Genomic DNA, 110,552 nt, shown 5'->3' with positions numbered 1-110,552 from the left:
CGGAGGGTTTTTGGCTCCTGAAACTGGAAAGTCCAGAGGTGGAGTGAGTTTCAGGGTTGATGTGATCCAAGTGTCTCAGTGATGTCAGCAGGATCTGGTTTCCTTTTCTCTGTCTGCCACAGTGTCTCCATTGTGGGAGCCTGAGGCAGGGACCCCTCCACTTGAGACAGCCTCTAGCCTCCATGATGGGGCACCGTGGTGGTGAAGTCGAGGGAAGATCATCCTCTCCCCATGACTGCTCGCTCATTCAACCACATGTTAGGAAGTAAACGTGTGTATTAAAAGAAACAATTGCAGAATGGCTGGGGAGATGATTCTGTGAGTAGAGGGGGCTTTTTTGGTACGTGTTGAGGACCTGCATTTGCATGGATGTCTGTAATCCCACTGCCCCTACCAGGACATGTGTGGTCTAGAGAGGAAAATCCCAGAAAGCTTGTGAGCCAACTAGTCTGGCCTGTTCAGTAGAAGAACAACAGAGTGCCCCTGTCTCTCCAGAGGAAGTCAAGGACCAACACCAGGGGTTGTCCTCTGACTTCCATATATGTGATTGTGCCATACCCACATCCACAGTCACACACAGGAACATGGCCACGTTGTACCTAGATATTCACACATCATGCACAAAGGGAAAAAAAACTGCAGTACTTGTTATTCAAAGAACTTAGTAGAATTAAACAATATTTTTAAGGGAATTCTTCAGGAAGATGTGCACATGGTTAGTGGGTTCTACTGGCTGGCTGTGCCAGGCCAGATCACTCCTTATTGCTGGTGTGTGCCTGAATGCCTCCAGCTGCCACATTCCTTTTTTTTGTAAAATGGGAATGGTAGTTCCTTCTCTTGTGGTGTTTCAAGGATTAAGTGAGATGAGGTGGGTGGAGGGTTTTAACATTTAACATAGAGATGTTTATCTGAAGCTACTTTTCCACCAGCTGAGCTATCCATGATGAATGTCACACAGCTTGAGTTTCTGAGGTAAGCTGAAATGAAGTGGTCACATCTCTGTCCACCTTAGGAATGACTTTGAGGTTTTCTGGGAACCTCAGCGGGACTTCGGAGCTCAAGGCCTGCTGTCTGTGCTATAAGGATAGTGTGGGGGGCACTGGTTCTTACAGGGGTGTGGATCCTGCCAGAAAGCTGCACAAATAAAAGAGTTGCACCTGCATCCCCAGAACCCTACCAGCGGTGGTGCTTTGGAGCTGAGGCTGAATGAGAAGGTGGTAAGGACATGCTTTTCCCACTGGAGGTGAGGAACACTGGTCTCCTCTTGGGAACCCCAGCACTTCCACTGCACAGGAACTTAGAGTGGGCAGAAAAAAGAGCTGGAATGTTGGTGTCATGGAGCCTAGTGCAAGCTGATGTGTTTTGAACACTGGGTCATCATGTTTGCGTGGTTGAGAGACCCCATCTGATCCCCCTCTTGGTAGGGAGGACAGGCCCTGGGAAGTGCTGGGGTTCCCAGGAGAAGACCATGTGCTCCTCACCGCCAGTGGGAAAGCATGTTTCTTACCAACTTCCATGAATAACCAGGCACACTGAAACCAGGGAGTGGGTTGCTGTGTGCTTTCCTGGGTGCCAAGAAAATCTGGTGAAAGTATAAGGGAAAACTTAGAGTCAGGAAAAGTCAGGTCATATGTACCAGTTGTGATTCGGCTTTTCTAGAAGGAAGGGAAGTCTCACGTGTCATTCCACCTCAGCTTCGTTTGCTGGGCCTGCATCCTCCTCCTCACTCTCCATGCCCAGCCACTTTACCCTGTGCTCTTTGTAAAGAAGCCTGGGTTATATGTTTCTATATGTCCTAAACAGTTACCACTTCAGCAAGAGGAATCATTGTAGTGTTACCTCCATTTAGATTGATTTTGTTACAATCAGCACAGCTGTGGGCCCTATGGAACGCATTGGAATGGCCTCTTAGGGACTGAGCACCCTGAAGATATGAAGAGGCATGGACACCTGCCTAAGGCCATGTGAATTGACAGGTGTGGGTTTACATTTCATGCACTGAGGTGAGTCTTTTAGAGGCAATGGTCCTTCCCATGCTAAGGACAGTATTTTTTTAAGGATTCAGAACTATAGATAAGCACATGTAAAGATTTTTTTTAAATTTTAGTTCATTCATGGACAGAGGTGGAAAGGTTAACAACCAATTCAAAGGCGAAACAATGAAGCATCAGTCATTATGGAGTAAAGCAATCCCAAAATGGATTTTCAGTAGGAAAGTAATCTACTGAATCCCATTTGGATGTATTATATGCATATCTATCTACAAGAATAAGTCTACAGTAACTCTACAGCATGGTTGTAAAATACTTCAAAGATAGTGAAAGTCTAGAGACTCAAAGAGCTGTTAGGGTGTGTCCTTAATGATAGGTTTTCATTGGTGACAGCCAGAATATTTTGCTTATTCCAAATATCTCTCTAACTAACCATCTGGCAGAGCTCACTTTTAAATAGGAACCAGGCAGGTTATCCAAAGGAGCTGTTGATTCATGGTAAAAGTGAACCCTGATGATTAGTGTCCCCCAGGCATCCCACCTAAAGGTGTTCAGGTGCCAGTGGTCCTGTGTATGTGGATGGCTCAGGCCATGAATGACACTTGGTGCCTGGATGTCTGCAGACACCTCATCTGCTGCATCCCAAACTACTGAACTCATCTCTCCCAACCAAACCCCACCTTCACACGTGTCCCCATCCCATCCATCCATCAGTGACCAAATCCAGGGGGGAGGTTTATGTTAGTTGACTTGGAGAAAGAAGTGGTTCTGTCAAGCCACCTGGTCTGAAAGTTACCTCCAGAGATGCTAATGCTTCTCTCTGATGCCCATCAGGACACTCAAACATCTTTTGCCTGGCCCTTTGCACTCTTCCTGATGATGATTCTTCAGGATTCATTGCACTTCCCATGTTGTAATCACTTTTTGAACACAGCTGCATTTTGAGGCGTGTTTACCTCCTTTCTCTGTAGATGACAAAAATTCCTGGCAACAGTGGACACATGAGGACTTGGGTAGCACAGAATAGATAGAACCTGTGGTGAATGTTCTAACAATCTGAGATGTGGGGGTTCCCAGATCCTGGCTGGTGACTCCTCTTCCTTCCCTACAATGTAATAAAACCAACAAAGACACATATTGAATATACTTTTATTAATTCCTTGATAATTCATACAATGTGTTTTGAGCATATCCATCCCCATTCCTCCTAATTTCTCCTAAATCTCCTCCCCACTTCTTTTAAACCCACCAGGTCAATTTGTGCCGCTCATATTCTCATGAGTGTGGGGACTACCTAGCAGGTGAGACCCTCAAAGAAAGCTGACTCTGGAGGGAAGACGCCATTAGCTGTCAATAGTGCTTCAGTGAGGGGTGGTGCTGTGAACCCCTTCCCCTTGCTAGAGTGTTGACTGGCTTGATTCTGTGTAGGTCTTGCACAGGCAACCACAGCTGCCATGAGTTCATGAGTACAGTGATCCAGTCATGTTCATGAGATACTGTTTCTCACTCTGACCCTTCCTGACCTCTGGCTCTCACAGTCTTTCTGCCCCACTTCCATGACAGTTCTTGGGTTTTGAGGGAGCAGGTGAAAGAGGGCACTGATTTTCTTCATTTTATATAAGAGGAAGCAGATTTAGATTACGGAATTTGTGGATGTCATGAACCTGGGAAGTGTCGCAACTGGCTTTACAGTCAGGATTTCCTCTACAAGGAACACTGACTCAGTGACTCCCAGCACAATCCGTGATCAAAGGGCATCAGCAGGTATTGGAGAGAGGTGTTGACAGAGCCTAGAGTAAATAAAGGTCAGAAAGTACCTTGTCCTTGGCAAAGTGGGAGGAAGCACTGTAATTCCAAGACTGGGAATTAAGAATGGTTCTCACAGTGTGGTCCCCATACCAGTCGCTTCAATGTCGCTCTACAACTTGTAAAAATACAGATTCAGTGTCCACCATGTTTGCAGAGTCAGATACTCTGGTGGAGCTCAGGTCTCGGGTGACTGAAACAGAAGTTTGGAAACTGTCATATGTGGTTTGAGTTAGAAGATTAGCCACTAAACAAACACCTCCAAAATTTGAGTGAATTTGAAGATGGTTTATTTCCTGCTGTATTCACAGGTCCCAGTGGCTCCTTGAGGGCAGGCTTGTGAGTGCTGTGTTCCACTGTCTCTCAAGGACCTAGGCTCCTGTTTCAAGGCTCCACCTCCTACATCTTTTGCTGGTTAGGAACAGAATGTGGGCCAGAAAGGAGCTAGGCTCACCTTTCACCATTCAGAACTCAGTTTCCTTCAGGGATGGCAGAAGTCTGGCTGTGTGCACAAAAGTAAGGGCAAGAGTCAAACATTGGATGCAGGTGGTCTGTGTTCAACTCCTGTGGTTCAATGAAGTGAAGAAGTAGATTCCCCAAGTCCCTTTGTGGGGAACTTGAGGCCCAAGCTGTTGGGGTTTGTCTCATGTAGCCTCTGATCCAGCCTAGAGGCCATGAGTGGCTTCCTCACATGCTGGTCAGGGATGTGAGCTGTGTCCAGGTTGGGACAGATGGTTCACTGGCTGTGAGAGGTACAGCTCAACTGCAGTATAGGGGCCTGGAAAGACTAACTGCTGAGAACAAGAGCTGGGGATGGGGTGAGGTGGGAGGGCACAGACAGGGTACCAAGTCATGACTCAGGGAGACCTAGGGTTTAGTACTGGATCCGCCATTCACCTCTGCTTCCTCAAATATAAACATAATTTTTAAAAGGAAAAAAAAATAATCACAGGTAGGTTGAGGACATTAGTAGCTCTTTCCTGCTTGTATCTAGCAGAACCTAGATTATGGCTTCCTAACCTGGCCTGGAGGGTTAGGCTGACTGGAATTCCCAACCACTCTGAGGCAAAGTGTCGCTCTGGCCAGGGTGACCTGGCCTCGCTTCTGGCCAGGGTGACCTGGATCTGGTGGGGCCTGAATTGAACCTGTGACTGTTCTATAGAGGAAAGAGCAGTAGGCAAGGCCAGAATACTGCTTGGTCTTTAGTGAGTACTAGAGACCAGGAAGAGCCCTATGAAAGGCTGTCTCTAGTATTGTCTGCTGGCCTCATAGGGCTGCTAAAGGGCCTCAGTTGAGGGAGAATGGGGTGGACTAATGCTTTCCGATGAGTAGGATTGGGGCTGCAGGAGTGGGTTATGGAGTGAGGATGCAGGTCAGTCGTGGCCATGTCTGCCAGACATCAGGTAGAAAGGTGACAGCCAGCTCAGTAATACCTCTACATCAAGGACCCAGGGCTTTCTACTCCATGAGCTGGGTGCAGCCACAAAGGATCACCTATGAGCAGGTGATGTGCCTCCTAGAACGATCCTTTCACTGTACCTCTGGCTTCCCCCAGGGAAAGGAAGAGGACCTGAAGTACCACTATCATCTAGCTGGTATGTGTGTGACTGAATTCAGGGACCTGGGAGGATTTCTTGTGGGAAACAACTTCAGGAAAGGCCCAAGGTCCTCCTTTGTGTCATTTCCTGCCCTTATCTTCAGTACCCATGACAAGATAATTTGGTCTCTAATATTCAGCCATGGTGGGGAGCTGGGGTCGGGACACATTGGTTGCCCAGGGCTAACTCCTGGTTCAACAGAAAATGCTTGACAGGCTTCCAGTGCTGGGAAGAATAGTGGGAAATGGGAATCCGGGGAGCCAGTGAGGGTCTTGATGTTGCCAAGGTGATCAATTGGCATCTCTGTCTCTGCAATGGACCGGACTCTCCCTAGTGAACACAGGCCTTTGCCCTGCAAGAAAGGCTGAAGGCCATCAGCCACAGTAACGAGCAAAACCAAACAAAAACAACAAAAACCAGCCAACTTTTCCTAATGTTCATAGATGAACCTGTATTGGAATCACCACCCTTCTAGCACACACAGGGCTTGCTCGGCAGAGAGAATTGGTAACCTCAGCCCTTGATTATTTTGATTCAGCATATCAAGGAGCCAGGCCCTCCGTGGAGAATCAGAGGACCTGAACTCTCACAGTCACTGTGTGTGCCTGACTCACTGTAACCAGTTAATGAGAACAAAAATTACTTGACTGCTTACCTGTATATAGGTGAGGAAACTGAGTCATGAAAGAGGACCGTCTGGGAGACCTGTGGGCTATGCAGCGCATGCAAGTCTGATTGGCTACAACTCTGAGCTTTGCTGCTGGAACCATCAACTCTCTCTCTCTCTCTCTCTCTCTCTCTCTCTCTCTCTCTCTCTCTCTCTCTCTCTCTCTCTCTGTGTGTGTGTGTGTGTGTGTGTGTGTGTGCTGCACACTACAAAATGTGTGTATGTGGTGGTCACAGGGCAACTTTTGAGAGTTGTCTCCTCCCACCATATGGGTCCTGGGATTGAACTCAGGTTGTCTGGGCTGAGGACAAATGCCTTTACCCAGTGAGCCACCACCCCCACCCACACCCCCATCACACACCTTGTGTGTTTTAAGATACAGTGTTCCACTGGCCTGGAACTTACGAAGTAAGCTAGGCTGTCTGGTCAGTAAACCTCAGGGATCTGCTTGTTTCTGTCTCTCTAGAACTGGAATTAAAAATGTATGCCACCAAACCTCTTTTTTTTTTCTTCTTTTCTTTTAATGTGGATTCTGGGAGGTTGAACTCAAGTCCTCATGCTTACAAGGCAAACATTTTACTGACTTCCATCTCCCCAGGCCGATACTGGGTGTTGGTGATAATGAATGTGGCATATTCCCAGGCCACCTTAAAGCATAGGTAGGTATCCTCTCATCAAAGATGTCTATGTTTCTTTGCTTCGCCACCCCCACAGGTTGAATTTGTTCCTAGTGTTTTGTGTTATATGCCTGGTTCCTATGCCGGGCAGGATTTGCTTTTCACATAGGATGTTCTAAGTATTTACTGCACATACACGCAGGGGCACTAATGATTTTCCTGCCCCATCCCCACCCCCCCACCATGGAGACAAGGTCTTTTATGTAACTTAGGCTGATCTAAAGCTTTGGCTCTCCACTTCAGCCTCCTGAGTGCTGGGATTATAGTCATGTGCCTTGTTGCCTGGCTTATGTTCCTTATTATTATTTTTAGTGGTAATGAGACAGAAATTACTGTTGACTTTCACAGAGCTCTTGGACGATACAACTGAGATCCTCAGTGTGCTCTTACTCTTTAAGTGAGAATGTGCTGGGGCAGGTGGATGGTACGTAAGGAGAACTCTATCACTAATCTTTCAGTAGCCACTGTCACAGGCTTGGCTGTGGCTAGAATGATGAAGTCCTCTGACCATCACTACCTGTCAGGGACCATATGGTCAGGGATGACTGGGAAGCCAGGGCAAGTAGCTTATGTCAGGGCCATTCATCTGTCTACTGAAGCCCATCTGCCCATGATTGCTGAGTCCAAGTGTCCAGCAACCGACTACACAACACTTGTTCAAGCTCTGGTCAATTCTACATGGAAAGTTCTTTCCTCGATATGTTTTTTTCCCATTGTTTTCAGGGGGAAAACTCCCCATGTAGTTCAGGCTGGTGTCAAAATTGCTAATAGCTGAGGATGACTCTGAACCCTTGATCCTCCTGCCTTCGCTGCTCAGTTTCTGGGATTACAGCTGTGCACCACTATTCCTGGTGTATATGGTGTTCAGGATCAAACCCAGGGTTTTCTGCGTGTTAAGAAATTACAACAGGGGCTGGAGAGATGGCTCAACAGTTAAGAGCTCTGGCTACTCTTCCAGAGGACCCCAGTTCAATTCCCAGCACCCACATGGTAGCTAACAACTGTCTGTAACTCTAAGATCTGACCCCTCACACAGACATACATGCAGGCAAAACACTAATGTACATACATAAAAATAAGAATAAAAAATAATTACAACAGAACTGTCTCCCTAGCTTCTCATTCTCGTTTCTATAGATGTTTATCCAGTACTACTCAGTGGTGGTCTTTCTACCCATAAAGCAGATGAAAGCACCTGCCCTTGGTTGCTTATAATCTATCAGAGAGACAGACAAAAGCCATAGTAACAAATCAATAAGCAACATAGTCGTTTACAAAGTTAAATGCCAAGGAAAAACACAAGAGCAGAGGAAGTGAGTGGGAGGAATCAGAGTGCAGGGACTGAACAAATTGAGCTGGTCTAAGAAGGTAGTTTCGCAGCACAGCCCAGACAGTGCAAAGCCCTGGGTTTGGTTTCCAGAACTGCAAAAAGAGGATCTATATGAAGCAACATTGGGATTTGGTGAGAAGCCAAGTGAATCCTAGGCAGACTGATAAGCCAATGTTGAGGCCCTAGGAGGGGGGTCTGATGTGTTCCCTAAACAGCCAGGTAATGATTGGCCCAGGTCAGCAAGCTAAATCCAGTGACCCTGAGACTGGTGGGAGGGGCCATAAGTGCAGATCCTCGGATCTTGAGGGCCCTGGAGGACTTGAGTTTAGACTTTCAGTAGCTGGGTTTTGTTCAGAGAAATAACATGTTTTGATTTAAATTTTGAAAGTGGGCCTGGGGATGTGCTTAAGTCCTGATTTTAAGCCCCAGCACAGCTGAATAAAACTGGATATGGTGGCACCTGCCAGAAACTCCCACACATGGGAAGGTAAAAACAGGATCAGAAGTTCAAGGTCCTGCTCCACTACATAGCTAGTTCTCGCCTGTGTGAGATGCATGAGACACATGAGATCCAGTCTAAGAGGGCATGGAGCAGCGTCCCTTTGTAGATTTCTTACAGTTCCTTCTTACCATTTCCTTTCAGAAACTCTCAAAGCTTTTCTCTAGCTCTGGAGCCCAGGTGACCAAGAGCCTAGGTGACTGACCTCTCCATGTCCCCAGGGTAGGGAGGCCTGGCTTTGCCCTCAGGGCTCTTTCTATCAGTGAACCTCATGGGGCTTGATTTTCCAGGGTTGGTGTTGATGGAGCACATTTTGGGAATTTTTGAAATACATTTGATTTCAGTTATGAGTTACATAAGACTATCTTACCCATCATAAAACAACCAACCCCTACTCTGTAAAAAGAAACCAAGTAGTTGGGCTAAACAATTACGTGTGTAATCTTCCCTATAGTCCACTTCCCAGAGATTCAAACACATTTTAAAAATGAACCACACTGTGGACAGTATCCCATGCTTTTGCCTTTTCACTTTATCTGCCCTAGATGTTTCCCCTCCTCTAGACCATTGATGTCATCGTTCTTTGTGACAGGAATAATGTTCCCCAGCTGAGTGACATCCAGGTAGTTTCCAGAAACTTGCACAACAGACTTGCTCTGCAAGGAACTGTGTCAGTGTGCAACAAGAAACACACCACTTGGGCCACTGAAAAGTAAAAACAAAATGCAACCTGTCTGAAGATGCTCCTGCGCCCTTATCGCAGAGTCCAAGCCTGGATTGTGGTGGAGAGCAGCCGGCAGGGGGTGCGGTGCGCCAGGCCGGACCCAAGTGGCAGGACAGGTGGATGCGGGCACAGGTGGTGCCCAGTGTGGCAGAACTGACCCTTAGTGTTCCAGAAACCTGACCCAGCGACTGGGTCAGGTGGGTGGATTTGGTGTCAATTGGCCTCCTGCCCCACTGACCTAGGATTGCCAGGAAGCACCCCTCCCCCACAGAGCGAGCCTCTGTAGCACTAGCTGGAGTCATTCCTCCTAGTCTTTTACCCTTAGGGTCACCACCACTTTCAAAGGACCGGAACTCTGGACCTTCGACAGCTGGCCCATTCCGCTGCTCTTACCAGTGTGCTCTCTGCCCTCAATCCCCTATGGTAGGAATCTGGGGTCCCAGAGAGGCTGGATGCTGTTATGTCCTTGCTGCCTTTGGTTCTCCAGTGCCCTGCTTCGCTTTGATGGCTGTGATCAAACGCTGACCAAAACCAACTTGAGGGAGGAGAAGGTTTATTTCATTTTACAGCTTACACTCTATCACCAAGGGAAGCCAAGGCAGGGACTGAAGCAGTGATCTGTCAGGAAGGCTGTTACGGTGATTTGCTTCTTCCGCCTTTCTTCAGGCCCATCTGCCTAGGAATGGCACAGTAGGCTGGGCCCTCCCACAGCAATCAGCACTCAAGAAAATGCACCTACATACATGCCCACAGCCTTGTCTGATGGAGGCAGTTCCTCAGTTGAGCGTTCCTATTTCCAGGTGACTCCAGCTTGTGTCGAGTTGACAAAAACTAACCAGCACACACAATGAGGAGGACAAACAATAACCACATCAGAGGCAGGGCTACGCTGGGGAAGATGGCTTCCAGGCACCCAGGGGAGCGAGGGCTCCAGTGGGGTCAGTCGGTAGAAGCTGTAGTGAGGAAGGAAGTGTAGGAAGGAGCCTGGTCAAGGCCACAGTTTGTCCCAGTAGGAGTTCCTGTATGGAGGCTTTCAGCTCTGAGTCACACTGGGACAAAGGGACTGGTGTGAGAGGAGGCTGCCTTTTTGACCCTGTGGGCTTAGCTGGTGAGAGTCTGCTTTGTCCTACTTACTTCGTTTCCGATCTTGCACAGGGAGACTGATTTCACACTCCCTAGTCCCTTCTATCACTCTTGGTTGCCGGATCTACCTTCAATCCTCAGGAAAGGGGTGACAGAAATGCCACCAAAACAACCGGTTTACGGTGCCAAATCCTACTTGTCTGCCTGTTTTCCCCGATAGGGTTGCAGCCTTAAACTACCCACAGGATGCCAACTTTGAACTCTGGCCGGATAGCTCTAGGTGTGCACTGCCTTTCCCGACTCTTCTTGTGAGTAGCTCTGCATGCAACTCTAGAGGGGAGCCTCTGGTCTCAGCAACAGCAACTGCTACCCACCCTCTGAGCCAAACAGAGGTGGCTCCCTCAAAGCAGAAGCCGGGACACTTCTATTAAGGCACAAAGGCCGTTTTGCTTTGTGGTAATAAGGACATGACAACAAAGGTATCAACCACCACAACCACCAAACGCCTGTCACTAAGCCCATGCACAAAGCTGAAGAGTTTGCTCTAGAGAAAGCAGGCATTATGTCAGCTTTATGGCCTTGAACTTTGGGATAACAACCCCTACTGTGCCTCTACTGATTCCATTTTGTTCTCTTTCTTGAATCCAAAACAGATAGGAGGGAAGTGTTTTTTTTCCTCCACAAGGCGCTTTAAAAAGTAATACCTCAGTCTTCCAGGTACCCTGACATGAGGAAGGCTGTCCATGGTGAAGCAGATGCAGTGTGCAGTTAGGGATCCCAGAAGCGTCTGAATGCTTCATATGTCTCTGTTTGACATTGGCTCAAAGGGCATGGAATTAGTAGACAAAGCTACTTCTTCCCCACCCCCTCTTACCTGCAAGAGAGGGATCAGTTCTCAGCTGGCCAGGCCAGTGTCACTGATACAGCTGGTGTCATCGTTACCTTCCACTGACAGATCACTCGACACCTACCGACCCAGGCAGGGTTGGGGCTGAGTAGAGGTATGGATGCTTATTGTCCCAGAACCCTAGATGAAGCCATGATGCAAGGCACTGCAGAAATGCAATGATCACTAAGCAACCTAGGGCTAGATTGCTTCCTGCCTCTGATTCCTCTCACAGCTCCTTGGTTGTTGCTGCTTGGCTCCACATTTCTGTCCTGGCAGATAGGAGTTCATCACTGGCTGGGAGCTGAGACAGAACAAAGATGCTCTACAAGGAAAGGACACCTGGAGTGGCCCCAAAGTGAGGACCCAGGGCAGAAGATTGGCTCCAGGCATTGGCCTGGACTGCGGATCTGCCTAGCCTTGCAGTCCTGACTGGGTGCACTCTGGTGTGTACCCTACAACATCATGCTGCAGCAGATCCTGCACGACATGTACATCGACCCTGAGCTTCTGGCTGAGCTCAGTGATGTGCAAAAGCACATCCTCTTCTACAAGATGAGAGAGGAGCAGCTTCGGCGCTGGAGGGAGCGGGAGGCATGGGACACCCTGGCCCAGGCAGAAGGCCTCAGGCCTGCGAAGGTCAAGCGAGGTATGTGGCTTTTTGTCACCAGTCCTCCAGGAAGTGAAAAAGTTAGTGAGTCAAGGTTGAGTCCTCCTTTTTAAAGGCCATTACTGTTATAAAAGGCTGGGGATTTGAGCTGGGGGCTCTGGTCACACTAGCATGGGATTCTATCTTCCAACCAGGATTATAGATAAAGAATGTGGCCAGGACTATGCAGGACCCAGATGGGCTAGGGAAATGGGGACTAGCTTTGTCTTGTTGTATAAAGCTCACTATCTGAGAAGACACCACTGAAAGTGTGCTCAGATAGTTGGCAATTGCATGGTAGATAATAGAGTACAGTCTATCTTTTCTTTTCGGATTCTGGGAATTGAATCTAAGGCCTTGTGCATGCTAGGTAGGCACTCTACCACCAAGGTATATGCTCAGGCCAGGTGCGTATTCTTCCCTCTCACTACAGTTCTAGTCAGACTACATTGAAGATATGTAGGTCCTCCCTCCCTGCCATGTAGATTCTGGTTCTCAGCTCAGGCTTGTACTCTTCATCATGCCTCTCCGTGCATGTCTTCATGTGAGAGGATGCTGTGGTTTGTGTTTGTGTTCATCATTTCCAAATGGCAATAACAACTTCAGGCAAGAAGCAAGAGCCCAGCCTATTTTTCAGGTGATTTATATTCAAAGTCATTTGTCAGTCAAAGCAATGGACTGATGCTAAATGACCTGCTTGTGACCTCTAGCTAGCATCAGTCAGGCTATTGCACCTTGCACAGGATTCGGCATCCTGCTGTAGAGAGTAGCTTTTGTGTAAATAGCATTCACTTTATGGTCAGTTTGAATGAATTAATAGTAAATTCAGAGTCACCAAAATTTGTTGGGATTGCATGCATTAAGGACAGAAATCAATAAAGCATTTTCCCTTGGTGCCCCTTGATCAAGGATGAGTCCAGATTTCAATGTGCTACTTCAATCTCACTGTCTTCCATCGTCTTCTGTCTGTTGTATGAGTCTGATTATGTGCCTTCTTGAAGGCTGTCTTGTGACTCTGTCTGTCCCTAACAAAGGGTTTATTCTCTCTTTTATTGAACAGTACAGAAAGCATCACTTGGGGGAAGGAATGAGGGGTACTTCACAATAATCTTTAATAAAGTTTTATGAGAGATTAAGCCACTGACCCCAACTGACCCCAACTGACCCAGATAACAAAGAGTACTACACACATCATTGTTTAATCAAGCAATATTTGTATGTTGCATTCAACATATATGGTGGATATTCACTTTATAAGATTGTTTTCAACCTATATTTACTGTTTTTGGCAAGTGATTATTATAACACATATACCAAAGCATGGAAGTTGCCTTGCATGACACTTGATTTCTGGCACTTGAGTCAACAGTATTCCTTAGGCTGATACTTGAGTCAACTGTGTGCCCTATGATCCTTTTATTCAAAGTCTCAAAGGCTAAAAATTGGTACAGTCCACTAAGGCCACATGGATTAAGATTATAGCTATGCATTAGTTTAGGTAGAAAAAGTTGATTACATGGGAAATCAAGGCAATTAATGTTGGTTGTTGCATTGTCTTCTTAAAGGCAGATTAAACAAACAGGCTGAGTACACAGTAGGATAGCAATCTTAAGTCTTAATAATACCTCCAGGTGTATTATTAACTCTGGCTGTGAGGTCCAGCAAAAGTTCCAGTCTTTTAGAATGTAAGGGCTATTTTTATCATAATACATTGCCACAATTCTATACTTTGCAACACAAATATACTTGCTTTCTTTTCTGTTCCCATGACCCCCACTTGGCCTCCATCTATTCATCAAGTGAAGTGTAGCTTTGATCTGTTCAAAGTGTTCAATTCAGGCCAAGTCCTGTTCCAGGGCTGGGAAGATAGGCCTGTTGGTGACCTAGCTTCTGCCTTCTAATCCATCCTCACTGTTGGTCTGCCCCAGTGCATGCCATTGGCTTGGTGGTACCACCTAATCATGTCCACGCTCACCCTGGTTTGTGCTTATGTTTTTCTCACTGTTGACAGTGTCCTCTTGTTTTATCTCTCAGCACCTTCCCTGCTCCAGGAGTCTTGGGGGATGCCCCTGGTGTAAGGAGGACTTGCTCCTCCGTAACTTCCTGGCACTAGGACCAACCCCAGCTGCAGCAAGTGTCGCCCTGGCATTGTTATTCATCATTCACTTGTCTAGCTCTCCCAGTAGATTCCAAACTGCTGAAACTTGGACCTGTACTTCACTGTGTTTTCCTCCCTTGGGGCCTAGCATAGAACTGGGACAATGAATACCTGTTTTGAACAAGAAATAGCAGGAACATCCCCACCCTCCTCTACCCTCCCTGTAAGGTGGTTGTAACAGAGCTTTAACATGACTGTTGGGGACTGGTGCTAAGTCTGGGCTCCATGCTCTGGCTTTCCCATCACCAGATAGAGAAGTCTACAAGCTGAAGCTTTCCAGCCCCACTCAGCCTGATTCCTAAGGCCTCGCATCTGTCTGGTAGCTCCTTTGGGAAAAAGACAGATGCCTAAAAATTTAACTGCAAAAATATTTATGTGGAGATTTATCACATACTGACACCTACATTTTCATATATAAATTATACATTAAACTCATTTGGGTTCCTGGTGCAGAAGATTCTTTTCTGGGTAATGAAATTTGTGATTTATAAAGACTAGAAAATAGGGGGAACTTGCTGAGGAAGGTGAACCTCCTAGGTCAAAATCCCATTCAGATTTTAACCTGTGCTTCAGTGCTGCCCCTGGTAACGGCTTGAGCCTGACTCCAGAGAAGTCTAGACGAGGGACTGGCTGTGCCCCTGGAACCAAAAAACTTTTTGGTGAAGGGTTGAGAGTGCAGAGTGCCTGATTCCTGTCCTGGGATCATGATGAGGGGTCTTGAAGACCCTACAACCCGTGTGTCAACTTTGATCAGACCCTATTTCAGGTGAGAGTGCTGAACCTCACAGAACAGAAGCAGGACAGCCAAGGGCACCCAGCTGCTGGGAAGTGGAGTCAAATATACATCCCATGACTTTGACCTACATTCTCATGACTGAGCTTTTCCTATGCAATGCCTTCTGATCTTGGAATCCAATTAAATGAATAATCTGTCACTTGTTCTCTTGCCTAGCCACTCACCCATACATTCACTTATCCTGAGGGCTGACATTGACGGACTGTGTAGCTTTTAGCCTTTGATCCTTTGAATAGGAGGATCATAGGGTACACAGTTGACATAAGTATGAGGAGCCAGGTGTCATGCAAGGCATCTGTGTGGTGGCTCAAGGTAGGAACATCCTTCCGTTTTCCTTCCCTGCATACTCGCCTGTTGCTGGATTCTAATGGCTCCCTCTGGGGAGGGGGTGAGAAGGTGTAGTGTCAACAGCACAGACACCAGGAGTCAGTTGAAGGCAAACAATAAACTCCTTTAATAACGGGGAAGGCCTTATATACCCTCTTCCTAGCACCCAGTCTGTGTCACAATCTGGTGGCATTTTGTGGTCATCCCTCATTGGCTGGGCTCAATTAGGAACTCTGACAGCACTTGTTGCTAGGCCCTCAGGCAGACTCCAGGTTGGCTCATAAGGAAGTATATTATAAGTATGCCTTGACAATTGGTCTGAGCCAATTTTCTTGACCCTATGGGCCTATCCTACTGTGCTTGCCTTCCCTTCTCCTAATTGCTGTGCCCCTGTCGAGCTGTATGCTGACCTCTTGGCATCTCTCTACAACCCTGCTCAGGCATGCTCATCCTGAAATGTCATCATGTTCCTTCTGGCCCTTATCCCCACCCTGTTTGTTGTTTGACCCTCTTCCTTTACTGGGAAAAATTTCCAGCTTATAGTAGGCCTGAGTTCATCACCTGAAAGCTCAGGTCACACTCTGATGGCACATATAGTCAGGTTAGGGCAAAATATCCTAGCCTCTTGCTAGTTATATCTGAAGAGGCTATGAATAAACCCAGGGATCATGGATCATTCTAGTTCACAAACCTTGGTGACTGTCTCAACTCTGGGGCATATATTTGGCACCACAGAAACAACCTAGAATGACAGCTTAGACATCTATTATAAGTGGGGAAAGACAGGATTTTGGGATCAGGAATGGTCATACATCTCATTATGAGACACTTCTGTTTTCACTCTCTCCCTTGAAGCAATCTCCTGATCCAGTTGCAGCAGATGGAGACATCCAGCTTGAAAATCTGCTCATCTACTGTTAGGTGGACTGCTTATATTTCTGACCATTAGTTGTTCAATGGAAAGTTGTGTTGTCATCTTGAGGCTCTGGGATAGTATGTCATAACTATGCTCCCACAAGATTTCATGCAGTCACTCCAACATTCTAGGATCTGTGCAGTTTCCCCTTCCTCTTCATTCCTTTTGATGACACCAAAACTTACACTTCAAGTTGGGACTTGCTCATGTGCACTTTCTTGGGGCTAGAGTTAAATTCTTAAAGTATTCAAAGGCAAGGAGTAGCAGTATCTCAGTTCCTCTACTCTTGGGTTGTGTTGATGCTATTTTTTAGGGGGGAAGGTTAAAGACAGGGTTCTCTGTTAAAGACAGCCCAAGCTGTCCTGTAACTCACTTTGTAGACCACAAAGATCCACCTGCTTCTGTCTCCCAAGGGCTGGTATTAAAGGCCAATGACACTATGCCTGACTGTTGATGCTATTTAAAAATGTGTATAGCCTGGTAAATAGAACCAGATCACTTGGATTTTATCACCTGGTGGTATAACCTTGGAAATTCACCTTAAAATGGGAGTAACAAAGGTTTTCTAACAGTAATGGGGGGGGGGGAGATTCAAAAACGGTCTTCACTTAGAAACCTTCATCCACCATGCAAGCACATAACATAAGAGGCAGGTCACATTCAACTTCCTCTTTTCCTGGTATGGTGGTATGGGAGTAGCACAACTCTGCTTGGCCTACCTCAGTTATTCTAGAGTCTGGGAGATAGAGGATAGTGCACCTTAGAGGATGAAGCCTTTTTCTGTGTCTCTCAAGCTAGCACTCCTAGTATTATTTGCAAGTTTATTTTCAATATGTAGGGTAAATGGGAAGAAATTCAATAATTCTGGAAGACTTCATTCATTTTGGGGATGTTGATAAACATTCTAATGGGTAAAGTGAAGACATAGTTTTGTGATGAGCATGGGAGATAGTCCACTGAGCACTGCTATGATCTGCTGATGATGGGAGGCATAGCCTATGGCCTGGAATGATCCTGGCTATAACTGTGCCTAGACATGGGGCCCCTACCTGGTCAGAGCAATGAAACAAAGCTGGTGATCTCTGAAAGGCAGGATGAAGCTGGGTGTGTGTCTGTGTATTTGGCTGATAGTCTGTGGCATCAAGGGAAGATCTCATAGCCAGTCCTATCTGCTGTAACCACCTGTTTTGTGTGATCTAGTGAGCTTTCCACGAGTTGATGTTCCATCAGGCTCATGGCCTTGACTTTGATGTAGATTCACTTTGTAGCTTGTATTCTAACCTGAAACCAAAGCCAGGATGGTGGGACAGCAGCCAGAGAGCGAACTTCTCAGTGATACAGTCTCAACATCACTTCCCTCCTGTAGCTTAGTCCTTCCTCTGTACTGGGAAATGGAGTTACTAAACCTGTCTTCTCCCATAAGTGATTGTGAGTAGTTCATGGGCCACCATGCAGTTCTTGGTGCCTACCCTGTGTACATGGTACCAGCTGATGGCCTCTGGTTCTTCTCATCTGCCTTATTCCTGTTCCTGTTTTGTTTTCCCCAAATCTACTGAGGCAGCCCCATCTGTCAAAAATCACCAGGGTTCACAACTCCCTATCTCCATGCCAGCCTTAACATTACCAGGTGAGTAGTGAGAGGGACTAGATCAGAGCCTGTTGTGAGGGAGTATGGAATCATCTGTAGGGACTGTTGTAGCTAGAGTTTTTCTTCCTGGCCCACAGTCAGGACAAATCTCTGTCACCCGCCAGTACCACAGCCGCTCAGACCCAACCAAGTAAACACAGAGACTTATATTGCTTACAAACTGTATGGTCGTAGCAGGCTTCTTGCTAACTGTTCTTATAACTTAAATTAATCCATTTTTATAAATCTATACCTTGCCATGTGGCTCATGGCTTACCGGCATCTTCACATGCTGCTTGTCATGGCGGAAGCTGGCAGTGTCTCTCCACCTTCCTGTTCTCTCAATTCTCCTCTCTGTTAGTCCCGCCTATACTTCCTGCCTGGCCACTGGCCAATCAGTGTTTTATTTATTGACCAATCAGAGCAATTTGACATACAGACCATCCCACAGCAGACTGTTGTCATAGCTCTTGGTATCTGACAGGTGGGAGTGACCTCAAGGATGAAGGTGTACTTATTGAAGTTATGGAGAAAGAACTTTATGTGGAACCCTTAAATATCAGCTCTAGACATTCTGAATCTACAGGGAATGTCAGCTGAGAACTTCTGATAAGGGGAATCATGGAGGGGTCCTCAGCAAGTGAGCATAGGAAGATAAAAAGCAAAGGAGACCAGGGAGGCAGGAAAAGCAAGAGCATTTCATTCTTTGGGAAGAATTCTCCTAGATGAAGACCTGTTTGACCCGTGTAAACCCTTTTTAGCCTCACCTTCTTAGTGACCTGGAAGCTGCACCTGTATGTATTTTGTGAATTAAGTTATGACACATTGTTGGTTGTAAGACACACTCTGATTCCAGAAATGTTCAAAGGTGTGTCTTTGAATTGATGAAGTGGGGCATGAGGTCTATTTTAGTTTTGGGCAGATGAAATCTCAGGCAGGTTTAGCAGCATGTACAGGGAAACTAGGAGATGAAGTAGGATCTGAGCATCAGCCTGCCTGCTAGGATTCAAGTTTCCATTCTTCCTGCCTCAACACACAGCATTTTCTTACGTCTTTTACTTATTTATTTAGCATTTTTGAGATGTTAGTTATTTTTATTTTATGTATATGAGTGTTTGCCTGAATGTATGTCTCTGCAGTACCATGTTGGTGCAGTACCCTTGGAGCTCAGAGGAGGTATCAGATCCTTTGAGATTGGAGTCACAGCTGGTTGTGAGCTGCCTTGTGGGAACTGAACCCAGGTGCAGCCAGTGCTCTTAATTGATGAAGTATCTCTCCAGCCCCTAAAAAGGCTTATTAAGGACAATTAAAAACCACCATACAAAAAAAGCAAAAGTGTAACAAAATTATTAGAGGAATAAAAGAAAATGCAAAATAGAGACATTTAAAATATAGAACAAGGAAAATGAAAAACAATCATTAGATAAAAAGTCTTCTTAATAAATATTTCTGAAAAGGAGAAAGACCATCAAGATGGTTCCATGAGTAAAAGTTCCTGTGCAAGCCTGATGACCCGAATTTAATCCCAAGGATCTACATTAAAAAGCCAGGTGCAGTGGGTTGCATGTGTAGTCTGTTATTCCGACCTCCAGATGGGAAGCCAAGAAGTTCATGGCCAGCTGGCCTGGAGTATGCAACATGGCAGAAACAGGAGAGATCATGCCTCAAAACACAGTAAGAGAGAATCAACTCCTGGAAGTTGTCCTTTCTCCTCCACACTCATGCTATAGTACACACACACATCTGCTCTCACACACAAATCATGCATATATGGAAGTATATGCACACACATTAATAAATTTTTAGAGAACAAAATAGGAGATAAATGAGAGGAACAGACAACTATTAATATTCAGCAAATATAAACAAGTTTTTCAAATCAATTAGGAAAAGAAAATTAAGAGAAAAATTGAGAAAATATCTGAACAAGCAGTTTACAAGAGGGCTTTTTCATGTTTTTACATTCCAGCCATAGTTTCCCCTTCCTCCCATCTTCCCAGTCCCTCCTCCTTACCCCTTGTTGTCAGTTCAGTCTCTGTGAGCCCCTATGAGCCCATGTTAGTTGTTTTTGTGGGTTTTCTTATGGTGTCCTTGACCCCTGGGCTCCTACAATCCTCTCTCACCCTCTTCTGCAGGATTCCCTGAGCTCTGTCTAATGTTTGGCTGTGGGTCTGCATCTGTTTGTATAAGTTGCTGGATGAAGCCTCTCTGATGACAATTGAATTAGGCACCAATCTATGAGTATAGCAGAATATCATTAGGAATCCTTACATTGACATTATTATTTTTTTCCCTCAAGTTGTGTTTGGTTCTATCCTAGGTCTCTGGGTCAGTGTCAGGGGTGGGCTCACTCTCCTGGCATGGGTTTTAGGCTAGACCAGTCATTGGTTGGCCACTCCCTCAATCTCCAGGCCACCCTTAACTCAGCACATCCCATAGACAGGACAGACTGTAGGTTATGTGGCTGGGTTGGTGTCCCAGTCCCTCCACTTAAAGTCTTGCCTGGCTCATAACTGGCTCATAAGAGATGTCCAGTTCAGATTACATATCTGTTATTGCTAGGAGTGTTGGCTGAGGTCATTCTTGTAGATTCCTGGGAGATTCCCTTGCACCAGGTTTTTACCTGGCCCTGCAACTGTACTCCTTTCCAGTAATCTCTTGCAGTACTTCCCTCCTCCACCCCTACACCTGCTGGCTCTGTTCCCACCCCCATCCACCCACAGTCCCCTCATGAAAATTTAAATAACAATGAAGATGTAAAGAGGCACTCAAGCTCACTGATTGTGATGGTTAGTCTTGATGTCAATTTGACAGGATTTATACTCATTTAAGAGACAAACCTCTGGGTATTTCTCTGAGGCTGACCTTACAGGTTTTTTTGAGGTGGGAATACCACCCTGAATGTGGAGAGCACCGGTCAGTGGCCTGGAATCCCAGACTAAAGGAAAAAGAAAGCATTGGTCTGGAGAGATGGCTCAGAGGTAAAGAGTATACTGTAGAGCACTTGAGTTGGGTTCCCTGCATGGAGGCAGGTACCTTTCCTGACAGGCACTGAGCCCCAGTGGAGGATGCTGGGCTGAATTGCCCAGATTGAATTTCTCTTTCATTGTGTCAGAGACTCTTGTGCCTGTCACCTCTGGCTTCACTCTCCAGCCTGGAGGTCAGCAGGGACAGTCTCTGAGAAAGGCAGCTAGCTAGTTATATCACCTTGTAATCTGATCGCAGGTCTCAGCTCCGCTGAAGTAACAGCTTGCAGATGGCTTCATTGCTTCTCAGTCTCCCAGAGTTGTGAATACTAGTGCTTTCTAGTTTTTTTTTCTCACCTAAGAATTAGCAATGCTTCTTAGGGTTTTCCAAATGGAAATAGAGACATTAGACATTGAGGTCGAAATTCTTTGGGTTTGTTTTCATATCAGCCTTCCCCAAGTCACTTTAAAATTACCTTAAGTCTCAGGGGTCATTTATCTTTATCTTGTTTAATGGGTGTGTGTAGATTTTTTTTTTTTTTACTCTTTTGGCTCTTTGCTCTTTGGGGGGCTCTGCCACCCAGCTCCCAAATAAATCATATAGAGGCTTATTCTTTCTTATGAATGTCCAGCCTTAGCTTGGCTTCTTTCTAGCCAGCTTTTCTTAACTTAAATTTTATTAACTTAAATTATCCCATTTTGCCTATTCTTTCTCTATTCTATATACCTTTCTCTCTTTCTTTTTTCTCTCTCTCTTCGTTCTTTCTATCTTTCTTTCTTCCTTCCTTCCTTCCTTCCTTCCTTCCTTTCTTTCTTTCTCTTTCTCTCTTTCTCTCTTTCTCTCTTTCTTTCTTTCTTTCTTTCTTTCTTTCTTTCTTTCTTTCTTTCTTTCTTTCTTTCTACATTGCTGCTTGTGTAGTTGGGTGACTAGCTGTGGCCAGAAATTACTCCAGTCTCACCTGGCCCTGTAGTCCCTCCCACAGATGCTTATAAAGTGGTCACTCTGAGGCTTATATTAATTACAAACTGTATGGCCTATGGCTTCAGCTTCTGGCTAGCTAGCTCTTTCATCTTTTTTTTTTTTTAAAGATTTATTTATTTATTATGTATACAACATTCTGCCTCCATGTATCCTTGCATGCCAGAAGAGGGCACCAGATCTCATTATAGATGGCTGTGAGCCACTATGTGGGTGCTGGGAATTGAACTCAGGACCTCTGGAAGAGCAGTCAATGCTCTTAACCTCTGAGCCATCTCTCCAGCCCCTCTTTCATCTTAAGTTAACCCATTCCTATTAATCCGTATGTTGCCATGTGCCAAGATACCAGTCTGCTGGCATCTTGTTGCCCCTTCGGTGGCAGCTTGTGTCTTCCTCTCACTCTCCCTTCTTCTCCCATCTCTTCAGTTAGAATGCCCTGCCTAACCTTATTCTGCCTCATCATTGGCCAACAGCTTTATTTATCAATCATTCAGAGCAACACATATTCATAGCATACAGAAAGTTATCCCACAGCACTTTCCCTTTTCTGTATAGTCAAAAAGGAAGGTTTTAACTTTAACATAGTAAAATTACATATAATAGAACAGTTATCAGGCAAGAATTACAGTTACAATATCTAGTCCATTTGTATTTTGGTAAAATTAAAGAAAATATTCTAACATTTATCCTATATTTGTGAGTCTAAAGTTTCATATCTAATTTATCTTTTATCATAACCAAGGAAAATTATAACTATCTAGTCTTCGACTACATCAAAGACCCCAGAAGGATATAATATTATCTAAGTAAACAGGAAATGCATTGCAAGCAACTTCCATAATTCTAGAAATGACAGAGACATCTGGCTGCCTGGAAAGTCACCCAAAGTTCCTCTGTAATATTGGGGCATCCATCTTCAGCCTACAGGCCTAGAGTCTCTGGCAGACTTTTTAGTGAAACAGGAAATTTGAAGGATTGTCTTGTCTATTGGCAAAGTTCATCAGTTGCTTCTCCATATGTCCTGCAGAATGTCTGGCAGTCTCCTCTGTGAAGCAGGAATCTTAAGGACCATCTCACCCTGTTTTGGCAAAGTTCAGTGGTCATTTTCCCATGGGTCCTTCATGTCCATTTTATACAACATACTGTCAAGCAGTCCAGGCAAGAGCATATTCTTGCCCAAATGGCTAACTTTTGCCATAAAGAAAGCAAACTCCATATGGAGTTTCTTTGATGCCCATCATCTTCTCTGAAGTAGATTGGTGCTGCCAGGAGCAGACATGTCTCAATGTCCAGAAAATTCAAAGTTCTTAAAACATTTTAAATGCCATATTCTGTAGATCTTAGAAGTGTTTGAAGATTACCTACCTAATTGAAATATAGCTATATATACCTAGAAACTTAACTAACATGACTATAAGTTTATCATAGATGACTGTTAATCTGTATTTCTTAATTATATTTTACAAATTTAAATGAATTATATAAACAAGAGGGGAAATACACATACAGTATAACAAAATTAAATTTGTATCAATAAACTAAAATCTATAGCAATGTAAAAAAATTTCAAATGAGTTTTTGCCTTTTAAAAATAGATTCAATAATCTACTCTTTTATCCTATCATATCTATATCCTACATTTCTATATTAGCTAGCCCCTGATATCTTCCTCTCCTTTCCCTTCTTGCTCCCCAATCTTTTTTTCTCTCCTTTTCTCTTTCTATTTATTCTCTCTGCCTGCCAGCCTGCTTATCCTTTCTCCTGCCTTGCTAATTGGCCATTCATAGAACATTCATAGACCAATCAGAAGTTATTTTTATTTAAAAAATTTTTTATTCATTTTACATAGCAACCCCAGACCCCTCTCTCATCCCCCCTTCTGCTTTCCCCTAGCCTCCTCTTTCTCAATCCACCCCCACTCCTTCCTCCAAAAGGGTAAGGCCTCCCATGGGGAGTCAGCAAAGCCTGGTACATTCAGTTTGATGCAGGGCCAAGTCCCTCTCCACTGCATTAAGGGTGAGCAAGGCATCCAACCATACATAATAGGCTCCAAAAAGCCAGCTCATGCACCAGGGATAGGGACCCCTCAAACAAACCAAGCTACCCAATTGTCTCCCATATGCAGAGGGCCTAGTCTGGTCCCATGCAGGTTCCACAGCTGTTGGTCTAAAGTTCCCGAGTCCCTATGAGTTGTCTCTGTAGATTTCCCCATCATGATCTTGACACTCCTTGCTCATATAATCCCTCTTTGCTCTCTTGAACTGGACTCTCAGAGCTCAGCCTGGTACTTGGTTGTGGATCTCTGCATCTGATTCCACCAATCAAGTGTTTTAGGCAGGCAAAGTAACACAGCTTCACAGAGTTAAACAAGTGCAACATAAAAGAATGCAACACATCTTTGCATCATTAAACAAATGTTCCACAGTATAAATAAATGTAACACATCTTTAACTAATCTACAACAGGTGTGCTTATTTTCTGGTCACCAAGGTTGAGTTCTGGCATTTAGACTCTGTGAAATGCTGAAGACTTAGGCTGTCTGGTCCCTTAATATATATGCAGCCCCTACTTATGACAAAGTAAGCTATTAATGCCTTAGACATTGTCCTAGGTGGGAGCACTATGCTAATAAAGAACAGGACAAAATCCTAAGTTTACTAGTATACTAGTTCTTTTGTTTCAGTCCTAAAGGAATTTCAGATAAGGCATTGGGGTTGGAGGTTGTGTTGTACAAGTTTCTCAGTGATAATGACAGCGAATCTTAAGACATTCTCCTTCAGCAGGTGATATGGTCTTGAGTTGGAGTTGAGGGATGATTATTATCCCTCAGCTTATGTGGATTTTTTTTTTAATGTGTATGAGTGCTCTATGTACATGTATGATTTTGTGCCAAAGAGGGCACCAGATCCCACTATAGATGGTTGTGAACCACCATGTGGTTGCTAGGAATTGAACTCAGGACCTCAGGAAGAGCAGCCAGTGCTCTTAACCACTGAGCTAATTCTCCAGCCCACCCCCCTTATGTGGATTATTATCCACAGCTTAGAGAAAGTGTTGGATGACCAACTACGAAGTCTATATGGAACACAATGTAAAATAAGCCATACTGTTGACCTGATTTTCACACTGTCCTGGGACTTTGTATCACTTATGTCAAAGAAGTTTGATTGATATTCAGTGTCTGGTTTTAATTTTGGCTCTGTATACTCACTAACTGTGGCTGTTTCCACTTATTAATTTGGCCTTGGCAAGACACTCAAGTGTCTGTATCAACAGAAGATAATAATAGGGTATATGCCTTGGAATCATGGGGAAGATGAAATGAGATGGTCTCAACGAAACTCAATATGCTCTAAGTTATTGATTTGCACTAGCTTAATAGTACCCCTCTATACCTCAACAAGTTATTTTTGTTTTTCTAGAAGATTAAATTTATAGCTTAGAACAAATGACACTGGCATTAAGGGAACACACATGTTGTTGGGGCCACCTACCAGGATGCTCTGAGAGATATCATAAAGACACACATGGTTTTACCTTTAGGAGTGGTGCATGGACATGGTGGATAAGCTGTGTACTGTTTCTTATGGTTCCCAGTGTCTCCTAGTTCCTCACTGCCTAGAAGTCCTGATTCAGTCATTTCATGTTCAGCTAGTTAGCATATTTCTAAGTCTGGGTTCTTAGGATTGGAATGTATCTACAACTTTTAAGAAACTGGTTCATGCAGAATAGTAAGTCTAAAATCTATGACCTTGAAACTCAGGTCTTCTTGGTTTTCTTTTTCTTTCTTTTTTTTGGCTTATAACTGATTGGATAAGGCTTGCTACATGATGGAGGCTCATGTACTCTACTAAAAGGCAACTGAGTATAAATATTAATAAATCCTTTGAGTAATACTCAGACTACAATTACTAGAGTAATGCTACAACCAACTTAGCACCATAACTAGCCATGTAGTCTTATAAAATTAACCATCCCAGGGCAGGGAAGATGGCTCAGCAGATAAAGGTATCTGCCACCAAGCCTGACAACCTGAGTTTGATCTCCAAGACCCATATGATAGAAGGAGGGAAGGGACTCTCGCAAGTTAGCCTCTGACCTCCACATGTGTTCTGTAGCATGCACACCCACACAAAGAAATGAATGCAATAAAAAGTTCACCAGTACAGTATGCAATTAATCATATGCACACATAGTAAGTACATACTATATGTAGTGTGCCTCTGCTGTAAGAGATGCCAGTGGTCTGCTCACCAGACTCTGATATCAGGCTATGTGCTCAGGCATATCGGTGAGGATATCTTACAGAAAAGAAGATTCTTTCAAGTAATGCATGAGAATCTAAAGATATCAAGGACAATAGATCTGGAACCAGGAAGTGGACAACAGGAAGGCCTATTTTCTCTGTCATCTGGTTATGCTTCTCTCCGCACACTGTTCCAGCTGAAAAACTTCTCATGCTGTTTATTTGCAAGCGATTTTTCCCTCATGCTGTCCAGTATCTCCCCGACGCTATCTAGTTCTTTTCCGTGCTATCCAATGTTCCCCCCATGCTTCTGCTATGCTAGTCAATTGTCAGAACAGAGTTCAAGAATGGGGAGTATCCTGAGTGTTTTTGAGAAAACTCCAAGAAAACAGACAGAAGTTTTGTGACCTGTTTCTTTAAAACACGGAATTGTTCTTGGAATTTTTTTTGTCCTTCCCAGGTGTGGCAAAAACTCCAAGAAAACAGACAGAAGTTTTGTGACCTGTTTCTTTAAAACACGGAATTGTTCTTGGAATATTTTTTGTCCTTCCCAGGTGTAGCAGATAGGAGTTAGTTTACTTCAGATTATTCATTACAACTGACCATTGTCACTTGTTTATATGCTCTATGGAAAGACATGTTTTTTGCCACATGTGGCTTGTCCTTGTGATTGTACACTTTACTCAGATGACTCTTCTTAACTTTCAGAGGATAAATTTGCTGATACTCTCAATAAAGTTGGCTATTGCATGAGACTTTAGTCTACCTAATTTTTAGGCTCCATTCTTTCAGGTCCCACCACCACCTAGAGTGATAAACATCCATTGTCTCCCTCATGCTATCCAATGTCTCTTTCATACTATTCAAATCTGAATCCACGTGGCCTTAGATGACCCCCCCCTTTTTTTTTTGCATCTTAGTTTAGATTCCACCCTTCCAGATTCTGGTCTACATTTGTGAGAAAAGAAGGCCACAGTGAAGATGAGGCTGCTTTTTTCAGAGTCCAAGCTTTGAAACGTAGCTCTAGGAAGAAATTCAGAGTTAGTAGGCAAAATGATAGATAATTTCTCAGTTGAGGGTGAACCATCTTGTCCTGCTAAGGGTGACCCATCTTGTTTTGGTTGGCCAAGACTTTCCTTGTTTGAAAGTCCTACTTCTTGAGGAACTTCTACCATTCAGGGTGACTAAGACTGCTGACCACCCATTCATGTACCAGTAAACACACATTGGTGAAAATATCAGAAGAGAAAGTTGGTACCTTGTAAATGAAGGGAAGAATCATCAAAGAGATGAGAAATCTTTCAGGACCTCTCCTGGAGACACTGATCAGGCAGCTAGGTTTTAGATGAAAGCACGGCAAATCAGTTGTGATCTATCTTGGGTTTCCCAGCATTTCCAAGTACATAGTACCTTTCTTTTTGGAGGAGAACCTGAATGTACACACTCTACTAGTGTTCGAATTCCTTAACAGCTTAAATATGGACTCGTGTGATGTATGGTGGGAGTAAAAAAATTTTTTTGCATGTGAATGTTAGTTTCTCAGTATTGTTTGTTGAAAACAAATCCCTTTTCAATTTCATTATCTTGGCACTATTGTTGAAAAGCAATTGACCAAATAAGTACGTGTGGCTCTATTTCTGGACTCTATCTACTAGTTAACCAATGTATGTGTCTTCCCTTATATAAATATTAGTGGTTGTGGCTTTCTAGTAAATCTCGAGAATGTAGCTTTGTAGTAAATTTCAAACCGGAACTATGTAAGTTATTCAATTTTGCTCTTTTTTGAGATTTATTTTGTTATTATAGCTCTTTTATTGTGCCAAATATTAGAACCAGCTTTCATACCGAGAATTTAAGGTGGCATTGAATGTTTGGATCAGTTTGGACTTTAGAACATTTGTTCTTATTAAGAAGAGGTCTGGGTACGTAGTTCAGGCTGGCATCTAATGACCCTTCTGCCTCAATATCCCAGGTACTGGGAGTCTAGCTATGTGCCCCCCACCCCATGGCCAGCTTTGTTTACTCATTGTTTTCTTAGTGAACTCACGGCTTATTTTCTCTTTTTAGGTTATTGTGAACAATATTTCTATGAACATTCATACATAAGGTTTTTGGTTTTGATTTTTAGCTGGTTGGTTGTTCTTTTTGAGCATAGGCTGGCCTCAGACTCACAGGGGTCCTCCTGCCTCATCCTTCCAAGTACTGGCATTACATGTGTATGGTATTGTACCTGGCTTCACATGTACACTTCTATGTGGGAACATGTTTTCCTGTCTCTTCCTTAGAATCACTGTGTCATCTTGTAACCCTACATTCCAAACAGCAGTTACAAGGGGACTCGTTTTTTCCCATATTTTTGCCTACTCTTGTTATTGTTTGTCTTGTTAACACCTAGTGACTATGGCAAGTTGTATTATTATGGTATTATTCATTTGTGTGTATGTGTACATGTGTCATCACATGTGTGTGGAGAATAGAGGACAGCTTGTGGGAGTCAGTTCTTTCATTCCAATATGTGAGTCTCCAGGATTGAACTCAGGTTGTCAGGTTGGGCAGCAAGCACTTTTACCTACTAAGCCATTTTGGCAGCTCACGTATCACATATCATGTCTTTAAAAATAATATTTAAAAGTTTATTATTAAAATTATTTGAGTCTATGGGAACAATAAAAATAATAAAGATTTCCATGGTCTTTAAGACCTTTGTTCAAAGTCTATGTTTTTTCCTTTAACAGTTATGATGCAATTCAGAGCCATTTTGATGGCATTCTAAAGTATATAATCTTATTCTTTGATTCTTGCAGTATATTCAACTGCTATTCAAATTCAGTGTGTATCATGCTTATGTCTGTTCTGTATTTTAATATGTGCTTTGGGTACATAAACAACATGATGCATAATCTGTATATAAATGGCACAATTCTATCATACTACAGTAACCTGAACTTAATTTTATAGGTCTTCATTTTTTTTTAGAGATGCAATGTGTGTTGCCATACATTATGGTATTATAAAATATACTGTCATTTTCCTTTATTATTTATGTCATTTTCAATTTTTTACATTTTGAGCAACATCACCAGGAATCATCTTGTTCAGATCTTTCTGAACACACATGCAAAACAGCTATCAGATTATTTACTGGGAAACATTACTTTCTAGTCATATTAAATATTGCTAATTATCTTCCGAATGGTTGGGTCTGTGCCTTTTCCTTTGAGATGATTTTAAGAATTTTTGGTGTTCTATTATTCCTTCCACCCTTGGCACCATTGCACCTTTTCATACTTTCCAGTGTTGTAGGAGCAAAATGACAGTTCGCTGCTGTTTCCATGCCTTTTCTTTAATTAGTGGTGAAGTTAAGCATTTTTGATATGTTTATCAGCCATTTACAGGAATTCTTTGTGTATTTCAGGTATTCGTCCTCTCCCTCCAATCAGTATAGAATAATAAGAAAATTAAGTTATCATATTATGGAATGATTCTCAAAGTGTGGCTCCTGAATTCCTGAGACATTTTGAGATCCTTCTGGGGTGGTCAGTTTATAAGGCTAAAACTATGCTCCTTTTAGCATACTGGTACTGAGACTGTAAAATCAACAGTGGATGCCGCAGTTAGTGTTTGGAATGTCTCCCAAAGCCCCACATATTGAAGGCTTGGTCCTCAGTTTGGTGCTATTGGGAGGTGCTGGTACTGTTGGTCTAGTAGAAAGCCCCCTGGTCACTGGGGATATGTTCTCAGAAGGGATTATGGGACTTCATTGTCTTCTTCTCTTGGCTATGATGTGACCCATCTGCTCTGATGTGTGACTGCACCATTGTGTGATATTCCTCACTAGGGCTGCCTGATCATGTTCTGAAACCCAAAAACTGTAAGTCCTTTTTAAAGCCCTTGAAAAAGGTTTAAGATAAACCTTTTTTCTTTATTGGTCGACTAGCTCAGTTATTTGTCATAGTGATGGAAAGCCAACGAATACATCGAGGAAATCTTCTGGCACCATAGTGGTAGTGGTCAATGTATTTTTCACCATTCCATACAAGTGACTGATGGCTTCACTCCACAATGAAGCAGTAAACATTTTATTGTGTGACAAATGAGAGGGCCACGTAAAGTATTGCTGCTGCAGTATGCAAGAGTATCTTGAGAAAAAAAGTTATGTGCTTGTTTCAGTAATTTGATAAACTAGTCTCTTTCATGGTTCACTGTTTAAGATTGCCAGTCAATGATGTATGTATTTTTTATAGGTAAGTACTTAAAAATGAATAAAGAGAATCTGTTACTTCAAGAAAAGGAACTGACAAAATTTACGCCAATGATAAAATTCCTGCTTTCAAGCAAAAAGGCAAGAATTTTTGGGAAATGTCTATCTGTCACAAGGAGCTTACAAATTGCCCAATGTGTAATGCTTATTCTTCTAAGATTATGATTGCATTTACAAATGTATCTTTTCTGGTACTGTAAGATAAAACCCATATTTGGAGGATCTGTTTGATGCGTTGTTGACCCAATGAGCAAAGTAGCAAAGTCATGCACAAGTACAAAGTCTGTTCAAAGTGCAATATGAAACAGTAGAGTTTTATTTTTAAAGTAAAAAAAAAAATGTATATTGAGACAAGGTCTTGTTCTGTGGCCAGTCTGGCCTCAAGTGCTGATTCTTCTATCTCTACATGCTGAGTAGCTGGGATCATAGGCACATACAGAAGCATGCTTTCTATTCCAGCAGATGGAGGCAGATCTCTGTGAATTTGAGGCTAGTCTGGTCTATACAGTGAGTTCCAATACAGCCATAGCTACCTACATAGAGAGATCCTGTCTCAAAAAATAAAAACAAAAGCAACAAACAAAAGAGTGTTTGGGGCTGGAGAGATGGCTCAGTGCTGCTCTTCCTGAGGACCAGGGTTTGGTTCCCAGCACCCACATTATGCTGTTCTCAACCACCTGTAACTTTAGTTCCAGGAGATCCAGTGCCCTTGTTCAACACACACACACACACACACACACACACACACACACACACACACACACACGCATGCGCACACACACACACACACACACTAAAGAAACAAAAAAACAAAAAAAATCTTGTAAAAAAATCTTTAGACCTTTTAATTTGAAGTAATTCAGTCTTATTTCAGAAGAATTTCAAGAGTTTGGAGAATTCCTATAGCATTCCCACCCAACTTCTCCTAATGGTAACATCCTTATGTCATCACAATGGATGACTTTTAATGTATAAAGCTCAATGAGCTTATTGATCCAGTTTAGATTCCATGTTGTAATTAACCTCTAACAATCTACTACAAACTGGACATGGTGGCACATGCCTATAATTCAGCACTGGGGAGGCTGAGGTGGGAGAAGTATCATACATTCAAGACCATTGGGGCTATAAATGAGTTCAGGGCAAGCCTAGGCTGCATAGCAAGAACCTATCTCTAAATAAATAAATAAGTAAGTACACCAAAAGGGTATCCATTGCTTATTTGAATCTTAGTCCAGCATCTAAGACTACATGGGGGAAACCTGTGATGTCTTCTCTACTCTTCTTTTTTCCAAGTGTGTAGTCGGAAGGTTTCTCTGGTCTCTCCCAGCCGCAAGGTCCCATAGCCATTTATAAAATAATCATTCAGAGGCTTAATATTAATTACCAACTGCATGGCCTATGGAAAACTTCTTGTTAGTTAGCTCTTATAACTTGATCCATTCCTGTTAATCTGTAAGTTACCACGTGTTCCATTTCTTTATCTATGTGCCATTACATGCTGCTCCCTGGACAGTGGGATGGCATATTCCCTTTCTCTCCCTTCTCCTTTCACTATCTCCCTTGGATTTTCCCACATGGTTCCATAAGCCAATTGACTTTATCAACCAAACAGAGCAACACATATTCACAGCATACAGAAAGACATCCCACAGCACAAGTACATGTGGATAATTTTTTAATAAATATCAACCAAAATTATCTATCGTAAAAGGGTGAAGTCAGAAGATACAAGAACCCTTTTTCTTTTCAATTAGGCTAAATAGTCAATAGACTTGCAAAAATGTAAAACAGGACCCAATTTTTATATAATAAAAATAGAGAAATGTATTTTAAAACAAGTCTTTGATATACATGAAGTTTTTGCCATTTTTAAAGATAAGATAAAATTTGTACACTAATGAGAAAGATATGCTTTAAATATTTTTATTTTCAAGATTTCATACATGTATACAATGAAATATTATCATCTATCCCTCTTTTCTTCTCCAGCTCCTCCTTTCATCCAAATACATCCCTTTCTATCTTCATGTTTGGTTTTTTTAAATGAACAGTTAAGTCCAGTTAGTGCTGCCCATATATGCAACTAGAGACCCATGCCTTTATCCCACCAACTCTCCAATCCCTTTCCCCATTCTCTGATAACTGTGTTACTCCCCACACATGGGTGAGTTTATATGATATTTGTGTTTCTGTGTCTGGCTTCTTTCACTTAACACAGTGCCCCCCACGTTCACCTATATGGTTAAAAATGATATGATTTCCTACTTTTCCAGGGCCAAATAGTGTTCAACTGTACATATGGTATCACATTTTCTTTATTCATTCCTTAATTTTTTAATTGTTTGCATGTGTTCATGTCTCTTAGTGGACACAGGTTGACTCAATGTCAGTTGTGCATAGTGCATAATGAACAGGAGTGTGCAGACATCTTTGACATAATGATTTAATTTCCTTTGGATATATACATATACACATGTATTGTACATGTTGACACCTTTAGCTTTGATTTTCAGAGAAATTTCTGTACTGTTTTCTACAATGGCTGCATTTATTCACATTCTTACACAAGAGTACAAATGTCCCTCTATTTCTATGCTCCCCCAAGCTTTTATTTAAAAAAAAATGTGCCAGGTGGTGGTGGTGCACATCTGTATCCCATCACTTGAGAGGCAGAGGAAAGTGGATCTCTGTGAGTTCAAGGCTAGCCTGGTCTATAGAGCAAGTTCCAGGACAGCCAGAGCTACACAGAGAAACCATGTCTTAAAAGATAATAGATAGATAGATAGATAGATAGATAGATAGATAGATAGATAGATCAATGCTTTATGTGTATGGGTGTTTCACCTATGGGCCTATATCTGTGCCCACATGTGTGCTGTGCCCACTAGGGCAGAATAGGGTGTTAGGTACCCTGGAACTGGAGTTCCAGATGGATATGAGCTATCATCTGGGTGCTGGGAATTAAATCCAGGTCCTCTGCAAGAGAGCACATAACCACTGAGCATCTCTCCGGTCCAGTGGTTCTCAACCTTCCTAATGCTGCAACACTTTAGTACATTTTCTCATGTTGTGGTGACCACCAACCATAAAATTATTTTCTTTGTTATTTCGTAACTGTAAATTTGCTACTGTTATGAATTGTAATGTAAATATCTGATATGAAACCCCTGTGAAAGAGCCGTTCAAACTCCCCCACCCAAAAGGGGTCATAACCCACAGGTTGAGAACCACTGCTCTAGATCCTACCCCCAAGATTTATAGTTCTATATATTTGCTGCTTACCCTTCTAACAAGTGTGGAGTGATATCCCACAGTGTTTTGACTTGAGCTACTCTGATGATGAATGAGGTTGAATGTTTTCTCTCACAGCTGGCCATTTGTATGTATTCTTTTGAGAGTTATCTATTCAAGCCCTTTACCCATTTTGAAACAGAATTATTTGTTTTATTGATACTGTGTTGCTTGAGTTCCTTATGTATTTGGTTGCTAATCCTTATTGCGGTGTATAGGTTGTAAGAATTTTATCTCTCCCTGTAGGTTGCCTCTTTACTCTGATCATTGTTGTATCTAGAAGAAAGGCAGACAACTGAGCCTTTAGGGCAGTAGCTCAGTGACTGTAGCCCTAAAGATAATTCTGTTGTTTTACTATATATAGCCATTTTTTCATGAAAAAATTTTGTACTATTATGTCATTACATATGTATTTAAAATTTTCTCACTTAACCTTGGGTAAAGGAGAGAGGGTGGCTGGGGGCCTTATTGTAGAGAGCTGTGTAATGCCAGTAAGTTTTGGCAAGGAGTCAAACGCCTCCGTCATGAGCCTGGCACGCTCAGTCAGAGACTGGGGCAACCTCTGGGAAACAGCCGTAATCAAACACAGAGTCCTGGAGGCTGGAGGTTTTATTCAGCAGCATCTGCTGTAGTGGAGTGTAGAGAGCACATGCTCACAGCCACTGTGCTTTGTGTTCTGGGGCATCTCATTCATGAAGCCAGCTGACTGAGCTCTGTTATGCAAAACTCTTCAGAATTTCACCTTTTGCATCTGTGTGTGTGTGTGTGTGTGTGTGTGTGTGTGTGTGTGTGTGTATGTGTGTGTGTGTGAGAGAGACAGAGAGAATCTCACCACATTGCCCAGTTACCCTGGAGTTCATGATCCTCCTGCCTCAACCTAGAGTACTGGGATCACAGACATTCATCATCATGCCCGGTTCATCTCTTATTATTTGGAACCTAGGTTTTTTTTTTTTTTTTTTTTTTTTTTCCAACTTCTGTATTCTCTCCATTCTCTTTCACTTCTCACTGCAAAACACTTGATTCCTTCTTGAATTTTAGTTTTTCTTTCTCTTAACACCGTGTCAAATGCATCCAATACACATTGCTAATGTTTCATTTTCCCAATTCAGAAAACACAGAGTCTGCCTTTTAAGCTCTAATGAGTCTGTGACATTTTTTTAACAGCTGTTTTGTTCCTGCATGCATGGATCTCCAGCTGTTTGGCCTGCTAGATATCACTCACCACTCAGATGCTAAAGCCAGATGCAGGGTTTCTATTGCTGTGGCAACCTTGTCACCAAGGAACATCACTGATCTAGTCACAGTCATCAGTGGAGCCTGCTGTTATTGGCAAACTAAGGGCTCTCAGTGGCGGCATCTAGCAAAGGTTTATTTCTTGTTCAAATTACAGCATGATGTATATCACAGAAACACCAGGCTCCAGGCTGCTTTGTCTTGCAACTCTACTGTTTCTGATTCCTTCTTTCTAGTCAGTGGATAGAAAAATGAGAGAGCAGAGAAGACTTGCTGACACCTGACTGCCTCAGCCTGGGAGTAGCAGAAGTCGTTGCCTACAGAGTATCACACTAACCCTTGATATTTTTGCTGATGTTGACCTCATGAGAGCTCATCTCTGATGCTAGCCTCCGATGCTGGCGCAGCTGTTACGTTGCTCCCTAGAGGGGATGGCGTCAGGGAATGTCTTGAATCTGCACCGAAACCACTGTTGCTCTGTTGAGTTGTATGATAACTATAGAACATGTGCTGTGTACCAGTTCAGCTTGCTCCTTACCTAGAAACCAGATGTTTCTTCTTTTCTCTCTGTTTCTCCTTCCACTGTGAGGCAGCAAGCAACAAGCACATCCAGTGGCTGCTGGGAGCCGATGGCGAGGTCTGGGTGTGGGTCATGGGGGAAGGCCCTGGTGACAAGCCCTATGAAGAGATCTCTGAGGAGCTGATTGCAGAGAGAGCACGGCTGCAAGCACAGAGAGAGGCTGAGGAGCTCTGGTGAGAGGTGCTGGCGGGGAGGGTGCCGGGTAGGCCTGAGCATGGGGCCCTGGGTAGATAGATCTAAGCTATATGGAAAATGAGGTACTGGTCAGTGGCTGGCTGGGTTGAGCTCTGTAAAGATCAAATAACCAAGGCATCAAGATCTCCCATCAGTAAACCTTGTGGGTTCAAGTGTTAGACCCACCAATCAACTAGTCTGGGACCTCAGTTTTCTCCTATTGGTGACCTCAGTTTTCTTCTATTGGTGATATGCCTAACAACCTATTACCCCTTTCTGTATGCCTGAAGTTTGGATTTACCTGGACAGTATGGATAGCATGTTGTGTGAGTGTGGTGCATGTTCATGTGCTCATGTGCCTGTGTTTGTGTGTGTAAAAGCCAGAGGTCAATGTCAGATTTCTTCTGTCACTCTCCACACTATTTTTTGAGGCAAGGTTTCCCACCGATGCAGCTAGACTTGGTAGCCAGTGAATTTTAGGGATCCTCCTGTTTCTGTCATCCTAGTGCTAGGATTATAAGCATGTGCTACTGCATCCAGATTTAAATGAGGGCTCTAGGGATCTGAATTCTTTTTCTGTGCTCACATGGCAAGTGTTTTACCAACTGAACCATTTCCACAGCCCTAGCCACTCTGGGAAGTTCTCACAGGGATGGTCTAGCAGTAATGTTTCACCATGGCTTCTGTTGTTCCTCTGAATATGATTTATGCATTCACAGTAGAAGGACAGCTGAGCCCTCAGGAAAGTTTAGAGTCAGACTCTTTTCATCAACAACTTTTAACATTTTTTTTCCTTGCCAAACTTGGAAATCCATGTGGCAGTGTCTTTAGTGTCCTCCATCATCAAGTCTGAATGATGGTGTTTTAGTTGTAAAATTGTAAAAATGCAAACAAAACTGAAGATTATAATGAATTCAAGAACACCCACTAACCAAGCTAACCATGAAGAATATTTAAGAGACAAAAAGTTTTATTTATACCTTGACAGATTCCATCAGTTCAAATTCTAAGACTGTTGAAGATTCTCAGTAGTGTTCTATTACACAGGACTGCAACTTATTTGTGTTTTTGATAGATATTTGAATTGCTCATAATTTCTTTCTTTCTTTCTTTTTTTTCAAGACAGGGTTTCTCTGTGTAGTTTTGGTGCCTGTCCTGGAACTTACTCAATAGACCAGACCGGCCTCAAACTCACAGAGATCCACCTGGCTCTGCCTCCTGGGTGCTGGGTTTAAAGGCGTGCACTACCACTGCCTGGCTCATCATTTCTTTTCATAAAACTCTGCTGAATATCTACTATATACACCTTTGGTTACTTGAATGAAAAATGAGATTTTCACTTCTTGTTTCTGAGCTTCCAGAATGATCTTGCTGGTTTACCCTTCCTTCTCTCCACCTTCCTTTGCCATTGTGAGCTCTGGTAATCTTAGCAAAATGTGTTTGTTGTTCTGCGTACCAAGGGAAGGCTGCTCATTGCTTTTACTTGAAGTTGCATTGTGTCATGCTCTTCTAGTTTTTCCCTTAAGCTCACCCCTGCTGCTACTCTCTTGGAAGGAGACAGAAAGAAGCAGAGATCACCAAGAAGTTCCGGGATGCCTTGGCCAATGAGAAAGCCCGGATCCTAGCAGAGAGGTGGAAAGTGGAGATGGAGGACCGCAAGGCTGCCAAAATCCTGGAGGAACGTATACATGAGGAATTCAAGGTGGGGCAGTGCATGGGGCACCTGGGAGGGGTACCTGCTCTAGTCTCCAAGTTTGATGTGGCCACTGGTTGGAATCTGTTCTTGGCCATTGGTTGGCCTGGGGCGTGTAATAAGACAGAAATCTGGCATACCTAAGCAGAAAGGAAGTTGACACCCCTTAGGCCCATCTATCTCCTCCTTGTTGTATAGATGAGGAAGTGAGGGCCAGAAAAGGAAAATGAATTGCCAAGGCCATACATAATAGTGGTTGTGAAGAGAGTTAGGAACAGAATATTGGCCTTCTTCATCCCAAACTGAGCATGTTGTGAAATGAGGCCCCAGGAACTTCTGACCAGATCAGCTGGAATTTACTTCCAGTTCTACTACTGATTGCTTTATGACCCTGAGATACTTTCTGTCATAGGGTTTCTACTGCTGCAACAAAACACCATGACCAAGCCGGGCGGTGGTGGCACACGCCTTTAATCCCAGCACTCGGGAGGCAGAGCCAGGCGGATCTCTGTGAGTTCGAGGCCAGCCTGGGCTACCAAGTGAGTTCCAGGAAAGGCGCAAAGCTACACAGAGAAACCCTGTCTCGAAAAACCAAAAAAAAAAAAACCAAAAAAAAAAAAACAAAAAAAAAAACACCATGACCAAAAAGAGGTTGGGAAGAAAAGTGTTTATTCAGCTTATGTTGCTGGATTCTAATAGTTCCCTCAGGGGAAAGAGTGAGAAGATGTGGCATCAATGGCACAGACACTGGGAGTCAGTTGAAGACAAACAATAAACTCCTTTATTTAAAAATGGGGAAGGTCTTATACACCCTCCTTCCAGCATCCAGTCAGTGTCACAATCTGGTGGCATTGCATGGTCATCCCTCATTGGCTGGGCATGATCAGGAACTCTGACAGTGACCAGGAACTGACAGCACCTGTTGCTAGGCCCTCAGGGAGACTCTGCATGATCAGGAACTCTGACAGCAACTGGAAACTCTGACAGCACCTGTTGTTAGGCCTTCAGGCAGACTCCAGGTTGGTTGGCTCATAAGAAAGTACCTTATGTGCATGCCTTGGCTGGTTTGAGCCAATTTCCTTGACCCTATGGGCCTGTCTACAAGCCTTATTATAAGGTTACACTTCCACATTGCTGTTTATCATCAAAGGAAGTAAGGACAGGAATTCAAGCAAGGCCGGAACCTGGAGACAGGAGCTGATGCGGAAACCATGGAGGGATGCTGCTTACTGGCTTTCTTCCCATGGTTTGCCCAGCCTGCTTTCTTCCATAATCCAGGCCTACCAGCCTAGGGATGGCACTACCCTCCCCCATTGATCACTAATTGAGAAAACACATTATTTCATGGGGGCATTTCCTCAACTGAGGCTCCTTCCTTTCTGATGACTAGCATGTATCAAGTTGACACACAAAATCAGCCAGTACAACTGACCGCTTGTCAACAGGACACACAAACACATCACACAAACACACCACACTCCTTCCTTTCTTATTTATCCACAAAATCTCACATTAAAAACATATATAACTTTAGAAGTTCCACAGTCTTTACAAATTCAAACACCTTAAAATTTCAGCCCCTTTAAAAGAGACAGTCTCTTAAAATCCAAAGTCTTTTTAAATTCAAAGTCTCTCAACTGTGGGCTCCAGTAAAATATTTTCTTACTTCAAGAGGGAAAAATCAGAACACAGTCACATCAAAGCACGACCAAATTCTTACCATCTGGGATCCAGTCACAATCTTCTGGACTACTCCAAAGGGCGTGGATCACTTCTCTGGCTCTGCCCTCTGCAGCCCACATAGCTTGTCTTCTAGGCTCCTTCCTCTGTGATGATTCTGGCTTGTGGGAAGTTATACACAAAGCCAGCCTGTACATTTGCTAAATTTCTCTGAGTTATTGACTTGCTTTTGGTAAAATGGTAGGAAGAATAGTCTACTTTGGATTTGTTTGCTTTGTCAGGGTCTCACTAGGTAGCCCTGCCTGACCTTGAACTCCCAGAGATTCACTTACCTCTGCCCTTTGAGTCTTAGGATTACAAATTTTTGCCAGCATGCTTGGAAAGCCTTTTATTTTTTATGAAGATTTAGGGAGAGGACATAAGTACATTTTTGACCTAGGAATGTCTGGATATGTGGTGTTATTAACTAGATCGGTAGGGTTTTGGAATTGGTAAATGAATTTTCCTGTTCTCTGGTAGTGTGATGGTTGGCTTTAATTGTCAGCTTGACACAATCTAGAATCACCTGGGAAGGGAGTGTTCATGAGGAACTGTCTAAATTAGTTGGCTCATCCGCCTATCTGTGGGGGATTATCTTGATTACATTAATTGATGTGTGAAGACTTAGCCTAAAAACGGGAGCACTATGCCCTGGGCTTGGACCCTGGACTTGGACCCTGGACTGTGGAAAAGAGAAGGTGAGCTGAGTGTAAGCATGCAGACATCCATTGTCTCTGCTCGTGACCAGCATGCAGGCATCCATTGTCTCTGCTCGTGACCAGCTGCTTTGAGTTCCCACCATGATGAACTGCAACCTACAATTGTGAGCTGGAATCACCCCTTTCCTCCTGAGTTGTTTTTGTCACGGTATTTTTATCATAGCAACAGAAAGGAAACTACAACAGGTAGGAAGCTTAAATCACCTGAAAACATTCTTTTTCATTATAGGTGCAATACATTTATTTATTAGAACACACACACACACACACACAAATACAGATAAGCAGAAAACAAAAAAAAATCACATTCAATTCCTACATTGTACTGTTTTGTTCATTGTATTGTTGAAACCAAACACAGCTGGACATTAGTCAAGGCAGGAAAATAGAGACGAGGCTGGGAATACAGTATGCACAAGGCCCTGGGTTTCATATTCAACATTTGCCAAAAAAAAAAAAAAAAAAAAAAAAAAAAAGATTTTTCCTTTTGGTGACTACTGACAGTGGAGGAGAGAGCTGCGATCCCTCAACATTTGTGGTGATTTGTGGGAATGAGCACTGGAGGGCAGGGCAGGGGAGAGCCTGCTGGGAGCAGTGTTAGAGGAGGAAAGAAGCTAGAAGCAGGTCAGTTTCTAATGAGATGCTGAGTTCCCTAGGCCAGGCAGTTGGTGAAGTGGGGCGTCTGTCCTCCTTCAGAAGCTGGGGGAAGGAGCCCTTCCTTCTGGTGATTACAGTCAAAGAAGCTCTCTGGGCATCCAGACACATGCTTCTGAGTTGAAAGAGATGTCATCACAGCTTCAAGTTCCCTGTAAGGAGAGCTGTAAGCACAGACAGCCGCCAGGTGCAGGCTAGACCACATTGCACATTTTTTTTCTGGCATCACCAAGCTTTCTCAAGCAGGCCCTTCAGTGGATCTGGATTCATCCCCGGGACATGATCTTAGGAGCTGGAAGCTAAGCTGGAGTTTGGTCCGGTCTCTCCATGTGCAGCTTTGGAAGGAGTTATGCTTTGAGTTTCACTTGTCAGTGTCTTTACAGCATCTGCCCATTTTTAAACCGGTTCCTTCCTCCCTAGCAATAGCATAGTGAGGAAGTTGGGATCCGTTCCTCAGCAGCTATTGCTTTTCTTAGTTTTGGTTATCGTATTTTCAGATGTATAGAAGCTCAAAACGTTGGTGAGCCAAGCTCATTAATTTTTTTCTTTATCATTTGTTTTAGGCCCAGAAAGCTTCCCTACATTTGTTTTTTTATACCTTTCATGCTCTTGTTTCTCTGTATTTAATTTTCTTCCATCTTGGGAGAGTGTATAGTATCATGCTCTGACTGTATTTTTCCCCAGCTCTCTGGCGTTACCGCAGTGGATGCACCTCCCCGTCTCCCTTTGTCTGCTATCTTGGCTGGCATTTACTCTTTACTTGCCCCAGATCTCTTCAGTTTTCCGCTATGATTTATTATTCCCAGACCAGAATAACTGTTTAATTATCATAGCTTTAAAATAACTTTTTAGCATCTGTTTAGGTAAGAACCCCATCATTTTGCTTTATTTTCAAAACGTTTTTGGCAAATAATCTCACTTATATTTTTTCTTCTACCAGCAGAACTTCAAAACTATTTTTCTTACTGTTTTTCCCCTCAAATAACAATTCATGGAGATTTTTACTGGGATTGCATCACGCTATAGCTGTGTTTGTGGAAAATGGACATTTAAAAAAAAATATTCAGGCTTGGAATATTCTTTGGGAATGTGTTGTTTCTCTTGTGATCCAAAGCCACTTTTATCTTCGTTAATTTTTTTTTTATTTACACACTTGTAAAATCAATGGTTTCCTAGTTCCAAACAGTCTCAGGAACTTCCATAAACCTATAAGTTTTCTGAACCCTGGCAAAAACTGAGTACACATATACCTCTACACATCTATATACATATGTATACACATATATAAACACATGTATATACATAGACACACTTGTGTATGTGTATATGTATATATACAGATACTCATATTTATATGTACTTTTATGCATCTTTTTGTCATTGTTTTGCTAAACAACTTAAAAGAAGTTTGCATAGATAATGATACTCAAGTGTCAGCTAAGTACTTTCTGAACATTGCCATGTAGTATTTTAGGCTACAGCGGCCATGCCATCTATGTGGCACTACTCAGTTTGCATTGTAGTACAATAGTCACTGTATACCATATGCATGTGGCTGTGTTCCAAGAAGACCTCCCTTTTTAGAGATAGATGGAGGTTAGCGTTTCCTCATGGCCTGATAACACTCTAAGCCCTTCTGCGTGCATCTCCTCTGAGTAAGGACCCGTCAGAACCACAGCCATTGCTATTATACCCATTGTAGTCAAGAGTAAAACTATGAGGCATGTCCTATCTGTCAGGTTCAAAAGAAATTTGGGATAAATGACTAACTGTGGTGACTGTTAGCATACAGAATGTCTGCTGCTGGCTCTAGGCTCACTTGGTACCTCTGGCTGTTCTCAGCTCTTCTCATCCTGGCACGCCCCCCAAAAAATTTCTCCAGCTTCTGGGCTTCTCTTCCCCCAGCTCCTCATTCCTACACAACCCTGCCCATTTTGGCCTTGTGCTTTCTTGGCTCTCTCCTAGTTCTCTCTCTTGCCCTCCTCTCTTGGTTCTCTTCTCCCCCAAACTTCCTCATGGTCCAGTCCATTCTGCTGGCCATGCTCAGTCTACTACTTTTCCCTCTGCTCTAGACTCTTCCAGATGCCTCTGGCTGTACTCTCCTCCATATCTAAATAAAAGTCTTCCCCTTAATTATACCTTGGAGTGGTCCTGTCCTCGCTTTATACATCAGTTGCCAACCTCCCCTCCCCTCACTTTATATACTATCTGATCCAAGTGTGGAGAGAGGTTTATACTTGATTTATATATGATCTATATATAATTTATATATACATTACATATATAATTTACAATATATAAATCAGATTATATATGATTTAGCTTTAAGTTGGCTAGGGAAGAAAAGCAGTTCATTTTCTGCATCTCTAAGAGTTATCATTGTTGGCTACATTTTGGTCTCCTTTTTCCACACACTGGGCAGAGTCTAGACACTTGGAGTGAGGTGAGGTAGAGCTGGGTCTTGGGTTCACTGCACAGGGAGATCACAGAGGGGTCATGTTACTGGTAGAGATTCTCTGGCTGATGGTCTCCTTGAAAGCCTCAGTGATGGAAGTGTGATAGATTGTGGGGTATTCTGCCAGGGCTCACAGTGGTATCAGTGAAGCCACATGGCCAGACCTTCAGGCCACCGAAGGACTCAAATATATGTATCTGGTGTTATTTCCAAAGAAGGTTCTAGTTTTGATTATGTGTCTTTGTTTTAAAATTCAAGTTGTTAAATATGCATGTTTGAACTTTAATAGAAGTAGGCACCTTGATTTAGCATGGCTTCACTTTGAGAAGCCTCAGAAATGTGAGACTGCAGGAGAGGTGCTATTTCAGGATGTGTTCCAGGTGGCTTGGTCTCGGCTGAAGAGTGTGTGTGTGTGTGTGTGTGTGTGTGTGTGTGTGTGTGTTGTGTGTGGTATGTGTGTATGTGTGTGATGTGTGTGTGTCTGTGGTGTGTGTGTAGTGTGTGTTTGTATGTGGGTGGTGTGTATGTATGTGTGTGATGTATGTGTGTGGTGTGGTGTGTGTGTGTGTGTGTTGTGTGTGTTATGTGTGTATGTGTGTGATGTGTGTGTGTCTGTGGTGTGTGTGTGTGTCTGTGTTGTGTGTGTAGTGTGTGTTTGTATGTGGGTGGTGTGTATGTATGTGTGTGATGTATGTGTGTGGTGTGTGGTGTGTGTGTGTGTGTGTGTGTGTGTGGTGTGTGTGGGTATTTGTATGTGTGTGGTGTGTATGTGTATGGTGTGTGTGCTGTGTGTGTGTGGTATGTATGTGTGGTGTGTGTGTATGTGTGGTGTGTGTAGTTTGTGTGTGTGTGTGGTGTGTGTGTGTGTGTGGTATGTGTATGTGTGTGTGTGTGTGTGTGTGTATGTGTGTGTGTGTATGTGTGGTCTTTCTTTCGCACACCAGTCTTCATTATGAAACTCCTAGGAAGTACTTAAGATGTGCTGAAATGTTGTCTCAGAAAGATTTTCTGCTGGGATGAGTATGGCTGGCAGCAAACCCTTTGCCAACTTTCCGTTTAGAGGTGGGGTATTCCTCTCCCTTTAAGTCTGTATTGGCCTTGAGAAAAGCTTTGATGTGTGGAGTGTACTAGAAACAATTCTTTATAACTTTTATTTAAAACCCTTTTTGCAAATAGTTGATTTAACTGATTATTTATTCTGTGACATAGTCCCACTATATAGTCCAGGCTAATCAAAAACTTGCTGTGTAGCCTAGCTAGCCTCAAACTCAAAATCCTTCTACCTTAGTCTCTTGCATGAGCACTGAGATCACGATGGCTGTATAAAAATCAAGTATTTTTTTAAATGAAGCATTTAAATATACAAACAAATTTAACTCAGAAATGCAACAGACAATATTTTCCATTTTTGCTTTGTATTTAAAGCATACCAATGTTTATAAAACTACTAAGGTTTCACATGCCCATATTTTCCCTTTTCTTAAAAAAAGATTTATTTATTTGTATATGTGCACATTTGCACAAGTTTATGTGCACAGTGTGTGCAGGTGCCCGCAGAGGCCAATGGGCATCTGATCCCCTGTAACTGGATTTACAGGTGGTTGTGAACCACCATGTGGGTGCTGGAACTGAACCCAGGTCCTCTGCAAGAAGAGTAAATCCTTTAACCAGCTGGGCATAGTGGCATATGTCTTTAATCCCAGAACTCAAGAAGCAGAGGCGGGCCTCTGTATGTTCGAGGCCAGCCTGGTCTATGTAGTGAGTTCTAGGATAGCCAGAACTGTGTGAGAGAGCCAGTCTACAAACAAACAAACAAACAAACAAACAAACAAAGTGCACCCCTTTAGCCCCTGGGCCATCTCTGTAGCCCCTTGTCTTTCTTTTTACAGATTATGTCATTATCTATATAAATTTAGTGCTCAGTTGCTTAAAAATTTATTCACATTAATGGATTTATAAGTTCGAATAAGCAAATTGTGTTTTAGTATTTCCTAATTTTCCCTGGTTGAATCAAGGGTATTTTCAGTTTGGGTTAGCATAAAATGAAAAGTGAACATCTTTGGCTAGCTTTCCCGTATGTACAAGGTACTTGGGTGTATTCTGTCCATGCCCCTTTTGAGGAAAGCCTGCAGGAGACCCAAGCTTCTACTTACACCTCTTGTAGGTGCTCACAAATAGTCCTATGCCCCAGGCTACCCTGTTGAAAGGAAGCCTGTGCAACTATTTGGAGAGTATTAAAGCAGGCAGCACAGGCTGAATCCCCTCTTTTTCTGCCAGCCAATCCCAGGGAATGAGCTCAGCTAGGTATCCAACCTCACCTGATACTGTGTGGTACAAAAGAGCCATCTAACCAGGCTGTCTGAATTATTAACCTACAGAATCCCAAGTGAATGAAGTGTTAAGTTGTTGTGTTGAGCAGTTTGTTTTCTTGTAGTTTCTTTGCAGCAGTAAAGAACCCAAACGAGGGATTTATGTATCAGGTTAGAGAATGACTTGGATTGTTTTTATTGCATCTTTTGATGTTATTATTCCAACATTCACAATGTAGGAATGCAGTAACCGCTTTTATTTAATATATATTTTTTCTTTTCCTGGAAAGCAAAGTATGGGTTGGATTTTGGAAAGTGAGGGAGCAGGGATAAACTACTTTCTCTCAAGAAACATACAACAAGGAAGAGACTGAGTAACTCTTGCCCCAACTACACCCAGAGGACAAGAATATGGCACAGCAGTGCCTTCAGGAGCCTGATATGAACAAAAAGTAGAGAGCAGAGGAGGTAAGTGAGAGAAAGGAAGGTCTGCTGGTGGATGAGAAAAAAGCCCGTGATGGATGGAATCAAACATAAGCCCAGAAGGATAGGTTGTGGAGTCTTGGAACATTACGTTTAAAAGTGTGGGCAAAAAACGATGTTTTGTTATGTAGGGGCATGACTGGGTTAATTTTAGGATGCTGGAGACAGTATAGTTCCAGTTATAGCTTCAGGAAAAGAGGTCAGTTCGAGATTTTTGCAATGGTTAAGTATGAAGTTGAGATGGACTCTGTGACTAAAGGCAGAAAAGAAAAGTTGGACACAGAGAAACATTGGTGGTGGCTCATTTAGTAGGGTGTGGTGGGGTTGGAGTGAAACGTGAAGACTTATTTGTACAGGCTGAGGGATAGGTAGATGGTAGCTGTGGAAGCTGGACACAGGTATGGACTTGAAGGGGAATGGACATGCTTGGGTCAGCATTTAAGGACTACCTACTGCCAGACCCTGCCCTGTGACTTGGAGAGGGAGGAATGAATAACATGGTTCCAGCCCTGTTGTTCTGGAATGTACATCTCACAGGGTACAGTGGCACATAGGGACAAGAATACTGCAAAAATGTTGATTTCTTCCAGAAAAAGCATTTTGTATCTGACTTTTCCCGCTGGGGTTAGGTAGAACCAATTCTCAGCAGTATGCTGTTACTGACAGGTTATCAGGAGAAGAGGGATTGAATAATTTCAGAGGGCCTTGGGTAGCCAGCACAAGACAATGTCATGTGCTTCCTAGGTGAAATGTATTTGTGTGCCTGCCTCTTGGTTGAGTTGGCCTTTGACTACTCAACTTAGTAAGATGGACTTTTCTTCAGTGATCTCAGACTGGCCCAACAGTTCTGATGGTTTCCCCAACAATGAGGATGTTTAGGTAATTCCAGCTGTGAGAGTTGAGCCATTTTAGTGAGTCCTTGAGGAGAAAGATGCAATTCTGTGGATTTGTAGTTGCAAACTGTTTTCTTTATTGTCTTCATCTTTGTGAAGAGGTTTGCCTTTGTCACAGTGAATGGCCAGTCATTTTCCTTTGAGAGAGGAGGTTGCTGTAGACCACTGGCTCCCGGGCAGTGTCCCACTCTCGAGAGGAGAAAAGGCTGAACAATGACACCATTGTTTAATGTTCTGCCTCCTGTCACCCACAGCTGGCTTGTGTACTTCACATTGTAATTTGATGTGGGAAAAGCAGCACACCAGTTCTGACCCTTTGGCCCTTCTCTAGAGTGCAATCTTCTCAATATGAGCTCAATTGCCCCTGCCCCCTTCTTCTACAATGAAGTCTGAAACTCCCAGTGCTTCAGAACGTAACTGCATTTGAAGGCAAGGTCCTTGCAGAGGTAATTTTAGCTAAAATGCAATCTTCAGTGTTGGGTAGGCCTGAATACAGTATGACTGGTATCCTTCTAAGACGAATAAATAGGACACAGTGTGAAGCAGCAGGAAGGTGGCCGCCTGTAGGCCAAGAGGAATCTTTAGAATGAACCAACCCTGCCGATGTGAGTTAGGACATGACACTTCTAGATCTGTGAAAAAACACTTTCTTGTGTAAGCCACATAGGCAGTGATACTTTGTAACAGCAAATTAATACAGTTTGAATTTGGGGCTCCTGGCTCTGACAGGAGGAGCCAGCTGTCTGTCTGGAAGATCCCTTTAGGTGGGTGAAGGATCTGAAGTGTCTGTGGGCACGTTGCTTTGGCTGGTGTCTTGTGGACTGAGTGACGCAGGAACCATTGTCAGAGATTAGGAAGCTCAGAGGAGGAAAAGGAAATGCATTAGGTAAAATATGAAGGGCTGTGCCAGCGTGAGGAGTGCTACCCATGCTGCTGAGATTGTGGTGAAGGTGAAGTAGGGCTTTTAAACAAAACAGTTTACTATATGCACTAGAGTTGGAAACATTGTTTACAATTTTCTATCAGTCAGGAACTGCCTTAGGATTTCCCATGTCAAAGCCACCCTACCCATGTCTATCTTTGAGGGATCTTAGCCAAAAAGCTGAGAAGCCATTGTGTTTCTACTGTAACCCCACATTTCTCTCATGTTGGATGTCCTGATGGGTTGTCTGTGGCCATCTCTACTTCCTCCCTGTAGTACCTGGATAACTGTCCCTCTGTTCCATGAGGGCTGCTCTTGTCATGTTCTCTAGTCACTTCCAGTTATCGCACCCAGCAGTCTCTGGTAGCTTTCTTGCCTTGGTAATGTCTTCAGTAGTCTTCATTTCGACTCACTGCTCTCTTTGCCTTAAATGCTCCCTCTTCCTGGTTGTTCACAGGCATCCTTCCTTCTAGATTATTATCTTAACCTTGGCTTTCTTTATCAGTCTTCTTCTCTGATTCCAACTCTTTCTTTTGAGTCACACCAGTGGGTCCGTCTATATGTATGTAAATGTCCCCTCAGTATGAATACTTGAGCTTTGCCCTTAAACCCTGTGCTCCTTAATCTCAGCATCTTATCACTCACAGCAACCTCCTATGTGTCAGATGCTTTCTCAAGCACACCCACTGTAGAATTCTGACTTTTCCACTCTAGCCTCAATGAGTCACTCTCCTCAACTAGGCTGATGTGTACTGCAATGCCTGGGCTTTTGTCTATGTTGTTCCTGCTGTCTGGAAAATGTCTTTCCCTGTACTCATTGGACTATGTTCTACTTGTACCTTGGATGTCAGACCACACAGCATCCCCTGAGAATTCTTCTGGTCCCATGGCCTATGGTAGTGTCCTAGACATGGTCATACATACTGGTCATTCTTTTGTGAAATTTCTTGAACTTTAACTTATTTGTTTGGCGTTCTCACCACCAGAAGGCAAGCTCCGAGTGAGGACCCTGTTTCTCATACTGCACCCACAGAAGGCCTGTGAGTCTCATAGCTGCTCAGTAAGGACTTGATGAATGACTTAATAAAGCCACTTAGCTTCTTTAGCCTATAGACTCTAATTCTTAGAGAATGGGTCTTGATGTTTTTAGAAATACAAATTGATCATTGGAGAAAAGTCCTCAGTCAAAACTGTTTCAGATGCAACAGCAACAACAAAATGTCATTATTATTATTATTATTATTATTATTATTATTATTTTACTTATTTTGTTTTGTTTTTCAAGGCAGAGTTTCTCTGTATAGCCTGACTATCCTGGAACTTGCTCTGTAGATCAGGCTGGCCTCGGAACTCAGAACTCAGAGATCCACCTGGCTCTGTCTCCTGAGTGCTGGGATTAAAGGTGTGCGCCACCACTACCCGGTGTCATTTTTTGAGTATGCATGTTTTATTTGCATGTATGTTTGTGCACCATGTGCCTGTAGTGCCCATGGAAGCCAGAAGAGGGCATCAGGGTCCTTGGAGTTAAAGTTAAAGACTGTTGTGAGCTGCCATCGAACCTTGCTGGGAATCGAACCTTGGTCCTCTGGAAGAACAGCCAGTTCTCTTAGCTGCTTAGCTATTTCTCCAGCCCCAAAACGTCATTTTAAAAAATACAGGATTAAGGATTTACAGTTTCTTTTTTTTTAGTCATTAATATAGTACCTAAAGCTAGAAAAAAATTATATATGGAGAGAAAAAGTGAGAGAGGAGAAGTGATACAAGAAAATATCAAGACAGAGGCAAGGCGTTCAGGAATTTGGTGAGGTGTAGGAAGGGGGCAGGCAGTGAGCTGGCTCAATCCAGAACCGCAGAGGTCCAGGATTTGGAGGCACCAGACACTGTCAGTAGAGGTGCTGAGGACATGAGGCTGGCTGCAGGTTCTTTTTGTGAGCAGCTGGACCTGTCTACCTCTGTTTCTCTTGTTTGTCCTCGTGATATTAAATCTATTCCTCCTTCCAACCTGAAGGAGGTGGGAAGTCAAAAGAGAAAGTGTTAAGATTCTGATCTGCCCCTTGAAATCCTGCCCCTTGGTGCCCCCTGTGTCCTGATGTAAAAGCCTCATTCTAAGGAAAAACTCCTCCCCACCCCATCTCTCTCTCTCTCTTTTCCACTTTCCTTCATCCCACCATGAGGTGCATACACCTCTCTTTCTCTCTCTGTTTTCTGTCTGTCTCTTTATCTCCTATTATAATAAACCATTTCCGAGTGGATGGAGCGCCTGGGTGTGAATGACTTTCCACACACTACAGCCCCTGCCCTCCCACCCCCCTCATCTGCCCAGCATGTTTCCCTGCACGTGCATAATATATCACAACAGAAAGGCCTGAGCTATCAGGCAGAATGGAGAGAGGTGTGTAGGGAAGAAAGATATTAAGGTCTGAACCTGGAGCAGTGGGAAGATAGCTAGGGATGCCTCCAGGGTGTACAGGGAAGGTGAATAATTGTTTTGCAATGTATTTGTCTCTAATAACAATCATAGCCAACTAACACCAGCTTGTTAGCTCTGTTCCAGCTACTGAATTTCTTGTGAACTAGTGAAAAAAATACTGTGTTGGCCAGCAGGATGTGTCTGCTGTCAGACTACCTTCTTGGAACCCAGGGTTCAGCCACTGGGCTATAGGCTAATCTGTCTCCATGAAAATGAATCCTGGAGTTACAGGAGTGTCTGGTTAAACCTCTTTGTCACTAATGAGCTATGCAAACATGTTTGTATGCTTCCACAATATGAGAATTTATTGAATAACAATTAATTCACAAGCTACATCAGTATTGTTCACTTTAATTCACCAAGTACTACTATTACCAGAATTATTAAGATCAGAGCCTGGGGTCTGCAGCTTCACCAAGTTAAGCTTGGCCACTCATTTTCAATAGGCTAATTAAACAGACAAATAATAGTAATAAGGAAGTTTGTCTGATGAGGCCACACTAGGAAGAGGAACAAATAAAGAGGTCTAGTGGAATGGTCCCCATTCCATTCTCGGAGCCCTGACATGAGGTTCAGGTTTAAATAGAGGGTATGTGCAGCTAAGCAGCCCTGGCTAAGGTGTAGTCTCACCTGTCATCGACCCATCATTGTTGTCTTTACTCCAGTTTCTCTTGCAAGGTGGTCTGACTATAGCACGAATCTTCAAAGTTCTTATTAATAAAATCAAACCTGAACCAGGTATTTGGGTGAACACTGGAAGATCAGAGAGACAGAATGGGCCACAGCTACCTCACCTCGCCAGTTCCTCAGCTGATCCTGTTTCCTCAGACTGGATTGGATGCCTCTGTGTCCTCATCACAACGGCTCTCAGCTGAACTGTGCTGCTCGAAGCCTAAAAGCTTAACCAGCCAAATGCTTCTAGTTTCTGGTCCTCACTCCTTATATACCTTTCTGCTTTCTACCATCACTTCCTGGGATTAAAGGCGTGAGTCATCATGCCTGGCTGTATCCTTGGACACACAGAGATCCAGGTAGATATCTGCCTCTGGAATGCTAGCATTAAAGGCATGTGCTACCACTGCCTAACCTCTATGTTTAATACTGTGGCTGTTCTGTCTCTGACCCCAGATAAGTTTATTAGGGTGCACAATATTTTGGGGAACACAATACCACCACAGTCTGACAGGTTGTCTGAACTGTGTGAAGGCAGACAAGTTTCCCAGAGTCTGATACCAGACTCCAGCCTTTTCTTTCTCCTAGTGTGAGATCCCTGAAGATTCCAATTTCTTGAGGACCATTGTTCCAATAGTCTCATAGCCAAAGGGGAGGGGCACAAACGTCTCTGCAAAATATCTTCATTCCTGCCAGGAGGTCTGTATACTGATTTCACTTGGTAGACATGGCCAATAGCAACCACTGGTTCTTTTGTTTTAATCTTAATTATTAACATTGACTCTGAAATCACGCTTTGCATTTCACATGGTAGAGTAGTGAGTATATGCTACGAATGACTTTGGACAGATCAAAGAGGCATGCGGGCTTCAGCAGAGGCAAAGAGGCTATCCAGATGTGAGGGAACGTTTCAGCAGAGAACCAGATAAGCAGTTTTACAAGCCACAGCTGTAGAGCTGTTCAAAGCACAGAGTGGTCAGATGCCAGGTAGCTGGCAGTTTTGAATGTTATTTTACAATTGTCATAGGCAAGAGAAACGGTTTGAGCTGGAGCCTGGGGGGCAAAGGCAGAAGTCCTTTGCTGTAGCAATTTTTCAGGATGAAACTTGTGACAAGTGACTGGGTGGTAGGTCAGTATGCTTTCTGTATCTCGGTCTTGTGTGCTCCTTTTTATCGTCTCAGATGAGAGGCTTACATCTGGTATGACTGATAAACTCATGTACACTGTTTCCGATGTGATTCCATATATTCACATGCATGATAATTTATTGGTACAAATACATTATTTATCAGTTTGTGCCTCGTGATGGTTGTTTATTTGAATGAACAAGTTATAATGACATTGTGGTGGTTTGAGAGAAAATGGCCCCCAAGGAAGTGGCACTATTAGGAGGTGTGGCCTTGTTGGAGGAACTGTGTCACTGTGGGGGTGGGCTTTGAGGTCTGTTTTGCTCAAGCTTCCCTATTGTGGAATATTATTTTAACTAGGCAAAGATGTGTTACGTTTGTTTCTGCTGCATTTGTTTAATGACATAAGAATGTGTTACATTTGTTTGCGCTGTATTTGTTTAATTATGTAAAGATGTGTTGTATTCACCTTGCCTGCCTGAGGCACCTGACTGGACTAATAAAAAGCTGAATGGCCAGTTAGCTAGGCAGGAAAGGGATAGGTGGGACTCATGGGTGAAGAGAATAAGTAGGAGGAGAAATCTAGGCTTGAAAGAGAAAAAGGAGAAGAGAATGAGGGAGAAAGAGCTGGACATGTCTGGGGCCAGAAGCGAGGCAGCCACTAGGCAGCCAGACATGAGAAGCAGGAAAGTAAGATATACAGAAAGAAAGAGAGGCAAAAAGCCCTGAGGCAAAATGTAGATAAAGAGAAACAGATTATAATAAGAGCTAAGATAAGGCCACACATTTATAACTAGTAATAAGTCTGCATGTCATGATTTGAGAGCTGGTTGGTGGCCCAAAAGAAAAAGCCTGGTTTTCCTCAGTGTGACAGTCGGTTGACTTCTTGTTACCTGCAAGATGGAGCACTCTTAGCTCCAGCACCATGTCTGCCTGCATGTGGCCATGCTCCCCTTCATGATGATAATGGACTGAGCCTCTGAAACTGTAAATGAGCCACCCCCAATTAAATGTTTTCCTTATAAGAGTTGCTGTGTTTATGGTGTCTTTTCACAGCAATCGTAACCTAGCTAGAACAGTCATGTTATCTTACCCCTTAGGCTTAGAGTATTAGAGTATAGTAACTCAGGTCGACACTGTTCCTTTGGGAATGGTCATAGGGCTTAGGAAGTAAATGTTTTGGCTATTAAGTCTGATGGCCTGAATCCCATCTCTGGGATCCACCTTGTAGAAGGAGAGAACCAAGTCCCACAAACTGTTCTCTGATCTCTACCTAAATGCCATGTTATGCATGTGGGCCCCCCCCCCAGCACATATAAGCATGCACACAAAGTAAACTATAAAGATGTAATAAGAAACTTGTGTTGTGGAATATTACATTAAGATGTGTTACATTCATTTATGCTGTGGAACATTTGTTTAATGATGCAAAGATGTGTTACATTCCTTTATGTTCATTTGTTTAGCTCTGTGAGAAAAGCTGGCTAGAAACAAGCCAAGTGAGGGCTGGGCATTCATAAGTAAGAATAAGCCTCCCTGTGATTTACTTGAGAGCTCGGTGGTGGGCCCCCCAAAGAGTTAAAAAGAACAAAGAGCAAAGATTAAAAAACAACCAACAACACTTTTGCTTTATAAAGTGCAATATTTCAAGGCTAGCACAGCCTGAAAGCTGTTATTCTACATAGTTTAAGACACAGCCTGGTGTCCACACTCAGATACTGGGGAGAGGGACAGAGAGTATGTGAAATGAATAAACAGGGACCAGAGCTCATGTAGGACCTTGTCTGGCCTTGGAAAACAGGGCTACCCCTCTCAGTCCTGTTGGGGAGAGAGCTGGAGGAAGAAATTGACAAATAGGCATTTCAAATCATGACTTTGTATAAAGCATGAGGCCCAGGTTGAGGAATTTAAGCATAATTCTTCCTGCAGCATGCTCACGGTTGACTCCTGTTCAGATACCACACAGGAAGAATAGAAGACTGGATAATCTCACAGAAAGTAGCTCCAAAACCTTCCACATGATGGTTCGTCAAAGAAATGGCTGGTTCCTCCTGAAACGGCCACAGAGTGAAGCTCTTCTCTCAGGGAGGCTGGCTATATACTTAGCTTCCCTTTCAAGTCTGACTTACCTCTTCACTGTAAACAGACAGGGAGGGCATATCTGAAGAAAGCCTCCTTTTCCAGGAATAGCAGGCACCAAGTCAAATAAAGGCAACAAAACAAAAAGGAAATAGATCTCAACCAGAGCAGAGGGAAAGACAGAGGTCTCAATCTTCAGACAGCTAGGCTGTCACACTTCTGAAACAAATACAGGATGCAACCACATGAAAGAGACAGTTAGCAAATAAGAATGAGGGCTTAAAAATCACACATGCCACAACAGAAAGAAAACCGCTCACGACTGCTGAAACAGTTGGAAGATAAAGTCAGTGACTGCAACCAGGAAGTAGAACAAGAAAAGACAAGACATAGAAAACAAGAGAGAAAAGATGGAGACTATGGGAGATTGAGCTTGGCAAACAGGAGCCCTATAAAAAAAGAAGTATTGTACTGGACAGACACGAGGCTCTAGTCTGAAGAAAACCCTCACTGAAGGCACACCAATGAAAATGCTTTAGAATCAACAACCAAACATGACAAAACAAGATACAATAAGACAAGGCATCATTAAGGGCAGCCTTGTCTACAAAAGCGAGTTTCAGAACAGCCAGGACTGTTACACAGAGAAACCCTGTCTTTAAAAAAAAAAAAAAAAAAGAAAAGAAAAGGCAAAAGCTCTCATATAGAGGCTGGACAAGGCAATTCAATAAGTGACTCAATAAGAGAAAAAGAGTCCCAAGATCATGCAAAAGAGTCAGAGACACACCTGCTCCCACTGTTATGAGTGCCATAAAAACACCACGCTAATAGCCATATATATCATATACACAGAGTGCCTGGGGCAGACAGACCCGTGCAGGCCCTATGCTGGCCTCTTCAGTCTCTATGAGCCCATATGAGCCCTGATTAGTTGATTCAGTGGGCCATGTTCTGCCCCTTTCTGAAGGGAAATGGAGGGGGAGTGGGGGGAGGGGAAACTGTGGTTGGGATATGCTACATAAGAGAAGAATCTATTTTCAATTAAAAAAAAAGGAAAAGAAAAGAAAATGCCTTAGAATACCCATGGTAACGAGACTCTGCAGATTTCCAAGGGGGAAAACAAGTACCCTATGCAGCAGATGAAAAGGTGGCAGTAAAGCTGAAAGACAAGGTAGCAATGTTTTTAATTAATCAGGTTCTGTGCTCCGCTAAATCAGTAGTTGACTGTGAGGCTGGCATAGCAATGTTTTCAGGCAAACACTCAGAAAGTAGCTCTGTGTATTCTGTGATAAGTGGCTGCAGAAGGAAGGCAGTGATACAGGGCCGCATCTCAGAGAAGGTTCAGAGGTGGGCCCTGGAGTGTGGATGGAGAGGTATCTAGGAAGTGCCCAGCACAGCCCACAGGAGAATGGAAAATGCCTCCCAGGGGAAGGGTGTCCCTCTGAAAAAGAGAGCGATGCCATGTTTATAAGAACTCATATGTGATTTAATTCAGACAAGGCTTACTGTACTTGATAGGAATTTGGGGAAATTCCATATTCTGCTTTAAGATGAAGCCATTATTAAGCCAGGAAAAAATAGCTATGGCAAAGATACATGAAAGAAAAGCCCATTCCCTGCCACGTTTTACATAATTTAAGATGCCATTAATCATAGAAACATATCATTGTGAGAAGGAAAAAAACCTGTTCTTAGTAGAAAGGAAAGTTGTGAGTTATACAGCACATGCAAGAAGCAAGTATGTTAAAAGGTTTAAAAACATACTCTTTATAACTGATGAAACAAGCAACATATTTGGCTTGCAATATGGCCGTTCACTGCTGTTTAAGACTCATGTAACAAAAATCAAAGGAAGAATTTAATCTTTAGAATTGGTAAATCAAGAATGAACAATATTAGGGGACAGATATATAGGCTGACTCGGACAGTAAAGAGCTTGCCACACAAGCATGGGGACCTGAGTTCCGTTTCCAGCACCTGTGTGAAATATAAGGCTGAATGGTGCATTGGGGTGGGGGAAGAGATTTGGTGAACTATTTTTCATTAGCCACCTATATAAGTTCTGAGTGCATAAATGCTCTTTTCATGTAAACAAGGGTAGGAAAACACACACACACATACAACCTTTTCTTAACTTGTAAGTGGGACTTGCAAAAAACAAGAGATTTAAGACCAGTAGACCTATGGTCTTATCAATACTATATCCAGACTGGTCAAGGCATCCCTCTATGTCCAGGACAGCCTCTAGAAAGATCAGACACTGCTCTCTGAACCTGGACTCCTTCTTGACTTCCATTGGAAGCAAGCCTGAGGATGGCTCAGTCTTCTTATCTTTGCATAAAGCTTTAGAGTTTATGCATTGCTGGGCTGGGATGTCACGGTGGTGGGAACTTGTTTAGCATGCATGAGGCTATAGGTTCAATCCTATGCACTGCAAAACAGCAAATAAAATTTGCAGCAGTATACCAATCCGTGTGGTCCTTACCAAGTGTGACTATCACATTTCAATTGTGTAAGGACCAAGAGTGGAATAGTAACTGCTGGCCACTCTACCCCAGACAGCTCAGCTTGACTAGCTGCTGAATCCCACAGGCAGTTCCCCATTCTAATGCCATTCTGTCTCAATAATTTTTCAGAGGAAAGAGGAAGAAGAGAGGAGGCGAGGAGAAGAACAGATTCGCCTCCAGGAGGAGCAGAGAGCCAAGGAGCTCTATTGGACCCTGAAGCAGGCCCAGATGCACTACCAAGCCAGTGAGAGGGAGGAGCGCGAGTGGGAAGAACACTGTGAGTTGAGCTGTGTCTTGGGCCTGGAGGCCTGCCCCACTTTTCCCACCCAGCTCCTCCCACTGTGTATGTGCTGGGCTATCATTTCAGCCTCCTTCCCTGATTGGATGGTTTGCTTATGAAAGGCAGGCCCTTTACTACCTCAAGTAGCTGGCTGGCCTTGGGAGGGAGGGATAGCCCTCAAGGATCAGCAGGAGCTCAATTGTCAAAGCATCAGTAAAAACAAAATAGTAAACATGCTTGACCCGTGCAGGTGGGCAGGTCCCTTCTTCAGTTGAGTGTGTGAATCTATTAGGTCGGAGAGAGAGTGAACGGGTGGCATGGGGTGGGTGGGTGTTTGCAATCTGCATTACAGATACGGCCACTAGAGACCACAGTAGGAGCAGAGAGGTGCGAGCCCTCTGCTGGACAGCCCCCTGCCTCTCTGTATGCCTTGACTATGTGAGTATATGCCAGGTTCATTAAATTGACCTTTTGGAAAAAATTCTTCATTTTAGAGTGTAGAACTGTATTTTTTTTTATTTTTTTTTAGTATACTTACAAAACTGTGTAACCCTCCCACCATTTAATCATAGAAAAATTTATCACCTCAGAAAGAACTGTCACCATAGGCAGTGGTTCCCCCACCCTTGCCTCCAAACCACTAATTTAATTAGTCTCTCTGGATTTACCTATTATAGACATTCCATAGAAATAGGAAGATAGAGAGGCTGGAGCCATGGCTCAGTAGTTAAGAGCAGTGGCTGCTCTTGCAGAGGACCTGAGTTCAGTTCCCAGCACCTTCCTGATGGATTACAACCTTCTGTAACTCTAGGTCCAGGGATCTGATTCCCTTTTCTAGCACCTCAGGGCACTAAGCCTGCAATTATGACATAGAGATATATGTGGATAAAATGCCTAGACACCTAAAATAAAATTTGAAAAAAAAAAACACATTATGTGGTCTTTTGTGTCTAACTTATTTAACTTAGCAAGTGTGAAGCTCCCTCCATGTAATAACATCTGTCATAACCTCACCTCTTTTCATGGCTGTATAATAATCTAGTGCATGTGTATATCAGTTTTATTTCTCCAGTTTGAGGACAATAAACATTGGGTTTTTTCTCTGTTGGAGCTATTATGACTACTGCTGCAATGGATATTTACATACGCACATTTTTGAAGATGTACTTTTAATTCTCTGGAATTACACTTAGGAGTAAAATTTCTGGGTCATGTGGAGATCAAGTTTGACATTTTGCTGAGCTGTCACACTGTTTTCCAAGGTGATTGTATTGTTCATGTTCCTACCTGAGTTGTCTGAGGGCTTCACTTGCAGCACAGCCCCCACCGCACCTCAGCACTTGATGAGGGTGCTGGGAACCGATTGTGGGTCCTCTGAAATAACACCCATTGCTTTTAACATCTAGTACATCTCTCCAGCCCTCCTTCCACTTTCCTGGTGGTATCCTTTGAAACATAAACGTTTTGGAGTCTGAGGAAGTCCCATTTTCTTATTTTCTTTTGTCACGTGTGATTTTTTGTAACATCGAAGAAACCAGTTGTTTATTCCCAGGTAGAAGTGACTCACTCATTTCTCTTGTAAGAGATTTATAGTTCGGGATTTTATGTTTAAGCCTCTGCTGTGTTTTGAGGAATCTTTGTATGAAAGGACATTCCTGATTGACTCAGTTGTCAAAGTAGCATTGGTTGGAAGGGCTATTTTTTTTCTTTAAATCTCTTGGCACTCTTGTAGAAATATTTACTGAAACCATGTCTGCCCCACCCTCTGGGGTCTCAGCTCTGTTCTGCTGGCCTGTCTTCTGTTCTCATGCCAGTAGCCGTGTTGGTGATGGGAGCCTGGCAGTCAGCTTTCTTCCATAGCTGTTCTTTCTTGGGATTATTTTGGTTATTCTGGGACCCTTTTATTTCCATATATACTTTAGGATCAGCAGGTCTAGTTCTGAAATGATGGCATCTGGGATTTAATAGAGGTGGTGTTGCTTTTGTATATCAATTTGGGGACTATTGTCCTCTTTACAATACTTAGCGTCAGGCCTAATGGGATAGTGCCTGAAGTACTAGTGGAAGTTCAAGGCCAGCCTGCCCTCATAGCAAGTTCAAAGACATGCTCAGCTTGTGTACTGAACCCCTGTTTCAAAATAAATAAATAAATAAAGAGTGGGTGAAGGCGATGGCCTGAAAAGATGGCTCAGTGAGTAAGAACATTTACTGTTCTTCCATAGGACTTTAGTTTGATTTCTAGCATCTGTGTCAAGTGGTAATACGCACACACAGGCACATACACACATACAATTAAAATAATGAAAATAAATCATATTAAAAACTCTAAGTGGTAGAGAGGTAGCTCAATGGTAAAATACTTGCCTAGCAAGTGTGAGGCCGTGGGTTAAATCTTCAAGATTAAAAAAAATAATAACTTTCCAATCCTTGAAAAAAAGACAGAATTTCGGTTAAATCTTATTTAATCTCCTTTAATAGTATTTCATAGTTATGCCCTTGTTTTGATAAATTTATTCCTGAAGTGTAAATGGAATGTATCTAGATTATGCATTGGGCTTTTGTATATTGATCTTATATGCTGACCTCTCACTATACTTATTGACTCATATAGATTAATTATAGATTCCTGATAATTTTTTACATGCAAGATAAGAGGAGACAGGAAAATGGCCATTTATAAAGGTATGGTACTCATGGGCAAATGGCAGTTTATAAAGTACAAGGTGAAACCCCGTGTTAGGATGAGGTGTTTAATTTCAATTGGGCATGTTAATTAGGGGAGCGAAAGGGGCTTCTGATTGCTGGACTTCAATACTTCAATAGCTGGATTTTGGGGTAGTCAGCCTCAGGAGGAGGAAGTGGCCCATAAGGGAATAGACCTTGGGGGCTAGCGTTAGGAATGTAATCTAATGGTTTTTAGCAAGGCAGAGGGAATGGGGAGAAGGGCAAGGCCTGCCAGAGCCACATGCTCAAGTGGGCTAGTGTTCCTTCAAATACAGGTGTTTGTACATACATATGTAGGTGCACACGCATATGCGTGTGTGCATGTGCGCGTGCGTGCACGTGTACATGTAGAAGTTGAATATTGATGTCTGACAGTAGGCATCTTCCTCTATTCCTCTTCTCTTTTGAGACAGGGTCTTCACAAACCTGGAGCTCACTGATTGGCTGGTCTGACTGACCAGTGAACTCTAAGAAACTGCTTGTCTGTACCCCTACCTGGGGTTGCAGGTGCGTGCCACTATGCCCAGCTTGTACACAGATACCAGGAATCCAGACTCACGTCCTCACGCTTGCACAGCAGGCGCTTTACCAACTTGGCCAACTCCACAGCCCTGGTGTGAGAAAATTTGTTGAGGATTTTTGTATCAATATTCATGATGGATCTTAGTCTGTGCTTATAAGAGTTGTTGACAGTCTAGTTTGGGTTTTAAGATAATCGGAGTGTCAGTGAATGAGTTGGAGAGTGTCTACTTTTCTTCCGTCTTTTAGAAAGGGCTTGTGAAAAATTGGAATTCCTGCTTAAATGTTTGGCAGAATTTACCAGTGGGGCCATCTAGTTCTGGGAGTTCTTTGTGGAAATTTAATATCTTCACTTGGGTTGAACCCTTTTTTTTTTGAATAAATGCTTCCTGGATTATTTTCAAGCTTTTGATTACCTTTTAATATTGTGAGAAAGTCCATTCTGACCATTTGCCAGTGTTATCACTGCCTGCAGAGGAGAGGATGTACAGAGGTTCTTTTCAAAATATTTCTTTTTCAGTGTTGTCAGTGTGTGTGTGTGTGTGTGTGTGTGTGTGTGTGTGTGTGCGCGCGTGCGTGTGTGCCTGTACAACTTGTTGGAGGCCCTTCATCAGGTGGTTGTGAGTAACCTGACAAGTGCTGGGAACCAAATTCCAGTCCTCTGCAATAACAGTACATGCTGTTAACCTCTGAGCCAGGTCTTCAGCCCCATCTTCAGAGGGTCTTAATTCACCTTTACTCTTGACACCCTTTATTTTATCCTTTCTCTGTCTCTCTCTTTCTTTCTTTCTTTCTTTCTTTCTTTCTTTCTTTCTTTCTTTCTTTCTTTCTTTCTCTATCATAAATTCAGCCCTGAGACACTTGGTTTCTAAGACATATCTGTAGTTATGACCAAAGCTGACAATGCATTCACAAGTCACAATGTAGCCACATCCTGGGGTTCGTAATGGACCATGATGAAAAAATGAGGTTGGAAAGCTAAGCTAAAGAGGAAGCCATTATCTACATTCAGAATGGAGGAAGAGGCAAGTGGAAGGAGGAGAAAAGGCAGCACTTATGTTAAAAAGAATAGTAAGATGCACAAAGCGAAGCTGCTGATGTCAGTTCAGGGAGCATTGCCTATAGCTTGACCACTTAACAGAGTGACTTCACGCACGTTCTATGGGGTTACTCCTGCCGTATGAGGAGAGGGGACCTAAAGCTGGAGTGCTTCCGCAGGGCTCCTTGGCTGCTGTTTCAGTTGTGGTGGAGACTGGAAGTCATGTCCTCTGAGAGCCGCCTGATTTTAGCTCCGTGTGCTGTGTGGCAGCTGAAAATGGAAACACCTCTGAGAAACTGGAAATATGTGATAATTCAGGCTCTCTGATGGGAGGTTCTCATTTTATATTTTCTTAAAGAATGATGAGCTGAACTTAGAGCATGTCATTCAAACCTAGCAAATTCATTCTGCACTCAATTAACTTAATCTGAAAGATATAGTGGGCCATTACTCTATCAGAGCAGCAGTTTTGATAAAACAGTCAAATTAAATTCTCCAGCTGAGAAAAAAAGGGGGGGAAGAAGACGGCTCTCAGTATCACTCGAGTGGGGAGTTAGTTACTCAGCTCAAATCTTAGAGGTCTGGCTTCTGAAACCCTCTGGATAGGTCAGGCAGAGCAGTGTGTGTAATGATTTTTCAACTGTGAGCTTTTAGGGGTGTGGAGTTGGAGACTATTTAGTTGGTCAGAGACTTAGAGAGGATCCAGCCAATGATATTATTTATAGAACTAAGACATTCAGTGTTGTTGCTGTGAGGTTAAAATGTAGTGAGGTTTGGCCATCTTGAGTAGGAGTTGTGGTCACTCTGGGTCCTCCGACTGTATGATTTGGGTTATGGCCCCAAATCAACCTCCTACATGCCATTGCCTCATGTCTTGCCTGGTGGCCGAGAGAGCTGCCTGAGTAAAGTGTTCATACAGCCTGGCCCAGGGGCCCAGTGATGTTGGCTCCATCTCCTTCCCTCTTACAAAGAAGTGGGTCTGAGTTCTCGGTTGAATGTTGGCGATTCTAAAGGCTAGAGGCCTGGGACAAGCTGAGCCAGGAGAGGCCAGTAAGAACGCTGCTGGACTGAGAGTACGCTGGAGCAGAGAAGGATGTGGACCGGAAGTTAAGAGCTAGAAGAAAGAAGGGCTTTTGGTATCCTCTGCATGGAGTGTCTAAGTGTGATGGTTGGTTCCAGTGGGAAAGCTTGATTGGATTAACAATCCTGTGAGGTCTTTCCAGAGAAGATTAACTGAGGGGGAAGACCCATGGTGAATGTGGGTGGCACCCGAATGAGTAGCAGAGAAATGAGAAAGCCAGCAGAACACCAGCCATTTCTCTGCTTCCTGACTGCAGGATGCAGTGTGAGCAGCTGCTTCAGGCTCCCACTGTCGTCTTTTCCACTAGGATGAGCTGTATCCTCAAACTCAAAACTTAAGTTGCCTCGTACCGGGTAGTTGGTCTCAGCAACAAGAAAAATGACTGATGCCTTGTTATTCCTTGGATATAGCCACAGTTGAAACACAACTTATAAGAAAGTTATGTCCCTGAAGCCTGAAGTTGAAATCATGTCCTTAATCCTAACTCTATACTACAGGACATCCTGGCTCATCAACACAGCCCACTGAGGGGTGCAGGTTGTGATCTGCTCAGATCTTCTGGCTGAGTGGGATCTATGGTTCACTGCCACTCACCAGCATCAATGCAGCACACACTGTGCAGTGTATGTGTGCACACACACACACACACACACACACACACACACACACACACACACATGCAGATATATGTGTATATAGCTAGCCTGGGAAGAAATTGAAAAATCAAAGTTTGAAGAACAGTTTTGACTAAATTTTTATTACTGTTGTAAAAACATCATAAATCGGACCATCATAGACCAGGGGCCACTCCAACTCTGGGTGCCTTTTTCAGTATTAAAACTCTGAATAGTGCTCATCTAAACTTTTGAACACCTAATTTAGGCTCTATTAGGGGTTCCCTCTCCTGTGGAGTTGTCCACTGATCCCTGGGCCATATTTAGCTTTCCCAAGGCAGTCATTGCTCTATCCACATGGCCTGAGAGCTTGGATCATAAAAGGATCCAGCAGTCGGCCTTGGTCACCACAAGGGTCTCTGTTTCCAGGCATGAAGTTGTGCTAAAGGGAGGAGGCTGGTTGTTGCTGAGAAAACCCCTTTCATTAGACCAGCTGAACTGCAGGTGAATCTCACTTGCATTCCCAGACTTGGAAGCTCACCATTCAGCCTCCATCATATTTATTGCTAAAGACACTGATTTATTCAGGTGATCTGACTCTAGCAGGCTGAGTCATAGGACATCTTTGAAAATGGATACCCTTGATATACCCTCTCCAGAGGCGAAGAAGCCTGCTCTTCCCACATGTTCATTTTTTTTTCAGTTCCTTAGTAGGAACTCTTGATTCTACCTAGACATCACCCTCCTCCCCACTACACTTTCCCACCCCCACCAAGACATAGACTCTTTCCAAATGGTGTATTCAGTCCCCAGAATGTACAGTCTACACAGTAAGAATCCTGGACACATTTAATGCACAGCTCTGTGCCAGGACCTGAGCAAACCCTCCCATTTGCTCCCATGCTGAGACCTCAAAGCAACCACATGAAGTCCTCATTTTCTATGCAAAAAAAAAAAAGATAGTTAATCTCTGCTTAAAATCACAGAGAGATGCTGGGCATGGTGATGCTCACCTTTAATCCCAGCACGTTGGAGGAAAAGGCAGGCAGATGTCTATGAGTTTCATGCCAGCCTGGTCTACACTGCTGGTTCCAGACCATCCAGGGCAACCTAGAAAGACCCTGTCTCAAAAAGACCAAAAAAAAAGAAAAAAATCACAGAGGGCAAAAAGTAAACATGCCTATACATAAACACATCCACACACATCCACACACACATCCACACTCACAAACACACACATCCACACTCACATGCACACACACACACACACACACACACACACACACACACACACACACACACAAAGTAAGTCAATCAATCAATTAACGTAAGTTTTAGAAAGGAACCTGGCCATTAGGCCTCTCCTTTCTGCCCCCTCTCTGTATCAAAACTGACTGAAGGAGCTTGTGATTGGCTCAGCGGGTACAGGCAATTGCTGTCAAAGCTGATGACCTGAGTTCAAGTCCTGGGATCCACGAGGTGAAAAGAGTGAACTTATTCCCACAAGTCCTGTGACTTCTACACACACTCCACTCCCTTGCACCCCACCCCATAAATGAAGTACTATTACTACTACTACTCCAACATAATTGTACAGCTCTTGCCTTTTATTTCTCTGAATGTATACGCTGTCACTTAAGTCATTCTCCTTGCTCAGTGCCTTTCTGTTTTCTGCATCTTCACTCTTGTGAATTCACTCTCAGTGCTCTATAGCTCAAGCAATCTCCTTTGAGTGTAGGCAGAACTCTGCCCTCTAGTGGCTTCCAGTTACCTTTCAGGATATTAATAGAGTGGTCTTCTAAGTGTTTTTTTCTGGTACTTCTGCCGTGCAGTGATGCTGCACTGTTCCAGGAGAGACACCTATTCCCTCTGGCCTCTGAGCCCACTCTATTAAGAATGCCCTTCTAGCTGGGCGGTGGTGGCTCCCGTCTTTAATCCCAGCAATCCGGACATAGAGGCAGGCAGATCTCTGTGAGTTTGAGGCCAGCCTGGTCTACAGAGTGAGTTCTAAGACAGGCTCTGAAGATACACAGAGAAGGGCTGGAGAGATGGCTCAGCCGTTAAAGGCTAGGCTCACAACCAAATTATAAGATACACAGAGAAATCTTGTCTCAAAAAACCGGAAAAAAAAAGAAGAAGAACAAATGCCCTTCGTTGGCCACTGTTATTTGAATCCACCAGGCATCAGCTTAGACCTCTTCCTGTTTCCAAAGACCATCCATGCCTGGATGTGATGTCCCTCCTCTGGGGGCCCTGTGGACTGATTCATACCCCATCACAGCTCTACTGTTTAGTGCTGCATTTCCCCCACTAGACTGTAAGCTCTTTGAAGGCCGGCACTACAACTGTGTCTCCTGGAGTTGTACGGTATGTGGCTGGCATATAGTATTGACTGATAGCCCTGTGCAACACTGAGAGCTGACACAAGTAGATGACTAAATATACTTGTGTGACTATGCCATTCATTCATTCATTCATTCATTCATTCATTCATAGTTTGGAAACAAGGTTTCATTATATAGACAGGTTGTCCTGAAGCTTGCAATCCTCTGGGCTCAGCCTCCTGGGTCCTAGATGTATGGGAGTGTATCACCGAATGTGGCCAACATGTTATTTGAAGTGGTGAAACCCCTTTAACACTAGCCTCTTTGCACACTGGAGCTGTGTGACCACTTACACAAAGGGGAAGGAGACACTTCTGTGTTCTCTCAGTGTTAGGACCAGAGTGGGAACCCTGAGTGTCATTGGGGAGGTGACTCTGGAATAGCCTGGCAGTGTGGCAGTCCTCAGACTAAGGGCAGCACTGTTTATTGTTCAGGGAAAGGGAACTAAAGAATAATATTGTTCCATACCAGACAGGGGTTCAGGAGTCAAACCTTTGTCTGTCTGTCTATCTTTCTGTAGTGCCTGTCTCTTAGGGACTGTAAACTCTATGAAGCGACTTGTCTGTGTATTAATGACCCTGAAGTCGGCCCTGGGTTTCCCAACCCTGTCTGACTCTCTGCCCACAGTGTAAGCAGGCTTCACAGAGTTCTTGCTCCCTGAGCTTTACAGAGGAGTCTCTGCGTCCCTGAGTTCCACAGTTGTTTCATGGAATGAGCTCCTCTTCCAATTTCTCTAGAAAGTACTTGATCATTCCATACCGTCTTGTTCATTTTCTTTCACTGTAATTCACAAGATTCGATAATTCACAAGGAAAACAGATTTATTCTCTGCCTGAAAGCAAGAGGGGGCAGAGAGAGGACAGAGGGGATGATCTGTTTTATCCATTTGTTTCCCAAGAACTCATCCATCCCTGAGAAAATTGATCCAGCCTTACAAAGGGGACACCAGTCTCTTTTTAAGGCTCCACAACTCAACTTGAGTTTTGCTGGGAACAGACCACCTCCTCTACAGCACAGTCCCAGGCTGATTCTCTTTTGACAGCTCTGGTCCCTGTACATATGAATACTGTGGACCCTGAACTCTCATAGTAATTTATTTCTCCTCCTCCTCCTTCTTCCTCGTCCTCCTCCTCATTTTCCTCGTCCTCCTCCTCATCTTCTTCTAAGGACACTCGACATTTTTCATTAATGTTGGTGATAGTTACCTGTCCTTTCTCCAGCTTGGTTAGAGTGACTGGAAGGAGGGCCTGCTTCTATGTCTTCTCTCTATCCAGCCCAGAGTCAAATGCAGCCAAATCATTAAATGCTTTTTAAAATCACTAAAGTTTTTGTATGTGTATGTGTGAACATACATGACTGTGTCTGTGTGTGCATGCACGCACGCACACACTTGGGCCAGAGGTTGACTTTGAATGTCTTCCTCTATCACTTTTCACATTTCTTTTTAAAACAGGGCCTCTCCTTGAACCCAGAGCTCACAGATTCAGCTAGTCTGGCTGGCCATCGAGTTTCAGGATCCTTCTGTCTCTGCATCCCCAGAGCTGGGTTTCTGGCATATGCTACCATATCATACCAACTTTTTATAGGGTGCTGAGGATGGAATTCATATCTTCATGCTTGTATGGCAAGTGCGTTACCCATGCGCCATCTTCCCAGCATACTGGAATCCCTTATCATCTAGAACGACATCTTGTCTGCCAACCTTGTTCTAGACATAGGAGTTCAGCAATGAGCAGGCCAAAGAACCTGCCCCGTGGAACTCAAAATGTAGGAGATCTTCTGTGCATGGCATCACTCGGCAAATACCTCTGTAGGCATAGACTGCATGCTGGGATCTGAAAGATGCCATGCTCTCCAAAAAGGCTCCTGATCACCTGTGAAGGCAAAACACTCTTTGAGGACTAGACTAACTGACCTGTGTTCTCCAAATACTGGCAAAGTGCAGTTTCTAGAAAGCTGTATGTGTCCGCGAAGCATGTTGAATGGATGGAGTAAGATTTTCCTACTTGGAGAGGGAGGTGGTCTGCCAGGGCCATTGCAATCACTAATATTTTACAATTTGGAGTTTAGGGCCAGCTTCCAGAGCCCTCTGTTGAAAACTCTTGGGTTTTAGAGGCAGGCAGAGGTCTGGCGAGAAGCAGTCAGACCCTAGGAAGACCAGTTCTGGCAGAAGCCCTTGACTCCAGTAGACTTTATTTGCTCTTCATTTTCTTTTCTTTTCTTTTTTTTTTTAAATGTGGGTATAGTAATCTTTATTGATGGTATTCAAGAGAGTAGGGCTCTCAAGCCTCTCCTGTTATTCTGGGGGTCTGGGATGGAAACTGTGAGGGAGATTCTCAGTGGTAGGGGCTGAGTTGGAACAGGGACTGCTCAGCAGCCGAGGGCCTCTTTCTTGCTCTCGTGTACTTGCTGGGCTGGGTGGTACTTCCAGGGCTTGGTACTCCTTGGAGGCCATGTAGGCCATGAAGTCCATCACCCTGCTGCTGTAGCTGTATTCATTTCCATACCAGGAAATGAGCTTTACATGTTGTCATTGAGAGCAATGCTAGCCCCAGCGTCAAAGGTGGAAGAGTGGCCCTCACTGTTGAAGTTGCAGAGACAACCTGGTCCTCAGAGTAGCCCAGGATACCCTTTAGTGAGCCCTCAGAGGCCTGCTTTGCTACCTTCTTGATGTCATCATACTTGGCAGCTTTCTCTAGGAGGCATATCAGATCCAAAACCTACATGTTGTGTATAGGAACATGGAAGGCCATCCCAGTGAGCTTCCCATTCAGCTCTAGGATGATCTTGCCACAGCCTTGGCAGCACCAATGGATGTAGGGATGGTGTTCTGGGCAGCCCCATGGCCATCACAACACAGCTTCCCAGAGGAGCCATCCACAGTTTTCTGGGAGGCAGTGATAGCATGGACTGTGGTCATGAGTTTCTCCACAATGACAAAGTTGTCATGGATGATCTTGGACAGGGGGCCTAAGCAGGTGGTGGTGTAGGAAACATTGCTGAAAATCATGAGTAAACTGTCATACTTCTCATGGTTCACACCTATCACAAACATAGGGGCATCAGCAGAAGGGGCAGAGATGATGACTCTTTTGGCTCTATCCTTCAAGTGGGCCCTAGCTTTCTCCATGGTGGTGAAGACACCAATACACTCCATAACATACTCAGCACCAGCATCATGACATTTGATGTTGGTGGGATCTCACTCTTGGAAGAAGGTGACGGCCTTCCCGCTGATGACAAGCTTTCTGTTCTCAGCCTTGGCTGTGCTGTTGAACTTGCCATGGGTAGAGTTATACTGGAACATGTAGACCATGTAGTTGAGGTCAGTGAAGGTGTCATTGATGGCAACAGTGTTCACTTTGCCAGATGTGAAGGAAGCCCTGGTAATCATGAGCCCAATATAGTCAAATCTGTTCACTCTGATCTTCACCATCCTGTCTCAGGAACAAGATTGGCATGGCGTGAGAAGATGCAGCTGTCTCTGGAACAGAGAGGAGCAGAGAGCCAGTCTTTATTTTCTTAACCTCCAAACTTAGGAGTTTTAGGAGCTCTGCAAACCCACACACACCCATACCCACAACCACACACAAACATATACATACACAGAGACACACACACACGGATATGCACATTCACAAATACAGATACACATACATGCACAGATAAATATACAGAGACATGCACACACACACATACACAGATATACACACACTCATGGACATGCACATACACACACATAAAAAGATACACAGAAACACACAAAGTCAAACATGGACACACACACACACACACACACACACACACACACACACGTGCACAGTGATTTTCTCAAGGCTACTTGGCTGTGTCAGAGCCCCATCGAGGGACATGGAAAGCAGAAAGGTGGAGAAAGGATAGAGTTTTTCGCCCATGGAATGTCAATTATGAAAAGATTCCTATAAACCTACCATCTTGGGACTGGGCATGCCTTGTGATTCCTAGATGACCAAGCCTCCTGTAGTCTGTGGTATTCTGGGTAGTCAGCTCCTAAGAAATGATGGAATTCCAAGTAAGTTGTGTACAGTGCTGTCTCTGTTTTCCCAGTGTTCAGCTTGAGCTGTGGGTCAAGGCCAGCCATACTGTTCTTTTTTTTTCAGTGCGCAGAATCAAGGCAGCTGATGAAGAGAGGAGCCGTCGTGCCCAGCGAGCTCGGGATGAGTACCGGCGCCACTCACTCCGTGCCATCCAGAAGGGCACTGTTGCTGGCCTAAGCACCATGTTCCAAGAACTAGGCCAGAACCATGAGCAGGAGGCAAGGCTCTACCATCAACTCCCGTGCACAAGTCCACCATCATCCCTCACAGGACCTGACAGGTGTGTTAGGATGGGTTGTGGACACAGGAGACAAGCTCCATGGGTTCTCCCCAGGCTCTGTCTCTTAATTGTTGGTCATTTGCCCTCCTTGGGCTTTAACATTCCAATCTGTGTAATAGACAGAATGCAGAAATAGGGCTCTGGACCTTTTTAACAACTTTGGAGTTCTGGGGGTTAGTTAACCTTTCAGAGGTTAAAGATTTTTGTAATCTTTGACATCATCCTCTCCTCAAAATCTGCATATGCAAATGCATCAAATGTTTCCATAGTTTTAGACTCCTTGGCCTTGGCCAAAACCTTGCAATGAAAGCCCTTAGATGGGATAAATATTCCAGTAGCTGGGAAACAGGGCTGCAACTAACTGTGGGTGGAGCTGGTTTGCACCTAGTTTGAACAGCAGGTTTGCAGACTAGTGTGGGCAGATTGAGAAGTCCTTGCACACATTTGTGTCCCTAGAAGGGTTGTTTGCCAAGGACACTTCAGTGACAAAGTATGACTGGCAAAGCCAAAGACTCAAAGTTACCTGGTTCTCCATGTTCAGGCTGTCTCTCTGGGCTGGCCCTGGGATTTGGCCTTTTATTTCAGGGTTTCTTCAGCCATGCTTACAGCACCACCTTTTCCCTGGGGATGGGAGCTGTGAGATTAAGCTCCTGTGGCTCCCTTATCTCCAGGGAATGTTCAGGAATCAGTTTATCTCCAGATAGTGTGGTTTGTCTAATTTTGTTCTGATTAGAGTTTGGGGTTGTTCATAACCCCCGACTCCTCTTCCCTGGAGTCTAGCAAGAGCTGATTCTGCCTTCACATCTCCCCTCCCACTTTCCCCTTTCCTTTCTTCCTCATTGTGTGTGGTTCCCAAACTAGAAGGTATGAGAAGGTATAGTGTGTATAGAGAACTTTGATTCCTTCCCTGTGTACTATCTCCTCACAGCACCTCCATAGATACTGTTCTTAGCTGCTGCTGCTTCTTCTCCTTCTCTCTCTCTCTCTCTTTTTTTTTTTTTTTTGGTTTTTAGAGACAGGGTTTCTCTGTGTAGTTTTGGTGTCTGTCCTGGATCTCACTCTGTAGACTAGGGTGGCCTTGAACTCCCAGAGATCCGCCTGGCTCTGCCTCCCAAGTGCTGGGATTAAAGGCATGTGCCACCAACACCTGGCCTGTTCTTAGCTTCTTAACTTACCCCATTGTTGTTTGCTTTTGCTCTTTGGAGGGCCCCCCACCTAGCTCCCAAATAAAACACACATGGAGGCTTATTCTTAATTAAAAATGCCTGGCCTTAGCTTGGCTTATTTCTTGCCAGCTTTTCTTAACTTTAAATTATCTCTTCTACTTTTTGCCTCTGGGCTTTTACCTTTTCCTATTTCTGTATATCTTTCTTTCTTTCTTTCTTTCTTTCTTTCTTTCTTTCTTTCTTTCTTTCTTTCTTTCTTTCTTTCTTTCTTACTCTGTTGCTGATTGGGTAGCTGGGTGGCTGGATCCTTTCCTCCTCCTCTCCTTGTTCTCCCCCCTTCTATGCTTTTAAAACTTTATTTGTTCATTTATTTAGTGTGTGTACGTGTACACATACACATGCTAGACCATGCATATGGAGGTCAGAGAACAACCTGTGAGAGTCAGTTCTCTACATGTCGGTCCCTGGGTTCAAACTCACATGGTCTGACTTGGCAGCAAGTGCCTATGCTTGCTGAGCCATCTCGTCCCACTCAACTTCCTCCCTTTTTCTCCCTATCCTTTTCTTTCTTCTCTTCCTCCTCTCTGATTTATTCCCCCCAACCCACGCTTTACTCTCTTTCTTCCCAGCAGGACCTGGGAGCGTCCTCTACGTCCACTCTCCAGAGAAGTCATCGTGCGCTGGTTCAAGGAGGAACAGCTGCCTCGCCGAGCTGGCTTCGAGAGGAACACCAAGTCCATTGCTCCCTGGTTTCATGGTAGTACACTTTCTCGGCCCCATGGCAGATGATGTTGACATGTCCAACTCTTTCTCAAATGGAAGAAGTTTTGGAGGTCTTGGAGGATGGCTGTAATCAGGGGTGTGGAGGACTTGGGCGTCCATGCTGCCTCAATTCTGCCCCCAACACTTTTGACAAGAGTCCTAGAGTCCAGAGTCACTGGGATACTAGACATGCATCCCCTCTGTCTTCTGGACAGTTGTGAGCTTGAGTCCCACTCACTGCTGTCACCACTTAGCCTCTTTGGTTGTCAAGTCACTGACAAGGTTCTGTCCTTGTACTCATAAGACAGTGAGTCCCAGGCTACTGGTGATCAGGTCCAACATCTGTGTGCTTGATTCTGCAACTCTGTTCTTAGCCATAGCCACATCACTGCAGACTGTTGGCTTTGAAAAAAAATCCTTTTTGGTTAGATGACAGGTGGATGAATGAAGAGTTCAGAGTCACTCAAATGTATCAGACTAGGAAGCTGTTTAGAAATCTTTCAATTCCTTCATTACAGATAAGGAACCAAGGCTCAAAGACAGGAGGGAGTTTTCAAAAGATACTAGATAATATGTAAAGTTAACTTCAAGAATGAATCACAAGGGCTATAGCCTCAGTCTAGTGATCTGAATATGCAATTGCTGCAAGTAGGGAAACAAATAGGGCTGTGGCTTCACCAGAGACTTGCCAAAGACTTGCTACTGGCTTTGAGTTCCCTCAGTATCAGTTAGCTATCACTGCATAACTAACACTTCAAGGCACTGTACCTTAAAGCAAGTAGACCTTTATTATTTCTTCACGTGTGTCTGAATTGGCTGGGCAGTTCTAGCTTAGGTTACATGATCTTGACTGAGCTCACTAATGGTCCTCTGGCCAGTTAGCAGGTTAACTGCGGCCTGGATAGTCTAGGAGGGTCTCCCCTCCACTTATGTGAACTCTTATAATCCATCAGTCTGGCCCATACCATCAAGTCTCTGCAACTTGGTCTTGCTCCCCGAGCCTTCCTTCCCTAAGCAGCACTTAGCTCAGGTTAGGAGAGCTTGGGGTTTCTCTGGTCAGAACCAACTTCCCCTGCCACAGTTATTACCTTTGCCTGCGCCTTCTCCCCTATTGTCAAATCTCCTGGTGGATAGAAGAGCCTTTGTCTTGGCCTGTATTTCCTGTGTGTTTGTCTTGGTGATAAACTGCCCTTCTATTCCAGACCAGCTTCTATGTACTCTCAATTCTATCTACTTGGAGGGACGAGCCTGTGTCCTGCGAGTGTAGAATCTAGTGCCTTGACAGTGGATTCACTGCTGGCAGAAGAAGGCCCTCATGGGCATGTACTGGCCATGGCTCCAGCTCTGGGGAGGCACCAGAAATGCTTAGTAGGAAAACGTGCTAATTGAGCAAAGCTCTCTACACCTTTACTTTAGCCTGCTGGAGCCCAAAGAGCACATGAACTCTGAGTTGTAGGCAGCAGGCAGCTGAGATGCAGTATTGAAGGTCTCTGAAGGTCACACAGGTGATGGCGCTTCCAGTCCAGGCCTTGGAAGTGTCCTCACTGCTCTGTCTTCTTTGTGGCTCATCTTTCACAAAGCATTTTGGAACTCTTCAGTCAGATCCCATCATTTCTCTGCTGTGTTATCCCCCACTTTCCTTTATATACTCAAAAACCAAAAACCGAAACCAAAAACCAAAACAAAACAAAAAGCCCCTCTAAACCCTGTTCTGAATCACAAGGCTCAGGTGACACGTAGTTCCCCACACCAACTTTAAGTCAACCATCTGTGCCCACCTTGCCCAGAGCTTTGCCTTTTCTTCTGTTCCTAAGTGAGGCACCCTCCTCTCCAGCTCAGGCCCTTGTCTTTGTGATTATGGTGTCTGCCTTTGCTGTCTCTCCCCAGCTCTTTGCTTGACAGATACAGTCTTACTTTTCATCTGCAATATCTGCTAATCTCAGAGGCCTTTCCTGGATCTTTTTCCAAAGCCTATTTTATTCAAGCTCTGTCAATTTGTCTTGTGTCATTCTTAAATAGCTCCCTTATATCATTAGTATTTTTCTTAATGTTCATTGTCTGTCTCCTATATGAATGTAAGTTTGGAAAGCTAAGGGCCTGGCCTATTTTCCTCAGTGCCTGCCCCAGTAGGCATCTGTGGAGAAATGGCCAAAGGTGGGCACAAGCTGTCAGAGTTAGGCTTTCCAGTCCTAAATAATATCTCTTGATACTCAGCACTGGGCCCTGGTAGCTGTATGATTCTCCCCCACTACAGTGCCTAGTAATAATCTGACAACCCAGAGTGGCACAAGAGAGGGATTCCTTGTTTTTCTAATTGGTGATATGTTCAACAGGGGCAGGATCCATGTCTTAGGCACCTGTGTGTTCACATGTCACCTCTGCCTTCCAGCTGCCCAGAGGTCAAGTGCTGAAACACAGCCAAGAAAGGTTTGCTGTCTTCCACTGCCACCATTCTTGTTGACTTCTAGAAGACCACTATGACTTCCACACTGTGTTCATCACAATATGTATGTAGGCTTTGTTGTATCTCAGAACACAGGCACCCAAAAATTCAGTGGCTACTACCAACTAACAGTTATTTTGTACTTCTGTCTTATGCTTGTTGGAAGTTAATTATAGACATCTAGGCATCAGATTGAAGTCTTGTTTCTATTGGTTTCTGGTTTCATAAAATCTGATGGTTTCATGGCAGAGGGAAAGGAAAGAATTAGTGGGTCATACAGTAGTTCCAAAGTTTCTGAATGGAACAGACACTTGCTGTGATTGTGCATAGGTGTCATTGGCCAGAGGAAGCCTGGTGGGTGTCTATGGTGTGGTTGAGAGTATTGAATAATAAATAGGCTCTTATAGCTACTTGCCACTTTTGGGAATCTTCTTTCTCTTAGGCCTCCACATATTCAGCAGAATCATGGAGTAGCTTTTCATGGCCCAGAGAAAGCACAGTCATCACTCATGGGTGACCTGGCCATGTGCCCCTGGAGCTGGTCCCAGAGACTCAGTGCCTTCTCTCATATTACATGCTCTGAAGACCTTGGTGGATCCCCTGATTTGGGCCACTGCCTTTCCCCCCTCATATGTACATTGTTACCATCATGGAAGTAGCTTATGTTATCTCAGGTAGGTGCAAAGTACAGCTCAAATGTTCCATGAAGCAGGGGTTTGGTGGCTCTGCTGGGTGCTCAGATGTGATTCTGTTAGCCAGTGGAGAAGGTAAGTTGAAGTGATCAAATTTATCATTTTTTGGGAAGGTCTTAGAGTGTTTCAATTTTTATTTTTGTGTACAAAGACTGGCTTGGTCTCTTTCTTTAGTTAAACTGTAATTCCAATTCTAATTGGTTTTTAACAATAAAAACCCAGAGTCAGAAATAGGGGTAAATGCTGAAAAATCAGAGAAGTAAAGGAGTCAGCCACTAGAGAGACTTTTTACCTCTACTGAAGACCAAAAATGGCTGAGCTCCTGTCTTCTCCTGCCTTATATTACTATCTCTACCTCCCTAGTGCTGGGATTAAAGGCATGTGCCACTGCCTGGCCTCTATGGTTAACTGGTAGCTAGTGCTGTACTCTGATCTATAGGCAAACTTTGTTTGTTAAAGCCCAAATAAAATATCACCACATCTCCCCCTTTTTGTCTAAAATAAAAAGAAGGTTATAACTAATAAGAAAAACTATATACAATAAGTACAATAACTGTATGCAATATATACAGGCCATAAATACATTAACAATGTCTAGTCTATAAACATTTGACAAATTCAGAGAAAATACTCCATTATCTATCCTATTTTGGTGAGTCCAAAAGGTTGTACTTAATTCACTTTTTATTCTAATTTGTACTATCAAAACTATCTTTTAATGTCTTTTAATCCTATATGTTTTACACTCCTTTATTGAATTTCTTTTTTGAATATTGTAACAAGCAAGATTATAACTACAACTATAAAGTCTTCAACTCCATCAGACTTGAGAGAGAAATATTACCAAAGTAAGCATGAAGTGCTAGCAAGCAACTTCCAAAAAATGTAGGAAATGACAGAAACAGCTGGCTGCCTGGACAGTCACCCAAACTTCCTCTGTGACATTGGAGCATCCATCTTCAGCCTACCAGCCTAGCATAGCTGATAGACTTATCTGTGAAGCAGGATTTTCTGAAGGACTGTCCTACTATGTCTTGGCAAGGTTCTGCAGTCATTTTCTTTTGTGTCTTGTTTGTCCAATTTGGACAGCATACTGTCAATAGTCAAGGCAAGAGCACTTTCTTTCACAGTGGCTTACCTTTGGCACAAAGAAAGTAAATTCCACGTGGAGCTTCTTTGATGCCCATCATCTTCTCCAAAGTAGATTGGTGCTGCCAGAAGCAGACATGTCTCATTGTCATTAAAAAAAGAACTAATGTTATTAAAACACCTTAAATGCCATATTCTGTAGAACTCTCTGAAGTATTTGAAGACCACCTGTCTACCTAAGATATATCTCTGTGTGACCTTGAAAACACACCTAACATGTCTACAAGTTTGATTGTAATAGGTGACTAACAACTAACCTGCATTTCTTTGTTATCCTAAATAGTTTGTAATAATAACTTTTAAGGACTAAAATTTACATTACATTGTTGAAGGAGCTGTTTAGGTACAATACCTTGAACAAGATTAGAAATGTATGTACAGTATATTCTAAAAAATAATCTCAAATTTGTATCAATATACAAAGATACATATCAATGTAAAATATTTAAAACAGGTAGTTGCTTTTTAAAAGTAGATTCAATATTCTACCCTTTTATCCTATCATATTTATATCCCCTTTTTCTTTTCAGAGTAGATTTAATAATCTACTCTTTCATCCTATCATTTCTATATCCCCCTTTTTTCTTTTCAAAACAAGAACCCTGAATCTAATCTCTTTTTTCCAGCTTTTTACTGACCATTACTAATAACTTGTAACCAACCACCCTAAATGATCACAAGTATCCATAACACACTGAACAACCAAAAAACACCTACCCAACTTCTTGGGAGTATGGGTGTCATTTTCTTAAAATAACTTTCTGCTGTCTGGCAGTGATGGCATATTTAGGGGATCCTGAAAAGAAAAATTTGGGTTAATTGTCAAGTCCTGGGAGAGGTAGCTGATCATTTTTTTTTGTCCAGTCTCTGTGTAATGGAAAAGTATAGGGCTTGTCTCAAGTCTTGGCTAGAGTAATCTGTGAGGCTGGGTCATCTCAGCTAGCCACCTCAAAACTGTCCTGAGAAGTTTGTAGTCCAAAGCTGGTTTTTAGGTGGTGTTTTTCAGCTTAGTGGTGTTATCATAATCCTGGTGGAATTGTTATTGTGGGGTCCCATCCTTCTTTTGGAGACTTCAAAGATCGCTGTTAGGTATGGTTTTGGTTCACTGCAGAAAACTTAAACATTTTAAATGTCATATGCAGCAGATCTTGAAGAGGTTAAAGAATCAATATTTGTTATGTACACCCAGAGTACAAAAACTTAATTTCTAGTTACCTGATAGAGACTCAAACCTGAAATCATGTACAGGAAGCTAGATGAAGTCTTTTTCTAAAATTAATTAGTATTCTATATGACAATCAGTATCATGACAAAAAATTAATATATATATATATTATTATAAATTTTGAGATAATATTCATAGATTATGAAAAAGTTTTTTTTTAAAGTTTTTTTATTAAGGAATTTTTTATTCATTTTACATACCAATCACAGATCCCCCTCTCCTTCCTCTTCCCTCCCCTCTAGCCTTACCCCCATGAAAAAATTTTAAAGAGTCAAAATAAAACCAAAGGATTATGAAATTAATGACAATAAAATAATTCCTTAATTTTTGTTTTTCTTCTGCCCCATATCAGGTACCTCTTCTGACATGAGACAGAGATTTTGGATTTTACTTTAACAAGCATGCTTGGGCTTAGAGAAGGAGAAAGCCACACTATAACTCTAAAGCCGGCTTTAATTTTTAATTGAACTGGGACTAAAAAAGACAATTTGCATTATGTGTCTGTGGAGAAAAGCAGAAAAAAAAACAGTTGAGAAGATTTATGAAATTTTATCCTGTTGAAAATATGATATATCAATAGGCCAATTTATTCTTTTTCTTGGGACTGTGTGTGTGTGTGTGTGTGTGTGTGTGTGTGTGTGTGTGTGTATGTAGCTGGATGCTTTCATTCTCCTGAAAAGACAAAAACAAAACCCTTCCCCAAACCTAATTTTGGGGAAGTTCCCTTATAGCAAGTTATATCTGATCAAATGAAAAGCTTTTGTTAGTTTTATAGGTTAGTTTAGATTGAACAGCCATGCTGTTTGATGAAATACCTACCACCTCTTTTAATCAAGAGGTCTCTCTTGTTCAAATCTAATCTTTATCAATTTTGATTTATGGTTTTTCCTGAAATTTTTTTGTTTTATTTGCTAAAGCTGTTCTATCTTCCTAATGCAATAGGCATTAGGTTCTTTAATTGCTCTTGGAAGGAGTTTCCTCCATGATAACAGGAAATTACTGAACTGAATTTGATATGGGGGCCTGTGAAGCAAAGGGTTACCTTGACTGTACCTTGTTGAGCTATATTCATTAGTCCAATGTCTGCCTTTGCCACATCTTCTGCATTCTGTTGTGATTATTCTTAGAAAAAACTTTGTTTCTAGGAATACCCTGTTTACAGTTCCTTTTTAGGTGACCTTGTTTACTGCAATTGAAAGACCTGACATTTCAATTTTTCTTCAAACCCTTGGAAATTATCTCTCCTATACAAGTATCATTATGGTTATTTGATTCAATATCAACTGTATCTCGGATCCATTCTTCTAAGGGTGCTGATTTTGCCTTTAATGGCCTAATTACCCTTTTGCATTGTGCATTAGCATTTTCAAAAGCCAAAGATTCAATTATTATTTGTCTAGCTTCTGAATTTGCTATCATTCTATTTATAGCTGAAGTCAATCTTTGTAAGAAATCAGTGAAGTTTTCTTTTGGGTCCTGTATAACTATGGTGAATGACTCAATTTTTTTTCCTATTTTGTCAATTCTGCCCCAAGCATTCAAGGCTGTTGTATGGCAAAGCAAAGGTGTGCTCACCATAGAGAGATTGCCTTTGTACCTTATTATAATCTCCCTCTCCAAGAAGTTGGTCTTGGGAGATTTTGATACCTCTAGCCCTACTTCATTGTTTAATGGTCTTAGTCTTTCTACCAGGTCCTCCACTATAACTGAGGACCTGTCTCCAAAACTGCTGTAACCAAGTCTTTTCAGTCTTGTGGGATAATTCTATTACAAGTTGATCACAAGTTTAACATCTGCTTGACAAAAGGTGAATGCATGCCATATGAGTCTATCACTTCCTTAAGTCTCCTTAAATCTAACATTCCAACAGGAGTCTAATCAGTCTGTACCCATTCTTAGGGATATCTATCATTTGGCAATTCCTATAAGGTTACTGGATAAATTAAAGTTGTTTGTTGGAAAAACTTAGGCTGTTCCTCTCTAATCTTATAATACAACAATGAGATTGGCTCTCCTTTAAATTCCTCTGTGTGAGTATGAATATCTCTGTGATCTGTTTTAATAAGTTTTTCTAAAACTTGTATCTTAGCACTCAACCAATTTTTTTAGTGATAAAACAAAAAAATGATAAAATCAATAATGTTTATAATTGACATTACATAAATCCCATCTAAATTATCTTCTTATTTAATTGTTCATTTGCAAACTGTCCAGTGTATTATCTTACAAAGACGTAATTTCCTCCATTGTAACAGTGTTTCCTATTTTTTTAACATGGGAAAACTCTCTATCTTTTTTTTTTTTTTAGCTAATTCACCCCTTTAAGAAATCCCAATTGTCTCACCAAATCTGCTGATGATGGTGAAGATGTGAGATTGACTGCTGCTGTGTAGAACAGTAGAAACCTGAGTGGGTTGTCAAGGCAGATACCAAATTTGGCAGCAGCCCAAGGAAAGGGTCCAGGGAAAGCCCACAACCCACTGGGAGAGAAGAAACCAAAGAGCCATCTGTCTGCATGGGGGAATGTGCAAAAGCAGCTAACTCCTGCAGCATTTGGAGCCCAAATGCCTGTGTGTTGAGTTTGTTGCAGAGAGGCTGTAATAGAAAAATCCCAAACTTGCTCAGAGGCTTAGGGAAAAAAGAGAGGAGAACCTAGCGGGTAGGGCAGTGACTCCAGGCACATGCAGCTCCAGCCTGTGCAAAGCCACAGGCAAGCAGCTTTTTTCATGAGTTCATCCCCCACATTGGGTGCCAGATCTAGTGTGAATTTTAATTGGTCTTAATAATAAAAACCCAGAGTCAGATATAGGGGTAAATGCTGAAAGATCAGAGAGGTAAAGGAGCCACTATAGAGACTTCTTACCTCTACCAAATCCTCAGACCTAAAAGGGCTGAGCTCCTGTCTCCTCCTGCCTTATATTATTTCTCCACATTCCTAGTGCTGGGATTAAAGGCATGTGCCCCCACTGCCTGACCTCTATGGTTAACTAGTGGCTAGCTCTGTACTCTGATCTCCAGGCAAACTTTATTTGTTAGAGCCCAAATAAAATATTACTACAGTAGACTGTCTTGAATAATCCATTCAAGAAAGGTCACTTGGTACAACTTAATGAAACCTGTGCTCTTTGCATATTAATAGAAACACTACCTGCACATACTCAGCAGTGACTAAAAACCATAGAGTTGTTGGTCATCCATATTGCCGTCAGACATCCAGCTAGGGAAAAGGAATTTATCTTTAGTTTTACTTTCTATTTCACTGGAGAAAAAGGTAAGTTTTATGTTGTCACAGAACAAACAGAACCTAGATTTAAGTCTTAAAATTTATGTAACTGACTTCATGCTCTGCTGACATTTTCTACTATAAAGCATGTAGGAAAATTGTTAACACACAGAACAGAACTATTTAGTGACCAAGTTTTCTTTGATCTGTGACAGAATAAAAGAAAATAGCTCATATATGGAGGACAGCAAACTGCCTTCATTTAGAAAGGAGTGGGCTGTATTTATATTTCAGGATTATATCCCTTTTCAGTTTTGTGTTAAAATGCCCCATCTTTTATGAATTGATGGAGATAGTTAACAGTGGTTACTTTAATATATTGCATTTTTGAGGAAAAGCAGACCATTAGCAGCCCAATTTTGGCTCCTGAGACTTTTGTGTGTGTGTACCTTGTTTATCTCTAAAATGCTAAAGTTGAGAATAACTGGAAGGTCCCAATTTCCTTCCCAATGTGGGGGTTTCCTGACTGGTATGTGGGATTCTTTCTGTACCAGTCCCTACAGAGACAGAGAGCTTATCCCATGGGTAGCTTGTACCAGTTTGTTAACCCCCTTGGCAGGGACTCTGCTCATGCCTTTGGTGGAGGTACTACTTCATGTAGCTCTCATCTTCTGGGAGTACTGGGTTCATTTAGTTATGTTCTTGTCACAGTGATGGTGTAGGTGGAAGAAAATGATGGGCAGCATCTGAGTTTCTTGGAGTCTAGGTTTAGGACCAGTACACTGTCAGTTCTACTTCATACTGCTGGCCACAATTTGTCACCTTCTCCCTTTCCCCCTCGTCTTCTTCCTCCTCCTCCTCCTCCTCCTCCTCCTCCTCCTCCTCCTCCTCCTCCTCCTCCTCCTCTTCTCCTTCTCCTCTTTCTTCATCTCCCCCTCCTCCTTCTGCTTCTCCTCCTCCTCTTCTCCTTCTCCTCTTTCTTCATCTCCCCCTCCTCCTTCTGCTTCTTTCTCTTCCTCCTTCTTCCTCTTCCTTCTTGTTCTTGTTCTTTCTTGTAAAAAACTTCAAAGTCATGTATCAAAGGGCGTGGACACAGTGACTTAAGAAGAATTTGAGGCAATGATAAAATATATCACAATTGAAGTGATGTATTTCTATTCTTTTCCTAGGAGAGACATTCCTAGTCAGTTCAGCTGGATTTTGCTGCAGGTTAAGAATGACTAGTGTGATTTGTAGTTCTTCTGTTTTTTCAGACATTTAGATGTGTTGTGGTGAAATATAAACAGCAGGACACACAGGGATCTCAAGATACAGGGTCCTTCTCTGATCTTAGGTATGTCATTTAACTCTGTTTGCGAAATTGACATTATAACATGCACTTCACAGGATACCTATGCAAATCAAACCAACAAAGATGCTTTGTCCCCCAAAGGAGCCATATGGAAGTGCCAGTACTAGTATGTCTTGGAGTGTGGGATCAACTACCAGAAGAGACTTTACCTCTTCAAGGAAATATGGTGTAGAGAAGAGAGCCCAGAGCCCAGATGGGAGGACAAGTGGAATAGAGATTGTCTTCCCTCTGGGACCAACCTAGGAGGCTAATCAGCCCTCTGTTAAAAAGAGTAGCAGAAAAGCAATCCCTTTCTCTTTTGCTCATTGCCCACGTCCCAAGAATTATGAGAGTCTTGAAGTTTTTCCTGAGATGTGCCAGCACATAAGCTTGGCTCTGGGAAAAAGCTATTTTTGGACTTCAGTGTGTGCCTGACATTATTGAGTGTTCTCTTTCTGAACATTGGCTCATTCAGAACACATTTCTCTTCCTTAGCTTTACTTCTAGAGAAGACTTAAAATATGTTCCATTGTTTGTTGTCTTGGCAATGATGCTTAGTGGCCTTGCTACTGCCTTTAGGGCTTAGCACAGAAAAAGGCTAATGTATGTATTGATGATGGGCATGACATTGGTAAGTGAGTCCTGTTGAGTTCTGCTCAGATGCTGGCAGTGTGCCCCAAGTGGGACACACCCTAATTTAAGTTGGGATGACTTCACTCAGGAGATATGTTACTGGCATGGTGCTTTTTCTTACAGCCACGAAGTATGGGGCTGGCCTTCCTCATCTGTGTCAGCAGTGCTATCTCCAGGGAGCCTAGAAGTTAGGGTGGCTTTCCTTTGCCACCCTTCTGATGTATCACTTCCATGCAGTCCCTCATGTTTTACTTATACTGTGTCATCTGATATACACCATCTCACACTGCTGTGAATGGTTTCTTGAGCTGGACATGGATATCCCTTTCCAGGTGACCACCATGAGGCCCAGAAAGCTGGAGAAAATTACTCAATCTTTCCCCACCAGTAAACCCAAGGGGTCAAACAAGACACAGGATTTTATCTATTCTTTTCTGAGTATTTCATTCCCCTTTGAATTTTCTGCTATCCAGAGATAGGTATTGGGATTTTTTTTTCAAAAGTCCTGTTTGGATATATAAACTCCTACTGAGATTTATACTTTTGGTACAAGCTGCCTCTCACTCTCCCTGACCCCTGACCTTGCAGAGCAGGGCTGACGTGGATCCCCTAACATAGCTTGAGGAGTGGCTCTCTGGGAATGGCTGGTTTGTTCTGAAACCAGATGGAAAGAGTGAGCCCATGAGGTGCTTGCCTTTAGCTTCCAAGATCCGTGGGAAAGAAGAACCTGGAGTGAGGCTTTAGGGGGATATTTTTGATTATGGATCGAGCCAGGAAGAGTTGCTGAAGTTTGTGAGGTCTGAATGAGAGGAAGAAATGAAAAGGAAAAGAAAGATGATTGGTCCCGGTTTCAGCATCAGATGAATGAAAAAAAGTGATTAAAAAGGAAGGACATGCCTACTCCTAGGTATGATGGAGGGTAAGGTTTATTATAGATATGTGGGAGAACATAGCCAGAGGCAGAGACATCTGGGAAAGTCCAGAGTGGACATGACCAGACTGAGCTGGACCATGTGGGAGAGGGGGAAGGGAAGGGAGAGGAGAGAGAGGGGAACCAGTGCAGTAGCTTGGAGGCCCAGAAGAGATGAAAATGCCAGGTAACCAAAAATGGATTATATAGAGAAGGGCGGCCCAGACCCTGGACTGGAGAAGTTTAGGACTAGGGTGAGGTATGCTAGCCACAGGGCCTTGTAACAGATGGGGACTGAGGGATGCTAGGAGAACCTGGTGGCCAGGTCAGCTTTGATATGTTAAATAGGCACCTCAGCCATTTGTCGCAGGTTTGAAACTTAATAAAACTCAAGCACTAAAATTTTATGTGAAGCATCAACCAGAGCTGGGGACAGTAACAACATATGGTCTGTTTCTAAGGGTTACAAGTATTAAGTTTTACAAATTAATGCTCCTGCTTGTTAGATGTGATAATCAACATGGTGGCTAATAGCTTTGATTAGTGGCCTTGGGAGGTGAACAATGGGACTTGTAGTGCTGGTGGCTTTGAACCTCTAGGGCACCCTGTAAATCAGTCTTGTCACTCAGATAAGAAGTAAAGATGACATCATGTGACTATACCAATGGATGATACTAATTTAGCGTCCCCTCTCAAAAATAATGCACAAATCAAAAATTGCTTTCATTATGATCATCGTTTTGAAGTAATTTCTAAAAGCCATAGGTATAACACCGGCCATTTGGAGGGCTGACATGCATGTCAAGTTAAAGAGCTCTCTTCTCTTGAGCAGAATTTGAAAAGAAAAAATCGTCCACCTGTTCTTGTCTCAAATGCAAAACTTGTTAAAGGTGAAAAGAGCAGGTCATTTGACCCATTTTCTTTGTTTTTGTAGTGCTGGAGATTGAATCTGAGGCCTCGCACAGGCTAGGCAAACATTCTTCCACTGAGCGTGATCTCGCCTTCTTCTAACATTCTTGCTTAAGGTATTCCCGTTAAGAAATAAAAGAATTGTTTTCATTCTTTCCCTGAAAGTGTACATTGGTTAGATAGCCCCAAAAGGGATTACAAAGAGCAATATTACTTTTGCTTAAGGAAAGCAGATTGCACTGAGGTCCCTAAGGTTTTGACTTTCCTTTTAGCTGTCTATAATTCTAGTGCCAGCTCTGCTCCCAAGCCCTGCATATGAAATGGGGCTGTGTACCTGAAAGGCACAGAGGCGTTATTTAACTCAGTGGCTTCCAAGGTCAGCAGACATGTGACTCCTTGTTCTTAAGCATGCACTGGGCTGTATCTTTGGGGCTGTGTTTGGCCACATCTGTGGGAGTATGATGGCTTTACATGTTTCAGTAGCTTTCTAAACATTGTTTTGGCCCTATGTCAAATACACATTGGCTATTCACTTACTCCTCACATACCTGTATGGAGTAGGTAATAATACTAAGCATTTTGTACATGGAGTTCACAGTACACCATTCTTTATGCTCCATATCCGTTCACTTAGTCCATGTCTGTAACATCACCATGCATTGGCCATGCTATTGCATAGATGAAGAAATGGGGGCCCAAAGAATTGAAGCCACTTGCCTCAGGCTACACTAATAGTAAATGGGCACAGAGAGATTCACACTCAGGTAATCTGGCTTCAGAGTTTGAGGAGCTTTTCATCATGTTGCGGTTCAGCCATGTTACCATCTCACCAGTCTGAGGAAACAGACTCTGAAATCACCTCAAGAAACACAGTGGTTAGGATCGGTTCTGGATATCTTGAGGTAGAAGAGATGATTGTGTCTTTAGGGGGCACTTAGTTGTACTGTGTGGGAGTCTGTCAGAGTCCAGCTCCAACCTGCCAAAGGGTTCTTTGGGGGAGGAGAGAGGAATGAGGAAGTATTAGATAGAAAGATGGAAAGAGACAATAAGAAAGACAGAGACACAGGATAGCTTCAGAAGCGCCCTAGGTCAAAACCCAGTTGCCTTGAGGTTTATTCCAAAGGGCTTTTTATACAATGCCAAGGGGTGAGGCAAAAGACCTCCCCATTTCAAGATCAAAGCATGACATACAGCCAAGTGTAGACCCTTCAAAACACCTGGTAACCATGACCATGGCCAAATCATCCCATCCATCATGCAGCCCTGCTGGGTAAAGCAAGCTCAGATTCTCTGACCTTGAGTAAGGTTTTACTAGGGAGCTTCTGTGGGCCTCCAGAGTACTATACTGTGGGGTTGCCTTAGTTGTCATGTGTAGTTGGCTGTTTTTACTCTTTGACTCTTTGGGGGGCCTGCTACCTATCTCTCAAATAATGACACAGAGACTTATTCTTTTTTATGAATGCCCAGCCTTAGCTTGGTTTGTTTCTAGCCAGCCTTTCTTAACTTAAATTATCCCAACTACCTTTTGCCTCTGGACTTTTATCTTTCTCTATTTTTGCATATCTTTTCTTTTCTTCTTATCCCATGTCTGGCTGTGTAGCTGGGTGGCTGGCTCCTGATGTCCTCTTCTTCTTCTTATTTTCTTTGTTCTTCCTCAATCCCCTCTTCCCAGATTTCTTCTATTTATTCTCTCTGCCTGCCAGCCCCACCTATCTTTTCTTCTGCCTAACTATTGGCCATTCACTTCTTTATTAGACCAGTCAGGTGTTTTAGACAGGCAAAGTAACACAGCTTCACAGAGTAAGACAAATGTAACATAAAAGAATGCAACACATCTTTGCATCATTAAACAAATGTTCCACAGCATAAACAAATGTAATACATCTTTAATATTTTACAATCGTATTTCTGCCTGGGACAGGTAGCTTCTTTTGAGGTTGATCCCTCCCCTCCCCCCCCCCCCCCCCCCCGCCAGAGAACTCCTGAAGTATGCTGAGTCTTATGTAGGCAGCAAAGTTCTTAGGCAATAATTACAGTAAAACAGGTACTTACTAGTATTTGGGATTATTGAGTAACCTGAACAGGGAAATTGAGAAGCAGGCTCCCTATGTTAAGGCATTTACAAAAACAAACAAACAAACAAACAAAACAAAAAACATAAAGTTGGAAGGGGGAAATGCTGGGGATATGAGAGGAATTGGAGAAGGGGGAGCTGGGACTGGATTTGATTAACCCACATCATTAAACAATAAATTAAGAAATAGCAGGCTGCAATTGCAATAAGTGGTTATAAAGGTCAGAGACACAGGGCTTTGGCCAGGGTCATAACAAAGTGTAGTAGAGACTGCACAGTACTGTGCTGGGGCCCTGCCCTCTACTGTGTCAGTATGTGTCAGGGAAAGAGCCCTGAAAAGGCTCAGCCCTGAGGAAGGAGATGTATAGTACTCAGAGGACTCCAGTCAGTTCCCAGAGAGAGCTTTGCTGTGGAATAGAGCAAGACTGTCTCCCACCTTTGGCTTTCTGTCTTGTCATGTGATCTCTTTTGCATGTACAAATTTGATTTCTGTTCTTCTACTGTGTTGTTTCCTAGCCAGGGGCATTCACAAGAAGTGCAGTTGATGAAATCTTGGACCTTTGATCTCTCAAGCTCTGTGCCAAATAAGTCTGTCTCAGAGAAAACAAACAAACAAATGAACAAATGAACAACTACTTGCTATACCTAAGTAATAAACAAAAGGGTACGCCCCCTCATCCTCATGGAACTTATGCTCAGTTGCAGGTGATAGAAAAATGCACAGCATAACCAAAAAGAAATTCAGCTCACATGACTGAAAAGTTCACACACAGTTGGGTCCAGTTTCAGGCTATACCTGACCTAAGGAGTGTTTCAGCCACCGGCCCCTCTCTACCTCTGAGCCCCATGGGTCACCATTGCTTTCATTCTGAAGCAGCCCTTGTTTAAGGTGCCATGCCTACATTCTCCTAAGTTCAAGTACAGCAACGGAGAGGGCGGGCTTTCATTCACCAGCCCCAGTATTGTTCCCAAATGGCTGCTTTGTTGGCTCTGATTGTTTTTGTTTGTGTGTGTTGGCTCTGATTTTATTATATGATCACACCTAAGCCAATCACTGTGGCCTAGTAAATGGGCTGCCTGACTGGGCTGTCTTAAGACTTTCCAGAGCAGGGACAGGCAGCGTTTACACTGTTGAAATTGTATAGACAGAAAGCAAAGGAAGGTCCCAGTTTCTTTGCCAGAAGATGGTAGACAGGACTGAGCGGGTGAGGTTGCTCTCTGCTGTTCTGAAGCAGTTAGGTGGGTTACAAGACTGACAGGACCTAAGTAATCATGCCATCAATGGATATTTCCAGTTGAGGTAAGTGCTACACAGAATCCATAGCTAGCTTTAGAAATCATTCTGCTAGGTGGTGTCGGTCACTCCTCCCCATTTACAAAAATTTGTATGTGCATTGTCTCCAAGATCCACATGATAAAGGCTGTTCACTGGATGGTGTGCTTAGGAGGTAGATGAACCTTAAGAGGCTGTTGGGAGTATGGCCTTCAACGGGATGATGGGTGGGGGCCCATCACTCCTCTTTGCATTCTTCTCCAGATGTGCATGTTCCTCCACCCCTATGCCATTCTTAACACTGCCACCCAGCTCTTCCTCCAGAGGCCTAAAGCTGGTCTGCTTGACCATAAGCAAACCCTGTCCCTTTATATGTTGACTGTCTAGGGTGCTTTTTTCCAGAGATAGAACACTGACCTACACAAGTAGCTTCAGTGATTAGAACCTGGCATGTCAGCTGTGAGCAGACAGTCATGGACGATATTCCCTCTTGCGCATAAATATACCTGGAGCTAGGAAGCCTGTCTGCTGAAACCCTTGTCTCAGCAGTTAGCCATGGTTCAATTTCATTTGGAGGTATAAAAAAATGAAGGCGTTTGAACACATTCATCACAATCTCTGTGGCTTTCAGATGCTTTGCGAAACCGTTGAGAATGAAGAGCTTAATAACTCCAGCCTCCTTAATGATATTGTCTGCAAAGTGTGGCAATAAGAAAGGAAAGTCACAAAAATGAATGAGAAATAGCTAAGCGGTAATGGGGGAGTTGTCAGCCGGTGAGGCGAAGGCGCAGCAAAAGCTTTAAGAAATATGCACGTCAGATGAATTGAGACTCATAAAAAGGGAACCAGGGCAGCCGGCCTGCCTGCGCGTCTTTCTCAGAGAGCGGCACTGACAGAAATAAAAAGAGCTCATTTGGTTACTTGGGTGGCTTCAGTTCCCAGCTAATGATTTCCAAGGATGGAATTGGGGTTGAGGAGGAGATGGAGACCTGAGTCGGGTTTGAGGCTGTGTTAACTGGCAGATTTATGGGTATATCTGAACATGGCAACTTTTGGGACTATGAAGTACCCTCCTTCTGCTGAGCAAATATTTTGATAGTGAACAATTTGCTCATGGTGCTAGAGAGTATCCAGGTGGGATTTGGGGCAAGGGTTAGCGGGTGTCAGGATGTGTCTACTTAAGGTCTGTACTTAGACGCAGCAATGGAGGAAGCTGGATGCTGCTGGCCCCCTTCACTGGGTTGCTGACGGCAAATACCAGCCTCGGGACAGTAAGGTGGTACTGATGGGAGAGCAGAGTTAGCCTGGCTTGTTTTCTAACTTAGCAAACACCTGCTTTTGCACTATCATTCTGCAGCAGCCAGTAACCCTGGCCAGAGAGGCAACTCCAAGGAAGGGCTTGTCTCCTGATAGTGCCCCTATCATTTTCTGCTGATGCCCAGTAGAGGGCGCTGTAGTTGTTGGGCTGCTTTGAACTCTGCAAACCTGCAGGGAGATTCAGGTGAATCCTTCCTCCTTCATTCCTATTAAGGGTCCAGGTAGGTATGGAGGTGTTTGCTTCAGTTTATTACTGTAGCTGTGACATTTGGGTTTGTGCCCCAAAGGTGGCAAGAGCACCCCATTTCCCACTGTGGTCACAACCTTCATGAACACCTGGTGTTGTTTCACTAAATATGCCCTTTATGACCTCCATATCTGTGGGTTCTGTATCCAGGGATGCAACCAACTGAGGAAGGAAAATAGTTAGATCTACAAAGATTTCATCCATACAAAACATGCACAGACTTATTTTTGTCATTGTTGCTTAATATGTCATTGCATTTGATAGTATGAGCCACCTAGAGATGACTTAAAGAACTCAATACAGAAGGATTTCACAGGTTATGTGCAAAATACCGAGCCATATTATATAAATCACCTTCTTCGGATACACAGGCAGTACTGAACTTAATCTCCAGGTCCCTGGTGATGAGTCTGTCTGCGCTGGAAAGACTTCAAAACATGGATACAATTTCTTGTTTGTAGATTCTAGTTGCTCTTTCCTCCCCATATCACACCCTCAGGCATTGTGTCTTCAAGGGTGGTTAGCCTTCCTATTAGTCTGTGCCTAGAGACCTAGTCCTGGCTCATGTAGAACTCAGCCAACTGAGAGGCCTCTGTGCACTTCTTGGTTGAGTCTTCATGGGGTAGGAACTGGTCATGCTAATCCACACATTGCTCACACAGTCTTCCAGTTTCCTGCATGGGAGGCTGTGGGCTGTACCTGGGGAGAATAGACTGACAGACTGTTCCTCTGTCCTACCTCTGCCATTCACTAGCTGTGAGACCTTAGGAAGGAACTCAGTCTCTTTCTGTCTCATTTTCTTCTCTACAAAATGGGGGATAGGAATAAAAGTACCCTCCTCAAAAGATTATTCTGAGGCTTCAGGGAACTAATGCTGATTGACTTCTTAGCACAGTGGTTGTCATAATGACAGCATTTTATTAATACCAGTCATGTGATTGCAGTTCCAGCTAGTCATTTATTCTGTGCTCTCCTTTACCTTTGTCTGTATCTTGCTGAGTTTTGATTCCATTTTTATTGGTTGAAGGTGGCCCTGGGTGGTTTCACTTTGGCTTCTTGCATTCACATTTAGTTAACTAGTTTCATTTAGTCAGCCTCCTGCTTTCAATCTAACTCTGATCCATCTGTCTCTTCCTTCCTTCCTTCCTTCCTTCCTTCCTTCCTTCCTTCCTTCCTTCCTTCCTTCCTCCCTCCCTCCCTCCCTCCCTCCCTCCCTCCCTCCCTCCCTCCCCCCTCTCTTTCTTTTCTTTTTGTCCTCCTCTGTAGGCTCTGATGCCATGAAAATCTTGTTCTAGTGTCTTGCTCCCATCGTCTTCTGTAATTGCAAACTGTCATAGTCTGTTTGGATGGCTATAGCAAACTGTCTGAGACTGGGTAATTAATAAGGAACAGAAATTTATTTTCTTACCACACTGAAGCTTGGAAAGTACAGGGTTGAGTTGAGGTGCCCACTAAGAACACTGAAGGCATAAAGAAAATGTTAGGAGTGGATACAGCAGCAATCTTGAGGGACCTGCGTACGGTGTCAGCACAGAACCTGCTCTTATACCAGGTGGGATCATGGTCCCGAAATGCTTTAGATATTGGGTTTTTTCCCCCTTCACTTGTTGCTTGTCTACTAATCTCTAAGAATTTATTTAGTTCTGTGTTGTAAAAGGAGTCATATGTGTTTACTTTCTAGGTGATCTTGTCTTTCATGCTTCGCTGAATTCTTTCCCACATTCATTTTCTGCTTCTATTATTTGGGGGTTGTGTGCTGTTACTATCTGTCTCTTATTGGTTGTTTTAGGCGATTTATCGTATGTATCTACAAATTATAAAGTTAGCATATAAGTTAATATAAACAAACAGGACTTCAAAACTGGAATCATCCTGCTTCCTACTACTAAAATGTTTGCTATAATAATTGGTCTCTTTTAAAATAGGATATTTTTATTAGTTCTTTGAGACTCTCTGACAATGTATTTTGATCATATTCACCTCTGTGGTGGCTTGAATGAGAATGGCTCCCATAGGCTCATATTTTTGAATGCTTAGTCATCAGGGAGTAGCATTATTTGGAAAGGACTAGGAGGTGTGGCCTTGTTGGAGGAAGTGTATCACTGGGGTGGGCTTTGAGGTTTTAAAAGTACATGCCAGGTCCAGAGTCTCGCTTTTCCTGCTGCCTGTGGATCTGGATGTAAACCTCTCAGCTATTTCTCTAGTACCATGTCTGCCTGTGTACATCCATGCTTCTTTCCATGGTGATAATGGACTAAACTTCTGAAACTGTAAGTAAGCCATCAATTAAATTTTTTTCTTATAAGAGTTGCCATGGTCATGGTATGTCTTCACCACAACAGACAATACCAAGATAACCTCTTACTCCTACTCACTCCAGCTCCTCCCAGACCCACCTCCCATCTTCTTACTCCTTCACAACTTTGTGTCCCCTCTGCCTCTGTCTCTGTCTCTCTCTCTCTCACACACACAACTATCCAAGTCAGTTTGTGCTGTCCATATATTCCTGAATGTGGGGCCATAAACTGGAGTCTGGTCACCCTATTAGGGGCCACACCCTTAATGAAAACTGACTCTTCCTTCACCAGAAGCCAGCAGCTGTCAATAACTCCTCAGTTATGGGTAGGAGCCTATGAGCTCCCCTCTCTACTCTGTGCTAGAATACTGACTAGCTTGGTCTTTGTAGGCAACTACAGGTGCTTGAGTTCTTGATGTAGTGGTCTTGTCAAGTCCTGGAGACTGTTTTTCTCTGGTCCTTCCCAACCTCTTGCTCTTACAATCTCTGTCTTCTCTTCCAAGACAGAACCTGAACCATGGGTGGGTGGGTGGAGGGAGTGATAAAGATGTCCCATTTGTGGCTGAATGCTCCACTGACACTTTGCTCTTGTACTTTGAATATTTGTGAGTTTCTGCAATAGCTGCCATCCGCCATGCAAATAAACTTCTCTGATGTGATCTAAGTGCTGCACTAGTGTACAGTTATGAAGATACAAATTTAGAGGGTAGTTTGATACTGTGTTTATTTAGCAGAATAATCGTTTTTTCTCTGGGGCTTGTAAGCTACTCAGCCATGGGTTCTTGGCCAGGTATAGAACTAGGCCTTTGATTCCTCCCATGGGCTTAAATCCAAATGAGAAAGAGTGGTTATTCTCCTAACATTTGTGCTACTATTACACCCATGGACATATCTAGTCATACTAGTCATTATTGTAGTTTACAGGGTTAACAAATGGACGAGACTGTTGATAACTTTCTCCCCACAGCAGCCTACATAGCACCTCCTGATACCATGAAAGCTAGCTAGCAGGAAGGAAGCTTCATGGTCAGTACCAACTTGATTTCTCCATGTCTTATGACCTAAGTGTATGCCATCTTCAGCAATAGGGTCTTGTGATCAAGTTCTGGTGGGCAACCAAGAGCAGTGGTCATAGCCTGCATTATGTTGGGGCCTTCCTGGATAGCCCTGACTGGGCTTTCTATTTGGCAACTGTGGCTTCTTCAAGAAGCACTGACCCTTGTGTAGGGTAATAGCAATTAAATTCATTTGCGTGTGTGTGTGTGTGTGTGTGTGTGTGTGTGTGTGTGTGTGTGTGTATGTGTATATGATGTATGTGTAGTAAGAAATACAAAATAGATTTTCATATGTCCTTTTCAAATATCTTAGTGTTAGTTAGCCTACCACCTCTTCCTCCTTTGTCCTGCCCTACCATCTCTCTACCCACCTAAACTTCCTCCCCATTATTTCACTTTCCCCCTTGATATTATTATTTGTGTTCTACTATCCCCCTGTCCCAGTTAGGTTTTTTTTTTTTTTTCTAACTTGACACAAGCTAAAGTTATCTGGGAAGAGGAATCTCAGTTGAGAACATGCTTCCATCAGATTGGCCTGTAAGCAAGTTTTCAGAACAGGGTGAGCCCTCTGGGGGCATTGCCACCCATGGTTAAGTGATTCTTCCTGGTATAAGAAAGCAGGCTGAGCAAATGACAGGGACCAAGTCAAAGAGGCGCACTCCTCCGTGACTCCTTGTTCACTTTCTGTCTCCAGGTTCCTGCCTTGAGTTCCTGCCTTGACTTCTTTCAGTGATGGACTGTAACTGTGAATCAAAAGAGACACCTTCCTTCTCAAGTTGTTCTTGGTTACAGTGTTTAAGAAAACAGGACACCTCCTCCATTAAGATCTCTCGTCCTCCTCCCCACCAATACCCCTTTCTAGTTTCCTGGATTCTAGGGATATTCCAAATTAAACACATAAATCTAAAGATTCGATGCTAGGATACACGTTTGAGTGGGACAAACACATATGTTTGTCTTTTCAGAACTGGGTTATTTCACTCAGTATAACATTTTCTAAGCATCCATTTTCCTGCAAATTCCATCATTTCATTTTTTCTTTACAGCTGAATAAAATTCCATTGTGTACAGCTACCACATTTTCATTATCCATTGTAATTGAGCTTTTAAAACTCCTCTGTCTGTTCTCATCATGCTGTAAGGTTGGTTTGTTGTTTGTGTTTAGACTGAACCATAGCATGTACTCACCATTCTTTCCTGATCCTCATTTTCTGCCTAGGATACATTGTCTGTTTTCCTAAAGTAGATTGTTTAGTAACTAACTCCCTCAAGTTCACATTTCTGAGATACCAATGTTATGGCTTACAAATGTAGTAATGATGAAGTTCCTAGAATAGGAAGGCCCTAACTGATGCACAATCTTATTTTAGCAACATTTCTGTTGCTGTAACAGAATGTCTGGACAAGAAGCAATTTAGGGGATAAAGAGTTATTTGGTTTACAGTTCTAGGTTACAGTCTATCACTATGGTAAATCAGGGCCAGGAGCTTGAAGCTGCTGGTTATATCACATCTACAGTCAAGAGCAGAAAATAAGTGAAAGTGTGTATGTTTAGTGCTGAGTTAGGTTTCTCTAATTTTATACAGTTCAGTATTTTATACTCTATTTTTATGTGGCCCACTTTCCTGCTGGGTCTTTCTGTTGCAGAATATATGTTTAACTATGCAAAATTGTGTTGCATTTTTTAACAATGTAAAGATGTATTGCATTTGTTTATGTTATGGAATTTTTGTTTAACTATGAAAAGGTGTGATATATTTGTTTAATATGTAAAGATATATTGCTGTTTTACCTTACCTGCCTAAGGCACCTGATTGGTCTAATAAGCTAAATGGCCAATCACGAGGGAGGAGGTATAGGTGGACTTCTGGGCAAGAAGAGTAAGTAGAAGGAGGAATTTAGGCTCAGGAGAAGATAGAAAAGGAAGAGAATAAAGAGATGCTAGGGGCCAGAAAGACAGACATAGAGGAAGCAGGAAAGTTGAACATAAGAGTGAAAGAAAGAGGCCGGGCGGTCAGTGATGGCACATGTTTTTAATCCCAGCACTCGGGAGGCAGAGCCAGGCAGATCTCTGCGAGTTCAAGGCCAGCCTGGGCTACCAAGTGAGTTCCAGGAAAGGCACAAAGCTACACAGAGAAACCCTGTCTCGAAAAACCAAAAAAAAAAAAAAAAAAAGAGTGAAAGAAAGATAAAAAGCCCTGAGACAAAATGTTGATGAATTGAAACAGGTTAAATTAAATTAAAAGAGCTAGTGGGACAAGCCTAAACTAAGACCAAGCATCCATAATTAATAATAAGTCTCCATGTCTTTATTTGGGAGCTGGTTGGCAGCCCAAAGAAAATACCAACTATGTCTTCCCACATCAGTTAAGGAATTCAAGATAATTCTGTGTAGACATGCACACCCACCAGTCTGATCTAGAGTGTCTCGAGTGATTTTTACATTGTGTCAAGTTGAAAATTAAAACTATCACAAAACAATTCTTCTGTGCTTCTTATTTGGGATCTCTCTATGGTGCAGCTCTGGCATGGGACACTGTACTTTCTTTAGATGTTCTGTGGCTAGGAGGCCTTCCTTCTCCTCCTCTATCTCCTGGACTATCCACTTTGCCTGATTTAGGAGAGCTAGCCAGCTTGGTTGCCATTTGTTATGAGTCCTGTGAGAAGATGTAGGCAGTAGCCCCCCAGCATGTTGACTGTCTTTAAAAGGGGTATTGGCAATGAGGGTACAGGTGTCCCCTACCTCAGGCACAAGGAACATAAAGGGTGTGACCCTTGTTAAGGAGGCAAGTAGGTGTACAGAGGGGACTGTGTTTCAATTTATTACTCTTCCAAAACAGCAGAAGACCCACCAAACCCATGACTATTACCAGGATCAAAAACAACTAACCAACCAAATACATCTGGAACGTTTTATTGGATTTGGAAGCCATAATGTACCTGTGGAATAGATCTGGGTTATAATCACATGAATATCAAAGAGCATCAGAGAAATGAATGGTTTGTCAGAGGATCCTTTGGTGTGGGGAGGTGCTGAAGAACAAATCTACCTCTTCTGGTTCCCTTTCCCCTCGCTATCTTCCTAATCTCCAGAATTTGACCCCCCAAATACTTGGCTTTTCCCAGTCACTTGGATGAAGGCATCTTTATGAAAGCATTTCTTTGGAGTGCTGCCAATGCATAAGTAATTCCAAGGCTAGACTTGACCTCCATAATCTGCTGGTACCACATGGCATAGGTTGAAGCACCTTAGAAAGTTCTTGTCCTTGTGTGATATGGAGTTTCATTATTTGTCCCACTAAGGAAACTTGTGCTCAGTGTGCATAGGCATCTGGAGGGAGCTTCCTTCATGCACAGGGGCTGCATGTGCCCCAGGACAGCTATGAAGAAAATTGTAAACATACTCAAAGCATTATGATTGTGCATTATTTATGGGTGAACTTCTTTTGAGGACAATGTTGTGTTTCAATGTCACAAGGTTGGACCCTCTTGTCTTAAGAGAAAACACTATTCAGGTTTCATCTACTGTACCAGTTCATTGTAGCGTGGTTCTCCATCATTTTGGCTAGCCATTAACTCTGGGCTTTAAGACTCTCTAGTATTTGTAATCAATAGGTGCTATAATTCCAGCTCATTAGTAATTCCTTGCTTACCTAATTAATCCAAATTAGTGTGGTTCAATTTGGAGGAAAGCATGCTCCACTCTGGTTCTTGTAGGAATGCTATCCTCAGGCTCACAGCTGATTGTTCTGGGTCAGTAAACTTCTGCCATAGCAGGCAGCATCCAGCCAACACCTAAGGCCCTTCTCCTCCCTTCCTGTATCCCAGACAGCATGGTTGGCTTGTGAACTGATCCAGAGAGAAATGGGTGGGAGATGACTTGGCAGTAGAGTAGAAGGAGGTACAGAACCTATAAAACCCTTTTAACTTTTTTCACTTTCCTTTTTTTTTTTTAAATTAGGAATTATTAGCCGAGAGAATGCAGAAGACCTTTTGGAGAGTATGACTGAAGGAGCATTTCTGGTCCGGGTCAGTGAGAAGATCTGGGGTTACACCCTGTCCTACCGCCTACAGAGGGGCTTCAAGCACTTCCTTGTGGATGCCTCTGGGGACTTCTACAGTTTTCTGGGAGTGGACCCTAATCGCCATGCCACCCTCACAGATCTCATTGATTTCCACAAGGTACCCCTCTTTGAAGTGTTAGTAGGGTATGGATTGGCAGAAACTTGGGCTGAGGAGAGCCTAGTGCAAGTGTGGCAGGTGCAGGCTACAAGCCTAAGGCTGCAGAATCTCCGAACTATGGCACATCCAGGTAGAAGAGACCAGAGGTTGTCCAGGGCAGGCTCTGGGGCCCATGCTTTCCCCTCTGCCTCATGCCTCATGGTGTGACCCCTGTGCATCTGTAACCCCGCTCTCAGGTCTCTCTCCTTTGAGTGCCTGTTGTCAGCACAGGGACTGACAGTTAGCTCTCTGTCCAAGTCCTTGTCTTTGTCTCACCTCTCTGAACAACTGCTGCCCAGAATTCTGGCAGCTTTGAAGCTAGCTAGAGTGCAGCAAGCCTCCATGTAGCTGTAGAAACTTATCTCCACCACAGAGTCACCACATTTCCTATCTGAACTTGCTTTTCCACTTGGGACATGTGTGACCTTGGCCAGGTCACTTAGTCTTGCTGAGATTCTGTGTCCGCTGCTTTTGTTGCCATTATAACAGAGCAAAATATACTGAAAAATTTATAAGGAAAAGAAACCCGTTTTTTCACAGTTTCAGAATCTGAGAAGTCCAAGACCAAGGGACTGTCACTCACAGAGGGTTTTCTTGCTACATCTATCTCCTGGTAGAATGTAGAAGAGCAAATGAGAGAGAGGAGAGAGACAAGAGAATGGGCAAGAGCAAGAGGGGGCCAAATATGGGCCTATGGAGATGGCTCAGTAAGGAGGGCTTGCTGTGTGAGCATGAGGCCTGAGCTCAAATCCCCGGCACCCATGTGGAAGCCAGTCATGGCAGCATACACTTGTACCCCAGTGCTAGGGTGAGAGTGAGGTGGTAGAGACAGGCACATCCTGAGGGCTCCTTGACCAGCCAGTATAGCCAAAATGGCAAGTTCCAGGCTCAGAGGAGAGGCCTTGTCTCAAAATTTAAGTTGGAGAGTGACCCCTGGCTTCCACACTTTCCTATGTGCACAGGCAAGATCACTCTCATATACACATGCAGACATATGCATCACCCCCCCATACACACGTGCACAAGAGCACACTCACTTCATAACAAGGAGCCCATTCCAGAGATAATGGCTTTGATCTACTTGTGGAGGCAGAACCCTTTGACCTGATTGCCTCTTCTGGGTCCTATCCCTTAAAACCATTAAATTGCAATTATGTTTGGAACACATGCTTTGGGGGAGCCTATTCAAAGCATAAAATCAAGCATATGAATACACACAGTGCTTATTTGAAATCTTGTGGACTTTAAACAAGATTATATCCATAACTGCATCCTGTGACTGTCCACTGAGTATTGAGATTCTGTGTCCAGAACTCTGTCATTTCTCCCATCTCATTGACCCACATCAGGAAAGATGCTGCCTTGCAAATGTCTACATATAGCATAGTGAGAAACAGTTTTTGTGTTCATGCAGTTGTTGGCAGTTGTCATAACTGCAAAATAGTTGTACCTCCTCAACAAGAGTGGAATGTCTGAGGGATTCTGAGATAGTTATGAGACCTCCAGGTCTAACATCTAATGAGTTTCACAAGTATAGAAGGTGTCACAGAATTGCTTGTACTTGGATTTTTCTGTAATAGCATCTCTTAGATTGTATATTGCTTTTTAAAAATTTTATCTGTCCTCAGAAGACACCAGGCTTTGAGAGATACCTCCTCACCTGGCCTTTTGAATAAAAAAAACATAGAAAATCACCTATCTATCTAGGCATGTTGGGAAACACCTGTAATCCCAATACTGTGGATGTTGAGGCAGGAGAATCACCAGTTCAAGGAAAGCTTGGGTTAAATGGCTCTAAATAACAACAAACTTCCTAACCAACCAACCAAAGCAGCAGCAGCAACAACACTACACCAAATGGAGAGAGAGAGAGAGAGAGAGAGAGAGAGAGAGAGAGAGAGAGAGAGAGAGAGAGAGAGACAAGAGGACAGAAGAGAAAATTGTTCATTCGTAGATACCTGGGCTCAGAGTACTACTGTGGAACTAGACTTGGTCAGGGTGGATTTCTACTTGTGTTGGGAAGGATTTTCTAACAGCCACAGGAAGGAGGAAAGAAGGGAGTGTGTGGATTCTGGTAGCACTGTTCTGGATCAAGCATATATGCCCTCATAATCACTGTGACCCCTATGTTATGGGGGAATCTTGGCCCTCTTCATAGACCAGTATCCATTCCCAGCTCTCAGGGCAGGTTCTGCACAGGAAGCCAGACCAGATGTCTCAGAAAAGCTTTCTTCATTCCAAATTTAATTTCTGGAGATCCATGATTTTACTTCTAGCCCTACACAGAGATATCATCTATGCCCACATGGAGGTCTGATGGTCAGTTTTTATAAATTAAATTTTAATTACACCATTAGTTCATGGTTACATTAATATGTGAGCTTCATTCATTTCAAGCATCCAATTCCATCTTTTACCTTGAATTACTAATGTGCTATGTGTTATTTGCTGGACAGCAATAGCAAAACTCATGCACTTATGAAAAAATAGCTTTGTAATTTTTTTGAGACAGGGTTTCTCTGTATAACAGGCTGTCCTGGAACTTGCTTTGTATACCAGGTTAGCCTCGAACTCACACATCTGCTTCTACCAGTGCCACCACGCCTGCATAGTAGTTTTGTGACTTTCACAGCATATAACCCAACAATTTAACCTCCAACCCCATGGCACCAATTTATGGTCCCCAGAATCTGAATGTCAAGTTTAAACCCCAACTTCATTATCATGCATGGTTTTGGGTTACTATTCAGGCTTTTGTGGCTCAGTTTCCTCTTCAGTAGGGTGGATTCAGTGGCATCCCTGTGAGATGTCAATGAGGTATCACTGTGTAGAGTGATGAAAAAAATATTATCACATCATCAGTAGGTGGCTGTTTGTTAGTAAAGTACAGTTAGGAAGGATTGGAAATGAAGGTAAGTTATTAGAATGCTTGGGTAGCACAAAGCCCTGGGTTTCATCCCCAGCATCGCATAAACTGTGTATATAAGTGAGTCTGTGATCTCAGTACTCAAGAGGGAGAGAAAGGAGGATAAAATATTCGAGGTGATCTTCAACTACATAGTGAGTTTAAGGCTAGACTGTGACTCATAAGAACCTGTCTCAAAATTATGTCTGGCAGATTTTTCCACATTAGTATATGTACTAGACCTTGTAAATGCTCCATGGATTCTCTGGTATGGGTATAGAGTACAGCATAATTACTCATACTCCTCTTGTGCCCAGCTCTTCACCTTCCAGTTTCATGATCATGAACAGTGTTTCAGAGACATCTGTACTATGTATATGTCACTTTGTCACTATGGATACATATGCAGCATTTTCCAGGATCAATTCCTTGAACTGAAATTGTTGGAAAGAAAAGTATGCACATTTTAATTAAAGAAGACCTGCCAGCTTGCCATCCAAAAACATGGCACCGATTCATGTTCCTGCTAGAACTATATGAGGCTGTTTCTTCCATCACATGGGCAGACACTATAGCTCACTTTTGTCTAGTTTACATTTTTTCATGGCCACTGATGCTGAGGTGTCTTTTCATATACTTATAATGGCTACTCCAGTTAGTCACTTGTAAATTCTCCTTTCTTATTCACAGTCCATTTCTATTTTAGGTATCTTTTTCGTGATATTACAATTCCTGTACCTACCAAATTGCTCTTTAGTTACATCTATTCTGCTGAAAATATTTTTAATTTAAACAGCCATGTTTTTCAATTGCATGCTCATTTTTTTTCTTATAACAGCCCACTCTTGTTTCATGGATGACTTATTCTGTTGAGAAAGATAATGTAGATCTCTTAAAGCTTCCTTCTGTTTCTTTCATAAGCTTGGTATTTTCTTAGAAATCTGTTGAACTATTGAGTTTGGCATTTTTCTGTTATCATTGAGGTGGTCTTTAAATGCTTCAAGACTGAGACAGTCTTCCAACTTTCAATCTCAAGTTTATCAGTGAATAGGCATTTTCTGCTTTCCAAATCCAGTGTCTTCTGCTATAGACTTGGGGCCAACAATGAGTAGCTCTTTGAAGAGTATGAAAATGTCTGTACTTTGGGTCTCCTCAGTTTCACCAAGAATGGGGGCAAACATTTATTGGAGTTGTATCCCCAATCTGTCTGCAGCTTGCATTTCCTCTCAGACAATCTATTTTTTCAACAATTATTTTACAATTTAACTTGTTGGTGGCCTTCCTTCTTATTTTCTTATATAGCACTGATGCATTTCTTCTTAAAAGATTTCTCCTTTTATTTCTGGAAAGTTGACTGAGGGAAGGTAGATGCATGGCCTTAGTCTTTCTGTCTCTAGTTCTCTACCTGATTCCCCATGAATATTTATATCTCTTCTTGCTCCTAATTGGATTTCCTTTCTTCTTTTTTCCCTTTAGGAGGAAATAATCACTGTTTCAGGGGGAGAGTTGCTGCAGGAACCCTGCGGACAGAGGGATAGCCCACCAGACTATCACCTGTTGTTTGAATGATGTTTTCCTCTTCCTCTTTGGACTCCTTTGAATATCCCGAACTTGAACTGAGCTTAAGAATACCCCCACTCAAAGCCTCATGGCCTTCTAGAAGATCCATCATTCTTCAGATGAACAATGGTATTAGTGAGTCTCCAGAATGTTACAAAATATGACTACATTTATGAGACTGGTCCCATTCCAAAGCTCAAGACAGAAACCTGAAATAACCGATGCTCCTGGAAGCCTGTCTGTCATGGCTGTTCTAAGCCAAACTTCTAGAGTGAATGGATTATGTTTTACTAACCCCAAACAATTCCAGTGCCGAACTTTACATTTAATATAGGTTTGTTTGTTGAGTGAATGCTTTTCTGAAAAAACGCCCAACACCAATGTGCAATGGTTTCTAGCAAATTATTTTCTATACCATATCATAAAGCCACAGAGATCACAAGCACGCTTGTGACTAACTTACATGGAAGACACAGATTTTGCGTTTGTCCTAGTGTTCATGAGCTTGTTGATACTATCATGAAAATTACCTAAGGTTTCCAAGCTCCAGAACAGGAGACTGACTCTGTGCTGTCTTCCTTGTTAAATCACTTCTACCTTATCTCATATCTTGGCTCTGGTTTTGTAATTTTGAGGTAGTGATTTCATGTGAATATTCACAAGATCTGGTATAGATTATAAATCCAAGGATGGGTTTTCCAAACTTGATGAGGCATTGGCTGTCTAGGACGCTCTCATTTAAAGGGTTAGCTCTGTTTTCACTCTAATTCTTCTGTCTCCTTAATCTGAACGTGTTCTTCATATAATGAGAGTAAGCTCCCAATAACTCAGTAACTCTCAAGAATGGTATATAATTTATATATGCATCTTCCCTTATGGCCACAGACAAGCAGATAGCAGATGTGACAGTTTGGATTGCACCGAAAGGACAGATGGACTCTGCAAACATCAAGGAGTGTTTCACCTGCTTGGAGAGTTGCGTCAGGTGTCTGTCATTCTCCACTCAGTCTCTCGGCTCTTCTTTTTCTCTCATCTTTGGCCACTCGTGCCATCACCCACCCTCATGCCTATCACTGCAGCCAGTGTGTGACTGACTCTGCTTTTGTTCATTCACTGTGTTCTTCGGTCTCACTTGTACATATGCCGATGACACTTGGCCACGCATGGTTTTTAGGGGGCATTTATTTATTTATCCTTTAAACAGTTCTTTATTCTTCAAAATTTCATACATCTGTACAATAAAAACTTGATAAATTGATAATATTTACTGCCCCCTCCCCCATCCTCCCCCTGTATTCACCCCAGTATGCTCCCAACATCATGTATTTATAAAACATAACTAAGTACAATATTGCTGCCCATATGTACATGGGTGTAGCCTTTCATTGCACAATGGAAATCTTACTAGGGGCCACATCTTCAAAGAAGAGTGACTATCTTTCCCAGCAACTGTCAACTCCCAGTACTTCCTCAGTAAGGGCCAGGACCAGAAGGCCGCTCTTATAGTTTCTTCTCTTACAATTTGAGCAAGACTTACATGTAGCATCTGGTATTCTCTTAAGTCTCAGATAACACCCCTTTTCCTTTCACTGGGCCCATGATTTATTGTATAAATTGGGCAGTTCTGAAAAATAACCTGTGTTCCAGATTTGTCTTATTATTTCCTGCTGTTATTTTTATATTGACTCTGTTTCATTTTCCTTGGCTTGATGAGACTGAGATTGAATTTTTGGGTAAGGAAACATTTTTAGTACATCATAGCATCTTTATGACACATTGGCCCAAATTTTCTAGGCTTCTTCATCAGTGGACTCAGAATTTCTCAGTCTAATTACTCCAGTTGTGTCCTTCATCACCCTTGTGTTGTGGGTTTTTTTTTTTTTTTGAGATAGGATCTCATGTAATGCATCATGACCCTAAACTCAGTATGTTGAACTCCCAATCTTCCTGACTCCATTCCCATCTGCTGGGATTTTAAGTGTGTATCACTATGGTTGTGTCTTTTTTTTTTTTTAAAACCACCACCCCCCCTTTTATTTTTCGAAACAGGGTATCTCTGTGTAGCTTTGCGCCTTTCCTGGATCTCGCTCTGTAGACCAGGCTGGCCTCGAACTCACAAAGATCCGCCTGCCTCTGCCTCCCAAGTGCTGGGATTAAAGGCATGCGCCACCACTGCCTGGCTTTACCTCCCCTTTTTTGTGAAAACAAACAAACAAAAAAGATTACCATTTATTTACCCCCTGTTGCTGCAGTGAACCTTGAGTTAATGCTCATGTTGGCATGTTGGTCAATCACGTCTTCTTCCTTCATCCTCCTGGAGGGACTGTTCTGAAATCAGCTATTGATGTGGTCTCTGAGAAGACAGTCATGCAAGACAGAGTAGCCAGGTCCACTGATACCCCTGCTGTCACCCATTCTCTGACTCTTACCTCTCTGGGGTGTTCTTCTGGGATGCCACCCCTGAGACCAGTAGTTATTTTACTTAGTTTTTACCTTTTGGGAACCAAAAGTAAGTACCTACCATACAAATATGTATTTTACTTTTTGTGCCTTGAGTCAGAGTCTTACCAGGTAGCTCAAGTAACTTGGAAATTATTATGTAGTTCAGGTCTGGTCCTGAATTCATAATCTTCCTATGTTAGCCTCTTGTGTGATGGGGTGACATGTGTGTGACACCATAACCAGCCCCAATCTGTTCAGTAATATGATTTTATGTATCAGTTCCATAGCTTCCCTGCAGTCAGCCTGTACCATGGCATGAATGAAATGAAGTGATGGTGGAGAGACCCTGCTTTCTGAACTCTATGATACTCTCAGACTATAGCCAAGTGCTATGCCAATTGTGTTATTTCTACTCAGAAGACCCACTTTTGTTCTGACTTGGCTATGTATCAGCTGTGTGAAGTTGTTCAGGCCACTGAATCTCACTAAATTTCTGTGTAACTGGGAAGAGGATTTTTTGTGTGGTCATCATTAGTTTCTTCTGGCTGATCAATTAAGTGACAAATAGGGTCCCTCTGTCCAAATGAAAGACCTTGCTATCCACAACCACACAGTGGCAGCGTCCTGCCAAGTAGTGCTGTGTCAGGGGATTCCACGAGATGATTTCCCCCACACTGGAGGAAAGTTCCAACAGCAGCTTTGAAAGGAGTCCAGGATGGGTTGAAAACCTGACATCCTGGCTGTGGTTCCTGTCGACTGCTAATTAATATGCGAGAGATAACAGCTGAATTTTCCATCTCTAACGCATTTATTTCATTTTATTTGGGGCCTGAACTTTCTGCACGTCTCATATATTTTAGATTTTACCTGGCTTTCAAATAAATTCCTTGTAAGTTGTCCTGCAAATGAAATTACTGTCTGGAAAACTGCAATTTCATCTTGAGAGTTTTATTATGCTAATAAATGTCAGAATTCTCAAATAAAGGAATGGTCTCCCCCTTTTTCCCTGAGCCTTACAAATACAATGAAAAATAGTCAGTCAGCTCCCAGACTCAGCAGAAGGAAAATTTACAATCTATAACTAGAAAGAGAAGCTGTAAAAAACAATATGCATCTTAATGGAAGATAAATTTCATGGAATTAAAGAACAAATTGGGGTACAGATTCTTGGAGATTCCTGTGTGACGGTATTCTTAGGGGATATTGAAGAGTTTATGAGCTAAAAGGGGGCTAGGGAGAGAGCAGGTCTTTAGAAGGATATCTTGTGGTGATGACCTGGGGCCTGGGGGACTTTGTCTACTTTTGTCCACTTGAACCTTTCCTTTCTTTCAAGACTGACATGTAATTCTGGATGAGTTTCTCCTTTTTCTCTACTATTTTAGTAAATATATTGCTTGTTTCAGAGGATGGGTATGAAAACCACCTCCGTTTTTTAATGACAATAACTCTTGTTTTCAGTGATGTATGTGTGCTTGAATGAGTGTGCATTTTCACAAGATGCTTGAGGGAGATAATGCATATGAGGAAATTGAGGCACAGAGAGGCTCAGATTTTCCCAGGTCACCTCTCTGTCTAGGTACAGTACCTAGATTGATCACAGTCTGACTGCTGAGTCTATGTAGACTTTACACCAGTGCTTCTTAAAGTGGAACATGTGGGTGGCATCCCACTGATTCTTCCTTCTGTATTTCTTACAGATGCTGCATGGTTGGTGGACTGTGGACTGAATTTTGAGAAATCAGTTTTCTAAGGCAGGAATTGGGGGCTAGGCATGTAGCTCAGTTTATAGAGTACTTGTTGAGCATGCAGGAAGTCCTGGTATTAATTCTCAGTGCCACATAAATTAAACACAGTGATGCACACCTATAATCTCATCACTTGAGGGAATTAGAAGTTCAAGGCCAGCCACAGTTATATAGAAAATTCAAAGTCAGCCTTGGCTGCATAGGGAGTTCAAGGCCAGTCTATGATACATGAGACTCTGTCTCCAAAAATAAAATTAAAAAATATAAAGCAAGAGGCAGATAATTAGAGCTGCAAACCAGATTTGGCCATTTGTAGGTGTTTCCTCAGGCTGTGAGATAAGAATGGCTTTTGTATTTTGAAATAGTTGGAAAGAATTAAAGTGAACAATATTTTATGGCCTGTGAAAATTACATTAAACTCAAATTTCAATGTTCATCTATAAGGTTTTATTGTCGTATAGCCACACTCATCTGTTTGTATATTATTTTTGGCTGCTTATGACCTACAAGGCTAAGTTGTCTATTATCTGACCTTTTTAAGAAAAGGCGTGCTGACTCCTGCTTTAAATTATGGTGCATATATTACAAATCATTTTGCTTCCTTTCTCTGCTTCATTGAGATCTCCTCTTAGTGTTCAGGTCAGCTTTCCATAACTGTGACAAAATGTTCCAGAGAGACAATGTAAGAGGAAGAATGTGCTTTGGCTTGTGCCTTCAGATCGTGGTCACTGAGAACCCTTGCTTTGGGCCTGGGTGGCACAGAGTAGCAGGGAGAATATGACAGAGGTTAACTCATGGCAGCCAGAAAGCAAAGAGAGACACAAGAGTGGCCAGGATTCCAGTAAACCTCCTCACCCCAAGGCATATCTGCAATTACCTAACTTCCTTTCACTAGGCTCTGTCTCTTAAAGGGTCTGCCTCCTTCTCATAGCGCTGCAGAATAGGAGCCAAGTCTTTAATAGGTAAGCCTCTGGGGGAGTCTTCCAAACCACAGGACTTAGGAAAGATTCTAACACCACAGTTTATGCTTCAGAGAAACCTAAGTTACATTAAATTTTGTAGCAATCTTTCCATCTTAATTTTGAATTGTAGTTCATTTCTAGTATTTTACAAAGTGGATTATATTTCTTGTTCTGGGATTCTAATCAAATGTAAGCAAGGAGTATCACAATTGTATAGACATTTTGCTTAGTCATATGATCACTTAGGACATAGGCAACTGCTTTATGTGTTTTGTCTTCTAATCTGTGAGGCCCTGGGAAATCAGGAAGCATCATATGTGACTGGGTATTTGGAACAGTCAATGTAGAATTATATTTTTTAATGGACTAAAAACAAAAGGTTATATAGATTTCAGAGACCTACTTTAAGCTTTAGGGGACTCCTATGATGGAAAGCCTCAGGTTGGGAATGCTTGCTGCCCTGGGTTAGAATCCCAATCACTGCTTTATACCAGCAAGACAAACAACCAGCAAGTGAACAGATGAGATGACAGTCAAAAGCAGCATTGTTAACAAGCTGAGATGGGAAAACTGAGAATTGAAACAGAAATCATATCTTAGGAGTGAGGCTGGTGTGAAGCCCTAACATGCAGTAGGAAGTGGAGCCCATGCAAACCAGCTCATTCACACCAGTGTTTTCCGCAGGCCTTCAGACTAGCCAATAGTAACACCACATGCCTTTATAAACAATTGTGGTAAAATGTATTTAGTATTTACCCATGTGTATGCAGAGGTCTGAGCAGGACATTGGGTGTCTTCCTCTATGGCTGTCTGCCTTATTGCCTTGAATCAAGGTCACTCACTGAACTAGTAGCTCACCATTTTGGCAAGGTTGGCTGGCCATTGAGCTCTCAGGATTTATCTCCAATCCCCAGTGTTGGGGTTACAGGCACACGGAGCCATGCATGACTTTTTAGGTGGGTGCTAGGGATTGAAAGCCAGATCTTTATCCTTGCAAGCAAGTACTTTCTCTCACTGAGTCATGTCACAGGTCCTGTCATTTACACTATTTCAATGCATTAAATGCATTCACATTGTGACTGTTGACACCATCTATTCTAGAACTGTATTCGCTTTGCAAAATTGAAACTCTGTACTTATTAAACAATGACCTTCCCTCTCACTCTCTCCCAGCCCTTGGCACCTTCCATTCTACTTCTTGTCTTTTCAAGTTTACTTGTGCCTGTAAGTGGAATCATGCCATGTTTGTATTCTACTGAGTGACACATGATTCACTTAGTGTCATGCCTTCAAGGCTCATTCATGTTGTAGACATGTCAGAATGTCCTCTTTAGCTATACAACATCCCATCTGATGCATTCAGCTTATTTTATTTCCCCTTTCATTTGTTGATGGTCATTTGGGCTGCTTACATATTTTGGTTACTGTGTATAATGCTAATTTGAACATGAGTATGGACATTTTGACACTTGTCACAATAATTCTTTAATTTTTTTTTCATATAGTGTATTGGATCATATTATCTCCCCTTCCCCAACTTCTCCTAGATCCTCACCACTGCCCTGCCCAACTTCATGTTCTTTGTCCCTCCTTTTTTTCTTTCTTTCTTTCTTTCTTTCTTTCTTTCTTTCTTTCTTTCTTTCTTTCTTTCTTTCTTTCTTTCTTTCTCTCTCTCTCTCTCTCTCTCTCTCTCTCTCTCTCTCTCTCTTTCTTACTCTTTCTTTCATTCTTTAAAAAACCAACAAAAACATAAAAAATAAATATTAAAAGACACACACACACACACCCATGAAAATCAACAAGACACAACATAACAAAAACACACAAAAAACCATGGAGTCTGTTTTTTTATTGGCCAACTATTCCTGGGCATGTACCTACCCTAGAGTCTGGTTGATATGCACAGTGACACTTCATAGGATAAAACTGATTTCCCTTTGCCAGTCCACACCAGTTGGGAATAGCTTCTTGGTTAGAGGTGGGACTTTTTGTCCACTTTACCTTCTCAGTGCTGGGACTTTTGTCTTGACATGATTGTTCTAACACCTCCACAATGTACAGATTCTGGCCACTTTATACTGTGTACATTTTAACTCCAGCTCCCCAGTCTTAGTGAGTTCACTTTCTCCTATTTTTCCCTCTCATTGGCCTCATGACCCCTCTGTTAAGTTCCCCTTCTTGCTGCAGGGTCAGTCAACTTGACCTTGGGTATATATGTGTTCCTGATAGCTTTGAGTGGATGGGGCATAGAGATGACTTCATGAAGTCATCTATGGCAGACACTAAGTAAGGCACAGTGCCTTGGTTTGCTGCTGATAGTCATGTCAGAGGAGCAGCAGGTAGCAATTGAAGTTCAAGGTGTCAACCCACCAGTAGGAAAATCTCTGATGGATGAATCTTGGATAGGTAAGGACCTGAGACCCCAGACCCCAGAATGTCTTCTGCTTCTGCTGTGCCTTTACATGTTTGCCACTGCCATCTTCCTCTGGTATCTGGCATGTTGTAAATGGTTGTGGACAGATCCCCACTGCCTGTAATGTAGTGTGTTTATCTCATGGAAACATCCCATTCTACTGGGAATGTTTACTTCTGGATTATTATGAAGATGATTTTTTCCTAAACTGTACTGTCTAATTGATAATAATAATGTTAGTTTATACAGAGATTTGATGAATAAATATAAATACAAGGAAATGTCACACAGCTAGAGCCTATGAGTTTCACCTAAGGAGCTACATAGATCTAAGTTCAGGTTAATGGTTAAGGAGCCAGGCTGGTTCTAATTCTCTTAATGCTGAATGGTGCAGTAATAGGTTTTGGTGTGTATTATTAGCTGAAACAAAGCCTTAAAATAGCTCTAGATTAGATCAGATATTTTGATAATATCTTTGAGATGAAAAACTCCAAAAAACAATCTAAAGTTCATAAAGATACATTGAGTTATAGATTCATTGGGTTAGGGTCAAAAATATAATACAGCTAGGCGGTGGTGGTGCACGCCTTTAATCTTAGCACTCGGGAGGCAGAGCAGGCGGATCTCTGTGAGTTCGAGGTCAGCCTGGGCTACCAAGTGAGTTCCAGGAGAGGCACAAAGCTACACAGAGAAACCCTGTCTCGAAAAACCAATATCTATCTATCTATCTATCTATCTATCTATCTACCTATCTATAATACAGCCCAATTGTTGTTGGCTGATGTACTTTCCTTGCTAGGTTTGGTAGGTGATCAAAGGTGATGATTAATTCCTTGTGCCCATTTTGCCCTCCATCTCCTGATATAAGCAACTATTGATGAGTGGGTATGTACCCCAAAGATTTAAAGTAGAGCTGGCTGATTCTTTTTCATATATAAAAGTTTATGTTTGTGATTTCTTTAACATTCCTTATAAGATTACCTTTCAAGATAAGTAATAAAGTAATTGGCCCTTTCTTTGTAACTGTAAACTGCAGCCTGCCAGGAAAAGTCCTGACTGAGAAGAATACCTTGTTTGCCCACATGGTTAATCCATAACAAGTTGCTTGGGTATGAATGTACGTGAGTTCTTGGGATACTTTGTTTTTCACCTGTAATACATAAAATGTTTAAGCATCTAAGGGAGATGAAAAACATATTTTTACCTGTATTAATTTTAATCATTCACTTGAAAAATCAAATGTAACCACACTGTAATTTATGTTATATTGCCTGAAAAACTTTCTTTGGGTATATAAGCTGTAAAAAAAAAGTATACAGTAGAAAGAACACAGAAAATATATAGAAGAACAGGGAAAAAATAAAGAATTAAGAAGGAAACCATTGAGAGTGTGTGTCTTTTTCCCTAACCCCCTCAGATAGAAAAGTCTAGTATGTGCTGACACTGTGGATCTCTCTTTGAGCCCTGTGCTGCTGAAGGCTGGTCCCCCAGACAGTGATAGTTTGCAATTCTCTGGTGACTGATGACACTGATTGTATTACTTTCCTATTGCTATGATAAAACACCCTGACCAAGGCAAAAGTAGAGGGGAAGAATTTATTCGACTTATAGTTCCAGAGGGATGAGAGTCCATCACTATCATGGCAGGGAAGCATTTGCCACAAGCATCAGGCATGGTGGCAGGAACAGCTGATAGTTTACACTTTGAACCACCAACAGGAAATGGAGTAGAGAGGCCTGGAAATGGTCTTTAAGCCCTCAAAATCTACCTCCAATGACATACTTCCTCCAGCAAGGCCACACATCCTAAGCCTCTTCAAACAGTGCTAGGAAACAGGGGTCAAATGTTCAGATGCCTGAGAGTATGGGGGATATCTCAATCAAACTACTACACTTATCATTTTTCATATATTTGTTAGGCCCTCATAAGTATTTTCTTTTGAGAAACACCTGCTCAGATCATTTGTTCATTCAACAAATCAGATTATTTACTTTTTTCTACTGTGTGCTTTTTTCTATTCTAGATATTTACAGCATTGATGACTTGGTTGCTATTCTCATTTTTCATTCTGAATGTTGTTTCTTCATCATCATGGTGGTGTTCTTTGCTTAAGAAGCTTCTTAGTTTAACACAATCCTGTTTGTTTGGCTTTGCTTTTGTTGTGTAGGCTATTGATACTGAAAATCATTGCTTATATTGACATCCTGAAATGGTTTCCTTATCTAATCACCATGGAAATTCAATTCAAAATCATGATGAAATATGAACCCACCCCAGTCAGAATGGTTACTGTCCCCAAAGTGAAAAATCAGAGATGTCAAAAGGGTGCAGAGGAAGGGGCTCCCTTACAGCTGGTGGAAGAACACCTCCTCATCTATTTCCTCTTATGGTGCTGGGGACTGTACCTGGGGTCTAGCAAGCTATGAAAGC

At 42.8% G+C, this 110,552-nt stretch overlaps 1 protein-coding gene across 4 annotated transcripts; it reads left to right on the top strand.

The window, feature by feature from the left end:
* Nucleotides 1-11,726: 11,726 nt before the first annotated feature.
* Nucleotides 11,727-100,568, top strand: Sh2d4b (SH2 domain containing 4B). 4 transcript variants are annotated; one of them, XM_059274561.1, is made up of 8 exons: nucleotides 11,727-11,910; nucleotides 35,310-35,469; nucleotides 37,025-37,172; nucleotides 56,302-56,449; nucleotides 68,953-69,169; nucleotides 70,968-71,092; nucleotides 95,835-96,055; nucleotides 100,476-100,568. In XM_059274561.1, exons 1-8 carry the CDS (start codon nucleotides 11,727-11,729, stop codon nucleotides 100,566-100,568), a joined length of 1,296 nt encoding a protein of 431 aa, XP_059130544.1. The 4 variants fall into 4 exon arrangements, with proteins under 4 accessions (XP_059130544.1, XP_059130543.1, XP_059130545.1 ...); XM_059274560.1 differs by having other exon boundaries at nucleotides 11,727-11,924; nucleotides 35,306-35,469; nucleotides 70,965-71,092; XM_059274562.1 differs by lacking the exon at nucleotides 95,835-96,055 and having other exon boundaries at nucleotides 11,727-11,924; nucleotides 35,306-35,469; nucleotides 100,476-100,537.
* The last annotated feature ends 9,984 nt before the right edge of the window (nucleotides 100,569-110,552 follow it).

This window comes from Peromyscus eremicus, chromosome 9 (genome assembly GCF_949786415.1).
Source record: "Peromyscus eremicus chromosome 9, PerEre_H2_v1, whole genome shotgun sequence".
Lineage (NCBI taxonomy): Eukaryota > Metazoa > Chordata > Mammalia > Rodentia > Cricetidae > Peromyscus > Peromyscus eremicus.
This window is presented reverse-complemented; position numbering and strand designations above follow the sequence as displayed.

Coding starts and splice junctions, on each gene's coding strand:
- Sh2d4b (XM_059274560.1), top strand. CDS start 11,727: ATGCTGCAGCAGATCCTGCACGACATGTACATCGACCCTGAGCTTCTG. Junction 35,470..37,024: donor AGAGAGGCTGAGGAGCTCTG/GTGAGAGGTGCT, acceptor CTCTCTTGGAAG/GAGACAGAAAGAAGCAGAGA. Junction 37,173..56,301: donor GTATACATGAGGAATTCAAG/GTGGGGCAGTGC, acceptor ATAATTTTTCAG/AGGAAAGAGGAAGAAGAGAG.